The 144179-nt window shown below is 42.0% G+C and overlaps 5 protein-coding genes across 8 annotated transcripts in view; 1 reads left to right on the top strand and 4 right to left on the bottom strand.

Moving 5' to 3' along the window:
• The window catches only part of lats1 (large tumor suppressor kinase 1), an 11625-nt gene extending 2041 nt beyond the window's left edge, over nt 1-9584 (bottom strand). The window contains exons 1-8 of the mRNA XM_034076090.1: nt 9379-9584; nt 7938-8378; nt 7158-7275; nt 5117-6513; nt 4076-4658; nt 2219-2401; nt 289-395; nt 1-211 (exon numbers count right to left, since the gene is read on the bottom strand). The exon at nt 1-211 is cut by the window's left edge and continues 2041 nt beyond it. Coding sequence (XP_033931981.1) covers nt 1-211; nt 289-395; nt 2219-2401; nt 4076-4658; nt 5117-6513; nt 7158-7275; nt 7938-8285 — 2947 coding nt within the window. The 5' untranslated portion in view covers nt 8286-8378; nt 9379-9584. The remainder of the gene's footprint in view (nt 212-288; nt 396-2218; nt 2402-4075; nt 4659-5116; nt 6514-7157; nt 7276-7937; nt 8379-9378) is intronic.
• Nucleotides 9585-9648: 64 nt separating this feature from the next.
• nup43 (nucleoporin 43) lies at nt 9649-15382 on the bottom strand. Its single transcript, XM_034076058.2, has 8 exons — nt 15151-15382; nt 14639-14761; nt 14410-14487; nt 12663-12825; nt 12044-12179; nt 11806-11957; nt 11190-11306; nt 9649-10655 (listed from the first exon to the last, which is right to left on the bottom strand). Exons 1-8 carry the CDS (start codon nt 15268-15270, stop codon nt 10426-10428), a joined length of 1119 nt encoding a protein of 372 aa, XP_033931949.1. The 5' UTR covers nt 15271-15382; the 3' UTR covers nt 9649-10425.
• A 2384-nt stretch (nt 15383-17766) lies between these two features.
• pcmt (protein-L-isoaspartate (D-aspartate) O-methyltransferase) lies at nt 17767-25489 on the top strand. 2 transcript variants are annotated; one of them, XM_034075918.2, is made up of 8 exons: nt 17767-17944; nt 20788-20892; nt 20998-21029; nt 21742-21846; nt 21981-22101; nt 23291-23376; nt 23480-23704; nt 24603-25489. In XM_034075918.2, exons 1-7 carry the CDS (start codon nt 17776-17778, stop codon nt 23657-23659), a joined length of 798 nt encoding a protein of 265 aa, XP_033931809.2. In that variant the 5' UTR covers nt 17767-17775; the 3' UTR covers nt 23660-23704; nt 24603-25489. The 2 variants fall into 2 exon arrangements, with proteins under 2 accessions (XP_033931809.2, XP_033931808.2); XM_034075917.2 differs by having other exon boundaries at nt 17769-17944; nt 23480-23649.
• An 86-nt stretch (nt 25490-25575) lies between these two features.
• Nucleotides 25576-34825, bottom strand: lrp11 (low density lipoprotein receptor-related protein 11). 2 transcript variants are annotated; one of them, XM_034075915.2, is made up of 9 exons: nt 33773-34825; nt 32583-32737; nt 31063-31204; nt 30802-30927; nt 30506-30703; nt 27731-27898; nt 27590-27646; nt 27341-27433; nt 25576-27265 (listed from the first exon to the last, which is right to left on the bottom strand). In XM_034075915.2, exons 1-9 carry the CDS (start codon nt 34383-34385, stop codon nt 27111-27113), a joined length of 1707 nt encoding a protein of 568 aa, XP_033931806.1. In that variant the 5' UTR covers nt 34386-34825; the 3' UTR covers nt 25576-27110. The 2 variants fall into 2 exon arrangements, with proteins under 2 accessions (XP_033931806.1, XP_033931807.1); XM_034075916.2 differs by having other exon boundaries at nt 32583-32734; nt 33773-34824.
• Nucleotides 34826-40764: 5939 nt separating this feature from the next.
• Nucleotides 40765-134951, bottom strand: map3k5 (mitogen-activated protein kinase kinase kinase 5). 2 transcript variants are annotated; one of them, XM_034075482.2, is made up of 30 exons: nt 134051-134951; nt 108382-108521; nt 106302-106325; nt 101285-101478; nt 98568-98736; nt 95430-95536; nt 88609-88779; nt 87681-87793; nt 84810-84969; nt 83265-83418; nt 80238-80345; nt 78914-78966; nt 75117-75212; nt 72264-72345; nt 68178-68311; nt 64406-64533; nt 63845-63981; nt 62406-62511; nt 58562-58719; nt 55442-55619; nt 54017-54034; nt 53355-53532; nt 52632-52800; nt 51254-51439; nt 46921-47026; nt 46062-46302; nt 45161-45276; nt 43892-44013; nt 42950-43026; nt 40765-41875 (listed from the first exon to the last, which is right to left on the bottom strand). In XM_034075482.2, the coding sequence occupies exons 1-30, from the start codon at nt 134463-134465 to the stop codon at nt 41815-41817; spliced, it is 4101 nt and encodes a 1366-aa protein (XP_033931373.1). In that variant the 5' UTR covers nt 134466-134951; the 3' UTR covers nt 40765-41814. The 2 variants fall into 2 exon arrangements, with proteins under 2 accessions (XP_033931373.1, XP_033931374.1); XM_034075483.2 differs by lacking the exon at nt 134051-134951 and adding an exon at nt 131029-131246.
• Nucleotides 134952-144179: the final 9228 nt, after the last annotated feature.

Below are 144179 nucleotides of genomic sequence, written 5' to 3'. Positions count from 1 at the left end.
GAGCGATGGTGGGGACGTACGGCGCCGCCTGCTGCCGCAAGTCGCTGGAGAAATCAATGTTCTGGAAGAAGGGATGAGCTTTGATCTCGTCGGCGCCGCCCTTCCCCACGCGGTCCTCCGGGCTGCGGCACAACTTCACGATGAGATCCGACGCCTCGGGGCTGAGCTTGGCCAGCGGGGGAATGTTCAGCATGTTCTTCCAGTTTATCACCTGGAGACAGAGAGACGACAGTGAGGAACAATGCAGACTGAGGACGCATCGCATTTCTCGGCGGGAGCTTCACATACCTTCATCTGCGTCTCCACAGGCGTGTTCGCCAAGAAGGGAGGCTGTCCGACAACCATCTCATACAGGATGACGCCCACACTCCACCAGTCGCACAGCTGGGTGTAGCCTGCAGGAGATTTAAGACATTCTTACATCAACATCTGTCAGCAATGTTTTAAATCAGGGGGCCAGATACAGAAAAATATACGAAGGGCTGGGCCGCTCACTAGAGGTACACTGCCTCATAAGTTCAGTTATAAGTTAGCAAAATTAATCAAATGTAGGTAAGTTATTCTTGCGAGTGTTGGCAGCTCGTCCCTTAAACCAGAAACCTCACAGTGATTATAATCAGGAGAAATAGGATGGGTGTATTTCAAGCTTGTTATGTATGTAAAGGTCCCATGCAGGGACGTGCGCAGACATTTGGAGGGGCTATTGCTCCAAACTGGAAAAAGGCCCCCCCCCCCCGAAAAAAAATATAAGACGATTATTACATTAACTAATTTGAACAGTAATTCACAGCTAAGGCAACTACTTGCATTCTGTGACTTGATTTTTAAAATGAAAACCAGGGACATTTTTTGTTTTGCGGTTCATATCTCATCAAAATATCTAATGTTAGAAACTACTAAAGAAAAAATGGGGACAATTCAATGTAGTTTGACCATTGCAACTGCTGTGCAGACATACTGATAAAATAGGGCTTCTATAAGTACCTTAAATAAACTCACTAATGAAACCAGTTCAATACGCATTATTCTTATTCTTATCATTCTTTATGAGCGCAGTAACGGTAAGGTATCTAATGGACTTATTTATTTAGTATTCCATAACTTAATAACAGAGGTGGTCAAATTAAAGTAGAGACATGGCAGAAATCCTACAATGAAGCGGGACAGTGAAGTGTTCTCTGAGAGAGGGCGATCAAGAGAAGAGAGCGAGCGGCCCCGTCGAGGGAGTTTACCATGCGGGCAATTACATGTAAGAAGAAGGAGAAGAAGAAGTAGTAGAAGAAGAATGAAGCTGGTGTGTTTCCCGCAGCGAGACACGACAATACTAATTGTGGGGGCTCATCGTGTTGATTCGACCACAACAGAAAAAAAAAAAACCTCTTGCTCTCTCCAGAGGGGCAGGTCAGCCAAAAAGGTAAAACGGGCCGTTGCCCAGGCAACAATAGCCCGTACCTGTGCACGTCCCTGGTCCCATGTCATGCTGTTCTGGTTATCACCCGTCCCCTTGTGTGTTATGAAGCTTTTTCTGCATGTAAACGGTCTGCAGAGTCACAAACCCTCAAAGTACACCCTGTAGCGAGTAGGGGGGGGGAGGGGGAGGAGCTCCAACAAGCCGTTTAGGACAGAGAGTGAATACACATACTACAGAGATGCTGTATGAGAAACCAATGTGAGTTTGGAACATTGAACAGTATAAATGTATTCTAGTCGACCTCAACAATGGAATTATGATCAGTAGAAATGGGACCTTTAAGTAATTGGGCTTTTTGTTATCAGCAGACTGAATTTGTTTGAAAATATGTCTTATTAACACATGAATTTAAGAAGTACAATATAAGACAAGCACAAGTTTAATCTGTGGGCCGTATTCCATTATACTTTGTTAATGTGCTGAGGGCCGATTCAAAACGGTCCGCGAGCCGCATTTGGCCCCCGGGCCGTAGTTTGGACACCCCCGTTTTAAATGTTCCATTCACTTTTGAAGATAAATTCTATTATCTGTCAAGAATACAAATGACTAATGAATTGCATTCAAATCAACATTGCAGCTTAACGTAAAGCAATGATCGATCAAACAAATGTTATTTACTTCATGCGTCTTGAGAAGACCGTTGGCTCCCCTATGTCCTTCAGTCCTTGTTCAAACTTTAGTAGAACAAGACAATACACATTCTGGAAAGACACTAGTCATGAGGTGAGTTTCAGGGTGTCCTCTTACCTGTTCGGAGCAGCACTTCTGGAGCGATGTAGTTGGGCGTCCCGACCAGAGAGTGGGCCAGACAGCGCTGGTGCTCCCGGGCCTTCCTCCGCTCCAGAGGCTTCAGGCGCTCCGTGCAGCGGCAGTCCGCCGCGTCCTCCCACTCCTTACTGAAGTCCATGCTGTCCTGCCTCACATGGTCACCTGGAGACCCACCAAACATCATTAACCCATCAGCTGGGTTCTGTTTTCACAGGCATGTGAATTAATAAAAGTAAGGGTGTAAATGTAAACAACTTGATTTGGTCCCTACATTTAGTATTTTCATGATTTCCATAATATTCACTGAATGACTTCCACGGTCGGGTCAGTCTTTGAAAGCTAATAGAGACTTTTTGGTATTGAAATGTCGAGACACCCCACAATCGTATTCATTTCATACTGGAAGGACAGCCATGTATTCTTGGCAGGAGGAACACGCTGACAATTATACAAAGCTGCTTGTGTTCTGCTGAATACTTTGAAATATTTTTTAAATTACTTACTAGGGATGGGTACCGAGCCCCGGTATTAAACGGGCCCCGAGGCTGAATTATTAAAGACCGTGGTACCGTTAAGCTCCGACGTCATCGGTCTTTTTATCGGCACTGGAGACATCTAAAACATATCTCGTGTATTATTGTTACACAAACATTATATTGCAGTTTTAGTTTCGCCAACTCCGTTTCTAATACGCAAAAAGACTGCAAAATGCGAGAGAGATCTCTCCCGTCTGTGTGCGAGGGGGCGGGGCAGTTTACACACACGCAGCTGCTACACACAGCAACACACACACGCATGGAGGAGATGGCGGAGAGAACGCACTCCAAGGTGTGGTTAAACTTTACCCGTCTTGATGTGGACAATGCTCGTTGCCTAGAGTGTTTAGCTAAGGGCGGTAACACGAGCAATTTGTCTAAACATTTATCAAAAGTGCTCCACATTCAGACGGAGGAATGTCTTTCTAGCAGCTCTGTAGCCCCGTCCACGAGTAATGTTTCCACGTCAGGTGTTGTGTATGCTAGCAGCAACACACGGAGTTAACTACATTATACAAACATGGGTTAATGATTAGAGGTAACTGAGATATTTAGTTTGTTAAAGTTTCAGCTATTCTGTTTACAGTTCTGTCATCACATTATTAAATATGATTTGTTAAAACATTGTTGTTTCTTTTGATGTGAAATATTATGTATTTAATTTAAATAAAAAGCAATGTTCATTTTGTTCACAATTTGTTTACCTTATTTTTTTCGTAGCCAACGATGTGAGAGGCTGTTGGCTCGGACATAAACTCCGTAATAAATGTAGTCTACATTTCATAAGAGGTGTAAAACCTGTGAGCATTTTAAATCGCATTTGAACTAAATGCTTATATAATCTGTAGTTGTATTTGTAATGTTGATTTAATGTGTGAACGAGGCGATGTAGAGAAGGCTAAGCTGCCATGATTAGGCTGTAATTTGTTAAACTGTTGGAGAGGGAAGCAGGCCTATTGTTTCTGGATATTTGTGGAGTCAGGTGGTCCGCGAGTGTTTTCTTATTGGTTAAGTGTCCTTGGTATGAAAAAGTTTGAGAAACACTGCGCTAGTGGATTGTCAAAGGGGGAGCCTCGTGGCGGGGAAATGATACAGATGGCCAGTCCGCCCCGGAAAAATGTCACACTTTATTATTAATTTTTTTTTTTTTTTTAAATTGATTAAAAAAATGTATGCATTTTTTATTTTGTAATCATCTCACGACCCCCACTCGGGGTCTCGCGACCCCCACTTTGGGAACCCCTGCTCTAGAGGGTGAATTAAACACTCAACTGTTAAATATAAGAAATGTAACACCCACCACTCTGGTAATACTTGGAGTCGTGCGTCCAGCGGAAGCCGGTGCACAGGCCGAAGTCGGTCAGTTTGATGTGTCCGTCCCGGTCTATGAGGATGTTGTCGGGCTTGATGTCTCGGTGGATGAAGCCCATCTTGTGGACGCTCTCCACGGCGCAGGTTAGCTCGGCGATGTAGAACTGGGCGAGTTCTTCTTTGAAGATTCCCAGCCGGATGAGGAGGCTCATCATGTCTCCTCCGGGGATGTACTCCATGACAAAGTACAGGTTGTCCCTGTCCTGGAAGGAGTAGTAGAGACGCACCACCCACTCGTTGTCGGCCTCGGCCAGGATGTCCCTCTCAGCCTTCACGTGGGCCACCTGGTTCCTCAGCAGCACGTCCTTCTTGCGGAGCGTCTTCATGGCGTACAGCGCTCCGGTGTCCTCTTTTCTGGCCAGGCACACCTCTCCAAACGCTCCGATGCCGAGCATCTTGATTCGTTTGAACATGGATTTGTCCATCTTGGCTCGCTTTAGCCGGATGTAGTTGGACTCTTTCTGGCAGAGCATCATGCGCATCTGCTCCTGCGCTTCTGAAGACAAGCCCACCTGAGCACAGGACAGTCAGGAGTGATTCAAATGGCCCACATCATGTCAACAAAAAGGTTGCATTTAAACACCAATGGAGTCCTGGTTAGAATAAGTTATACACTGGCATGAAGGTAATCGCCTGAGGACACGGTGCACGCATGCTTGTGAGATGGAGTGGCATGCATTTCCTTTGGCCACATGCCGCATTATAACACTAGACTCTTAACAACAGCTTACTTGAATAACTGAAGTGTGTGGACTACTCTGTGTCACAAGACAGCACAGACACCTTTACCTTTTAGTTCAGCTGTTCGTGACCGCAAGGAGAGAGAAGGAGACAAAGAGCAGCTCAGAACAGCATGAAAAAGACACGATGAAAGCAGGGGGAAAGTTTGGAAAGAGTAGAACATATTTCTTTAGGCAGCAACATTAGGATTTGTTTAACTTCATAAGAAATGATGAAGGATATTCCTCACCCTTTGCATCTCACTTTCCAGCTGCTTCCTCCTCCGGATCCTCGTCTGGTGGTTCTTGAGGATGTTCTCCACATGCTGCTCCATGAAGAACTTGAAGGCCTGGGGCGAGTACAGGGCGACTCGTCCCGACTCCCCTCTCGGCTCTTCGTCCCTCTTGTTGCGTCGCACGGGAACGGGGGACGTCGTGATTTGCTTCTTCTCCTTCTCCGTGGCGCTTTCTGTGGTTTTGTCCCGGGAGCTGTCGTTGCTGCTGCTCTCCGCCTCGGCCGCCTCCTCTCGGCCTGAGTTGCGCTTGTTGACCCCCGGGTCGTAGGCAGGTGGGGCGGATGCAGCCTGCTGTTGGAGGAGATGCTTGGGGTAAGGTGGAGGGGGGCCCTGGTAGCTCGGGGCCTCTGCTACAACAGCGATCTGGGGTACGGGGGCTGGGGGTTCTGGGTAAGCAGGAGCAGCTTGAAGGGGTGGGGGCGGCTGCTGCATCCATGGAGGGTGCGTGGGGGCGACGGCGGTGTGGAGCTCAGGTTTCTGCACACGGATGCTTTTGACCGGCTGCAGGATGGGGGCCTGTGTGATGGCCGTGACGGTGGTGGCGGAGGGCTGGGAGCTGGACTGGTGGGCCGCCCTGCTGTTCAGCTGGTGGTTGTTGAAGGAGTTGGAGCGGGGGGGCACGTTGTGTTGCCACGACGGAGACAGGTCCTGGGTGCTGCTGTTTCCAGAGGGCTGGCTGGGGGCCCAGGACTGAGGAAGACCTATGTTGTACAGGTCAAGGTTGTAACTGTGCCTGTTGGACACCATCATGGACGTAGGGATGTTTCCACCGTTGGCGTACGAGGGAGAGGAGGCGGGTCCTCCTGACTGCTGATCCGTGGGACTGTGCCTGCTCTGGTTGACCGCGTACGGAGGGGGGGGCTGTCTGCTGCCGGCCGGGATGTAGTCCGGCTGGGCGGAGCCATTCTGAGACCAGCTGGGGGGGGGGAAGGTGAACTTGTTGCCCCCAGAGCTTTGCATTATGATGGGTTGGTGACCCACAGGGACCGGGCTGATCCCACGCTGATTCTGAGGGGCTGATGACTGGTACCCGTCAGGCCAGGGCCCCGGAGGCCCCGGAGAGATGCGGGCCCCGAGGTAATCCATGTTGCCGGAGTAGCGCTTGGTTGATGGGTCCCAGGATGATGTATTGGGCACGGCGCAGCGGTTGGGAGGAGGTGTGACACTGCGCACCTGAGGCGGGAGGGGAGGGTTCACTCTCTGGTTGTTAGCGGGGGGGAAGGAGGGAGGGGGCCCCGGGCTGTCTGAGCGGTATATCACTCCATCCACTATGACGTGACGAGGGGCCAAAGACTCCTTAGAGCCTTTCCAGCTCGGCCTCCTCAGCACAGGCTGCGAGATGTGAGAACTTCCTACAGACACACACAAAGGAAAAGAATACAATTAGTTTTACATCGTAGAAACTAAAATAAATTGGTAGAACTATGTTTTTTTACACACCTTAAAATGTGTAAAATGCATACATGAACACAAATAAGTGATGTCCTCTCACACACCAGAGTCATGTTCACAATACAACATCATTTAAAAAAACTTAAAACATTGGTAAATTAACAAGAAAAAAGTCCTTTAAAAAACTGGAATATTCTCTGAGATCATTATTACTAAATGTACGTGTACTATTTAAAAAAAATCCACCAGTATTGATTAAAAAAGAAGAAGGAGCACCGCTGTAAAACATGACTTGTCAAAAGATACAAAAGGAAAATATATATATTTTTTAATAAAAGGTGAAGCAAACAAACTAAACACACGTAATGATAGCAGCAGTGCACCTGTCGATGCATTACGTCATCATGATTGAAAACAAAAGCCTAATTTCTGCCCTACTTGTTTCCATTATGTGATACGGTGACTCGTTCTCTTATTGTCAGCATGTTTTGTCCTTTCTTTAAGCACATGTTCCAAACCCTGCCAACAATATCAAGGTGAGATGAAAACGCCCGGAAAGCGAACAATAGAGCCTCGCATTGAGTCCCAGTGGACGGTTACATACCTGGGGCTTTCAGACCGGTAGAGTTGGGGTTGGCAGCAAGCTTCTGTTCCCTCATCGGGTCCTGGTAGATCACCTTACCACTGTAGTCTATAACCGCCCCCATGCTGCGACTGTTGCTCTGTTTACAAAGCCATCAAAACAACAGTTAACATTTAGAGTTTGGGCAATCAAAGCTTGAATATCTGTGAATACATTTATTGCTTGTTTTGCTAATAGTTCATTCATGCATCTTTACAGTCTTGCAATGTCATGTAGATGCATCAAAAGTATTTTACTTATGGATTTATCTGGACATTATTTTTTGGACTATTCAATTAATTGTTTTGTCTATAAAACATGTTGCCTTTTTTTGCCACAACAAAAAGCCAGAGATATTCCGTTCACAATGAAATAAGACACATTCTGACATTCGAGAAGCCCTAACAAGAGATTGCTTTGTTTAATTATTCATTTATAAGAACAATGGCAAATTGTCTCCAACTATTTTAATAGTTATTTACAAACTAAACATTTGCTCCAACTAAAAATAGTGCACTGCATATGCCAGGGCGCCTTCTCTGAGTCAAAACAAGTGGACTGCCAACTAAAAAAGTACTTTGTTTTTTAAGTCACCTGACAAGCTCGAAATTCCACTTTGCATATTTCTCATTTTTCAAATAATTCTCCAGTACACAAAGTGCTCTTATTCTCTATAGCAGAGTTATGTTTAGAATCAAATTCCTCCACATTCCTTCACAAACAAAAGACAAAAGTGACAAATAAAAGACGAAAACATCTTACCTCGTCGAACCCAGCGCAGGGACTTTCCAGAGACATGTGCTTGTTCCCCTCCGGTCCTGAAGTACTCGGCTCATTGGCAAAAGGCATCAGGGACTTGCGGATCTCCTGTAAGGCCTTGTGGTAGGGGTGCTTGGGGTTGCTGCATCGCCCCTGTTGCCTTGAGTCCTCCGGAGGCATTTTTACAGCTCCTCCAGAGTCTGCTTTAGGGGGGTCCGATTGTCTGGATAGATTGCGCAGACTGTTCCTTATTTCCTGCAGCATGTGTTGGCTGTTGGCGCTGTAGTTGCTGGCAGGAAACGTTTTGGGTCTCGCCTGTCTGTATCCTTCGGGTTTCTCCCCTCTCTTCATGTAAGAGCATGTATGATGACGATGAAGGGGATGAAGAGGATGCCACTCAGTCGCAGTAAAGGGTAGCAGGACGGCTGCACTCACATCTGCATGCTGCTGACAGGAATGTAAAATATGAGATGAGCAAGCAACCAAAACACACGGCATGTTATCAAACAGGTTAGCAGATAGTATCAGGTAAACAATAGCAACGATGAGGCAAACTGTATGATCAAATTAACCTATATTGTTAACAGTAATTCATTAGATTAAGTACTATTTTGAGAAATGTTTGCAACTTTGTACTTTTGTCCTTCTAGCCAATCACAAATCACAGGTAAATTGTGTACTTTTATTCCACTACATAATAGAAATACCTTCACTTACTTCAAATGTGGATTAATGGTATGAAATAGATAAACACTTAAATCAGACTTTAGTTACACCTGGAGTAACATCCACAAACTACACTGCAGCATATAGTCATTACAACTAGCTGCACCTTTAATAACACTTTAATGCATCAATATTAAAAAACAAATCATATATTATTTTGAAATGGGCACATTTGCATAATTATTACTTAAGTAGGCCTATATTTAGATGCTTGTACTTTTATACTTTTACTTCATTGGGATTTTGAATTCAGGATATTACTTATAACAGAGTATTCCTACACTTTGGTACTTCTATTTTTACTTAAGTAAAAGGTCTGAGTACTTCTCCCACCACTGATTCACGTTAAGGTTCCCTCGTTATTCAAACCTTAAGGTTAAGAAAGATTCCTCAGATTAAAGACTATTCCCAAAACAAAACACCTGCCTGTACACTTGCTAGCTTCGTTAGCAGCACAGGCTAACACAGCGCTACACTGCAGCTCATTCACGAGTGGAGTGAAATAAAATGCTAGAATTGTTTCACACATTCACCTAAATGACTTTTACTTATTGACCCAATGTTCTCCCAATATTACAATTTAACTTTGAATATAATCCAATAGTGCAGAAGCACATCCATGGCCTGTGTAAAAGGCATCCATTTGCTGCTATGCTAACTAGCTGCTAGCTCGGAACAGCATCAGTTAGATAGCCGTTATCCGCGTCTGACAACTTACCGATATCTGTAAAATCCGCGTTCTTTTGACACTTGTACTTCTTTGGCAACGACCGATATTTTTCCTTGACCTTTTACGGAAACAAGGACGTACAACTTTAACTTAAAATGTCCTGGTCCTGATGCCCTGGCTGTTTCTAATCGTGTTGGATTCCTGGGATGTCTGAATGACAAGTACAACACAACAGAGAACGGTTCACACGAAGAAGGAACGGGACACACTTCCGGCAATGGTGGATTAAACAATAAAAGAAGGAAAGTAACTCATGAGTGTTTTTGTTTTAGCGTTTCTTTTTAAATCATGCTGACAGAAAACACACGTATTTTTCAGGAACATTTAAACACAGGTCACAAATAATACATCTGTATGACCATGGTAGTAAGTTGAATTTGTATCTTTACCCCATTTTCCTTCAAAACAACTCTGGGCCATGGATTCAGCTGGAATGAAAAATTATTTAACCACTAAATATGAAATGTACACAGTAACTGCAGCTACAATATGTGTATTATTGAGTACTGGAAGGGGGGGCATTGTTAGATTCTGTGACATGATCAAAAAATAACAACTAAGGAAAAGTAAATGGAGGATTACAAAGGAAACACTTGTACAAAGCATTGCACACAGTAAAATGTAGCCTCTGCATTTAACCAACCCTAGTATTAGGAGCAATATGAACTACATTGGATTCTTACTTTTAATACAAAACCTTTAATGGACACATTAGACATCTGTATAAGGCATTTTTATTCATTTATTTCAAAACGTTTTAAATGAAATCCACACTAAAGTACTGTAGAGTTGAACTACTGTTCGTGGAATGATCGACAAAAACCTAGATTCATTGATGAATCCATCCAGAAATGCGCAAAAATACTGTGTATACACCATTATATGACATGACAAATACACAATTTAGATCAAAATGTCAACAGTAGACTTTGGAACACAGTTTTTTTTAGGCACCTTGTTTGATCAAATGAGACAATGTGGTGACAGCAATTGACGGCAAATAAAGAGATCTTGTTCAGTACAGAAACAACTCTTCTAAACGGGGACTTGTCTGTTGACAAAAATTGCTTCTCCGTCAGTCCCGCAGACAAGACATTGTCCAAGTACATCCAGGCTGTTGACGGACAGCGTCTGGCTGGGCAACATGTGAGTCGTCTCCACGCGGCTTTTACTGGAGTCTCCGCTCAGCCACGCGCTGATGAGGGACTGGTTTCCTCCAGCCGGGGCCATCGCACTGCGAGATGTCATGCTGTTGTTCCTGCCACCTGGAAAACAACAACAAAACAATCAATTAACATTTTAGAAGATAATTCTGAATATAATATCCCTTGAAGGAGTTTATGTTTTGGTTTCTTTCTTAGCTGGATTACTGGAAAACAATTGGTTGAATTTTGATGCAACGTGGGGAGAGGGTGAACCATGGGCCAAGGTTCACGATGTTATTTCAGTCTAAGCATTTCATATTTGTACATATTCACATGATAATAAAGTGTCTTGTGGTTTTATTAAATGTATGCTAAGTATGTTAAATTGTTTTAGTATTGAAGTACATAATACATGCACAACTGGTTATCAGTATTACGTCAGCTGTCTCAGTGTTTTTGTTGTTGCTCTGACAACCAAAAGATTACAGTCACAGTTGTATGACTGATACATTAAATACATATACATGTTGTGATTAAAATGTAGTTTATAAATCGAATGATTGTGCTGCAACTGCAAACTTTTAATGCAGCAGCTTGCAGATAAAATCTTGTTGCGGCTTTAGGAGGCCAGATGATATCCACAGTAACACTTGCCTTGTAAGAAGGAGGGCATGTCTGACTGTGCGGACGTCTCCCAGTGCAGCAGTGAACCGTCCTCTGAGCAGGTGAACAGATGATCTGGGTTTGACGGGTGGAAATGGATTTCCCACACTGTAAAGAAAAGCAAAGAAAAATCAAATCAAGTTTTATTTATATAGCATATTTTTAACCGATTTTTGGTCGAGCCAAAGTGCTGTACATATAATACAAAATAACCTACAGTAAAGACACTTTACAGCAAATACAACAGCACCGTTTGTGCAGAATATCATTATGAGAAAACGACATCAATAATAAAAAAAAACTCATTGCTGAAGAGAATTATAATTTACAAGCAGGAATAATTGTACCTTTAAAACTGGCAATTTCATTCAACTGCCTATTCAAAATTGCTTTCCTTGCTGTGATTTAAAAATAAAGAATGTGTCATACACACAATTACAGTGAAGATATTCCTTTCTTATTCACGTTGAAAACCAGTGTTAAACTAATGAGAAATACAAATGTAGAAATATATGTTCAAGCATTTCTTTACCCCACCTTTGATGTGTTCAAAACAAAAACTGTAATACCTTTCCCTTACCCCCTACACCTCCAACTAAACTCTTACTTTCAGCAGAGTGAGCCTCCATGAGTGAGAAGGGTGCGCTGCCTTGTCTTATATCCCAGACACAGAGCATGCCGTCCTGCCCCCCCGTGGCAACAATGTGCTGCTGGTTGGGATGTCTGTCCACACAGTGCAGAGGGACTCGATCCCCTGACCTGGAAGAAGAAGAAGACGTTATTATAAAAGTCAGATCAGAAGAACAAATGTGGAGAAATGTGATTTTTGTTTGTGGAAATCTTACAAGGAGAGAATCTGGGATGGCGAGTTGCTCTGTTGCCTGAAGTCCCACAGCTTGAGTTGGCCGATGGAGTTCACCGTCAAAATCTCTGTGGTCCTCAGGTAGGTCACAGCATGAATCGTGCTGCTGTCCGCATTCTCTGTCAAAGTACAACAAAATAAACATTAGACACATTATAGTGTCCAACTCTTATGATCTGGAGGTGTTATGATATTCTAAACCCATGGAAAAAAAATGTAAAGACTGTTTTGAATATGTTTTGGGGCTGTGCGCTTTTTGTAATGATACCAGTAGTACTAGTTCTAATACTAATAGTAACAAAAACCTTTACTTTTTTCATTCAATGAAACCAAAAAGCAGCATCAATAGCAACAAGTAATACAGGAGGAAAGCCAACACAACTAAACACACCATTAGACAAAGGTACCAATTAAGAACAGATCAACCCTTTATAAAATATGCATAGGGAGTGATTCACATAAAAGCCTATTCCCAAAAGTGTGTATTTAAAGATCAAGCTGGTTTTGCAGGCTTCACATCCCTCGCTCTACCAAGTTATCGCCCGGGATGCCCCCTAAAATGTGCGTAATTTAAAGTGACACTATCGTTATGTTAACCTCACCTATGACTCTAACGACTCCCTCCTGGTCGGCTCTGAAGACGACGATCCTTCCATCTTCACCGACCGTGACGATCTCAGGGCTGCTGCACACGACCCCAGTACAGGGAGCGTTGTCACATGGGTAACAATGAACTCCTGGCCAGCGCTGAGAAACTGATATCGTCTGCAGTCAACGAAGACATTTTTATATTTACCAAACCAGAAGTATGTAACATATCCAGTTTGTCCAACATTCACCTCCTTGACGTGCACAATATTTGTGTAGCTGTTCCCTGGTATGTTGATGGAATTTAAAGGGGACCTATCATGCGAAATGCACTCGTTCATGTCTCTGTGGAAAGAGACTCTGAAAGTTTCAGGAACAAAGATTCTCTCTCTTTTTGTCCTGATCCATTTATATAAAAACCTGTCTGAAAATGAGCTGATCAGATTTTGGCCACTTTATGTCATAATGATTTTTTGGCTTGTGTAACCATTAGCCAATCAGCAACCAAGGTAACCCCCCTCTTTCACAATATGAAAATGCTCTCATAAATACAAAACTAGGTAAATCTAACCCTTACGGCCCGTTTACACTACAGGCATAAAAAAATCTTGAAGCTGGGCGTGTCTGAGGCTTGGCGATTTCTCGCGCCCAAGGCGGTAGATGAACAGAGACCGATCATACAGCACCGGGTGATTCACTACCGCTCCATTTTCTTTTAATATGAGGAAATTACCTGCGTACTCTCTCCCAGCATACACACGGTTTGATTGGCTAGCGCTTGTACTGTCAGATTTGCATACGCATGATTTGATTGGCTGATGCCAAGCATCGAGCCTCAAAAGTTGAACATTGCTCAACTTTTGATGCTCGCGATGCTTGCAAAGCCACGCTCCGCTCCCCACAATGCAGTTCGGCGCAGATTCAAAATCAACTACGTCACCCCATTCAAGTGAATGGGCGAAGCGTTGAAAGCATTTTTCGATGCCTGTAGTGTAGACGGGCCGTTAGATATCCCTAGCTAAAATCAAGTTATTGTACCATTTATACTTTCATACAATACTTTTAGGGTAAGAATCATAAACAGCTGACTATCATGTACTGACTTAGACATTTGAAAAAGCCAAAACAAAAATGTATAAGAGTCAAAGTAAATGTATTGAAAAGCTTTGGAAAGACAATTAACATGTGCAATACATTTAAGGGATTGTGTGGGTATATATAATACATAAATAATGTTTCTTTCCTTTCTTTTTTGTGTACATATTTAATGAAAACTGTACAAAATAATTAATGTCATGTATGTTAAAAGAGTCAGGAAAATCATTAAAGGTGCGCTAGAATTACAGTACAAGTATACAGCCGGAACAAATCTGCCACTTCCTTACAGAGCCCCTCCTCCAACACACACGAACGCGCACATGACCAATGAGGGCACGAGATAAGTTTGTGCCCCGATGGAAGGCTGACAGGCAGGTAGGCCATCCAGTTACTTTAGCCCGGCCGGCTCAGATGATTGGTCGTGCTTTTTACAGCGCCACGGCTTCCACAGATGACATTTTTAATGGATTTTTTGTCAAAGCACTTCAGATATTCATTGCTATCGGGATGTTAAGAGCATTCCATGGAATATAACAAAAAGTGTTTCTGAAGTGAATTACATACCCCACCTTTAAGTGTGAAAAAACCCCACTTCATTGCACACATATAGTCATCTTCCATGAAACACTTCTGCATCTGAAAAACATTTGTGCAGGTGCGTACCTGACTGTTTTGATGGTGGCGGAAGATGGTTACTGCTCCAGTTGACGATGTTGTGACGATTTTGTCTTGGTCCAAAAACTGCAAAACAAAGCAATAGCCTTATTGAACGAGGGATCAGAAGAGAAAAATTTGTATCTGCATTTCTCGAAAAATGGTTAGAGCAGCATTTCAGACTAACAGATCAACAAGTATTATTTTCTTTAGTATCAACAAGGATTACGTTTCTTACCTGAAGATCCAGAACATCTCCATCATGCTTGTGTTCACATAAAAGCTGTGGGTCTCCTTCAAATCCATCATCCAATGAAGAGCTTCCAGGATTCCCAATTGACCACAAGGAAATCTTGTTATCCTATAAAAGAAACACATTCGTTAGTAATTGATGTACAATTTGAACTTGTTTTAAAGGTTGTAATGTGAAGCACAGAAGAATAGACAATAATCTAACTGACAGTTATCATAATAAGGAAATGTTTTGGTCACTATGCCATGTATCTCCTTCAATTTAGTAAGAATTAGAAAGAAATAGCATGGCTTAAGTGTGTGGTAAGTCTAACATGACATCCCTACAGCTAATACAACATGTGTTTATGCACTAGCTGCATGCCTTAAGGTATATTACACATTTTAAGTCATGTTTTGAGCGTCTGTGTAACACACGAAAAAGCCCAAACCACATAGAATTAATACATATTTCGATGAATGTTTGCAGCATCATAATATGACAGACAACTTTCCAACCTCGTTATCCCAGGAGCCAGTCGCAAAGATATCTGGTTGCTGCAAAGTGGAATGAGATACGGGTTGCCATCTGGTTTTACTGATTTTCTGGGACACGTACTTAGCATTTACACTCTCCATTGAAACAGTTTCACACACTTTAAATAAAAAAAAACCCGATTGCTAGTGTTAGCTTAGCATTCGTGGGGAAAACCAAATCCGGAGCGTACGCGCCTCACTACTTTGTACGTAGCTACGGTGGCCCAGTAAGGTCAAACCAGAAAATCAGACGACTTTTCGCTCATTTACTATTAACACGTTTTAAAACATTTGTGCGAATTTTCTCAATGTTTGGGGCAAATACATGCCATTTACCTGGTTCTCTGTTATATATAATATATTAATAATATTCTGAAAATGAATATATATTTTAAAAACTTCATATAATTACAATCGATCATTATTTTTCTTTTCAAAAATGTTTTTTCAACATCATACATAGAAAAAAAGTTTTATGTATAATCCTGTATACTTAGAAATATATAGTATGATAATTATATAAGCAAATAAAATGGATAAACCATTTCCTGAACAGAACATATTATTATAAAATGATTAAAATAAAATGAACTCCCATTACATAAATTGTGAAAAATGATATTAATCACTAATAATTTTTAACAGACGTATTTACAATAGCTACATACTGTCAATGTTTTAAATAAATAAATAAAAAATCACTATCGAGTGTCGCACTCATACACTGTTGTCGCACTCCACCTACCGGCCACCGTCTATGCGGCAAATGTAATTGTGAGTAAGCTATGCTCCTTCTATTTTATTGTACACTTAACCTTATCCGAGGCTTTAATTTAAAACCATAAATAAAATATGAATAGTGTATTTTAAATGCCACTGTTGTGTTTCAGGGTGTATATCAGGCAGTGATGTACCTGAACGCGTTCAATGAACGATCGTTCATGAACGCGTTCATATTTTGGGCGAACGTGAACTGAACGTACTGTATTTCCGCTAGATGAACGTAATTGAGAACGCGTTCATTCTCAGCGCTGTATAACGGCGTTCAAAAGTGCGTTCATTCTCAGCACTGTATTATAACGGCGTTCAAAAGTGTGCCAGATTTCATATGCCTTTCAGCCGAAAACCCAGTTAAAACACACCGTAAACAGGCTTCAAAATAATGCGGAAAACCACCCAATCTGGCAACAGCAAGCTGCCTGTGACGCGTACGCGCCTGTCACCCCTGGCTGTCGCACTAAAATATAAATATACTAAATATATCAGACTCCTCACAACAAACAATGTGGAACCGCGGAACCGGCGAGCATTGAATGAATGAATGAATTAGTATGGACGAAGCCGAGAGCAGCTGCAGCAGCACTCGCTCAGAGTGAGACTCTACGGCAGGGGTGGGGAACCTCCGGCCGTATACGGCCCGAGAGACAATGTGGTACGGCCCTCGAGGTAATTTATAAACACGTACGCAAAAAATAAAAAAATGAAAGAAATCTAGACCGCAAAAAAATTAAACAAGCGAGTGCCTGTTTTTCCTGGCCAAGGTCAGGGTCCTTGAACACAACACGAGCCTAACGTGTCATCACGTGGTATATGTCTCCACTGACAGGGTCCAGTTCTGACGGAGAGCACCAGAACGCCACTCCAGCACTTCAGAAATTGCAGTACCGATAAGTCCATACACATGCCGCAGTTTCTGCGTGTCTGTGTCTTTAGCTGAAAGCCCAGTGGCGATCTGCTCATCTGTCATACTGATCAGACAGTCAATAACTTTGTTGTTATTAGCATCTGGTTAGCTAGCTATGCTAACGAATATAAGAAGCTTTTTCTCCAACCAGTGAGGTAAAGGCACATCTTTATATGATCATTATAGTTATAAAAAAATAAGAGAATAAAGGTAAACAGGTATAAAATACTATATGACAGTTATTAATAAAGAAGAATACAGTTTGAAAGGGGAGTGATTTGTCAAATATCCATAAATTAAAAGAAAATCTGCTTACAGTTGTGTTTGGGTGTTGAGAGATGTGTCCATAGATCTCCTAATGTTGCTCTCAAAGTGCAACACATCTTCCCAGGGGAGCATGCCCTCCGGACCCCTCTAGAGGAGGTTAGGTCCCCCCCCCCCACTTAAATCATGTTCACATGGATAGGAAACTAAATACATTTGCACACATCTTGTGTCCATAAATTATCTTTCTGTTTTGGTGGTCACGCCACACCCTGCACGTGCATGCATACGCGAGTCATGGTGAGATATCTGGATGAAGAGGTTGCTTTTTCTTTGCACAGACTGAAATGAATGAGCTGTGATTTTAGTTTTTTTAAGCAGAGGTCAATAACTTGTACGGCCCTCTGAGGATATTGTAAAAATTGAAATGGCCCATTAACATCGTACAGGAGACAAATAATAGTTCGCAGCAACGTATTGAAAAAATAACTATGAACTATAAATTAGTTCATTTTTGAAACCATGAACTTTAGTTCAACATTTTGAATTATGAACTATGAACTGAACTAGTTCATTTTAAAATGTGTGAACTGTGAACTGAACTAGTTCATGTAGAAAGTGAACTTTCCCAACACTGATATCAGGAGAGATATCTGTGGATGTCTGGTGACGCGCCCTCTGCTCTGGAGGCGGTCAGCTACATCGGACAAACATTTGGCGCAGGCGCGGCACTGACAGCTGCTCTCTACTTACTCCGCAAAGCGTGTTTAATAATGGCCTGGAAATCTGGAGGAGTCAGCCACGCAGAGCTTGTCAACAACCTCCGCAGTAAGTCCTAATGTTTTGCACGGTGGTTGCACTGACGCTTTTGTAGAATGTTCTCTGAAAAACGGTGTAGTTTTGAGGCGTGTGCACATGAGGAGGAGGAGTGGCTGCTAGCTAGCTGGTTGCTAAGCTATGTTGTTGTTGACCTCGCGTTACCTTTCTCTCCACCCCTTTCCCAAACCATGCTGTAGTGGAGCGGATTCACGCCTTATTCCGTTGCTCGAATTAACGGTAAAACACACGTTAATTACAGTTACAGTTCATTTGGGAAGCTTCAGTTTTGTGTCACGTTAGCTTAGCCTGTTAGCTCAATGTGCGTCATTTGGAACGTTGTAGCCGTTGAAGCTAGCGCTGCTAAGAGCCCTGCCCACATTCATTGATACTATCTACTATAATCTGTGTGTCGCTTTTTTTATTACACGAATGACACTGATAGCTGGTCAAGTGAGCCTAGTTTCTATAGTGCCATTGTGAGTGAGTGATTGAAAGTGGCAGTTGTTGCTCTGCAAAATAACAGAGCATTACTCGGTGTATCACCCTGCTGCTATCTGGTGCTGAATCCACTGTGGTCGATGCCATCAGTGCCACATTCTGCGGTCAGATGACAGTGCAGTGTGTGTTTAAAATACTTGCTCTGATTTGACATGATAACTTGCCTATAGCAAAAATGATCAATATGTTTGCACATCTTTCCCTACACTACACAGCTCTGATTCTAAAAATAGTTGGATTGTAGCCTACGTACTAGAGTTTTCTGTTCTTATATGTTCGACTTTTGCAGTAATTTCTGTGTATTTCGATGTCCTAGTTTATGCACCAAATCAAATTCTTACAAACATGATGTTCAAAGTTATGACTTTAGCGTCAATTTCATTTTCAATATAAAGTGGCTATTTATATTCTATGCAGTGCAACAGATCATTTAACTGAAAATGTGTATGGATTGAAGGCAGCGGTCACTCTTGGTCTATTTGTTTTTAAACCACAGCACAAAATACATTTGTTTCTTCTTTCTTGGAAGTTATGATGCATGTTCCAATTGTGCATGGTGAAATAAATAAGGAAGTGGAAAGAAGCTCCTTGGTATGCAAAGCTGTGTTGTTAATTAAATACTGGAAATCATTCACAAAATACCTTTCTATTTAAATTCAGGAGCATCCCAATAATGTTATGTCTGACAATTATGCAAATGTGTTTTTTAGCACAAGTACTGGACATATAAGGCTACTATATAGGTAGTCCCTCTCACATATTACATTTGCTGTTGAAGTGGTCATTACATTGATTGCCTGCCCCTCCAGATTGAACACTTCACTGGCCCATTCAGACACATGAATGATTTAAATCTAACCCTCAGTTTGCATGAACAGGATTTAAGCAGGTCACACACAGGATGCATGCTAATTGCAGGGGACCCAAGTTCCCATCAGCAGAAACACGTGGGTTTGCTATCCTGGCTCCAAAATGGTGGAATGAGCTCCCCATTGACATCAGGACAGCAGAAAGCTTACACACCTTCCGGCGCAGACTGAAAACTCATCTCTTTCGACTCCACTTCGAGCGATAGAACTATTAACAAAGCACTTATATACTAACAAAGGACTGGCTTATCTAAAGCCAGTTGAGTAGCACTTGCAATGTTTTAGCTCTATGAAGCCTGATGTACTTTATGATTCTGTTTTTTTCAAGTTAGTATTTTGTTGGTCGAATGTACTTATTGTAAGTCGCTTTGGATAAAAGCGTCAGCTAAATGCAATGTAATGTAATTCACAACTGTTTTCATGTTTTGTGTCCTTCGTACTGGTGTTCAGGACTGGTCGGTGCAGGCAGTTATCCTTCACCCAGTTGCATTTGATTTCAAACCTTGTCTGCATCATGAATTCTATATATCAGCACCCTGATGTGCTTAAGAGGAAATATGTCTCTAAAATGTTTATTTAGCAGGTTTATAACCTCGAAAACAACATCTACGTCGGTTTACTTCACTTGGGGTTGCAAAGGACAACTTTCAATTCTTAGAAAGATTCTTATTGGGAAGAAAGCCGCTTGAAATCTGACACTATGGGTTATTTTAATTTCTAAAATCTCTGTGTCCATCTGGCAGCCTGTATGGTTTATTTGTAATGCAACCTTATGCAGCAGAACGCTCTGACGGTGAGCGGGGGGGAATGAGAAGCGCCCGCTGTCCTTGGCTCTTCCTGCTTTGGGACCAGCTGCTAGATAGATAGAGGTAGAGAGGTAGATCGATAGATAGAGAGATGGATAGATAGACAGAGAGGTAGATAGATGGAGAGATAGATAGAGGTAGATAGATAGAGAGAGAGATAGATAGATTAGTACTTTATTGACCTCAATTTGGGAAAAACAAGGCAATGTACATTACTCTGAAGACACAACTTCTTTGGGCAGCCTTTCTAGTTCCTTCTACCACAACTAGAGTTAGGAATGGATTAGGTTGTCTACCATGATATCTGTATATAATACATTTTCTGGAAAATAAATCGAGACGAGTGATTAAAGCCAGATATGTTTTGGGGTAATTCATCCATCATTATCACAGTGACAAAAAACCATGGCGATAAGAAATATTTTCTAATAACACACCTCTGATGGTTCTCAAATTCTCAGGGTAAAGATATTTATAGTGCACAACCCAAAACGATCCACTAGTCAAAGAATTTGGTTGTGCAATGCCTAATATCCAACAATCTGTCTTTGCCTGTATGTTATTTTTCTCTCATGTCTTTCGAGTTGCTGCCAGATTATGTAATATATTCCCGCCCGGTGTTGAAGCTTGTTCATGTTTCCCTAATAGACAATGACACACACTTTTTTTGCATCCACAGAAAATGGCATTATTAAGTCTGACAAGGTCTATGAAGTCATGCTGGCCACAGACCGAGGCCATTTCTCGAGGTGTAATCCGTACATGGACTCGCCGCAGTCAATAGGTACGTCTGCTCACACCCTGGGTTCACTCATGCATCGCAGCACAGTCTGGAACACAGTCTGATGTCGGAGGGATGAACTAACCTGATCTTTCTTTTCACCAAAAGGCTATCAAGCAACCATCAGCGCCCCACACATGGTATGACTTTAAAACACTGACATGTCTGCATCCTGTGACCAGTCTTTTTTAAACCTTGCTCTCATTCAGTCTCTCAGAAGATAGGAAGTCAGAGAAATACTACTTAGAGTTTCCCTTTCTGTGCCAAATCAAACTAGGGCGGGCGATATGGATTTGAGTAAATATAGCAATATTTACCCTGTATCCATATCATGACATCCATAACGATATTGTATGAGTTTTCATAAATCATTACACAATAACATTTTAGAGAAATAATCATTACTAATATGGATTTAATGATTCAGGGGGTTAAGACAAATAATCAAATGACACCACCTTCATGTAATGCAGCCTTTAAAACTGTTAAAAACTAAATTACAATATCCCAAAACTTAGACCAAATCAAATATATGCTTATATCAGCATTTAGAATATCCATATTTTCGCCCAGCCCTAAATCCGACCAATTTTGTGTTTTACAATGTCAGTTAACCAAATATATGTAATTTTATATTTTTGTGTTGATTGTTGGCATGTTGGCTTACTCAAATCACCGGTCTGGTTTTATTTAATTTAAATAAATCATATTTCTAAGGATGCTAACACTCACAGAAGGCTGATATTGGTCAGCTAGATGTACTGTGTAGGATTGACCTCGTCTCGTGTGAGATGAAAGCTGGCTGACGGGTTGTGATGCTGTTTCCTCTCCACGTCCTCTCCCTCCACGCAGCACGCCTACGCCCTGGAGCTCCTTCACGACCAGCTGTACGACGGGGCCAAAGCTCTGGACGTGGGCTCCGGCAGCGGCATCCTGTCCGCCTGCTTCGCACGAATGGTGAGCCACTCATGACGGGTAAACACATACCATTTCTCTTTGGTGGAGTTCTGATTGAGTTTGTCTAAATGTGAGGTTTATTGTTGTTGTTGTTGTTGTGTGAGCTGAGCCCAGTTACTCCCTCTGTTTTACAGGTTGGTCCTAAAGGGAAAGTTATAGGCATCGATCACATCCAGGAGCTGGTAGACGACTCTATAAACAATGTGAATAAAGATGACCCCAGTTTGCTAGCGTCGGGCAGAGTCACGCTAATGGGTAAGAAGTCTTCGATCAAAGGTCATGGGGATTTTGTTTCTGTTTTCTTTTGGAACTTATTTCAATAACACTAATCTGAGCTGACATTGAAAGCTCCTCGGTGCTTTCTATCTTCTCTTCAGTGTCGACACAACAAACCGTAGCTCAGTAAATGGGTCTGTGCGGTGTTCAATAATTAAGTAGTCGGTGCCTACTTTCCGCTGCTCTGCCTGCAGGAGGCTGGTAGTGCTAAGACTAGACTGGAAATAGTCATTCTTTTTTATGTTTAAAAACTATTTATGACTGATTGAGTATCAGTCGAGTGTTTTCCCTGATGTATAAATTGCGAGCTGTTTTAATCATTAACTGCAAAATTACCAAAGATTTTCAGGCTACTTTCTACATTGAGTGTACTTTGAAATTTAACATTTAAATTGGTCGGTAAATTACCAACACATAAGTAAATAAACTATGACTAGGCAGCAAAAGAGTAGAGGGAAAACAGACTTGCAGGGTTTTTTACAGATTGAAAGATTCAGGCTAAAACTTTATTACACTTAAAGGTGGGGTAGGTAAGTTTGAGAAACCGGCTCGAGATGCACTTTTTGTTATATTCCATGGAATGCTCTTAACATCCCGATAGCAATGAATATCTGAAGTGCTTTGACAAAAAATCCATAAAAGTGTCATCTGTGGAAGCCGTGGCGCTGTAAAAAGCACGACCAATCATTTGCCTCGGCCCGGCTAAAGTAACTGGATGGCCTACCTGCCTGTCAGCCTTCCATCTGGGCACAAACTTAACTCGTGCCCTCATTGGTCATGTGCGCGTTTGTGTGTTGGAGGAGGGGCTCTGTGAGGAAGTGGCAGATTTTTTCAAATTGTAGCGCACTCGAGCTGGTTTCTCCTAAATGACCTCCCCCACCTTTAACACAAGACAAACTATTTGATTATCAAAAAGTAACATCGGAAGAGCTGCTTTGTTTTTGAAACATCACTTCTAACTTAAAAAAACGCATTCTCAATAGGAAGCTCGATGCATTAGAATAAAGTTACATGTGATTTTTCTTCTCCATATTACCCTGTTTATGAAAACATGACCAGTAGATTAGACCAGTACTGAAAAGCATAGTCAGAAACAGTCCCAAAGAAGAGTTGCCAGCACAGCAATCAGTAAAGCATACCAATCTCAACATGGCGCTGTGTGTTTCAGTGGGAGACGGGCGGATGGGCCTCCCTGAGGAAGCTCCTTACGATGCCATCCACGTTGGAGCAGCAGCCCCTAACGTCCCCCAGGCCGTGAGTTTCTGTGGATACTGAGAGATGATGATGATGATGGTCACGTTGTCCTTATTTAAACCTTTTGTGTCCTCACAACCTCCACACCTTGTGTCTCTGCCAGCTCCTGGATCAGCTGAAGCCCGGCGGGCGGCTGATCCTGCCCGTGGGCCCGGCGGGGGGGAACCAGATGCTGGAGCAGTACGACAAGTTGGAGGACGGCAGCACCAAAATGAAGCCCCTGATGGGCGTGATTTATGTGCCTTTAACAGACAAAGACAAGCAGTGGTCCAGGTGGAAGTGACTTCCTTCTCTCCCCCCTCCCTCTCTCTGCTTCTCAGTGCTAAAGGTGAACCGGTGTGGCGTGGAGCAGGCAACGGATCACAAGAGGCTGCGCTTTGCTGCTTGTTGACATTATTTTTGCTTCTTCCATGCCATACCAGCTAGCTGCACGTTTACCTTATCATTTTTCAACTCTAGTTCTAAATTAGTTAACCACCACCTGCCTGGCTGATGGCGTTTCCGCCAGGGGGCGCCTTGCCGCCATTTGACGCTCTTACGCCCTGAACTCGAGCCGAGGGCGTCCAAAAAAAACAATAATTTGAGAGAAGATCGAGAGTTTTTATCGCTTGAAATGACGAAAAGGAAAAGGACATCGCTCTGTTGGAGGGGCTAAGGAGTCTGGTGGGATTCTTTTCGCCGCCAGCAAAGCGTGCTCCTGTGACGGAAAAAAACAAAACACCGCCGCATCTTCCAAGGACCATGCGAGGAGGGGGGGGGGTCCCTGTCGGCAGGGAGACGTTAAGAGACAGGATAAGGGACGGCGCAATTCAAAATTGTTTGTGTGCATACTTTAAGAGATAGTATCTATAAGGACGGCTCAATTAAAAATTCAAGTCACGTGACGTCACCCCCGCGCGCTCTCGGGGTGGACGCCCGCTCAGCCCTGGTCTGGCGGAAACACCGTTTGAAACCCAAACATAAAACTAATTAAATGTGTGAAGGCATAAGCTTTGTTTTCAAGAGCATGGCTTCTTCGTCCAATTGGATGCTCATAAAAACATATCCAAACCGCTTTTATTTTATTTATTTGATCTTCTACTCTGAGATGCAGAACAAACCCTTTAACTGTTCACATGTTACTGTCGTGTTCAAGTTGTGCATGTGATTGACTCAGCATGGATGGAGGGTGGCTGTGTTTCTTGCATGTTGCTCTTCTTTCCTAACATTGGATTTCTGTTTCTTAGGGATGAACTTTGAAGAGGAAGACGGTCCATAATCCACCTTTAAGTTTGAACGTGGATGGAGTGCAGCAGCCCATGGCAGTGAAAGCATAGGGAAACATGCTCTTTGTTTAACGACGGACGAGTCTGACGTGGAGCCCACGGAGGGCTGGGGGAAAGAAGGACTGCTTGAAGCTCGGCACAGAAATATAGCAGAGGGCTTTTAGTTTTTTCAGCCCTGCATCTTTTTTGGTTGTATGTTGGATTTCGGTTATTATTATTTTTGGGTTTCAACGTTTGATTTGCAAGCAGCTATTTTTACAGTATAACATTGCAGCTGAATGTAAGAGGGACGCCGGATATCAACGAAGAAACGTTAAGATAATCCACCTAGCAACAGCGTGTGTGTGCGTGGATCATTAAACTGTAGACCTCTCTGCTAACATACGAGCTTGACTCCTAACAGCATTATAGGAACACACAACGGCCGAAGAAACAACACTTCCTGTGTCATATGCAGCACTCATTCTATAGCATAAGAAAAGCCTCGGGTTGTACTGAACATACTCCAAAGAGAGCCGTGCACACATAACACCGTGCACGTGTTGCTTTGTGCCGCTGGTTTCACATTTAGCTATTTAGCGCAGGCTCTCCTGGTGGCTGATGCTACATGGGATCGTCACGGCTTTGCCAACATGACACTCCAACAATATAAAGCAACTGAATGTCTGCGTTCTTGAAATCAAAAAGCACACTTTATTTTGGGTTGATTTTTGGCTTTCACAGTTTCTGGAATGGCACATGAAAATAAAGAGATGCTTATGTTTTTGTCTGCCTATGTGTGTGCAGGCTGCAAGCTCGGGGTTAACACATATATCATGAATAATAATAAAAAACAGCTAATGACCTCACTGGCTTGAATTGTATTTTACTAATGTGCTAAGGTATGGCGAAATATTTCAATTCATTTGTGTTAACTACTTTGTCAACAGATATAATACACTTTAATATCTCACATGATAAGACAGCACTTTGAGGGAATACACAAGCGCACATATATACTCCACAGTGTGGGGGAAGGTTCTGAAGCAATAGAGTCAGGACTCAGAGACACGAGGAGAGCTGGAGCTTTGATGGCAAACACTGACGGTTTATTTGGAGCTTGGGCCGGAGAATTCACACGACACGTCACGGGCCACGATCTGACCACAGGGTAGAGATGCCACAATCAAGTCTGAAGAGCCCTCCTGTAGCTCCAGGTTTTAAGGAGTTCAGATTGTAATGATCAACATTCTTCAATAGATAGACTAAACAGCTGAGGACACTGAATCACAGTTGTTGTCCCTTATGTCTCGGGGTCATCTCCACCCCGAGAAGGATGTGTTCCAGGTGTCCCACAACAATAACTATCTCTGACCGAGAGCTGCCCGGTCACAAACTGGTAACAACGACTAAATGCCAGGGCCGCCCCTCCTTACGGGAGATAGCGGCTGCTCAGGGTTGGTCAGCTGCGTCAGAGGGCGAAGGAGGACATGCAGGGACAATTATTCCCCAACACACAAGTTTGTTTTTTAAAGAACAATATACAACAAAACTTGCAAAGGAATGGATTTTGACCAACTTGCTATGGCTTAAGGAAAACGTTGTGGCTGATTGTTAAGCAGTCAAAAAAGCGCACTATATCAGGCACTCCAATGTGTTACATGTGTGGCTTCTGGCAAGTGGAATAACGGTAACATCCTCACCACAAACATGCCACATTGGTGCCATCCAGTGGCAGAAATACGGCATGCATGTGTGTAGCAGTAGATGGGATGCTTTGTTGATATGTTTGATATTCAGCTGATCTTTGGAGGAATAAAATACATTTTCAAAAAGGGGACCAAGGGTGTTTCTCAATGTCAAGGAAGGATACTCCAGAGCCACTATTTAAAGGATGCTAGGTCATCGAGTCCCGCCGAAGGACTGTTCCAATGGCCAAGCTCCTTGGAATTCTACTGTGATGTGTATCCTCCGCGGTCTTAAAATCCCCACAATGCTTTGCGCACGGACCAATTTCCCAAAATCTGTTGCGGAAAATGTAGGGCGGGGCCTCATATGAGCACACCTGGACACTTGCTCGCCTGTTCCATTCTTCGTTTTCCGAATGCCAGGAAGGATTCTAGCCTAACTTCTGAAGCAAGTGACTCGGAAGACATGTCCTACTAAGGAAGCGTCCTTGACATTGAGAAACACCCCAAGACTCTTGTACTGCATGTATCCCAGAAGTAATTGGGGGTAATGCAGACAGCTGTATATCAGTATCTAAATACGAGCTCTTCCATCGCAGATATTTCTTAAGACGTAAGTATGAATGACAAGCATCTGAATATGTGGCTTTGAAGGGAGCATCTATCAGTTTACCAAGTCAGAAGGGTTCAGTCTGTGCGGGGAGGTTCAGAAACAGAAGAGAGTTGGGAGAGCAAAATCAAAAAGTCCAGGCTCAGACAACAACACCCGCTGTTTCTCAGATCTCACGTGTTTGCTGATTGGCTACAGGTACATGCCGTTGATGAGGTAATCCGACTCCTCTGTGGTGAGGGGGCGGGTTTTCTTAATCTTGTGTCGAACGAGTCTGAGTCGACAGCCGATCATGAGCAGCAGCAGAGAGGTGATGATGAGGCCGAGAGCCAGAGGCAGGATCGCACCTTCAGGAGAAAGCGTATAGGGAATCAGGAAGAGAACTACACATAAAACACGAAGTTCACTGGGTTAAACTTTACCTGACTCAGGTGGTGGGTGCCCTCCTCGTACTGGAAACTGTTTGGAGATGGGGAAGCTGCTCTCTGGTTGGCTCTGAGAGACTTTAGGGGCAGCTTAAAAAAAAAAATAACACAAATAGAATTTAGACTTCAGTCGAGGACGCTTCCTTGGTAGAACATGTCTTCCGAGTCACTTCCTTCAGACACAAATAGAACTTTATAGCTAACATACACTGATTTTTCAATAAAGTTTCATTGAATGCACTTTACCTATCTCAGTCGGTTTGGTGATTGGTGGAGCTGCAGTTGCCGGTTTGAAAGCTGGGCCTAAAAGATGTTAACATGTTGTTTTTACGTCATTTTAAAATTAGATTTAGAAAACATAAACACCCACAAGAAGCACATTCTCACCTTTTTGTATACATTCGCTGACGCAGTCAGATTCCTCGAGGAAATTGTTATGGTTGCCCTGGCAACCGCCGTACAGGAAGTGTTTGCATTCTCCCCCATTGTGGTCGTAGTACCAGCGTGGAAAGGTGCCTTTACAGGGTCCGACAACTGGAGCTGCAGAACATGGATCTACAACAACAGAGTTATAGTTAGATGGAAAACTAATGTTCATTTTGGTCATTTAATAATAATAATAATAATAATAATAGCAATAAATTATATTTATAGGTGGAAACATTTGATTTGAACAACTTGGCGGATGTGGGGCTCGAAGGAGAGGTGAGTGTCAGGTTGGGGTCTTTGCTGAGGGTGGGGGGGGGTTAGTTATTCAGCCTGTTAGACCTGTGATGCTGGACTTCTCTCTCTTTCTCCTAAACAATGAGGTATCGTCTTAGTTTGCCAAGCATGTACACACAAGACTGAGCATTCATGCCACAAAGAAAGAAAGACTCCTGAGAATGTAATACATGCGGTAAAATACCGATGGGGGAGAGTCTCAGCCTGACTGAGGGATCAGATGGCGGAGGGGACAGAGGGGCTTTGTTCCAGCACTCAGAGGAGCCGGCAAAGAGCTGCTTTCCCGCAGAACGCTGAGTGCCTCTGTGATTTGGCCAGCATTTGAAGCCCAGTGCTCTGACTCAATGGCTGCCGACAGAGACTCCATCTGCTACTTTGTCCACTAAGTCAAAACCTCTGCCTCTTTACGAAGGGATACGGCACTGGTGATGCTAATGGTTTCACATCCAATCATATAATGGGAACAACATCACAGATATCGAAGTTATTGCAAAAAGGACTTTATCAAAGATTATCATTTTTGCTGAGAAGCATCCCGGCCTGCAAAGACGTTTCCTAAGAAATGAGCAAACCGAAAAAAGGACATTTGCACGTAGGTAAATGTCCTTTATATGAGTTCTGTTGCTGCTACTAATTCATCCAATAACGGCAAGACTGTGCCAAAAAAAAGGCTTTGAATAATAGACGTTTTCAGCTGAAGGAATAAGAAGCGCTGAAGGAATAAGTAGCGCTGCAGGCGACGTTACCGTTTCCTGCTTTGCATACAGAATAAAAGCGAAATGGAAGTCTTTTTCTTTTCCTCCTGCCTTTATTTGTATGTTTGGCAAGTCTCGTCTCCTTGTCTCTTTTTTTCTTTGTCTCCTGGTGTCCTTGTTACTTTGTCAAGTTGTCTTCTTCTCTCCCTTGTCTTTCGGTATCTCAGTCTTCTTGTCTCTTTGTCTCCTTGTTTCCTTTTGACTTTGTACATTTTATTCTTGTCTCTTTGTATCTTGGTGTCTTTTGTCTCCTTCTATCCTTGTAGTCTTCTTGTCTTTTTGTCCCAATGTCTAATTCAGCTCCTCTTCTCTTTGTCTCCTTGTCTCTTTGTCTATTTGTCTTCTCGTTGTCTCCTGGTGTCCTTGTTTTTTTGTCTTTTTTCTCTGGTCTCTTTGTCTTATTATTCTTTTCTTCTTAGTAGCCTTGTGTCCTTGTTTCTTTGTCAAGTTGTCTTCTTTTCTCCCTTCTCTTCCTGTATCTTAGTCTTCTTGTCTCCTTGCCTCCTTGTTTCCTTTTGACTTTGTTCATTTAATTCTTGTATCTTTGTGTCCTAGTCTTCTTGTCTCCTTGCCTCCTTGTTTCCTTTTGACTTTGTTCATTTAATTCTTGTATCTTTGTGTCTTAGTCTTCTTGTCTCCTTGTTTCCTTTTGACTTTGTTCATTTAATTCTTGTATCTTTGTGTCCTAGTCTTCTTGTCTTCTTGTCTCCTTGCCTCCTTGTCTCATTGTTTCCTTTTGACTTTGTTCATTTAATTCTTGTATCTTTGTGTCCTAGTCTTCTTGTCTCCTTGCCTCCTTGTTTCCTTTTGACTTTGTTCATTTAATTCTTGTATCTTTGTGTGCTAGTCTTCTTATCTTCTTGTCTCCTTGCCTCCTTGTTTCCTTTTGACTTTGTTCATTTAATTCTTGTATCTTTGTGTCCTAGTCTTCTTGTCTCCTTGCCTCCTTGTTTCCTTTTGACTTTGTTCATTTAATTCTTGTATCTTTGTGTCTTAGTCTTCTTGTCTCCTTGTTTCCTTTTGACTTTGTTCATTTAATTATTGTATCTTTGTGTCCTAGTCTTCTTGTCTTCTTGTCTCCTTGCCTCCTTGTCTCATTGTTTCCTTTTGACTTTGTTCATTTAATTCTTGTATCTTTGTGTCCTAGTCTTCTTGTCTCCTTGCCTCCGTGTCTCCTTGTTTCCTTTTGACTTTGTTCATTTAATTCTTGTATCTTTGTGTCCTAGTCTTCTTGTCTTCTTATCTCCTTGTTTCCTTTTGACTTTGTTCATTTAATTCTTGTATCTTTGTGTCTTAGTCTTTTTGTCTCCTTGCCTCCTTGTTTTCTTTTGACTTTGTTCATTTAATTCTTGTATCTTTGTGTCCTAGTCTTCTAGTCTTGTTGTCTCCTTGCCTCCTTGTTTCCTTTTGACTTTGTTCATTTAATTCTTGTATATTTGTGTCCTAGTCTTCTTGTCTTTTTGTCCCAATGTCTAATTAAGCTCCTCGCCTCTCTGTCTCCCTGTGTTTCTGTTTACTTGTATTTGTGTCTGTTTGGCGAGTCACGTTACTTCAATATTCTGATATTGGGAATGGGTTACCTGCAACCTTTGAAAACAGGTCATTTATAATTGAATCACAAGTAACCTTCCCAACCCTTTATGTTGGTGTGGAAGAGAATCATCAACCGTCAAAACAAACGTACCTTGGCCGACCGGAGCCTCCTGCTGACCGGGACTTTGTGGGGGACCGGCGTAGCTCCTGTCCATAGGAGGCGGGACGTTCTCGATGGTCTTTCCGAGCCCTAACTGCAGCATGGAGCCGTCCCCCGTCTCCTCCGTCTGCGCTGCAGGACGGTTTGACTCATCAGCAGGGTGGGTCACCGACTTCCTGTTGCTTTCAACTAAAGAAATCCCACAATAACCAATTCATCCTGGGGAGGTCTGGCCAATTGCTTTCAAACATCATCAATATCATTTCTAAACAAAAAGAGTTTCTAACATTTTGGGCAGAAGTCTTCGTCCGAGCGGTCGGTACAGTGCTGCTTCCCGTCACAGGCGTAGGTGATGTCAATACAGCAGCCGTCATCACACTTAAACTGGTACTTTGAACAGGAACCCGTGCACACTGTCGGCACAGAAAGTTACAGAGACACACATTGAAATACTCTGAAAACAAAACCCAGTGATGCATGTCTTCAACACTTTGAAATGGGCTCACTTCAAAAACAAACAAAGATAAATGTTCTGGTGAACTCATCACCTTCTGCTTGGTGTTTCGGTGCCAGCACAGTGACGGAGACGTTGTCAGAGCTCTTCTGTCCCGCTGTGTCTGTGACGGTCATCTGGAAGGAGTATACGCCCTCCTGCAGACCGCTGATCTTCAACAGCCCAGGATGAGTCGCCTTTGACACATAACAAAGGGTTCACATTTGAATGAATCTCAGACTTTCAGAAGACACTCTTAACCCTTAGATGCACGAGTGACTGGACCCTACACTCGTGCATAAGTGGGTCAAAAAGGACCCGTATTAGAATAATGTGTTTTTATGTCAGTTTGGTAAAGAAAAATCACTTGTATAATATTTAGTATTATATTTTGGTTCACACTAGAAATATTTAATATTTAATTTTTCACTATTTATAATTTTTGATTTTTTTTTTTATATTTTGAAAAAAACCGTTTTGAACATATCGATGCAAAGATCTCCGCTATTCTGAGACCCTCACATTATTCCAGTCCCTTTTCAAAACTCATCTCTTCTCCTCTTGTCTACTCATAGCCCACCCCCATCAATCCATGCCGGTTGATCAAGTTTGATAGTCCTATACCCCCCACCCTAACCTTCCCTTATTGTCAAGCCATTTTGAGTCCTTGAAAAGCCCTATAAAAATATAATTTATTATTATTATTATTATTATACTGACAGGTATCAGATCTTGCTGTGTACAATAATCTTCCTGAGAGGTGTCACTTGTGATGTCGTCTGTGTGGTCTACAGTGAATGTATTCCTGACAGCAACAGGTGAGAAGAATCAAAGGTTCCCAGAGGATCCCATAGGAAATGCATGCGGGTCATTTTTGACCCACTTTTGGAAGCTTGGGGTAGCAATACAAAAACTACAATTTCTTAAAATGTATAACATTTAAATTTAAAATTTGAATGGCATGATATCCAAAACATGTTTTTTGAGGAATAGCTGGAATATGAAATGATAAAAAAATGTAATTACAAAGATACTTCAAGAAAACCACCTCACCGGGTCAAAAAGGACCCACTTATGCATCTAAGGGTTAAGTTGGTCTCCTCAAGGCGGCTCTCGGGCAGTAAACAAAGGGCTTGTTCCAACATTGCGGCTGTGCTTCGAGCTGATTTGCACGTAATAAACTCTATCTCTGTGTGTACAGTGCAGTATTACGGAGCTCTGGCCACCAGCCTCTGTGTTGACTTAACTGCTAAACAGCCATTTGACATTGGTGTCTGTGAGGGACTTTTGTGACTATTCAAAGTGCATATTGAAATGTGGAAAACATCTGCTCCCTGAAAGAAGAGAGAGCAGTAGAGTTTTATTCCAGTATAATTTGTTATTTCAGTCTGTCTTTCCTCTTGTGTTTGTTTTCAGGTTTTCAAGGTTCAAAATGCAAGGCTTTTATTAGTTATACGTGCATAGCTACAGTGTAGTTATGACGATGACAATCTTAGGTCAAAGGCTCACATAGAGCATCCAAATTACACTGTAAAGAATGATTTTACAACAAGATTGGCTTTTATTGATACAGACCTTCATATTGATGGCAGTGTCTCCCTTAACGAGAGTCCACTCGTAGTAGCTGATCTTGTGGTCGTCCACGCTGTCCCGCCCATCCAGGACGGCCCAGTCTGTGGGCAGCTGGATCACCACATCCTGTCCAGCATCACTGCGGGGGGGCTCATCTGCTGAAGCACACAGGATGACCATGATAATATAACGGACATGTACTGTCTATATGCCTACTCTTTCTCAATTTACACTTAATATTTGATGCTCTTATCACAGAATTGCAGTAAGAAGAACGAAAGTAAAGAATTATGCTTACTAGTTTTGGGATGTGCAATATACAAAGAGATTCATTATGTTGACTTGATAATCTTGCTTAAAATTAACTAATTGGTTGATAAACTATTTCAGGACTTTACTTATTATTTCACCACCTATATGATTTCAATTGACTAGAATCTGCATTTTTCTTGCTCTGATGGAAATAAGTAAATATAGCCATTGTCACAAATACACCTGCAACTTGTCTCATTGCCCTAATCTCATTTGCATAACCTTAAAGGCAAATCATTAACACACCCTGCCTGTTTTATCACGAGTAGCAGATGCTAGAGGTCAACCCTCATGTAGTGAGATATATTTTAAAAAGCTGACATAAAATTGTAAGTAAAGTCTATCAAATTTGATGATGCTACTTAGGGGAGATTAAACCGAGACTGTAGTCCGGGTTTTTAAAGCCCAATAAAGTTTTATGTACCAACCTTTGCCCAACCAGATGGACAAAGAAGCAGCCGTATTTATTTGGGTCCACATTCTTCACCCTCTATATTTCAGTAATATATAAAAACATATGTGTACATTCCTGTATTATACTTTCCAATATTAAACTTATTATACTAATCACTATATTATATCAGCAGTGTTCTCGCGAGCAAGGCTTACACACATATATACCTTGTTATTATTATTATTATTATTATTATTATTATTATTATCATAATTTAAACTTTAATCAACTAACTACTGGGTGAAATGTAACAAACAAGCATATGCATACTGATTAGTTGACCATACCTAACGCCCACTTAACTTAATTACACATTACTTAATTAAGCTTTAATGTAAAATAAAGTAACCATATAGGTTGACAGGCTGTCCATGCCTCACTCCTATGCATCAATACATTTGATATTAGGATTATTGTCATCTCCCACCTTGTGTATTCTCCTCTTCTGGATGTCCCTCCCCGGGCCTCCTCGCTGGGCTGCCGGGGGAAACAGGGAGTTGTTCCTGCGTGTTGTTGTTGGGATTCCGGCTGTATGTGGTGAAGCCCTGCTGAGGAGCGAAGGAGCAGACATTTTTATTCCTGTAGGTGCAGTTGAACAGGTAGCAGCTGAGACTGTCCCCGGGCTGCCTCAGGTCCTGCTGAACCACCGCCACGGTGCAGTGCGGCTGGGAGCAGCAGGCGTGCAGACAGTCCCTCCAGGAGAACACCCTGTCCGGGGCCAGCAGGAAGGTGGCCCCCTGCTCGATGGAGGCCTTGGCTCGGATGATGCGCTCCCCTACGGCGTTGAAGTCGCCCACACAGGAGTCAACCACATCGCCTGCTGGCTTGTACGTCTGGTCCTGCTGCAGCTGCTTGCGGAACTCCTCCAGGAGATCCTCCACGCCGGATATTTTGGATTTTAGATCCGATATTGGCAAAGACCGAGCGTCAGTTGGTCGGGCTGCGGTCAACAACACAACGAAACAAGCTAGCAGCAGCAGCAGGCGGGGATGCTGAAGAAGAGCCATGTTGGTCACGCAGTTAAACACCCTCTTCTGCATCCACCTGCTCTCCGACACATCCACACAGAAAAATAACCTTCCTACATTAAATAATTATCCGTAAATTGACGATATTTGTACATAATATTTGTACATAATATTCGTCTTTAAATCCTGATCAAACGCGCTAACGGTTGTTCTCTGATGACGATGCAAGAAATCTGTCGTTGTCATGGTGAAGGGGAGACGATGTTACCGGGGAACTCGTTACGTTACGTTAACGGTAGGAATGGGGCGTGTACTTTGAGGAGCCATTGTCGAATAATCAGGACATTTTTCGATCGCTTCTTTTGTTGTTTACATTTATCTTTTGGTATATTTGGCTCTATAGGAACACTTTGATGCACATTCAGTACCAGTGTGTGAGGTTGTGGTTGCGATGGCGATATCCGGACGCGTACAGCGAGGACTACAACATGACAATGAGGTGACTGGGGATGTCTGTTCAAAACATTGCAAACGTGAATAAATCATTTCAAATATGTATTTGTCTCCGACTTTCATTTGTACATCGTTGTTAATGTGATGTTTAGTAGCTTTGATAGCTGTCCATACCTCCAGACAGCCTAAAAGTAAGACACAAGTTGTTTACTCACAGCCCGTATCCTCTCCGATTAACTTGTGACAGGACTTCTTTAGCTATTCTCCAGCGAGCAAGGTTTTTATTAAATACATCCATCCCTCTCATCACAACAAGACTCTACACTGTGCAGAAAAAAACCAACATAAATGAAAATAACCTTGCTGGATAGCTTAGAATGAAACAAACAAACTATCTTCCATGGCTGATACTGATGTCACAGTAACGGCTAAACCACAGACAAGTCCAGCGGGGGGGCACAAGTTGAATCCATATAATGAAATTGTTATTTTATGTATTGTGTATTTATTTCTATCCTACATTGTCTAGGCCAGGGGTGTCAAACTCAAGGCCCAGGGGCCACATTCGGCCCGCGACTTCATTTTATGTGGCCCCACAAGAGCTTGCAAAGAATATAATATGTTTATTATACGGTTACATGCTACAGAAGCATGTTGCCCATAAACTACATGTCCCACAATGCATATCAAATATGACTTTTTTTCTCAGAATTTGCCTTTTTTCTTCAAAATATACATTTTTTCATAGAATTCCCTTTTCTCAGAATTAGATTTTCATTTCAAAATGTCACTTCTATTTCTTTTTTCTCCAGAATTTGGCTTTTCTTTTTAAATCATTTTGGGACATACGCACTGAAGAGACTTGCAATTATTTGCCCTAGACTTCTGCTTTCAGACGTAGTTAATTATGAAGTTATTACCCTATCCGGTGTGTGTGTGTGTGTGGTGTGTGTGTGTGGTGTGTGTGTGTGTGTGTGTGATGTGTGTGTGTGTGTGTGTGTGTGTGTGTGTGTGTGTGTGTGTGTGTGTGTGTGGTGTGTGTGTGTGTGTGTGTGTGTGTGTGTGTGTGTGTGTGGGAGGGAGGGAGGGAGGGAGGGAGGGAGGGAGGGAGGGAGAGAATAGCTGTTGGGCTAACCAAGAGGGGATGGATTCAGGAGTTGTTAAACAACTGATGGATTTTATGATCCACGATATTTATGCTGATGGCTTGAAAAAAAGAAAATTGTTGGCAATTATCCTTTATTATCTTGTATGAATATATCTGGTATATTGCTCATTTTCCATAAAAGAAAAACATTTATTTGAGTTTGATGAGGCTCATAAAAACAAAACTGTGTAGACAGTAAAAAAAAGTAGTTTGTGTCCCATTTGATAAAAAAATGCAAACAAATACTTTTTCCATAGATTTTTTTCTTGGTCTGCCAATTAAAGGGTTAAGCCTATGTTTAAGCAATTATGTCTGCCTTCCCCGTCTTGCACCATTAGGACCCACTGATATAAAATGCTTAACTGCCTAAGTTGCAACTATGCACTTTTTGGTGGGCTAAGCGCCAGCTTCACATATTTTTGGCTACATTTAAAGTGCCAAATGTAAGTTTAGATATTATGCAATGCAACGTTTTTCTTGGCCTACATTAGTGTTATAGAAGGAAAGACAACAGTGATAGTTATGTTTCAGAATAACATTTATTGGAAATAGTTGGAAAATATCACTTTTCCCCAGTTTGAGCTTCACTATCAGGATCCATGTATTTCTGATCCTCTCCAGAATGGAAGTAGTCATCACATACAGAGCATCAACTAGTTCCTGAGCAGTGTCCTTCACATGCTGATATCCAAGAGAGGGAGTTACACAGTCACAAGATGGAGGGATAGAAAGCAGTATTCAATGTTTACTTCAGATTAGCTCCACGTCAGAAATGAGCATGCTTGTCATATGTCTCTCTCCATAGAGGCTGAATCATCATGTTCATCACATAGCTATCATCTGCCTCAAACAGTCCTGATGCTCTTCGAGGTAATACTACTTCCTGTCATGTTCACAGCTACAGTTGGGATACCTTTGTCATCATGTTAATCACATAGCTATCATATGCCTAAAGGGAGGCATGTGGCGCAGTGGGTTAGTGCGTTGGTGTTCGGATCAGGGACACTTCACCCCAAATTGCTCCTGTGGGGATTGTCCACAGTAATGAGTATGTAAGTTGCTTTGGATAAAAGTGTCTAACAAGTAACATGTCATGTAAAGTAAAACAGTTCTGATGCTCTTCTATTTATTTAATGGTTTATGTAGCAGGGGCAATGCACAGTAAGGAACACTTAAAACATTAAGCGTAACAGTGCCAGATTTAGCTTTCAGCTAATTTCCATCCGCAGTCCCTCATATAAAACAATTAAGAACATTACATTTTACAAACATAGCAAAAACAAAATACATGATATGCAAAAAGTGCAAGAGAGCAAGAGCAGCATTTATATGTATGACATGGCAATACAATGTAGCAGCAACGACATATAAAGTGCAATAAAAGATAAAAGTGCTACATAAAGTGCAAAAGGAGATACCCCTGTGTTAAAGTGCATTTAGCGGTGATTGCACGTCTGTTTGTTTCTTAAACATTCTTTGAGTTGACCTTTGAAGCTATTGAGAGTGGAACAATCCCGTATCTCAGTTGGGAGGCTATTCCACAACGAGCTGCCTTTAACGGAGAGGACATTTTCTCCAAAATGCACTCAATCTTAAAAGAAACCGAAAAAACACATGTTAGAATATTGACAAACCTTTTTTTTAAGGTTAACATCACTCATCCAGCAGTAATAAAGTTGTTTACATTGAATTAAACAAGCAATGTATAGGTTGGGATCTTAGCTGTTATCCTTTCTGTTTAGAGTCTGTGCTCAGAAGTTTCTTCAACTGCTCCAGTGTTCTCCCATAGTGCAAAGACATGCAAGTTTGGTGACTTAAAGTAAACATTTTCAATACCTGTTATAGTGAGTGTTCATCCAGTGATGTAGAAGTAACCAATCCAGGGTGTATCCCAGTCTTCCAGCCAAATGTTGGTCAGGAAATTAATACAACTTCTTACCCATTGGTCACCCTTAGGCCCTGAGTTAAGTTCCCCACAGGCCCGACACAGCTGGGATAGGTCATCTGTAAAAAAGAAGAAAAAAAAAGATATCAAATACAGGCATTAAGGTAGTGAAATGCCAAACAAGACACAATATTTCTGTTTCCCTGATCTAGTCCTTTATACCTGAGTTTTTCACGAGAGCCATTGCCATCTGGAACCTCATTGAGGCCACTCCTTCCAGGTCCACTGGGTGCTGGACCTTTTTCTTTAGCAGTATTTGCTCTGCAAGCTTAAAAGGTCTGTGATAAGTATCTTCATATTTTTTTGAAATTACAGATGGTTATATATATACATATATATATATAAAATAACAATTTCATTATATGGATTCAACTTGTGCCCCCCCCCCCCCCCCCCCCCCCCCCCCACGCTGGACTTGTCTGTGGTTTAGCCGTTACTGTGACATCAGTATCAGCCATGGAAGATAGTTTGTTTGTTTCATTCTAAGCTAACCAGCAAGGTTATTTTCATTTATGTTGTTTTTTTTCTGCACAGTGTAGAGTCTTGTTGTGATGAGAGGGATGGAGGTATTTAATAAAAACCTTGCTCGCTGGAGAATAGCTAAAGAAGTCCTGTCACAAGTTAATCGGAGAGGATCACAGCTGGCCACGGATCTCGATGCTGCATTCGGGCTGTGAGTAAACAACTTGTGTCTTACTTTTAGGCTGTCTGGAGGTATGGACAGCTATCAAAGCTACTAAACATCACATTCACAACGATGTACAAATGAAAGTCGGAGACAAATACATATTTGAAATGATTTATTCACGTTTGCAATGTTTTGAACAGACATCCATTCCCCAGTCACCTCATTGTCATGTTGTAGTCCTCGCTGTACGCGTCCGGATATCGGCATCGCAACCACAACCTCACACACTGGTACTGAATGTGCATCAAAGTGTTCCTATGGAGCCAAATATACCAACAGATAAATGTAAACAACAAAAGAATCGATCGAAATGTGGATTTCCTGGTTATTCGACAATGGCTCCTCAAAGTACACGTCCCATTCCTACCGTTAACGTAACGAGTTCCCCGGTGTAACTAGTTAATCGGTAACAACGGCCGCGAGACCAGATGAAACCACTGACGTCACCGTGATGGACACCTGCAGCTCTGTTTACCTGCCTCTCTCTCTCCCTCTATTGTTCACACTTATATCAGTCCTACAATGTTTATATATTTTATAGTGAAAAATTAGTAGTAAATTAGAGAAAATCTAAATGAAAGAAAATAAATAAGGGAAAGTTTGAGAAAATCAATCAATCAATCAATCAATCAATGTTTATTTATACAGCCCAATATCACAAATGTTACATTTGTCTCAGTGGGCTTCACAGTGTGTACAGAATATCAGTATGACAATACGACACCCTCTGTCCTTAGACCCTCACATCGTACAAGGAAACACTTCCAGAGAAACCCCGCAGTTTAAAGGGAGCATGGGAGAAACCTCAGGGAGAGCAACAGAGGAGGGATCCCTCTCCCAGGACGGACAGACGTGCAATAGATGCCGTGTGTAAATTGAAGAGATAATACATTTATAACATAGTCCAAATGTTTGGAAATGCATGTGTGTATAATAAGAAGATGAATCCACGAGGATGTCAGCTATCTTGTGGGAGCCATCAGGGAAGTATATGATGAGAGTCAGGCAGGACCGCAGAGACCGGTTCAGCTACGACTCGAAGTCCAGGACTCAGGATGCAGGACTCAGGATCCCAGCAACAGGCACAGCCACGACTCAGGATCTAGGGCTCGCGATCCAGGACTCAGGACCACAGCAACAGGATCAGCCACGGCTCAGGATCCCGGCGTAGATAGACACCAAAAATACATTTGGGGAAACTGGGTTAATGGGAACATGAGAGTACACAGGTATAGACAGAGAGAAGGAAGAACTAAGATGTCCCCCAACAGTCTAAGCATATAGCAGCAAAACTAGGGGCTGAAGGGGCTGAATCTAATCAGCCCTAACTATAAGCTTTATCAAAAAGGAAGGTCTTAAGTGCACTCTTAAAAACGGATAGGGTGTCTGCCGCCCGAACACAAACTGGAAGCTGATTCCACAAATGTGGAGCTTGATAAGAAAAGGCTCTGGCTCCCATTGTACTTTTAGAGACTCTAGGAACAACCAACAACCCTGCATTCTTGGAACGCAATGCCCTAGTAGGACAGTAGGGTATAATGAGTTCTTTAAGGTAAGATGGCGCCTGCCCATTAAGGGCTTTGTAGGCGAGAAGAAGAATTTTAAATTCTATCCTGTGTTCTATAGGGAGCCAGTGTAAGGCAGCCAGAACAGGAGTAATGTGGTCCCTTTTCCTAACTCTGGTTAGTACACGAGCCGCAGCATTTTGAATCAGCTGAAGCGACTTGACTGACTTCTTGGTACACCCTGATAATAAAGAGTTACAATAATCCAGCCTTGAAGTAACAAGGACTAGTTTCTCTGCATCGTTTTGAGGCAAGATATGCCTGATTTTTGCAATGTTACGTAGATGAAAAAAGGCGGTCTTTGAGATTAATTTGATGTGGGCGTTAAAGGATAAGTCCTGATCAAAAAGAGTCATGATGGTGCGCATGCATTGTATGCGATGTGCACTGCCATGTCTTTTTTACATATGAAAACCTACATGTATATATAAAGATGAAAACCTCCAAACAAAACCATTATGATGATTCATGGCTTAAAATGGAAATCCAATTCAAAATGCCTGTAGGAAAAATTACTATAAAACACAATATAATCATTAAACAATTTTCCTAATTATGTTTTGTAGCACATTTCCCCTATGTGTAGAGAGGAACCATTGCTTATACTTGTAATTAAAACAAATCCACTACCAAATCCAATCACATCTTACACGTTTCTTTCACAGTTTCAATGATGAAACTTTTATTTTTTACAATATGACAACAATCTTAAAACAACACGGACACAATGCTCATGATTATGTTCCCCATTTCTGACATCAAGTTTAAAAAAAAAAAGAAAAAAAGGCAAGGCTCTATCATCTGATTTTTTTGCCTGAATTTCAGATATTTGACTGAATGGTCATACACACGCAAGATAAACACAAGTGTGTACAACAATAAAACACATCAGATCATTTGATGTTATCTTACTTACAAACTGAATAATATCTCCTATTATTCGTTACACAAAAAATACAATACTATACAATTATTCGATGTGTTCATAATAGACTCTGTCCAATTTACATGGCAATTAAACTATCAATGTGGTTTTAAAGTACATATATGTTGTTAACATTTAATTATTTAACACAATATTTACATGTTCCGGGAAAATACAAATGTAGATTTGTTTTATAAAAAGAAAATGTGAAAAAACTATTTTTTAAATAAAAAGTCTCAGTATGGATACAATTAAAAAATAAGATAAGGGCATGCGCTGACATCCTTCAGATTACCAAAACAATTAAATTAAAAATACAGTTAAATAAAAGTAGTGATGATATGACTATGATAAAAACATTAGCCCAGATGATTTTGAATGTAGTATTTTGTATCTCAGGCTTGTATTAGAAAACGGTCAGGCTCCAGTTTTGTAAACGTTCCATCTTGTAAAGACAGGAGAAAATGTTTTTATAGTTTAGATTTTCTCATTTTTTACACACCTGTAACAAAACGCTGTGTTTTCCATCAGGCAACGCACAATTTATGGCACTTCTTAGTAATTGTTGCTTTCAAAGTGACCTTTTCCCCCAAATCCTTGTTTTCCAAAGCTATCAAAATACTCCGCAGAGACAAGAGTTCCTTGTGCGAGTGGAAAGCTGCTTTGTGCACACGGCAAACACAGGTTCTTCTCCTAAAAGTCTTGCTCTTATAAATACTGAGGTAAAGAGGAGAATACTGAGTTTCTGGGATGGAGGTGGTCGTCGACACTCAAGGCCTCAGGTTGGCTTCTGCCTGTAGTCTGTGATGGCCTTCCATAGTTTACACAGGATCCCGCCTCTGCAAGGACACACAGAAAAACACTGTTTCAAAACATGTAAACGAATATGCTTGAACTTGTAACCAACACCGCATGTCATATAACTCAGCGCTTCGTCATCTTTTGCTGAATAAATACACAATATAAAATTCAACACATTTTTACATAGTTTTTTCTTTTGTCATCAAAGTCAGTTTATGCACAATTAATGTAGAACAGGGTTTCTCTAGGGTACCTTCATGTTGAATGTCTTAAAGGCCATTTTAATACCACATGATGTAATTTATTGACCAAAGTACGAAAGAAAACCAAGAGATGATCGGAAATTAAAACAAAATATTGATGTGTCAGTAATAATTCCAATATCATTCTGATGATAATAATATAATTAATGAAATGAATGCAAACTGGACCAGAATAATCTACTGTGAGTTGATGTAGAAGTGAAAGGTCTCTACAAAAAAAGTAATAATAATAATTCACCATTATCACTAGCAGGACAAAAACATTTAAGAGGTTTAAAAATGTCATTTAATTTAAAAAAAATATATATTTTGAGGAAGTTTTCAAGACCTGCAAGTGCCTGTGCACAACAGGTCTTTATTCACACTACCAGTAGGTGGCGCCAAATACAGACGTGTACAAATCCTACACATACAGTAGTTGTTTACCAGGTTTAAAATGTCGTACTGTTTTTGGGGACAATATATACTATGAGCTAATGTATTGCTACTAATAAGAGGAAGTAAGAAAGGAGATAAACTGTAGTAGGCAGCGAATAACCATGTTTACAGACGAGATGAACCTGTAAGTCCAGATAAAAGGAAACCAAATACTGAAGTCACCTAAAAGGTTTCTGGGTAATTAAGCTGCGAGTACGAGCCACTACAGTGCTGAGTAGCTCTGTGCTAATACGAACCATTAAACTACAAAACTACATCAATACAAACTCCATTATGGAAAACAGTTGTCTCGGCTTTACTTCTGTGTTTCCTGTAGACGGAGAGCTGCAGTCCTTTTTAGATGCGAGTGTCAACATGTATTTTTAGTGACTTAATACTGAATAGAGAAGTGAAACAACAAGGGTTGGCTACCTCAGACTTAAACTCTTCAGATCATCTCTTGTTACTTCGTGGAGGATGTCGTTCAGCGTGTACTCTTCGTTCAGTATCTGCAGAAACAAAAATGCATTAAACAACCTGAACAGTAACATGACATCCAAGAAAACATGCTCTCTGCACACAAAAACTGTATAATGCTTTATAATGTCATTTATTGTATTATTTATTACAGTTGCAAAAGCATCAAACAACACATTTTGGAAAAGGGAATTATAAAAAACACATTTCTCATTGTCGTTGGAATACGAAAATCATTAAACACAAGCTCTAATATCCACAATATGTTGCAGTATAGCCGGGTGTTGTCATGGTGTGATGAAGCAATAGACCAGGGGTGTCCAAACTACGGCCCGGGGGCTAAATGCGGACCGCGGGTCATTATGAAACGGCCCACAGCAAAATCAAAAAGTATAATGGAGTAAAAAATGAAACTTGTGCTTGTCTTGTGTTGTACTTCTTAAATATAGATGACAACAGACACAGAGTTCATGTGTTAAGAAGCCCACTCTTCAAACTAATCCAGTCAGTTAAAGTTGAAAACATTTTCTATCAAATCTAAGGTGATAAGAAAACAACTTATTTACACAACACGCTTGAAATACACCCTTCCTTTTTCCTCTTATGATAAGCAATCTGAGGCTTCTGTTTTAAGGAATGAGCTGCTACACAAGAAATGAAACCCCTTTTGAGAGCTGTGACGTAGGCTGCTTGGTTTCTTAAAGCATATTGAAGTATTAAGCATCATTTACCTACATTTGATTGATATTGCCGACTCATAACTTAACTAATGAGGCAATATAGCTCACCTCTAGTGAGGGGCCCAACCCTTTGTATATTTGTCTGTTTGTGGCCCTCGGTGAAAAAAGTTTGGACACCCGTGCAATAGCCCATTTCCAAACAGAGGTAGAGACTCACTCTGTCGATGGAGTCCTGGTCGGCGCCGTAGAGCCTCAGCCAGCTGGACACCTCTGAGTCTTCATGTCTCACTGCTGGCAGACTCCTCTCCTCCTCGCGGTCACCTGATGATGTCGGGACGTCTGCAGGAAAATAAGCCAGACAGACTGCTTTAGACACAAGAGACGCATTCACACAACATTTGCATCGGAAGAAAACGTTAATACATCTTGTAAAGACTTCAAATCAAACAATAGTCACTCAGTATACCAGCACCAGGTGTGCGGTTGTTGTTTATTCTTTACTTGAAATCAACCTGTAACTCAATGTTTGCCAAAATATGCATATTTTCTAGTTGTTCAATGCAATTATGGTCAGTGACTAAATGTTTTGCAAGTGGGTTCTACCATGACATCGACAGTGCTGATTTTGGCATATCAGAAATATGTTTGTACATGTTAGCAGACGTGCAACAATATATGAAAGCAAAGTAATTTAGAGCAGTATTGTCACTAGATTTCACCTTCATATCTTAAACTGCACTGTAACTTTTATCCATGTATTTTTCCTTTTAATGTTTATTTTATTAGCTTTTCTTTTTTAATGCTTAATGTCTTTCATTTTGTGTAAAGCACTTTGAATTGCCTTGCGTTGAAAAGTGCTATATAAATAAACTTGCCTTGCCTTTAGTTTTTGTTGTAGTTATCATTTATAGCAATGTCATTTCCAGTGTAATTTAACGTTGCAAATGTAGGAGTCCACCCGTAAAATGTTCTGACTTATTTCTATCCCGACTTTTATACAGGCAATTAAACACAACTTTCAGCACATCTTAGCGGTTCAATTGATGGCTTTTTCTATCATATTATTATAATTGTTGGTTCAGTATATAGGGCTCAAAATCCATTTTCGGTTTGGAATAAAGTAATCTGACCATTTAGAGAAAATCTCTTCCATGACGAATCCAAACAGAAAGTCTAAGCAAATAATTGTCATGGATGTTTTCATCACACATTTGCAGCTTCAGAAGGCGTTGAGAAAGCTTTGTTCATTGTTCATGTCACAACTTGTATGAATTATTTAGTGAGCTGGAGGGTGAACATGTGATGCAACCTCAGTCAATTGTGGATATCTGCTGCACATTTAATCACCCTGTGAATATGAGTTTTGCTGTAATTATTATTACAGAGCTGGTTGTGAGATGTGAAGGCAGACATGTAGCAGCAGAAGCATTGGTGCCAGTGATGAATACAGTCAGAGTGAGAAGGTAAACTAGATGACAGTCCAGACCTGTGGGGGGGTCAGACCGCAGCCTCAGCTGTCTGATCTCCTGCTCTCTGTCCTCCAGGACTTGTTGCAGGATGGCCTGATACTCCCTCTCCTTCTCCAGCAGCTGCTCCATCAGCCTGAAACATGACAGATTCATTATACATTTTGAATTTAATCAGTAAGATGACGAACGAAGCTCAGCGCAAGTTCAATCAGGAAAACTATCCGTGCGCTTACTCATTCACAATCCTCTCGATGACTACTTCAGACCCTCTAATCAGCTGATTGTAGGCGTTTCACTCCCGTAGATTTGCCACAACAAAACTCCCACTAGCCAATCATAGCGCTACCGTTCTGTTCTCTGTTGTCAGCTGTTATTTCAGGCAAATGGACGCAGTCTGCCTCCTAATCACACTCGATTCATCAACACCACCATTGTCTAGGGGTGTTCTCCTATTCTGATATTGCTTCTCCTTCCCATACATGAATGAATCCCGATGGGGTCGAATCACCTACATCTATAACATGTCATAATGTTGTATAGTTGAGAGCCCTGTACGTCACTGCCTGGTCACATGACGGCCCGACCACTTTGCAGTGAAAACAAAGAATCGTTAAAATGGTTTTATCGTACCTAAAAGCTGCTGTGTCGTGTATTGCACAAACAACAACAAAGCATAAACAACGGGACCCGGTCAGTCGACACATGTACGTTTGTGGAGAACATTTCATCACTGGTTGATTATGAGGTTAACGTGAATCAAGCAATCATATCATTTATTTGTATTAATAGCATCATAGCATAAATAGAATAGTTGTTCAATAAAAAAATAGGCTCCCCTGAATGAAATAAAGCTAACAAAAAGCTGTACAACATAATCTGAGTAGGACCCCATGCTGCAGGGATGTCTCCGCTGATCACCTGTTGGTCTCCAGCTTCATGCGGCCCAGCTCCATGCTCACAGAGCGCTGTGCATTGTGGGACTCGTGAGAGACGGTGGAGCTGAGCGTGCTGACCCCGGAGGTCACCACCGTGTCGTCCAGAGCGACCGTAGGCGTCCGGCTGTGGTGCGTGGAGGTCCCCTCCGGCTCCATGTCGTCGTCCACGTCCTCGTGCTCCGCCGGGTCGCTCTCTGAGGCCAGGCTGAAGTGAGGCCTCAGCTCTACACACACACACACACACACACACACACACACACACACACACACACACACACACACACACACACACACACACACACACACACACACACACACACACACACACACACACACACACACACACACACACACACACACACACACACACACACACACACACACACACACACACACACACACACACACACACACACACACACACACACACACACACACACACACACACACACACACACACACACACACACACACACACACACACACACACACACACACACACACACACACACACACACACACACACACACACACGATTTCATATAGTCACAATCATGTATAAACGTTCTCTCAATGTGAGGCACAGTAATGCTTCTGTCGAGGATGCTTCTTAGGACAGGGTACTAATTAGTCGTTGGACTGTTTTGTGCACATGCGAATGATTTGACTTGTCATCAGTGAACATCCCACATCCTGCCAAATATCTGTCGCTCAACAAAAAGCTGTTATTAGAGCGGCTTCCAGGGAGATCTCCCACCACAGCTCCTATAGTTATCACCAGACAGTCAGAGCTTCCCTGAGGGACGTCTGATCATTTATTTAGAGGGGCTCTGCTGTGTTACCTGGCACCAGGATGGTGATGGCCGTCTGCACAGCTTTCCGGATGATGTTGTCCAGAGCGAACATCCAGTGAGGCTTGATGTTGTGGTTTCGCAGCACTTTGTTTACCTAAAAGCAGGACGTTAGTTAGAGAACTGTGTTTTCATACTTAACACATCTTATATTGTTGGTGTGTGTGTGTATTCATATATTATACATTTTTAAAAATGTGTTTAATCATACAATTTTGAGTCTTGAAATGGTGCTTACATCGTTGATGCTCCCTTATTTCTCTTCACATTTTGTTTGACTGCTCTTTCTTGACCTTATTATCTGTTGCTGTTGCTCCACCTGTAACGCATCCTATCATATTTGCTGATATTGAACGCTTTTTCGGTTTTGATTGCTTTTCTCTCTGAAGAACCAGCACCTTACCGTGGTAGAGAGGCTTGTGTGCCCTGATGAACCTGGGGGCTGTGTTGTCTGGAACCTTGTGTTCCTGGTGGGGTCTCCCATGGCAAATTGGTCTCAGGCAAGGGGCCAGACTAAGATTGGTTCAAAAGACCTCATGAAAGAAACAAGAACAAGAAGTGACGATACCCGGCCCGGAGGAAGCCCGGGGTCCCCTTCTGGAGCCAGGCCCAGAAGGAGGACTCGTCGGCGAGCGTCTGGTGGCCGGGCTTGCCACGGAGCCCGGCCGGGCCCAGCCAGAAAAGGCAACGTGGGCAACACCTCCGCTTCTCCGTCCCGCGGGCCCACCACCTACGGGAAACATCGATGGGGTCGGGTGCGCTGCCAGAAGGGTGGCAGTGAAAGCGGAGGGTCTCGACGGACCAGACCCGGGCGGCAGAAGCTGGCTTTGGGGACGTGGAACGTCACCTCTCTGGGGGGGAAAGAGCCGGAGCTTGTGCGGGAGGTGGAGCGGTACCAGTTGGATCTGGTTGGGCTCACCTCTACGCACAGTGTCGGCTCTGGAACCTTACTTATGGATAGGTGTTGGACTCTATTCTTTACCCCAGTGGACGAGAGGGTCGCCTCCCTACGCCTGCGGGTTATGGGGGGGAAAACTCTGACTGTTGTGTGTGCTTAGGCACCCAACAGCAGCTCAGAGTATACGGCCTTCTTGGAGACCCTGGAAAGAGTCCTGTATGGGGCTCCTGAAGGGGACTCCTTAGTCTTGCTGGGAGACTTCAACGCACATGTGGGCAATGATGGAGACACTTGGAGGGGCGTGATTGGGAGGAACGGCCCCCCTGATCTGAACCGGAGTGGTGGTTTGTTACTGGACTTCTGTGCTAGTCATGGATTGGCCATAACAAACACCATGTTCGAACATAAGGATGCTCATAAGTGTACGTGGTACCAGAGCACCCTAGGCAGAAGGTCCATGATCGATTTCGTTATCGTATCATCGGACCTGAGGCCGTATGTTTTGGACACTCGGGTAAAGAGAGGGGCGGAGTTGTCAACTGATCACCATCTGGTGGTGAGTTGGGTCGAGTGGCGGGGGAAGCCTCTGGATAGACCTGGTAAGCCCAAACGTGTAGTTCGGGTGAACTGGGAACGTCTGGAGCAGGCCCAAGTTCAGGAGGCCTTCAACTCGCACCTCCGGCGGAGCTTTTCAGGCATTCCTGTGGAGGTTGGGGACATTGAACCAGAGTGGTCGGTGTTCAAAGCCTCTATTGCCGAAGCCGCGGTGGGGAGCTGTGGTCTCAAGGTCCTAGGTGCCTCAAGGGGCGGTAACCCTCGAACCTCCTGGTGGACACCGGTGGTCAGGGAAGCCGTCCGACTGAAGAAGGAGGCCTTCAGGGATTTGTTATCCGGGGGGACTCCCGAGGCAGTTGCAAGGTACCGACAGGCCCAAAGGGCAGCAGTCTCAGCCGTGGCCGAGGCAAAGCAGCGGGTGTGGGAGAAGTTCGGAGAAGCCATGGAGAAGGACTTTCGGGCGGCACCAAAGTTGTTCTGGAAAACTGTCTGACACCTCAGGAGGGGGAAGCAGGGAACCATCCAAGCTGTGTACAGTAAGGATGGGACGTTGTTGACCTCAACTGATGGAGTGTTGGGGCGTTGGAAGGAACACTTTGAGGAACTCCTGAACCCGACAACTCCGCCCTCTATCTTAGAGGCAGAGCTGGAGTATCAACACCAATCTCCCGGGGGGAGGTCACTGAGGTCGTCAAACAACTCCACAGTGGCAAAGCCCCGGGGGTGGATGAGATCTGCCCAGAAATGCTGAAGGCTCTGGGTGTTGAGGGACTGTCATGGTTGACACGTCTCGTCAACATTGCGTGGAAGTCGGAAACAGTACCGAAGGAGTGGCAGACCGGGGTGGTGGTCCCCCTTTTCAAAAAGGGGGATCAGAGAGTGTGTGCCAAGTACAGAGGCATCACACTACTCAGCCTCCCCGGGAAAGTTTACTCCAAGGTACTCGAAAGGAGGGTCAGGCCGATTGTCGAACCTCAGATTGAGGAGGAACAATGCGGATTCCGTCCTGGTCGTGGAACGACGGATCAGCTTTTTACTCTCGCAAGGATCCTGGAGGGGGCCTGGAGGGGGCCTGGGAGTACGCTTATCCGGTCTACATGTGTTTTGTAGACTTGGAGAAGGCGTATGACCGAGTTCCCAGGGAGTTACTGTGGGAGCTGCTGCGGGAGTATGGGGTGAGGGGGTCTCTACTCAGGGCCATCCAATCTCTGTACTCCCAAAGCGAGAGCTGTGTCCGGGTCCTCGGCAGGAAGTCGGACCCATTTCCGGTGAGGGTTGGCCTCCGCCAGGGCTGCGCTTTGTCACCAATCCCGTTTGTAATATACATGGATCGGATTTCGAGGCGTAGTCGTGGGGGAGGGGGTCTGCAGTTCGGTGGACTAAGGATTGCACCACTGCTTTTTGCAGATGATGTGGTTCTGATGGCTTCATCGGTCTGCGACCTTCAGCACTCACTGGATCGGTTCGCAACCGAGTGTGAAGCGGCTGGGATGAGGATCAGCACCTCCAAATCTGAGGCCATGGTTCTCAGCAGGAAACCGATGGACTGTCCACTCCAAGTAGGGAACGAGTCCTTACCTCAAGTGAAGGAGTTCAAGTATCTCGGGGTCTTGTTCTCGAGTGAGGGAACAATGGAGCGTGAGATGGGCCGGAGAATCGCAGCAGCGGGAGCGGTACTGCAGTCGTTTTACCGCACCGTTGTGACGAAAAGGGAGCTGAGCCAGAAGGCAAAGCTCTCTGTCTACCGGCCATTTTCGTTCCTACCCTCACCTATGGTCATGAAGGATGGGTCATGACCGAAAGAACGAGATCGCGGATACAAGCGGTCGAGATGGGTTTCCTCCGCCGGGTGGCTGGTGTCTCCCTTAGAGATAAGGTGAGAAGTTCGGTCATCAGGGAGGGACTCGGAGTTGAGCCGCTCCTCCTTCGCGTCGAAAGGAGCCAGTTGAGGTGGTTCGGGCACCTAGTTAGGATGCCACCTGGGCGCCTCCCTAGGGAGGTGTTCCAGGCACGTCCAGCTGGGAAGAGACCAAGGGGTAGACCTAGGACCAGGTGGAGGGATTATATCTCTTCGCTGGCCTGGGAGCGCCTTGGGACCCCCCAGTCAGAGCTGGTTGATGTGGGGAAAAGGAAGTTTGGGGCTCTCTGCTGGAACTGCTACCCCCGCAACCCGACCACGGATAAGCGGGAGAAGATGGATGGATGGATGGATTGCTTTACTTTGAAATCAATGCACTGTAAACCGAGCTGCATGCCTCTCATTTTGTTCTTACTGATGGCCAACAGGAGGCATCAGAGACTCGTCTTCTTGCAGGATTATGCAACAGCCTCTACAAATATGAGCACAGTCACTTGCTCTTGTATCATTTATTTTTGCATAACTGCATTGAGAGAGCAGATCAGCCCTCTTTACAGAATGTGCAATTACTCCTGACAGATTTCCTTTTCATCGCCTCACTGAAAGGTTACAAGTATTTCACACCAATCTGTCTGATCTGTGTGCAGGGGAGCCAGTGGTTTCTGCAGATCATGTACAATGACAACAATTTCACTGAAGTGAGAGCACATGGTGTATGAAGAGGCTGAGAGCAGGGGGGGTAATAATAGACAGGAAGTCACATGATCCAGATGCATGAGGAAATTAGCAGGAGGATTTCGGCAATAAATAAGTAGCTTGAAATGTACTTTTGCAATTTAAAACTTAAGACATATGTAAAACTTGAAATGTTTGCAGCAATTCTGCCTTTGTGGAGCATTCTGGATTCTGGATTTTCTCATAATGATGAGATCCAGCATGTAATGTAGCTGGTATTTACAGCAATGATTTCTTAATGACCCCTCTATGCAATCATTTATCTGGTTAATACTTACAGCGTCCTGGAAGCTAAACAGCACGATCTGCAGCTGACTGATGGCCGTGCTGTCAAAGTCCAGCTCCAGCTTGAGTTGAGACAACGTGTTGGCGATTATCTTCCTGTCCGCCATGCGAACAAAGTCGGCCAGACTGACCACGAGGGTGGAGATGTGCTGTGACTTCAGCTTCATCCCCTCAGAGCTCTGCAGGGGTGGGAACAGAGGCATAGGGATTTGAGGTTTTTTAAGATATTTGTTTCTTGTGCATCTGTCTGGTCGATTAAAGGTCCCTATCACACTGTTTCTCATCAATATGTTATAGCTCTCAGATATATACAGAACATGTCTCTGATTGGCTCCAAACACCAAACAGATCATTGCAGCATTACCCATAATCCCCTCTGTTTCAGCCCTGTTTCCAAAGTGCTGATTCTCTGTCTGTTACTTTAGATGAAAATAAGGAGCCCCTCCCCACGCCCCTCTGAGAGAGATTTGGTTACAAAGAACACAATGGTGCTCTAGAGGAGATCCAGGTGATAAGGGGGGGGGGGGGGGTTACCTTGGTTGCTGATTGGCTAATGGTTACACTAGCCAAAGAAAATCGTTATGACATCATAAAGTGGCCAAAATCTGATCAGCTCATTTTCAGACAGATTTTTATAGAAATGGATCAGGACAAAAAGAGAGAGAATCTTTGTTCCTGAAACTTTCAGAGTCTCTTTCCACAGAGGGGACACATGTTGATGTAGAAGAGACATGAAGGGACACATGTTGATGTAGAAGAGACATGAAGAAGAGGGGACACATGTTGATGTAGAAGAGACATGAAGAAGAAGGGACACATGTTGATGTAGAAGAGACATGAAGAAGAGGGGATACATGGTGATGTAGAAGAGACATGAAGAAGAGGGGACACATGTTGATGTAGAAGAGACATGGAGAAGAGGGGACACATGTTGATGTAGAAGAGACATGAAGAAGAGGGGACACATGTTGATGAAGAAGAGACATGAAGAAGAGGGGACACATGTTGATGTAGAAGAGACATGAAGAAGAGGGGACACATGTTGATGTAGAAGAGACATGAAGAAGAGGGGACACATGTTGATGTAGAAGAGACATGAAGAAGAGGGGACACATGTTGATGTAGAGGAGACATGAAGAAGAGGGGACACATGTTGATGTAGAAGAGACATGAAGAAGAGGGGACACATGTTGATGTAGAAGAGACATGGAGAAGAGGGGACACATGTTGATGTAGAAGAGACATGAAGAAGAGGGGACACATGTTGATGAAGAAGAGACATGAAGAAGAGGGGACACATGTTGATGTAGAAGAGACATAGAGAAGTGAATTTTGCATAACAGGTGACCTTTAATGCCTTTCATAACAAACCTGTGCGATGGCCTCCATCAGGTTGGACACCACCTTGTCCCGGTCCTCGGTCAGGATGTGGTGCAGAGTGGCTCGTCTCTCGCTGTCCTTACGGAGCATAAAGAAACCCGAGTCCTTCTCATCTGGAGACGGAGGCGCGCTGTGATCCTCGAAGTTCTCCACTGGAATACTGAGTAGATACAAAAAAGTCTACTATATTTATATACAGCTCTGAAAACAAATATCAAGACACTCTGCAAAACGATCCGTTCATTTGGTTTTGCTATTTATTTATCTATGCTTTATGAATGACCTAAAACTTATTTTCAATAGTTTTATCTATAAACTACTGACAACATTTCTCCAAAATCCCCCAAAAATACATGAAAAATTGCGCTTGCTACACAAATGAATGCTTATTTTTCGACTTTCCTAAAAATAAAATGGGGAAATTACTCACTAATTAGAATTCTTGAGGACTGTTGAAGTCAAGTATATAAGAACTGGGAGACACGTGCCATTGATAATGAGGGACTTCAATTAAATATAGCTTTGTTTCGTGGGTTAAAAAGGTTGGGAATCAGCTTTACACCTCGCAGAACACTGAACACTGATTGCATGAGAATGAATCCAGCACTTCAAACTGTACGTGTACTTTACATCCTATGCTAACACCTTGCCTGTGGTGAAGCAAAATGACCAACGATGACTCATAAACGACCTCACTGATCCCACTCATCCTACCTGAGGAAGAGGGACCTGGGGCCCTTGACATCTCTCTCGCTGTAGCACTTCACGCTGGGCTTGAAGATGAAGGGGTTGGTGTTGAGGTCATTGTCAGGGGAGACGGAGCCGTACTCGCTGCTGCTGCTCGTGTCCTCCACCACCACCGGCACCGGCAGCGAGATACTGCGCAGGTACTCTGAAGGACACCAAAGATACCTTCAGGGTGCCTGTTGCATCATTTACACACTAATGTTTTTTATTTGCACCGCAGAGAAGGACTGTTTTCTCCGTCCATTAGGAAGTCAGAGCCTTTCTTCCATGACAAAGAACGCTTTCAAGAGAGGGGAAATTGGTCATGATGCTAATGGAACATTTGGCTTCCTTTCTAAAACAAGACAAAGACAAATCAGATAATATCCTCATGCTTAGGGCTATCTGATGTATCTGGCAGCATATTACAACCGTTGTGTATATAAATTATGAACCAGGGATTATAAAGTATTTGGAAAGTAAGTCATCTTGTGCAACGTCTATTTAGAGTTCTTGGAAAGGGTAAAGTCGTGCCAGTTATTTGCGGAAAAAAAGAAAGTGTAGCCTTCTGTAGCAAAACAGGCAGATATGTCTGAGCGATGACACCCAGATTACTCTTCTAGTTGTAAATATGTCTGAAAGTTACTCACCAGACCCCGGTGACAAAGCTGTGGAGAGAACACAAACAATACATGTCAGCATTTAACAGAGCAAAACATTTCCACGTAAAACAGCAGCGTAACATTTCCAAGTATGAAGACAGGAACAAGATTGTAATCTGTCTCTAAATCCTTTGAGCTGGTGCCAGGGCACATGATGGCATCACTGCTGCGTGGTGGAAACTCTTGAAATCCAGACAATTAGGATCAAGGGTGTCCTCATGCTGTATAATGAAGATGTATTTATTACATAGGTGACAGAATGCAGATCATTATTTTACATTTCTCAATTTTCTCAATCCTCCCTGACATGTAAGTGGTCATTTGCAGTGCCTGTCACGAGATGTGTTATTATTATTTATAAGTTTAGTTAGTAGTAAAAGTTCAGTGTTAAGTCTAACATTTGACATATCTGCTAATGAATGGTTCATCATTTTCGAATAATCGTATTAATTGACACTGACACTTAAAGGTGGGGTAGGTCATTTTGGAGAAACCAGCTCGAGTGCGCTAGAATTTGAAATTACACAGCCGGAACAAATCTGCCACTTCCTCACAGAGCCCCTCCTCCAACACACACGAACGCGCACATGACCAATGAGGCCACGAGATGAGTGTGTGCCCCGATGGAAGGCTGACAGGCAGGTAGGCCATCCAGTTACTTTAGCCGGGCCGGCTCAGATGATTGGTCGTGCTTTTTACAGCGCCACGGCTTCCACAGATGACATTTTTTAATGTATTTTTTGTCAAAGCACTTAAGACAGGGGTGTCAAACTCAAGGCCCGGGGGCCAAATCCGGCCCGCGACCTAATTTTATGTGGCCCGCAAGAGCTTGCAAAGAATATAATATACCATACAATTGGTGTAATTGTTGAATATTTACTTTAAATTATTTGCCCTAGACTTCTGCTTTCAGACGTAGTTATTTAGGAAGATATTACCAGAACTGATAATAATCCAATGCAGGGCCAACAATGTAATATAATACATTATTTAATATATATTATATATTTACATATGTATATTTATATATCATTAAAATTACAACCGGCCCTTTGAGTACAAACATAATGCTGATGTGGCCCGGGATGAAATTGAGTTTGACACCCCTGACTTAAGATATTCATTGCTATCGGGATGTTAAGAGCATTCCATGGAATATATCTCGAGCCGGTTTCTCAAACTTACCTACCCCACCTTTAAATAAAACCAGTGTCTTTATTCAAGTTAAGCTATTAAAGGGGGAGACAGAGGGGATGACTAGTCAGCTCTCCCAACTGAACCATACGAGGGCCCAATATTTGTTCACCTTTTATGGACACCAGGAAACCTGAAACTTAAACGTTATTAAAGCTAACAGAAAATCAGAGTAGAAAAACATCACGAGGACCTCCTCAGCGGCTGAACTGAGCCCACCTGGTAAGCTGCTCTTGTTCTTCTTCCTGCGGCTGGTGACGGTGAGGAACTCGTCGGTGAGCAGATCGAAGGCCGTGGCGCGTCGGTCCGGGTCGGGCTCGAAGCAGCGCAGGATGAAGGCTTTGGCCTCCAGGGACATAGACTCTGGGATCTCTGGGTGGATCTTAAACATGCCCACCTGCAGAACAAATGACTCACATTCAGCTCAGACAGACACACAGACAGACAGCACACTGCTCTCTGAGACGTCCTGTTCGTGGGGGGAAGTATGTTATCTGACGAGACAACTTAAGCCTAAGTGTTTACCTAGTGAACTTCGAGACAGTGCTTCAGGGCAGAAGTGCTCAAAGTTCAAGTGCAAGACTCTCAAGACAATAAGAACCCTAGAAATTCCTGTTGCTGCTGTTGAGGAATGTTGATTTAAGATTAGCAGCGAGATGCCCCACCCTTGAGACATTCCACAAGGATGAGTGAAGAGTATATCGGGACTGTTTTACTGTTTAGGGAAAACTCTACCCTGCATGCAAAGTGCTGACACATTTTAAAGGGGCCCTATTATGCTTTTGAGGTTTTCTCTTTCCTGGAGTGCTATATAGGTTTTTGTGCATTTAAATGGTCTGCCAGGAACACCACCACTAGTGAGAATGTCCCTGTAATCGGTCATTGTAAGTCGCTTTGGATAAAAGCGTCAGCTAAATGAAATGTAATGTAATGCATGCAAAGACCCTGTGTTCCCTCCAGAGGGAGTTTCTCTCCCACACACTCCCCCCTTGCCTGAAATGCCTCACTTGGACTCCTTTGTTTACTTCAGTAACACAGTGACGTCCCTATGTCACACTCACGCTTCTATTGGCTAGCGCTCCAACACATTGTACGTGATAGGCTAAGGGACGGGACATCTCTCAGCGGTTGACCAATCACAACAGAGCCGGCCAGCTAACCAATCAGAGCAGACTGGGCTCTGGTTTCAGACGGAGGGTGAAAAGAGGTGCTGCAGCACAGGCAGTATGAGAAAAATAAAGAGCTTTTTGAACATTAAAGCATGGAGACATGTAGAGACACTATATACTGATATGACCCTGGAAATGAGCATAATAAGAGATTAACATGATTCTAATTGCAGTTTTGTTCTGAGATGTGAGGGGATTCTCTTCTGCTTCCATGTTGTGTTTACTGGAAGGTATATTCAGCATAATAACACACGCCTGCTTGTTTAACTTCACAGCCCTTTAATTAAATTACATCTTATGGAACAGTCCATGCTCCACAGCTTTGACATGAGCACTATCATGCTTTTCCGACAACCTTTAAACATATGTAGCCTTTTATGGGCTACACATTGCTGAGAACTACATTTCATTAGTGTGTGAAGTGTTTCACATTTCCATCCAAAGCAAATACACAGTGTAAGCTGACACGTGCACATAGAAACTGGGGAAATGAAGCGGACATGTGCACATAGAAACTGGAGAAATGAAGCTTGACACGTGCACATAGAAACTGGGGACATGAAGGAGAGTGTGATGGTTACTCTCAATTAGCTACACACGTTTGTTTGTGTTCAAACAAATGTTCGTGCATGGGCAATATTTGGAGTTTCGACTGAGCTGGATCACATTACAGCACGCAGGTGGAAACACAATGCAGGTGCATAACGGCTGGGCCACTGGTTTTGTTTTGTTAAAAAGGGGAACAGATAAGTGCAGAAGCCTCTTTCAGAAGCATACAGTGAGAGTTAGGTTGGATTGAACTGAACACAATAGATGTTACAGGTCCAGGCTCTGAAAGTAGTTTGCATGTACAGCAGGTTTTATAATTTAAATAAGTCACTTGAACTGTCAGTTTTAAAGAATTGTCTTACATTGATCCTATTAATCATGTCTGGTCATATCGTGGAGGCAAGTAAGGTCTTGCCTTTTAAGATAAGTATCACTTTCAACTCATTAATGCTATATACAGCCCTTTGCATGTTGTTCATATATTTAAAGTGGACCTATCATGCTATATTTGAAACATATATTGTAGGGCCATCCCTATATAAAACATGTCTGCGAAGTTTTTTTTTCAAAATACCAAACAGATCATGCATTTTAGCCATGCCTCATTTCACTCTATTTGCTCTTGTCCAGCCCTGTTTTTGCAAGTGCTGATTCTGCTTTTGTGGCAGACCACAGCGCCACTTACAGGCCTGGCATATGTACTACAGCGTCTCGAGCGCTTTTCGAGCGGTCTGTCATTCCCCATATAGGCGGAGCTCCCCTTTTCTGACGTCAGAGATATTTCAAATCTGGATCAGTCTGTATCAGATCCGTTGCAGCCCCGTTTTTAGAGATTTGGGTATGGAGGAAAAGAGAGAGGGTTGTGTTTTCTGACACTTGGTGAGTTCCCTGACACACCGGGGACACATATTCATGTATAAAAGACGTACACAAGTGCATTTTGCATGATAGGTCCCCTTTAAGTTTTTACCTTAACAAGCATCTCTGACAGTCAGTATAGCAAGTGCATTAAATCATTGAAAACAACAGGAAGCTCTTCGGTTCAGGTTTAAGCTTTTTTTTTTAACGTGATAAAAGTACTCAAAATACCAGTAAGCAATCACCAGGAAATGGCTGCAGGAGGAACCCCCTACAGACAATGACTGGTTGGAAGTTGTTGGAGAAATACTCCATATGGAAAGACTCACCCATGTGCTCAGAATGAAACTACCAGAATTTGAAAAGAAACTGTTCAAGTGGACTGCCTACAAGACCCTGCACTAAGTCACAGTGAACCCTGACCTTAGTTACATTATGTATAGATAATTCTTTGATCTATGACACTACTTTTGTTTGTTTTGTTTGTATTGTTGTTCCTGAAAATAATAAAACCTAAGTTAAAAAAAGAAATACCACTAAAAAGCAAGTAAACACAATGTTAGAAAGCAGATACTTATGATTTATATCAGAGGAGGAATTATCCGCTCTCAAACATGAAAATGAACCAGATCCTCAGTCAGAGCTGCAGCTGTTCATTAGTACTTTATGTAAGATTTCACGACAGAAGCAGATGTTCACCTGCCTTCTTCAACCCCACATTACCCAGTGGGATGATGGGATGTACCACTGGTCTGTCTCTCACCTTGAACATAGCGGCCTGCGGCTCTCCCAGTTCGTAGAAAGGAGGTTTCCCGGTGGCCATCTCTATGATGGTGCAGCCCAGAGACCAGATGTCCGCTGGCTTTCCGTACCCTCGAGGTCCCTTATCTATGATTTCAGGAGCCATGTATTGCAGAGTGCCTGGACACACACACACACACACACACACACACACACACACACACACACACACACACACACACACACACACACACACACACACACACACACACACACACACACACACACACACACACACACACACACACACACACACACACACACACACACCACACACACACACACACACACACACACACACACACACACACACACACACACACACACACACACACACACACACACACACACACACACACACACACACACACACACACACACACACACACACGTTAGAAAAAACACTTTCAGGGTGGTCAATTATTTACTGCAGAAAGTTGATGCAGTCGAACTCAGCTGTCAAGTTATCAAATACAGTATATTTCTTTTTATATTCATTGTCACCCACTTGAAGGTTCCTCTTGCTTTAGAGTTGTCCTTAAAATCATAGTTTGACACTCTCGGAAAAAACCCACGTCTTTGCTTCCTTGCTGAGGCTCTGAAACGAATAACCTCCATCTCTACTGGTTTCCTGGGAAACGGCTGCAGTCCAAGAAATAGTCCGGATATAAAACTCACTGTAAAAAGGTGAGATGTTGATTTTATACCTTCATTTTTGAACGGGTTTAAAAAAAGATTTAGAGTTTTTGTTGGGTGCGATTTCTTGATGCTAGCAGTTTCCAGTCTCTCTCTCTGCTACACTAATAGGCTCCTGTCTTAAGCCTAATATTAGTTGTGGGGGAAACTTCTGAAGCGATTGGAAACAGGACTCGGAGAGACACGGTGGAGAGCTGAGCTTTGATGGCAAACACTGACGGTTTATTTGGAGTTACGGCCGGATAATTGACAAGACAGGCGGTGTGTCACGAGTGGACACAGCGGTTGCCAAAACCAATTCTGAAGAACTCTTTCTGCAGCTCGAGGTTTTAACTAGTTCGGAGTGTAATTATCAACATTCTTTATCAGTGAGACTAAAGCAATATGGACCCTGAATCCAACTCTCGTCCATAGGAAAGAATGTGCGCCTTCGTCCCTGAACAGTAAACTACCTCATGGCGGCTTGTGCTCCGTCATAGACTGGCAACAACAATGCGCCCAAGCTGCTCCTCCTTATTAAAAGAGATGGCAGCGATACCCAAGGCCGTAGACCTGTGCCATGGGAAAGGAGACAGTGAGAGTAGAAAATGATTAACTGTGTCGAAGGTTGAATACCTAAGCAAATGATTCCCTAACATTAGTCATATGATAAACGGTCAGAAATTAGAATGGTATCGACTTTCTCATATAACTCGTAGCACAAAAGCCAATATCTGAATTCCCAAAATGAACAAATATTTATTTGAAAGCTGCAATCAGCCAGATAAGCGGTTTCCCCTGTTTCCAGTGCTCACATTTCCACCGGGCTGCAGCTGTGTACTCAGCAGACACACATGAGCCAGGTAGCAATCTAAATCTCAACGAGAAAGTCAAAAAGTTTTGCTAAAAATGTTTGGTTGTTTTAAAAAGGAATGTTCTTTAATTATTCTTATGATTTAAATAATCTAATTCTGACTCGCTGCTGCCGATGGCCCCCTAAAAACTCATCTTTTGAACTATTAACCAAGCTACATATCTAATAAATAAGTAAATGATGTCTGTGTGTGAATCTATCAGTAATGTGCAGGAAATGCTTATTTATCTTCATTACACACATTCGTCAAGAGTCAATGAAAGAAGCAGAAGTGCGTCAAACCCTCTATAAATACACCTTGCTCTTCTCTCTGAAAACAACCAAGATAAAGGGATTAAATATACATTGCATTCAGGAACAACTCCTGAATGCATCAAGGCCACAGAGTGTGTCACACACAAAAGTGGAAAGAGTGACATCAATAGCATAACAGAGACTGATGTAATAGCCAAAAATAGCTTGCATTTTTTAGTCTAATTTGAAGTTCCCTCTGTCCTGAGGTGATGACACCAGTCTTGGAAATGACCAATCAGGTTACAACCGCTTTAATCAGAGCTTATGGTCTAGTGTTAAGCCTCTCTGTGTCGCCAATTAATAACAGCTCAGTCCAAAGTAGCTTTCACTGCTCCCCATTGAAAGCAGGCGTTGTTCTAATAATAGCCTGCTGGGCGGTGTGTGCTGCTTTAAAAAGCCTGTCTGAGCTAAAAACAGGCAGGGACACATTTATAGCCGGCCCTGGGTTATAAAAAGGAATAGCCCAGTTTCCTGAAAGAGCTCCACCCTGTCTGAGCCAATCAGCTGACGGTCTGATGCACGAGGTGTGAAAGCAACAGCCAGGTATTCTCAGTGATATCTCTTACTGCTCTGAAAGAAGTATTGTCTGTACGGGGTTACCTTAGGGCGCAGCTCTTATTGTGGCCACGACAGAGCTACGCCTGGTCCCTTTTCATTTTCATCCAAAGGGGGAGTTTCTAAAGAGACATTTTTGAGGGTTTGTGTGAACCAACATCCTTAGAATAGAAACGCATGATTTCTTTGGGGAGGTGTGTGGCGTAGTGGGTTAGTGCGTAGGTGGTCGGATCAGGGGGAGCACAGGTTCAAACCCCACTGCAGTCAGCAAGTCGTTGTGTCCCTGAGACACTTCACCCCAAAGTGCTCCTGTGGGGATTGCCCACAGTGTTGAGTGTGTAAGTCGCTTTGGATAAAAGCGTCTAACAAGTGATGTAATTTAATGTCACTTCTCATGGTCAGCAGGGGGGGTTCGTCTGGTTGTATAGAAGTCTATGAGATGATAAACATACTTCACGCTTGATTTATTATCTACATCTTCCTAATAATGTTATGGTCTCACTAGTTTAAAGACTTTTTTCAACACGGCATGATGATCATTTAGTCAATTATGTCAAAGTCAAATTGAAGGAAAAGCAGCGTATTGTTAATGGTGTGGCTACCTTGTGATTAAAAGGTCCTTCCATGGTGTTTAGTGGTTTGGCTGCTCTCTTTTTGTTGTCTTAAAGCTGTGTGTTTTATTTTCAATAAAGTTAATTGTGACATTTTGAACGCTTAAAATGTCTCTTACCTCGTGTCACTTCCGAAAAGATCAAGATGGCCGAACTATGTGCACAATTCAGTTTATTTCTTTGAATGTATCAGTGTGATTACTGGCTGCTACTTCATTACTTTTATGTTCACTCAGGTTTATATAATGCTGTGTTGGTTTTTTTCAAACCATGAATGTGTACCGTACTTTTCGGAGTATAAACCGCGACTTTTTTTGTACCGCTAACGGCCACTAGGGAACCTCCTAAATCTATGGATTTTAGAGGTAAAATTAACCACCTTTAACTCTACGGGCTCTATGACCGGTCCGCGCCCGCCACCTCTAAGCGGCGGGCTCCAGCAGGAAAAGCTGGAGGCCGGAAAAGAGTGAGACAGGTCGCGCGCCAAAGTGAAAGTGGAACCGAGAGACAGAACGAGAGCAAGACAGACGGACAATTTAGCTGCTGCGGCTTATATGCAGGTCCGAACAGTACGGTACTTATTTCTATTTGCCCCTTTTCTTTATTCGCTTGTCCACTCTTAATAATTTGTGGCTTTAATTTTCTACCTTTGTGTTCATGTTAATTTCCCTGTTGATGGACGAATAAAGGATTTCTGATTCTGCTGAAAGACATGTCCAAAAGCCAATAATCTAGTCAGGTGTCTCCGTTCACACTTGTCTTACAGTCTGAGGTGTAAACAGAGAGTCGGAGCGTACCTGTGAAAGTCTCCGTGCAGGGGTTGATCCCTGCCAACCTCTTGGATGTGCCGAAATCTGAAATCTTCAGGACGCCGCTGTACGTGTTGATGAGCACATTATCGCCCTGCGGATAGAAAAGACAGCCACGAGAACAGATTCAGCAGAAATACCAAGACTGTATTCGGTGCGAACAAATCCCTGAAAGTGACAACAGCAGGTTAGATCCCAACGCGGGGGACGAGGGCGACATCGCAGCCAAAACAAGGTGATTAACATTTAAGGGCCGCTAACGATGCTTATATGACGGTGTTGTCGAATCAGGAGGACACGTGGGGAAGAGTCTGCTGACCTTAATGAGATCTGTGATGGAAGTGTTATCAGTGTCGGTTTGACATAACTGAGATAAAACCGGGCGGGGGGTTTACATAAAGGGAAGCACGGTTCATTGTTGAAGCTAAAGGGCTATAAAGAAATCACTAAATGCTGTGAGCCGCTTGGACGCTCCTGGAATGTGTTCACAACAAATCAAATTGACTCTGCGCACAAAGTTAGATGGAGCTAAACGTATTTATTTGTATGTCTATATGATTTGCTGCAAACATTTTCAATAAAAGCAGAAAAAAAACATACTAAAAATATGAAATTAATTTATCTTAAAAACCTCCAGTCTCATACTCACAGTGCAGTCTGTTCATCTTGTGCACGTGTGTCAAACTCGTGGCCCGGGGGCCAAATCAGGCCGTTGGTGGATTTAATTTCGGCGCAGGATAATTTGTAATCACTATTAGATCTGGCCCGCCGGTATATTGCACCTTCACTCCATCCTGAGGGTCTCCTCGGCTCAGAGCCTGACCCCAAACATTGATGACCTGGCACCCGAGATGAGATGCCAAGTATCTGCTTGAGCTAGCATCAGAGCAGCAACCTGAGTTTAATGGATGTTTCCTTCTACACTTTCTTTCTTGAGACAACAGGGCATGTTTGGTTTTCTCTTTGGAGGGAAATAGTTTTGTTGAAGCTGTTGTTGGCCTGTGGGAAAATGTAATCATAAGAAATGACTCTGCAGATAGAGCCATAAGAAATGAATGCAACTGATTATTTAATGTTGTTTTTATAGGCAATAATGTAAGCTTTGTTAGTTCCAGGTTTAATATGTGCAATAAGTTCATTTCAATAAGTTCTGCAATAAACATTGAACCAGTCCGGCCCTCCACTAGAACCCATTTTTTAATTTTGGCCCACTGTGTATTTGAGTTTGACCCCCCTGATCTTGTGTTTTTGTTAAATTATCATGATGTTTTTTTTCTACAAAAACCTGTCAATCAACCTCCTTTTGTAGCTGTCGCACTATATCTTCCTTTAGTGTGTAAAGTTTCTTTAGCACTGTCCATGATGCCTTCCTGTTAATGAACCTGTCGATTGAAACATTATCTGTACAGTATCTTCAGTTTGTTCACCTTGATGTCTCTGTGTGCTATCTGGTTGTCGTGCAGGTATTTGACTCCCTCCAGGATCTGCCGTGTGTAGAAGCCGATGGTGGGCTCGTTGTTTTTCAGAGGACCCCACTTAGACCTCAGCAGAGCAGACAGACTCCCTGGACGCCACAAAACAAAAAAACAACTATCAATAAACTGCATTTCAGACACCTCAGATAAATCCTGAACAAACTCTATTTTCTAAGTACTTATTTCAGAAATAGCTTAATTGCCAAACAGAGGAGGTTCAGATTGTTAAAGAAGGATTTCCACATTGAGGAAATATGCCCTCACAAGTCCTGCGTTTAAAAGATTACTACATAATGTCCTCATTCTCTAAAAAGTCACAAGATCACAAAAATAGTCCAGAAGTGACGATGCAAGCAGCGAATTGACGAGGAACACTTTATCCTTCAGTTTATCAGAAAATATCCGATTCAGAATATCAAATTGAAAGTTAAAAAGTGGATGATGTCGTATAATATCCAACTATACATAATATTTAATGTAAATGTATTATTTTCACCCTGATAAAAGCCTCACCTCCGGGCACCTGCTCCATGAAGATCTTGATGAAGCCGTTCTCGCTGATGGAGCCGAGGTACTGGACGATGTTCTTGTGCTTTAAGTGTTTGTGCAGAGCGATCTCCTCGTGGAGCGGCTGAGAGTACCTGTGTTTTAATTCAAAAACCACTTTGTTAAAGTACTGAATGGAGACGTGGTTTGAAAAGAAACCTGGAGAACTTAATTAACACTTCGAAATATGGATTCTTCTCTATTTTTCCCTTTTCATCGTGTCGACAGCCACAGATTTTTGCAGTTCTTTACAGTATCTCCCTTTTGTGAAGATATTATGTTGAGTTTGTCAGAATGATTAATGTCTTTCATGTTCAAAGATCTACATTTTAGGTGAAGTATTGAAAAAGTAATGACATTCTACAGGTGTAGTTTTTCTGATTACAATTTTTTACAATGACTCCAGTTGTTGACGTCATTAAAGCTGCCAAATGAAAGGTAGTGAAACTAGAAATAAAATATCTACTTTTTTTGTTCCAAAAAACTGAAGAACACTTAAAGGTGGGGTAGGTACGTTTGAGAAACCGGCTCGAGATACACTTTTTGTTATATTCCATGGAATGCTCTTAACATCCCGATAGCAATGAATATCTGAAGTGCTTTGACAAAAAATCCATAAAAGAATGTCATCTGTGGAAGCCGTAATACTGTAAAAAGCACGACCAATCATCTGAGCCGTGGCTAAAGTAACTGGATGGCCTACCTGCCTGTCAGCCTTCCATCTGGGCACAAACTTATCTCGTGCCCTCATTGGTCATGTGCGCGTGCGTGTGTGTTGGAGGCAGGGCTCTGTGAGGAAGTCTGAAGGAAGTGCATTTTCAAATTCTAGCGCACTCGAGCTGCTTTCTCCAAAATTACCTATCCTACATTTAAAGCACGCTAAACATAAGCATTCAATTAAAATGGCTAAAACTTTCAAACCCAACAGAGAACTAAAACAAAAGTTGAATGAATTATTTTGATCATTAAATACTATTTATTAAAAAAAAGAAAATTGATGTTAAAAAAAAAAAAATGCAGATATCTTTTTATCTTTTTTAGAAACCAACAATCAATTAACTATAAAAAAAAGGATAAGAAACCCAGATTTGTTGTAATTGTTTCTAATAAAAAAAACCTCAATATTGATCTAGATATTTGTTCAGATTACACATTTTTGGGTGCCAAACTAAATGAAAGACAAACCTTTATTTTTTGGACCCATACAAACCGTAAGAGTTATTCAGTGGAGAAAGAATGCTTGTGGAGATGTTAGTCTCGGTTTCTTTAAAGTGAATCAAAGTAAACAGGAAGGATATAACTGACAGGCTCTCGCTAAAGGACTAACACACAGAAACAGAGAGGCTGAGTCCTGACATCTAGAACAAAATATATCTCTGCACACTGGGAAGTCCTTTTCTTGCTTCCAGCTCTCAGCATGAATCACACCCCCTCTCTTTCTCCGTCTTGAGATTTCAATCCTCTGCTGAATTATTTACCAGGATCCTCCACCCTCTCTGAGGACTCTCTGAAGTGACGAGAAGTACGACGTGTGGCGGAGGAATCATCTAGTCTTACTGTTTCGAGGTGACTGGGTATAAAACTGTGAGGCGTTTTAAGCAGAGACAGACAGTGGTGGGAATTTGAGGCGGAGGGTGGGGGAGTTCGCCGTCAAACAGTCACTCAAATGGATACCGAACACTGAGAGCCAGAAACCATCAGGGACACAGCTGATCTCACACTCCCAGTGGAAACAAAGCGGCACTGAGATGTTCAACAGCAGTGCTGAACAAGAGGAGGCATTCACACCTGTTTACATTCAGCCTGTAATTTAATCTGGATAATAAATACAAAGTGTGCTTGTACTGTATGTCCCCGAGGCTGGCTTCAAATCAAACAAGGTTATCCTCTCCTGAACCCGCAATTCATCGTAAGCTGACAATTAAATCCAGAAATATCTTGTGTGCTGGCATGTTGGATTGGCACGGAAACAATGGTTAATTGGTCGACAATTTTTTTCCCGTCTGGGAAGCACAAATATTCACAAATAACCTACAAGGCGCCCAGTGGAGATTATTGACTAATAGCACTATGAAGAAATGTTTAAATGAGAGGTTTCTGTGCATGAGGAAGCACCTGCACTCATTCGAGCAAGTTGGTGACGTTATTTATCCAACGACTGGTTCTACGCTATTTTTCAGAAGCTTCAATGCACGAAAAATGATAGCAAACGCAGCGAAGAAGAAGTCTGCAATCCAACAAACATGGATGTAAACAATCCAGGGTTTGAAATATTTATCTTATGGGGAAGTAATGGCGCTTTTCCACTGCAGGGCCTCGCTCGGCTTAGTACGGTATGGCTAGGCCTCGTTAGGCCTCGTTAGGCCAGGCTCACTTTATGCTGCGTTTCCATTACAGTTTAGGAACTGGGGCGGTAACTATAGTAACGCTGTGTAGGCGGTGACTTCAATGCGAAACACAAAACCAACATCAGCCGTTAGCTGTTAGCCCTCAGAGCTCACAGCTCCTCATATCTGTTCAGAAACTAGACAAAAGTTAAACCAGTACAAACCACAGACTGTCTGTGTCATGGCGAATACAGTCGCTGCTTTATTTATGTCTGGAGGCCGTTGTTGTGAGTGTGGACGGTCAGAGCATATACTGCGTTAGCTTAGCCGATCTCCATTCATAAAACATGCTTTTCAAAAGGTTCTTCGCCTGCCGTCTGTCTGCAGACTTGTCAAAGCATTAATTCATGGTTTTCACTAACCGGTATCAGTGTGTTGTTACTTCTGCATCATTTAGAAACGTGTATTACAATTAAATCACGGTCAAATATGTTCATTTTGTTGTAGTTGCCAGCGATTCTCTCACTGGTTTAGCATACTCAGCCCGGTTGTTGGCCCGGAAAGAACCTCGATTTTGGAGAGCCAGAAAAACTGTGAAAAAGTACCCGCTAGCCGGAAACTACACCGAGTGGAAACGCAGCCAAAAACGGGCACGGCATGGCATGCTTAAACCGCGCTGTAGTGGAAATGCGCCATAAGAGGTTTTTGTAAGCAAACACACGATGCTTTCTGGTTGGAAACGCTGATGTAAACATGGGATGTTCACACTAAACTTCACTGTGAACTTTGAAGTGAAAGGCCATTAGGTTTTAAAACAACTTTTTCATCGACTCAATTGATGGTTATGGAAATATTTTTGAACAATTTGTGGTGAAGGGTTACAGGGTGGGATACACAATAGTTACAGGCAATTTACACTGATTTGTGACATATTTATTACATCTGCATTTAACATGTACTGCAGTGTGTATATGCCTAAATCCTGCAGCTTATCCATATTTGCTTCTCACCTTGCACCTTATTTGTAAAAATGTTTTTCATATTTATACTAAACGGTCTGTACCTTGCCTCACCTTTGCAACAACTTGATAGTGTAATGAATATGTGAACATTGTGTAACCTAATGCACTTTATCTATTGTTTGCAATATCTGATTGAATCCAAACTGCATTTCATTAGTGCAACGACTATAAAGGTGAATCTAATCTAATTAAACATAATGTACGAAATTATTACATGCAGGCTTAGTATTTGGGAAGCCATCTAAACCAGGTGAGTCATACTAATAGACGGACTGATTGCCAGACAGATTGAAGTGCTTGTGACTCTACATGAGAGTGATTTCATTATGCCACGGGAATTCCTCAGATACCTTATTCTGTGCTGACAACAGTTCAGAGAGATATTCTCACCTGCTGTCTCTCTCGGGTATTTCCTTGATGGCGAGTCGGACCTGGTTGCTGAGGTCTCGTCCCGCGTACACAACTCCAAACGTGCCTTTACCCAGAACCACCCTCTCTCCGTGCTCATCGTACTCATAGTCATACTGTGGACACAAGAGGAAGAACCAAGCAGTTTAATAGTTAAATCAATAAAGAGATGGTGATTTAGATCTTACAGTTTTAAAGGTCCCACGTCATGGTCATTTCTACTGATCATAATTCCATTGTTGAGGTCGACTAGAATACATTTATATTGTGCAATTTTCCAAACTCACATTGGTTTCTCAAACTGCATCTCTGTATAGTATGTGTATTCACTCTCTGTCCTACACGGCTTGTTGGAGCTCCTGCCCCCCCCCGTGAGCCCAGTGTCCGTCTGCGAGACAGTGAGACACAGCGAAACCCAGCCCGAAACACACACACGCCCGCAGCCTGGCTGGGAGTTTGTGTGTGTGCCCAGGCTGAGTTCCGCGGTGTCTCGCCGTCCCCACACCAGTGAGCCGGCTCACAGTGTCCCGCTCCTCGCAACAGCGAGCCTCGCAACGTCCCGCGGAGTGTGTGTGTGAGGAAGTCCGCGGATTGGTCCAAACGTAACGGCTCCACGGACGTTACGTCACCATACCCAAGAAGAAAACAATGGAAGAAGAGAAATCCCCAACGAGGCGTTCAGGGGCAGCACAGACAGGTATTTCCTGTGTTAGAGTTTTACTCGCTACAGGGTGCACTTTGAGGGTTTGTGACTCTGCAGACCGTTTACATGCAGAAAAACCTTCATAACACAAGGGGACGGGTGATAACCAGAAAAGCATGACACGGGACCTTTAATGTTATTTATTAAAGAAACGACCTGTTGTGTGAAAGACTACTGTAATCCCCTCTCATAAATAGTAGCAGAAACAAATCCTTTTATATCCTCTAAACATGGAATTAAATGAAAATAATCCAAACAATATTGGAAGTCCTATCATTTTAGTATAATTCGATAGATTACATTTCTTTTGGTATTACTTTACTATATTTGACAGAAATCCAACTATAAGCAATTCTTAATTTAGTGTTTATAAAAAAGGGAGATATTTCATGGTTATTTCTTTGATTGTTACGCCTTGAAATCTGTTTTAAAAGTATGTTTAACCTTGCAATCCAAACATAGTAAGCATACTTTCTTCTATGTTGTTGTATGTGTGTATTTGTAATAAGTAATTCTTTGCAAGATTATTGTTTTCTTGATACTTTTTACTTGTGTTTTTTCTTTTGGGTTGGACAATCCTGATCAAATACGGTTAGATTACTGCTGAAACATCAGTAAAAAATATAATATCTTTCTGAATTATTTACAGGAAACAGGCGAAGACCCTGGTTTGAGGACAGGTTGTGTATTAATGGGAAACCTGTTTTATATTTGATCTGTGAAACCATGGGTGTAGGAAGCATCCTCAATGTGGGTGGAACATTTGACAGGGGGTGTGGGCGGGTGGTGGAACTCACCTCCTCTAGGGGGGTCCGGGGGCATTTTTTAAATGTTGAAGTTAAAAGCATCAATCTGCTGCACTTTGAGAGCAACATTAGGGACTACATCCATGTGAAACAGAACTGTAAACAGATTTAATTTTTCTTTATGCATATTTTACAAATCACTCCCCATTTAAACTGTATTTTTCTGTTACTGTCCTATAGTATGAGTTAGAATGATTTCATACCTGTTATTCTCTTGTTTTTTTATAACTAATGATCATATAAAAGTGTGCCTTGGAAATACTTATTTACATAAATGATTACCAAAGCGTTTGAGACCCACTACTTAGACTAAAGTGAGCTATCTAAACCCTCAGAGAGTCCTTTACCAGTCTGACAGGAGAGGACTCTCCCTCCACCTCTCAGAGTCCTTTACCTCACTGAGCTGTGGTTATCAGCCTCTCAGTCTGACAGGAGAGGACTCTCCTCCACCCCTCAGAGAGTCCTTCACCTCACTGAGCTGTGGTTATCAGCCTCTCAGTCTGACAGGAGAGGACTCTCCTCCACCCCTCAGAGAGTCCTTCACCTCACTGAGCTGTGGTTATCAGCCTCTCAGTCTGAAAGGAGAGGACTCTCCCTCCACCTCTCAGAGTCCTTTACCTCACTGAGCTGTGGTTATCAGCCTCTCAGTCTGACAGGAGAGGACTCTCCCTCCACCCCTCAGAGAGTCCTTCACCTCACTGAGCTGTGGTTATCAGCCTCTCAGTCTGACAGGAGAGGACTCTCCCTCCACCCCTCAGAGAGTCCTTCACCTCACTGAGCTGTGGTTATCAGCCTCTCAGTCTGACAGGAGAGGACTCTCCCTCCACCCCTCAGAGAGTCCTTCACCTCACTGAGCTGTGGTTATCAGCCTCTCAGTCTGACAGGAGAGGACTCTTCTCCACCTCTTTAATAACAGCGCCTTATATCCGGGTGCTAGTGGAGCGCGCTCGTGAACTGTTAGCGCCGGAGCCTCGCAGCGTGGAAACTGTGGCGTGCATCATTTTACAACTAAAGACACAGCTACACAAAACACGCAGCAGGTGTACGGCTCGTGTGTACGGCTCTGAGAATCTGCCCTGGTACAAAGTAGCAGTGAAAACATGGGACGGAGTTTCATTGATTTGGGCGTTCTCCTAATGAGCAAGTGGAATGGATTTGATAGTGAAGCACTGACACAGCGCTCTACAGAGCGGCGAGTGGAGAGACCGATGCACGGACTTTCCGCATAGTAAAAGTGGGGGGGTCTAAACTAATCATTTTAAAAGGTGGGGGGGCTTGTCCCACCCTCATATAATGGCTGCGACGCCCATGTGTGAAACGCTGCCAAGTCTAAAAAAGAAACAAATCCAATGAGTTATCCTTTTTCATACATGGAACGAAATGAAAATAATCCAAACAATATTGGAAGTCCTGTCATTTTAGTTGATAGATTACAACACATTTTCTTTGGTATTAGTGTCTAAATAACTCTAATGTTGTTGTATGTGTGTATTTGTAATAAGTACTTGTACAATTCTTTGCAAGGTTATCGTTTTCTTGTTACAGCTTACTTGCAGTGTGTTGGACAAACCTGATCAAATGCTGTAAATGTAATGCTGTAACATCAGCAACAAATTAAGAAATCTTATTTATTTTACAAATTATTAACAGGAAACGGGCCAGGACCCAATAACCTATTAAACCGAAACCCGTCTGATGTCTGAAATGTGAAACGCTGCCAAGTCTAAAATAGGTGCGGCAGCTTTTTGGAGTAATGATCCTTTCTCTTCCTGAGGCTCAGCTGGAACGCAGGTGAAGGAATCAGCAGGTGCTCTTTACTGTCAAAGCATACAAAGTACACAAACACAATCCAGGCCTCATCGCAGCAGGTTTCTGTTCGTGTGCTCTGGCTCGGCAGCTGCAATGCATTTGTGAACATGCAAATTGTGATGCCCTGAATTTCACGTGGAAGCAACAGGGAGTTCGTACATGCTTAAAACACTTTGAAAAAAACGAATGTATGATTGATTACTTATTTGATTGCAGTAGTATTTTTGCTTATTTGATGGATAAAAAAAGGAACTCGCCCAAAGCTAAATAACGGTTAAAAGATGGTTTTGAGGTCAATGTTTTTTTTTTTTTTTTCTGACAGCACTTAAATTCCTTTGATGGAAACACATATTTCCTGTGACATTTAAAAAGCAGGCAAAGTGCAGAAACAAAACAGGATGTATCAAACCATGCACAAAAACAACCGGGGAAAACGTTTCGTGGCACCTGTTCAGTGAAAAGAAGTTGCATTGCTGTAGAGTTAAGGACACTTCTGCTGAATCTACGCCAGAGAGAAAGGCTGAGGATCTTTCCGATTCATAAAAATGTCTCATAAGTCATATTTTCTCTTAATTAAAGGCTTTAATAAGGGAAATGTAAGGAGTGGAACTGTTAAAAGAAGCCACTATCTGACTAAAAGCTATGGTAAGGATTCCTGTATGCGCCTTAAATCTACGAAAAGAAGAAGACATTTTAAAATAATCACATTTTAAAAGGTAATATATATAGGAGAGTCTTCAGTCTTTTTACCTCCAAGGCGTCCGTGTCACAGTCTCCCTCCTCCGGACCCTTCCAAGCCTCCTCTGTTATGCTGTTCACCAGATCGCAGAATCTGTAAAGGGAAAAGCCTCATCAGTCAAAAAGAAATACATTTCAAACACAAATGAAAAACAATTCCTACCTGGCATTGAAGGAACATCTAAAAACTGTGAAGCCTTCAATTAAAAAGTGAACTTGTATCCGCCTTATTTTGATTTTGGTCGTGCTAGAATGCTTCAAGCTTTCATGCAGGAAGTCATTTGTAATTTAGTTTTGCAAGGGTATTGTATAATAAATACCTTTTATTATACTTTGTATGCATCTAAATAATGCTTTGTATGCATCTAAATAATTTACAACCATACTTTCTGCAGCAAAATGTATTTCTGCAGACCCTTGTAGACCACAACAATACAGTAGATGACCATCACATGTATGTATGATCTGTATGTGTATTTGTAAAGCGCTTTGAGAGTCATTGATAAAGCGCTATAATAAATATAAGGATTATTATTATTTAGTAGATTGTGCAACATATCCTTTTTTGAAATGTATTATTGCTATTTCTGGCTGTAATTAATACAATAACAATGGTGTTGTTAAAATGACACGGTGCAGTAAGTCTTACTATGTATAACTGTTTCCTTACCACTACTTATCTTCTCTATCTACATGTATCTTGTGTACATGTCTTTATCTGTCCCCTTTACTGTCATGCAGACAAATCCTCATGCTTCAATAGTTGGCCTATATACATACTGTTTACCATTAGAGCTATGTAATGTACAGAATGTGCACATGTGATCTGTTTAACACATCGTGTGATACATGCATTGTTTACTGCAGCTGGTGGTCTCATCCAGAAGGGGTTACAGTATGTTTGCAGGCACACCTCCCACACTTAAACATACATATAACGCCCCTCTGCTACTCTCTCTGAAGACTGGAATTAGCAGGTTTTTGATTCACGCTGAAACACGTGCGTACGTCTTCTTCCTGTTCCCACCACCTATTTCTTCCTTTCCAGCACTTTCGCTCATTCTCCTCTGTGTCAAAGTAGAGCAGCATGATGACAACAGCAGGCATGACTCACTGGCTCTCGCACTCAGCATTATGTGTCTGGTGGAGATGTGAGAGTCTGAACACTCGGTGCAGATAGCGAGGAACACGATGGTGATGAAGTGAAACAAGGTGGAGACGCAGAGGTGTGAAACTTCCCACCTGAGCTGACGAGAGCTCCTGCACTGCTGTAGGAAGAGATACACTCTGCAGACGGAGTGTATCCTCTTTGGACTGACAGAAGTCTTTATGATCAAAGATACGGCAGGAAAAAAAGGTTGTTGGTTCAATTCTAGCTGAGGTTGAAGGTATAAAACTCATGTTTGCTTTTCTTGTGAGTTATCGTGGCTGTTAGAGCAGGTTGGCCTTTAACCTGTTAAACCCCGAGCCTGTTTTTCAGGTTTCAGGCTCGAAAATGACATTCCCAGAACAAATGACTGTAACTTCACTTCTAAAAGGTTTATATGAATAATTTTTGTTATCAAAGCAAGGTTACATCTGTGAGTTGGATGTAGAAGTGTCAGAATAAATATAGATGTTTCTGTGTAAGAGTAAATTCAGATGTAACATAGCAAAAAAAATGTAAATTCCTGTCTCCGCCTAAAGAAAACCCATTACTTATAGTGAAGACCAACCTTGAATGATGGGTTAGTAGCCTAAAAGCTTTAGGAATCCAAATTATAACATATAATAAGTACCCTGTATCAAGATTGAGGCAAAACAAGTGACATTTGACCTTTTTAGAGAGGTTTATGAAAATAAAGTCCAGGCGGAATAAGCTTTGGGCACATTTGGGCACATTTGGTTCCATCAGTGCCATTTGCCCTTTTTCAGATACCAGACTATAAAAATCATTGTATTACATTGAATAATCACTATAGGTATTCATTCCATTAAAAACATTTTTTTAAAAAAAATTTAAATAAAAAAAAAGATTCTTAAAAAAATATTAAAAATATTTGTGTGAGTGTGTATAAAAAAAATCAGGGTCCCTGTCGGCGGGGACCTTCGGGCTTAACAGGTTAATAACTGGATTTATTTTATTGTTTGTTAATGCTTATGTACCGCAATTAGAACTTTCTTTGAGTATGACATGTACTATACACAAACCGCAACCATAACTTTGGTGGTACGTCAAGATGTTCTTGAGCAACACGTTTAACACTTCATTTCTATCCATGTGATGCATGTGGGGGAATTTGAAATTTGATCCGAATGTTGTCATCTTTCTTCATTATTATGTCAAATACCTGTATCACATGTTTTATTGTTGTTGTTTTTTTAAATCATATTTAGTCAACCTCACCCGTGGTTGTGTGGTTTAAGATGTTAGACTAAAAGGCTGGACATTTTAGGGTTTGAGCTGTTTAAGTATATAAGTGTAGTCCAAATGGCGTTGAACCCCGACCAAACAATGTACGCCTTAGTATGTAAATGAGGTTTTATAAGTCTTATTTTTCTACAGAACGAATCGGTAATAAAAGTAAAGCAAATTAAAGTCGACGATTTGTTAAAAGTGTATCTACTCACAAAGGATCTCTTCTGAAGATTGAAATCCCTTGTCTCAGATTTAGTTTGATAGTTACAACAGTATATATAACTAGCTCATAAAACACAATAATGCATTTCAAAGTCATACAGAAGTAAGATGTATAATGTCAACATGAATAATAGTTTACTGATGGTTTTAAACACAACATGTATGAGCTTTAAAGACGTCACACACACACACACACACACACACACACACACACACACACACAGAGAGAGAGACGGAGTACAGACCTTTTGCAGTGCATCTCTGTGCAGAAATAGATCTGGAAGTCCTCTGAATTGTGGAGCACGTACAGGAAGGCACTGCGCTCGTCAAACTTGGAGATGCTGAAGAGAAAATCAATCAATCAGTAAAGCCCAATTTGCCTCAGGGTGCTTTACAATTTGTGCAGAATAGGACATCACCACTACTATTTAGAAATATGTATAGCTATTTGACTTGCATCCTTTGGTTACATAACCCTTTACACAGTTAGAAATACACCATCTATACCAGGGGGGTCAAACTCAATTTTATCGTGGGCCACATTAGCATTATGGTTGCACTCAAAGGGCCAGTTGTAACTATATAATCTATAAATACATAATATATATGAAAGAATGTATGATATTATATTATTGCCTCTTCATTGGATTATTATCGGATAGGGTAATAACTTCATAATTAACTACGTCTGAAAGCAGAAGTCTAGGGTAAATCATTGCAAGTCTCTTCAGTGCGCATGTCACACAAATGAGATGCATTGTGGGACGTGTAGTTTATGGGCAACATGCTTCTGTAAGATAAGATAAGATGGACCTTTATTAATCCCCGTGGGGAAATTCAGTAGTTTAACAGCAACAGGGTGAGATTGAAAAACAGGACAGATTAATAAAATTAAGATACAAAAAATAATTAAAATGAACACATAGATATACTGTAAAGTAGCATGTAACCGTATAACAGGGTATATGCAGGGATCCTGAAGTCAGATGTAATACATTTTAAGACCTTTTTTAAGACCTCATCGCCACTTGGAGTTCTAACCGGTTACCTTGGCGACACACTTTACCTCACATTGACTATATACAGTATTGATTGTCCTTCCTCCTTATCTTCCAACCATTTGGACGCAGACTTGCATTTCCCCATAACGATGTTTAACAACCGGCGTAAACGGACCGTCGCGCTATCGAGCAGTGAGCGTGCGACGTCCTGTTCTGATGACGTCAGACCCAACGGGATGCCATCAATAAACTCCACAGAATCACACTACACACCTACGCCATGACTACATTCAGGCAGACTGTAGAACACAACCTCTCTGGACCATTTATATACTTATTGAAAACAAGCTACAAAGTGTAATACCTTGGAAAATGCCGTTTAATACTTTTTAATAGCCTTCATTTCCGCTGAATTGATTTATCAACTATTAATACTTTTTAAGACCCCGCGGACATCCTGTAAAATAAACGTATTATATTCTTTGCAAGCTCTTGCGGGGCCACATAAAATGAAGTCGCGGGCCGGATTTGGCCCCCAGGCCTCGAGTTTGACACCCCTGATTTATACAGTTTTGTACATTTCACGTTTTTAGACTGTACACTATATGCACATTGACATTGCATTTGATCTCGTTGCACTGTCATCGCTACTACCTCTGCTTTTACCACTCTTATGTATTTATTTATTTGTGTCTATTTATTAGTGTGTTGCCAAATAAATGTCGTTGTACTTTGTATCATGACAATACAAATATATTCTTCAACACATTTAGTTGGACGGATCCCATGAGAGCAGAAATGACTCATTTCATGGGGGATGTCATAAGTCAAGAGAAAGACCTCGTTATTCTCTGGGTATGAAATAAAAGACTGTATGGCCGCTCCATCACAATACAAACCACAATGAATAGAACAAAAGCAGGATGTACTACTAATTGATATCCATTGTATGCATTATGAGTGTTTGTTTGCATCTGGAAAACGAACAGGACAAATTAAATGATGCTGAATTTCTGCACAAAAGACAGAGAGCTTCCATTCAAAAGCTAAATGGAAACTTTTACCCCCCGCACTGAGTCCATTTCTGCGGCGCTGAGCCAAGGCCAGACTGTATATTGTTGCTCGCAGCGCTGCTATTGTGTCCTGCTGACTGTCTGCAGGCTGAGTGGGCATGCACAATGACTCGTTCCCTAGCAACATGTGAGCACAGCCCTCCTCTGATCTGACAGCGAATTCCTCTGAGGACCGGGGAAGAGGAGACGCAGAGGAACACTCGAAAAACTGTCCATGGTAGACTGTCTGGGGTATTTGTGGAGCACTTTGAAGCAGAAATGCACGTCTTGAATCTGCACGTTGGATGCATTCAAGAGCATGCTGTTTGGCAATGCTTTTGTACATGACACCTCTGCACATGTTAGACCTTTATACATTTACAGTAAACCATAAGTCCAGATATATGTTTGGTTCATCATGTTATAATTCAGAATGAACATTTTGATTGTCATTCAAATCAGGTAAGGACAGTTTGCAGGCTTTTCTCCACGCAGGAAACCATACGAATAAGTGATCAAAGCAGTCATAGCAGCAAAGAGAAGAATAGAAAAGAGAAGGGACTAGTTACATTCATTTGAAGAGGACACATTCTGCTAATTTCCAGGTTCATATTTGTATTTTGTGACTCTACTGTGGCCGTTTCTCAATGTCGAGTAAACCTGCTGCAGAGCCACTATTTCAAGTATACTACGTCATCGAGTGGCGCCGAAGGACTGTTTAAATGCCAAGCATTCGGCGCTACTCGATGACGTAGCATACTTGAAATAGTGGCAGGTATACTCGACATTGAGAAGCGGCCTGTGACATGTTGGCATGCTTCAATGTTCAAAAAGGTCTTTATTTTTATATATATATAAGGTCTATAGGTGCAACATTTACAGTGATGGGTGTAAGTAAATATACTTTAAGATCAATAAATCTTTCTTTACATCATCTTTCGGTTGCAGTCTTTGAGGGGTGAAGGTATGTGTTTTTCATTTGTCACATATTTTTATAATCGGTACATTTCTGAGAGTCCCATTTTTGTCAAATCCATCAACAAAGGGTGCTCTGTCCTATAATTGCACATTAGCATGCAATTGATACATGTGAATATAAAAACACCTGAGAGATTAAAGCAGTTCAAACATACGTCAGGATTGGTTTAAAAGAGCCGTGCCATCCGTCTCAAAAGCAAAAGTGACATTTAGAGACATTAGGCGCTTTCACACCGGAGTACTTTTCCCAGTTTAGTTCCGATAAAGTTCAGAAAATGTGCGTTCACTTCACACCAAAAAAATCCGGAACTAGAATTTAGTTCATGAGAACCTTTCACCCCCTTTTCCATCCCTGCTAGAGAGCAGGGACTTTCATGGAAGAAACAGGTTCCTATGTCTGATTGGCTGGGCGGATTGCAAACCACGCCCCGTAAAACTCGCTTTGTGAAGCCGCCATTTTATTTGCTGGCATTAGCATTATTAGCATTAGCATTAGCCCAGCGCAGAAACGGAGAGAGACTAACTTATGGCAACGCAAAATAAAACATGGGAGCGGTGGAGAAGAGGAGGTGTCGGCGTTCTGGCGATTTACTCGGATTTACCAGTCCCCAACTCCGGGGACTTCCGGCCGGGGACTTCGGGCGGCAGTATACGCCGTGAAATTGTTTGCGGCCTGCCAGTAAACCCAAAGCAGAAGAAGAAGAAGAAGAAGAAGTGACATCAGCGGCTTAATTTGCCTAATCCTCCCTCAGGGATTTATTCCAGTGTGAACGCGATCTGCTCTTTAGTTCTGATTAACTAAATTCTCATGACCTAAGTACGGCAAAGAACTTGGTGTGAAAGCTATAAGGAGCTTTCACACCAAGTACTTTGCCGTAGTGGAGCTAATAAATGTTCTGCCAAACCAATATCTGATGGTACATTCAAACCACTCCTGTCCTCTGGAGACAGATTGTTGTCACGTCCCTCAGCTAAAATATGAGTGTGTGATTAAAGACAGCAGACACTGACCTGACTCCTCGCACTGACGTGGCGCTGAAGTTCCACTCATGGATCCCCTTGTGCTGCAGGAAAACAAATAACATCACTTCAGCTTCTGGGAGACGGTGAATCAATCAATACTCAATACTACTGATAGTAGTTGATTGGTTACAGTATTAGAGCAGAGGACATTGATGTAGCACTTTACTAGGATGAGTAACTGGTCAGCAATCACTTCTACTGATGTGCTGAAGTGGATATGAGCACTTCCATCCATCCATCCATCCATCTTCTCCCGCTTATCCGTGGTCGGGTCGGGGGTAGCAGTTCCAGCAGAGAGCCCCAAACTTCCTTTCCCCTCATCAACCAGCTCTGACTGGGGGGTCCCAAGGCGCTCCCAGGCCAGCGAAGAGATATAATCCCTCCACCTGGTCCTAGGTCTACCCCTCGGTCTCTTCCCAGCTGGACGTGCCTGGAACACCTCCCTAGGGAGGCGCCCAGGTGGCATCCTAACTAGGTGCCCGAACCACCTCAACTGGCTCCTTTCGACGCGAAGGAGGAGCTGCTCAACTCCGAGTCCCTCCCTGATGACCGAACCTCTCACCTTATCCCTAAGGGAGACGCCAGCCACCCTGCGGAGAAAACCCATCTCGGCCGCTTGTATCCGCGATCTCGTTCTTTCGGTCATGACTAAGCACTAAGCACTTCCATATGAGGGAATAATCAATGGCACAGAAATGCATGACAGTAAACAAGTCCATTATCTCATCGTAGCATCTGAAAACTGACAATCATCCTCCATGTATTCACTTCTGTTGGCAAATGTGATGTTTGATAAACAGTGAGTAGTTTAAGCATTGACATCATGTAAATCAATAAAAGCACAAAGAGACTGTTTGCGCTGTGGCAATGAACGCCAGCCAATCAGAAACAAGCCTTTCCTCTATGTCACAATGATTGTTTACTTTGCAAAGTAGTCAAAGTTTGGTAATAATATATAATTTGTTGTGTTTATTCGCAAAGAATTCAACAAAAATGCACTGCATACATTTCAGATTATTATTTTAATTGGACGACAAGCTTCAACAGATTTGAGTGTCCATTGCTTCTCTACTAAAATATACTTTTATAAATCTCCCTTAACTTATACCTCACTCATATTGGTGCTGATTGCATATTAAAACATGCGATAATTCACATCAAGACACCTTTTTGATTCGCATGGACCTTTTTCTAACATGTTTTTTATGTTTTATCTGAGATTCAGGAACAGATTTGTCAATTTAAGAGCAAGTTACAGAACACATAAGGGCATCATTCTGCGTCCGGCTTGTTGGACAATATGAACACTCACCATATCATCAGGGGCAACATGCCAGATCGACACCGTGTTGTCGTCCACGTCTTTGTTGATGGACAAATATGAAGGCTGGTACACTTTAGTGGGCTCTAATATCAACACCTGGAGGAATTAGAAATATGTTGCATTATTTAATTCATTTAAACAATAAAAAGTTTGATCATCACATATATCACACTGTTTTTCATCAATATATTATAGCTCTCAGATATATACAGAACATGTCTCTGATTGGCTCCAAACACCAAACAGATCATTGCAGCATTACCCATAATCCCCTCTGTTTCAGCCCTGTTTCCAAAGTGCTGATTCTCTGTCTGTTACTTTAGATGAAAATAAGGAGCCCCTCCCCACGCCCCTCTGAGAGAGATTTGGTTACAAAGAACTCAATGGTGCTCTAGAGGAGATTCAGGTGATAAGGGGGGGGGGGGGGGGTTACCTTGGTTGCTGATTGGCTAATGGTTACACAAGACAACACATCGTTATGACATCATAAAGTGGCCAAAATCTGATCAGCTCATTTTCAGACAGGTTTTTATAGAAATGGATCAAAAAGAGAGAGAATCTTTGTTCCTGAAACTTTCAGAGTCTCTTTCCACAGAGGGGACACATGTTGATGTAGAAGAGACATGAAGAAGAGGGGACACATGTTGATGTAGAAGAGACATGAAGAAGAGGGGACACATGTTGATGCAGAAGAGACATGAAGAAGAGGGGACACATGTTGATGTAGAAGAGATATGAAGAAGAGGGGACACATGTTGATGTAGAAGAGACATGAAGAAGAGGGGACACATGTTGATGTAGAAGAGACATGAAGAAGAGGGGACACATGTTGATGTAGAAGAGACATGAAGAAGAGGGGACACATGTTGATGTAGAAAAGACATGAAGAAGAGGGGACACATGTTGATGTAGAAGAGACATGAAGAAGAGGGGACACATGTTGATGTAGAAGAGACATGAAGAAGAGGGGACACATGTTGATGTAGAAGAGACATGAAGAAGAGGGGACACATGTTGATGTAGAAGAGACATGAAGAAGAGGGGACACATGTTGATGTAGAAGAGACATGAAGAAGAGGGGACACATGTTGATGTGGAAGAGACATGAAGAAGAGGGGACACATGTTGATGTGGAAGAGACATGAAGAAGAGGGGACACATGTTGATGTAGAAGAGACATGAAGAAGAGGGGACACATGTTGATGTAGAAGAGACATGAAGAAGAGGGGACACATGGTGATGTGGAAGAGACATGAAGAAGAGGGGACACATGTTGATGTAGAGAAGACATGAGGAAGAGGGGACACATGTTGATGTGGAAGAGACATGAAGAAGAGGGGACACATGTTGATGTAGAAGAAACATGAAGAAGAGGGGACACATGTTGATGTAGAAGAGACATGAAGAAGAGGGGACACATGGTGATGTGGAAGAGACATAAAGAAGAGGGGACACATGTTGATATAGAGAAGACATGAGGAAGAGGGGACACATGTTGATGTAGAAGAGACATGAAGAAGAGGGGACACATGTTGATGTAGAAGAGACATGGAGAAGAGGGGACACATGTTGATGTAGAGAAGACATGAGGAAGAGGGGACACATGTTGATGTAGAAGAGACATGAGGAAGAGGGGACACATGTTGATGCAGAAAAGACATGGAGAAGAGGGGACACATGTTGATGTGGAAGAGACATGAAGAAGAGGGGACACATGTTGATGTAGAAGAGACATGAAGAAGATGGGGACACATGTTGATGTAGAAGAGACATGAAGAAGAGGGGACACATGTTGATGTAGAAGAGACATGAAGAAGAGGGGACACATGTTGATGTAGAAGAGACATGAAGAAGAGGGGACACATGTTGATGTAGAAGAGACATGAAGAAGAGGGGACACATGTTGATGTAGAAGAGACATGAAGAAGAGGGGACACATGTTGATGTAGAAGAGACATGAAGAAGAGGGGACACATGTTGATGTAGAAGAGACATGAAGAAGAGGGGACACATGTTGATGTAGAAGAGACATGAAGAAGAGGGGACACATGTTGATGTAGAAGAGACATGAAGAAGAGGGGACACATGTTGATGTAGAAGAGACATGAAGAAGAGGGGACACATGTTGATGTAGAAGAGACATGAAGAAGAGGGGACACATGTTGATGTAGAAGAGACATGAAGAAGAGGGGACACATGTTGATGTAGAAGAGACATGGAGAAGAGGGGACACATGTTGATGTAGAAGGAGACATGAAGAAGAGGGGACACATGTTGATGTAGAAGAGACATGAAGAAGAGGGGACACATGTTGATGTAGAAGAGACATGAAGAAGAGGGGACACATGTTGATGTAGAAGAGATATGAAGAAGAGGGGACACATGTTGATGTAGAAGAGACATGAAGAAGAGGGGACACATGTTGATGTAGAAGAGACATGAAGAAGAGGGGACACATGTTGATGTAGAAGAGACATGAAGAAGAGGGGACACATGTTGATGTAGAAGAGACATGAAGAAGAGGGGACACATGTTGATGTAGAAGAGACATGAAGAAGAGGGGACACATGTTGATGTAGAAGAGATATGAAGAAGAGGGGACACATGTTGATGTAGAAGAGACATGAAGAAGAGGGGACACATGTTGATGTAGAAGAGACATGAAGAAGAGGGGACACATGTTGATGTAGAAGAGACATGAAGAAGAGGGGACACATGTTGATGTAGAAGAGACATGAAGAAGAGGGGACACATGTTGATGTAGAAGAGACATGAAGAAGAGGGGACACATGTTGATGTAGAAGAGACATGAAGAAGAGGGGACACATGTTGATGCAGAAGAGACATGAAGAAGAGGGGACACATGTTGATGTAGAAGAGACATGGAGAAGAGGGGACACATGTTGATGCAGAAGAGACATGAAGAAGAGGGGACACATGTTGATGTAGAAGAGACATAGAGAAGAGGATTTTGCACAATAGGTGACCTTTAAGGTTTTATCTGGAGGCTCTTACCGGAAATCGGACGGAGGAGACGTCTTTCTTCGTGGCCTCGACCAGAAAGTCCATCCAGAAATCCACCAGCTCCTGCTTGGGGGCCGGCTGCTCCGTGCACGGCTTCTTAAACTGCTGGTAGATGAGGATGGTCTCCACCAGCGAGCGCAGGTACCTGAACCACCCAGAGGGAAGGAATGTTTAGTTACTGTGCCCAGAAAGAAAGTCTGAATGCAAAGCCTTTTTCCGCCTCAAACAAAACCTATTTGACATCACCTGTTCCTCTGAGAAAAACCTCTGCAAACACAACGGCATGCGGCGGATCAGTGGCATGCGTGTCATATCGTTTCAAACCCGTGAGCTCAGATCAAGAACGATCACATAAACAAACAATACCATTGTGTTTCCATGCTCGTTTGTCTTTGTGACATTAATGGGGACTTAAAGAGTTCTCACAGCTCAAACATAAATAAAGACCAGCAGGAGAGTGTTCACTCCTCCACATGTTGCGCATGTAATACGCCGTATAAAATAGCAAAGGAATGCATATCAAGTCTGAAATTATGTTAAGCTGGTAGTTAAGACTTTGTTACTCCACCATGTAGAGGATTAAGCACGGATTAGAAAAGCTATAGTTTCGTCAGCACGTTTTTAATTGATAGGAATTGGAGGTTTTATGTTCCTTTCTTGCTATAGTTGTACTTACTTAGGGCTGCTCGATTATGGCAACAATCATAATCTCGATTATTTGGGTCGATAATTGATATCACGATTATTAAAAACGATTATCCATTTACTTTGAAAACATCCATTTATTGAAAAAAACTACCCTGAACTTTAAGTATAATTCAACTGAAAAACCAATAATATTTTTTATCCATGTACTTTTTCTTGTAATGTTTAATTGAACTATTCATATTTTAGACTGCACTGTAACTTTTATCCATGTATTTTTCCTTAATGTTTATTTTATTAGCTTTTCTTTTTTAATGCTTAATGTCTTTCATTTTTTTTGTAAAGCACTTTGAATTGCCTTGTGTTGAAAAGTGCTATATAAATAAACTTGCCTTAAAAATAATCGTTTTATTTCGATTATGTTGTTTTCAAAATACGATTAATTGAGCAGCCCGAGTTATACACAGTACACCCATACCTGCATTGCAGTTAAGGTTTGTGTTCCATCTTAGTTCAGGTTGAATCCACGGCGCAATGAGAACAGCTGTTGCTCACACAAAACATTTACATGCTGGTAATCTTGACAAACTGCCAGTTTCAAGTGGTGTTTCCTGTCTAAGAACATTCTTTCTTTTCACAGAGCAAATGATATGCATCGTGATTCATTTGGAATTCTCCTCGAAATGTCACCAGGCTCGAAACTGAATCAAAATCCATATAAAAGCAGAGCTTCTGTTGAAGACACAGCGAGTTCCTCTGTTTACTGTTCTTCCTGCAAAACACAACACATGTTTGCACAAAGGCAACAGACGCCTCTGTGGCTTCAGGGGAGAGCAGAGCGTCAGACCAGGATGCGGTCTCAAGTGTGTTTCTGCTCTGCCTGCATCTCACCAGATGGGGGCTTTAAGTTTGAAGAGCTTCTCCGAGGACTGGATGACCCTGGTGTTGTCACAGGCCAGGATGCTGGCGCCCAGGAAGAAGCCCACGTCCCAGTAGCTCTGCAGCTTGTCCAGGCTGCCCTTCTTCCCCAGCAGGCTGCTCAGCTTCACCCCTGGGACACGAGACATTTAAAAGGTCACATATTATGCAAGACCATGTCTTTTATACATCAACATGTGTCCCCTCTTCCTCATGTCTCTTCCACATCAACATGTGTCCCCTCTTCCTCATGTCTCTTCCACATCAACATGTGTCCCCTCTTCCTCATGTCTCTTCTACATCAACATGTGTCCCCTCTTCTTCATGTCTCTTCTACATCAACATGTGTCCCCTCTTCTTCATGTCTCTTCTACATCAACATGTGTCCCCTCTTCTTTATGTCTCTTCTTCATCAACATGTGTCCCCTCTTCTCCATGTCTCTTCTACATCAACATGTGTCCCCTCTTCTTCATGTCTCTTCTTCATCAACATGTGTCCCCTCTTCTCCATGTCTCCTCTACATCAACATGTGTCCCCTCTTCTTCATGTCTCCTCTACATCAACATGTGTCCCCTCTTCTTCATGTCTCCTCTACATCAACATGTGTCCCCTCTTCTTCATGTCTCTTCTACATCAACATGTGTCCCCTCTTCTTCATGTCTCCTCTACATCAACATGTGTCCCCTCTTCTTCATGTCTCTTCTACATCAACATGTGTCCCCTCTTCTTCATGTCTCTTCCACATCAACATGTGTCCCCTCTTCTTCATGTCTCTTCTACATCAACATGTGTCCCCTCTTCTTCATGTCTCTTCTACATCAACATGTGTCCCCTCTTCTCCATGTCTCTTCTACATCAACATGTGTCCCCTCTTCTTCATGTCTCTTCTACATCAACATGTGTCCCCTCTTCTCCATGTCTCTTCTACATCAACATGTGTCCCCTCTTCTCCATGTCTCTTCCACATCAACATGTGTCCCCTCTGTGGAAAGAGACTCTGAAAGTTTCAGGAACAAAGATTCTCTCTCTTTTTGATCCATTTCTATAAAAACCTGTCTGAAAATGAGCTGATCAGATTTTGGCCACTTTATGATGTCATAACGATGTGTTGTCTTGAGTAACCATTAGCCAATCAGTAACCAAGGTAACCCCCCCCCCCTTATCACCTGAATCTCCTCTAGAGCACCATTGTGTTCTTTGTAACCAAATGTCTCTCAGAGGGGCGTGGGGAGGGGCTCCTTATTTTCATCTAAAGTAACAGACAGAGAATCAGCACTTTGGAAACAGGGCTGAAACAGAGGGGATTATGGGTAATGCTGCAATGATCTGTTTGGTGTTTGGAGCCAATCAGAGACATGTTCTGTATATATCTGAGAGCTATATATATTGATGAGAAACTGTATAATAGGGACCTTTAATACAATAAGTAGATGGTTTTTGTTGCTCCTTCACCCCTGAGGCCATTGCATGATGAAATCCTAAGAGAGCTGCAGTGAGACTGTGGCAAGAGAATAAAACATGTTCATACTTGGATATGTCACAATGTGCAGGACAAAGTAGGGCTGCTCGATTATGGCAAAAACCATAATCTCGGTCAATAATTGATATCACGATTATTAAAAACGATTATCCATTTACTTTGAAAGCATCCATTTATTGAAAAAATTATTTGACCAGTATGTTTTTAACAGTTGATTACCCTGAACTTGAAGTGTAATTCAACTGAAAAACCAAAAAAAAAAAAAAAAAAAAAAAAAAAATTAAATAATCGTTTTATTTCGATGATGTTGTTTTCATAATCATTTCAGGCCAAAATCGTAATTGCGATTAAAATACGATTAATTGAGCAGCCCTAGAACAAAGGTGTGATTTGTCATTGTGTTCTGCAAGAATGTAAAGGTATTATAGATAATGGTTCTGGTTGCTGCCGCGGTAACCAGTCATTTGAAGAAGCAGCTGGGGGCTGGAGGCATGCGGGCAGAGCATGGAGGGAGGGTGGGGCTCAGATTCCCAGGACTTCCTGCTCCGTTTCCCACATTCCTGAACTCCTCTGAGCCTCAGGTTTCAGGACAGAACACACAGGTTTGGAACAAGGGCTTAGCAGGAGGAAATGTGTCTATATGCACTCAGATGTTTCTTTTTTAAAGCAGCTATAATCAATATGTTTTACAAAATACTGAAATAACTTATGTGACAAGAAGTGAGGAACACAGAGCATTATCACAAGACTCTGCAGTTCCCATCAGCGCTATAGATAGATACCTATACCTCATTGTTTGCTCTCAGTGCTCCCAAACAGTTTGGCCACAGCAGACTGCTGCACCAAACATTAGACAGGCACTGTTTACAACTAGCTAGTGGACATGTACGAATCTTAAGAGCTATATGTTTACCTCCATGGTTGTTCGAGACCAAAGCTGAGCGAATATTAGCCTTAGATTCCTCAGGTTGACAGAAACGACAAATGTATGTTAACGTTGGTTTGTGTCTGCCCTGCCCGATATGTAAATGAACTATTTGATAACACAGGAAGCATCAGGCAGATGTTTAAAGTGGTAAGACTGAGCAAAAGAAGATACAGTGAAATCAAAACAATGAATCGACCTGAAAGAAGTTGCAAAAAGTGCTAATATTACATTTCACATTATCATTTGGTCCATTATGAATATCAAAACATTGATCAGCTTTAACCTGCAGGTTTTAACATATGGATGCAAATGATAAAATAGACACTTTCATTTCTAATGTCTTCCTTGTTGTATTCCGTGCCCTGGATGGATTTGACGGATCACAAAGGACGGTTGCCGGGTAGGTTACAGATATCCAGTCTAGCACCCACTCACCCACTTTGCGGAGCTCGAAGGACGTTTCGAACTGGTGTCCTGCTGCCAGGAGGAGAACAGCGTAGTTTATCCCAGAGTGCAGTGTCGGCTCTGACTCAAACCCCATTTTAAACCTGAGAGGAAAAACATAATGACTCCAATAAGCACTTTGCCTCCAAGCAGTGCGTCATACAACATCACCAGCATCTCCCAGAAACATTATGTTCAAGGGGCTTTCGGAGACAATTCAAGATACAAAAACAATTACAGCCATATTGAGTTGGGACCACAGAAGGGCAAACGGCGACTGAGTACTCAACGAGACATTTATATAATGAGCAATCTGTTGATCCGAGGGAAGGGGAATGTTATTAGAGGAGCCTCTGCTTAGCTGTGGCACAATAACACAAACGGCATATTTAATCGAATAAGATACGAGACCTACGAAGCAATTTCCAGATGGAAGCAATCAACAGCCTTCTGGTAATAGTATTGCTCTGTTATTAAGTCAACTTCCGTCAGTTACTGTTAGCAGCCATAAGCTTAGAGGTCACTGAGATACCCATGAGGAAATGGCAAACTAACGAGTAACAAGTCAACCTTATTTGCATGACTGCATCCAGCTGAAAGCCCTTGTTGTGCAACGTATTGCAGAAGTATGAACACATCCTGCTGTAAACATCCAGTCACTCGAGGTGTTTCCAAAGACGTTCTCTTTTGTCAGTTGCACCTTTGCACATTTTGTTCTGTACAGGATGGAAGTTGCTTTAAGGTGTCACCCTGTAATTGTTTGCTCTCGATAAAGGGTTTTACCTTTACGATAACAGCTATTTCAGTCCATTTAAATCCAGTGATTCCCCTGGAAGGAATCTATCACGCATCTTCCCCTTCCAAACAATTCTTCTAACGATATTTATATCAGACTTAGCATCTGGAGGAGCTCGCTCACCACTGAGTGCTGCTGTCTCTGCTCGGCGTGTCGGTGAAGTGAGACTCCAGGAACATGTCCTTATAGATCCGCCCCACCAGGCAGTAGATGTCCGAGGCGACCTGCTCCTCCCCGTTCACCAGAGGCAGCATGATGTCCAGAGCCTTCTGTCTGTCGCCCGGCAAGTTCCTCCTACACACACAGCCAGAGAGGACGGACATCAGAAGTCAATCTGATTGACTGTCAGTGACTACAAATACATATTGCTGTTGAAGCATGTTAGATTATTAAAATAAGACAACATCCTTTAAGACCTATTCAATAAATAAAAAGAAATATATAAAGGTAGGTAAATAATAAAGACTAAAAGAACATTTAAAGTAAAAAGCTAATCTAAAAAGACATGTCTTTAGCTGGTGATGACGAGACCTTTACCAAACGTGTCTTCCATTTAGAGCAAATTAATAAAAAAAAGCGCTATAATAAATGTAAGGAATTATTATTATTATTATTATTATTAATACACAGAAGCTCTTCTGTAAACTATCTAAAATAATGCGTGGTTGAAGGTAGCTGCAGCGAGTTATGTTCAGGGTTCCCTGAAGAAAAACTAATCAGCTTCAAGCAATCTATCTGGACATGTGTCAGTTTCAGGTTCATATCAGTACTTAGTGTCTCTCCTGGGACATGTCTCCATGCTCTAATGTTCAAAAAGCTCTGTATTGTTCTCGTACTGCCTGTGCTGCAGCACCTCTTTTCACCCTCTGTCTGAAACCAGAGCCCAGTCTGCTCTGATTGGTTAGCTGGCCGGCTCTGTTGTGATTGGTCAACTTGCTTAGAGATGTACCACCCCTTAGCCCAGGGGTGTCAAACTCAAGGCCCGGGGGCCAAATCCGGCCCGCAACTTCATTTAATGCGGCTCCACAAGAGCTTGCAAAGAATATCATATGTTTATTATACAGTCACAGGCCGCTTTACAGAAGCACAATGCCCATAAACTACATGTCCCACAATGCATCTCAAATTAGACTTTTTTCTCGGAAATTGACTTTTTTTTTCAAAATGTCACTTTTTTTTTTTCTCAGAATTTGGCTTTTCTTTTTAAATTATTTGTGACATGCGCACTGAAAGAGACTTACAATTGTTTGCTTCTGCTTTCAGACTTAGTTAATTATGAAGTTATTACCCTCCGATAATAATCCAATGCAGAGGCAATCATGTAATATAATACATTATTTTATATATATTAAATATTTATATATGTATATTTATATCGTCTTAAAGTTACAACTGGCCCTTTGAGTGCAACCATGATGCCGATGTGGCCCGTGATGAAATTGAGTGTGACCCCCCTGCCTTAGCCTATCACGTACAATGTGTTGGAGCGCTAGCCAATAGAAGCACGAGTGTTACAAAGTGATGTCACTATGTTACAGAAGTAAACAAAGGCCTCCAATGGAGGTGTTTCAGCAGGAATTGTAGCTATTGCAGACCATTTACATGCACACAAACCTATATAACACACCAGAGGAAAGAGAAACCCCCAAAAGGCCTCTTTAAACATTGTATACTTCTTCTATATAAAGGGGTACCCAACTATTTGTTCACAAGGCCTGAGGATTGCTTTGCCTGTAAAAAGTTGTACTGTATGCTCTAAAGTGAGCTAAAATACTGTATTTTGTTGCATCATGGGAAATGTAGTTTTGTAGCTTGACCAATCCTCTTTTTTAAGCAAGTCTTGCAAGTCCTCTACACTAAGGGAAGTTCACTGCTAATTGGTGGATTCATTCCAACTTCTACAAGGTGACTTATGCTGCATTTAGAATGGCCTACTCCCAAAGAAATCAACATATTTCAACAGGTTGGTTTAAACAGTCCATTTGACAGATGCTAATTCATCACGTCAACACACATCTCATGAAGGGAGTAACAGCCTGCACCACTTAACAAGGACGCAATTAAACAGTTGAGAGAACAATAGTAAACCAGGTCAACCGCAGAGCACTTAATATGTCACATGATCCAGAGCTAGATTTAATGTTATGCATTCAATACAAAAAATGCTGATACTTAAATGTATGTGCATGTTGAGTATGTGGGTATGTTTAAATAATCACCTCACCCCCTAATTATGCCCCGACACTGTATAATAAGCAACCATTTAAAAACCACAAAGGAAATGAACTGCAACCCCATGAGGTGTTAATTGATTGGATGTTTTGTCAACAGAAGCTTTTATATTTCCTGTTTTGATTAAACACTGTGCAGAAAACATGTTATTAATGGCTCTGCTTCATCAGAAATAATGAAACAAACCAGGAGTACAGCTGGCTCTCTAGTATGAGCAATCAAGGTTGGATAAACAAAACCATTACATCAAATTCCCTTAAGGTGGGGTAGGTTTCAGAAACCGGCTCGAGATGCACTTTTTGTTATATTCCATGGAATGCTCTTAACATCCCGATAGCAATGAATATCTGAAGTGCTTTGACAAAAAATGCATAAAAAAACGTCATCTGTGGAAGCCGTGGTACTGTAAAAAGTACAGATTGCCGCCCTGTCTGTCAGCCTTCCATCTCGTGGAAGAATGTACCTCGTGCCGTCATTGGGCGTGCATTGCAGCAGTACTTCGATGACTCGCCAGCAACAGGCGGCCACTTCCACCAGTCTGCTGACGTCACGTTCATGTGTGTTGGAGGAGGTGCTCTGTAAGGAAGTCTGAAGGAAGGGGCGGATTCTTTTTGGCAGTGTACTTTCAAATGTTAGTGCACTCGAGCCGGTTTCTGAAACTTACCTTTAAGAGATTTACTCACAATTCTAATTACAATTCTTAATAAATAAAGGATATGAGCCACACTGGCTTTTAATTATAACTTTAATTATCAGTTTTTTTGGTTAACTTATTTGAAAACAAGACCTTAAAGGTAGGTAGGAATGTAGAAACCAGCTCGAGTGCGCTAGAATGTGAAAGTACACAACCGGAAACAATCTGCCTCTTCCTTCAGACTTCCTCACAGAGCCCCTCCTCCAACACACACGAACGCGCACATGACCAATGAGGGCACGAGATAAGTGTGTGCACAGATGGCAGGCTGACAGGCAGGTAGGCCATCCATCCTTTTTACAGCGCCACGGCTTCCACAGATGACATGTTTTTATGTATTTATTGTCGAAGCATTTAATTTATTCATTGCTATCGGGATGTTAAGAGCATTCCATGGAATATAACAACACGTGTTTCTGAAGTGAATGACCTACCCCACCTTTAATGGAAGTTAAAATGTTCAGTTTTGTTAATTGGACTTTTTAGTCATTTTAGAAGCTTCTAATGACTTTCAAATGTTCTTAATAAGTTAATGAAGAATACAAGACAGGAAATGCCATGGTGGAATATATCAGGGACACACAATGGCCGATTAGAAACACATACTGTACAACCTATCAGTCGCATTCAGGAAGAGTACTTTTGGTCAGACGTCATTCTCGGTCACAGCATTAGAAAACTGGAACTCTCCACCCACTCAAATCAGAGACATCCAGACACATCCACCTCCACAGCTCACTTAACAACATGGTTCACTGAGACCTACACCTGCACACACTAGTCTGTGTTTCTGAGCATGGCGTGAATGTTACATGTTGTGATCATGGATGTTGCCCCTCGTTTGTGATGTGCTATATGTGACATGTACTGTATGTGGTAACATGTGTTGTTTATTGTTCTCTTTTATCCATCATTTTCACCTGTATCTACTTGTCTTTCATCCTTTTTAATTAATTTTATATTTTTTTTATAACTAATGTGCACCGACAGAAATGCTAGAGAGGTTCATGTTGTTTATGTTTGCTTTTTCTCATTCCAGGCTTCTTGATTGTTTGCACCCGTCATCCATCCTGTGTCTCCGGTGCCCATCAGTGTCAGCCTCGCCCCTGATTGGTCCCACCTGGGTCTTGTCACCCTGTGCTTAAATTCCCCTGTCTCCCAGTGTTCTTTGTCAGTTCGTATTGTCTTATGCTATGGTCAGGTCGATGTTTCTTGTGCTCGTGAAAAGTTTCATTCCTCACTACGTTCGCTATTTTTGTCATCTCGGCTCGAGATTGATAGTTACCCTTTTTGTTGTTCACAGCTGTATTGGAAAATAAAGTATCTTACAAATACTTTACTTCTGTCTCCCGGGTCGTGCAATTGGGTCCTACATCCTAAGTGTCTGAGTTCGTAACATGCTGTTGATAGATTGTGATTTTAAGGGCGTCTATCTGGCCGGGGACAACAGCTGGAAATTAGCCATGTCGGCTAAAGCTGCTCCATTTACTGTTTTTGTGACAGTTCATCGATGGGGACTGTCCACGACACTATAAATAAACTAATATATACATGTATGGTATGTCCTCTTCAAAGCAACCTGTGCAATGCCAGCTTCAGGATTGCCATGATATATAAATCGGACAGGATAAAGAGACCACCATTACAATAATCCTCACATCTGTACAAACGACTTGTTTGTTATTAATATCCACTCAGACTGATATCGCTTATATCTTCAGGGAATCCTCATTGTTATGCTAATGTATGCAGTGAAATGCTTCAGAGCCTCTATTCCATCGGGGTCATTTTTCTTCTTTGGGGATGAAATCTCAATAAGGCTTTGTTCCTGAGATAATGAACGTGTCAAAACCCCGAACTTCATCAAGGAAGCAAGCGGTGTAGCGAAGAATTAAACTCTCGCCCCGGCTGAAAGTGTGATATAAACACATCACGGCTCCTCTACAGAGTGTAAAGGATAAATAAAACATAGGAGCCGACAGCTATTACCATGGAGACTGGCCAGAGAGAAGCCCTGCTCTCGGCGAACACATCTCTATATGTCTTGCTTACTTCTCTGATTTGAAGGAGGAGATTCTGCCCTGGCTCCCGTCAGCCCCCCGCGGCGCTAACACTGGCCGAGAGGCTGAGCCCATTAGTCCACACACACTCCATCTCTTACAAGCCGAGCACGTCACAGCAACCACTGAGCGAATAAGTATAATCTCAAGGCAGAAATAGTGGGTCAGAACTCAGTAGAAAGAGTCAAGGTAATGATCGAGTCCACTTGAAGGTGAAACTTAATTCGTTTTTTTATTTATTTAACTTAATGACTCTCTCCTGCAACGTGCAATCAGCGTAGGACAGCTTTTACAGACCATGTGATTTGAATGTAATTATTGGTTAAATGTCAAAGAAACAACACTTTCTGAACAAGACAGCTTCTATTGGGAAGAACTAAACTGTCCACTAGTAGAGGGCAACATGATAAAATACTCTTAATAATTACCATGTTCCTACTAACTAATGGCTTCTCTAACGCCATTTGCTTTTGCTATGGCAACAGAGGGTATAATTAAGGGATTTAAGTGGGTCAGAGGCAGAGAAGAGCTGCAGGGAGGCAACGCTAACAATATTGGATAATGATTCTACAATGCAATAATAATAAACACGAGGGACTGAGTTGAGAAATTGACAAAATAACAAAGGACAAACTCTGTTTTAGTACTTGCCAACATTATCCATTAAACATTCAATGATATCTATGATGTACAAATATCTCAAGATGTAATATATTTAATTACGTTATTGCATTCTCAACTGACTCCCCGGATATGAAAGTATTAAAAGCAAAATATCTATAGGTTTTTCTTTGAATTCAAATCATAATCCTGTTTATCCTGCAAAAAGGTGTCGATTCTAGATAAAAAAATAAGAACAGTAAACGAATGAATCAATCATAGGCGGCGAAAATCAAGAATAAAGCAAATATTACTCATTATTCAAGACGTCTTATGCCTCATTATCCCCGAAACACTCAAAGAACCCTTATTACACATCCCCTAACAATCACATGACAGAGCTAATGTTGGAAATAACCGTCAGATGTGTGTCGTGTCCTGCTCTTAATCCACTGAAGGAGAGTCTCCTGTCGTTAACACATATCGTATGTCTCACACAATGTCTCAGAGTAGCTGCGTGGAGCTCGTAAACACGCCGTCACATCCTGGAAGCGAGCCAGTGCAAAACAAAACGGGTATCTTGGCACCCTGCAGAAATATTTCCCAATCGGTGCCAAATATAAAATAAAAACAGCTCGTTTTATTGCAGTTTGAGGCAGACACACCACCAAGTTTACAAGAAAAGCAGCTGGTGAGAAACCGGCAGTCTGAACCTCCCTGTGTCGTACATCTGTCTTTTCCCCTGAGCACAGCACCATGCTACTAATAACGTCACTGCTGCTGAACCTGGATCTGCGGCTGCTTGTAACTTCCATAATAAGAACAATCCAGATGTAATTGGGGGTTGAGAATGTTCTCCCTTCACTACTGCGTATGAAACACTTTCCAAAATAAAAAGATACACTCTGGGACAACTTGATAAATGCATCATTTAAGCCATAAAAGACCATGCAAGGCGGAGATGAAGAATGACTTTCCTCAACTGAGTGTTTCTGTCAGCTAAGAGTGAATTATTGTCCTTGTGTGTTGGCTGGAAGATACAATGTTTTTAAATCATCATCATCATCATCATCATCATCATTGAGCACATTTCAAACACAAACATAGTCAAAGCGGTTTACAAAAGCATTTGAAAGAATAACAAGGTTTTTAAAAGGAAAGTCATCACTTTGTAACACTCGCGCTTCTATTGGCTAGCGCTCCAACTCATTGTACGTGATAGGCTAAGGGGCGGGACATCTCTAAGCGGTTGACCAATCACAACAGAGCCGGCCAGCTAAGCAATCAGAGCAGACTGGGCTCTGGTTTCAGACAGAGGGTGAAAAGAGGTGCTGCAACACTTCTTATTTAAATCTTACCGATTCAGTGCAAAGGCGTAGTGGAACTTCACGTGTGGATGAGCCACGGGGTCAAAGGTCGGAAGCTTCTCCAGAGTCTCCACCAGCTTCACGATGGACTCATAATCCTGGAAGATAAGTGAGTACACTGATGAGCACGCTGATCATTGCTAAGCATTGTGGGACAAAGTCTTCCAAACACACTCCGACCCATCAAGGTCCCGAGCGGCTTTGAGGCCAGAGGGAGAGTTGCTGATGCATTGTATTCATTTGGCCTGAGTCTCAACTACCTACTTAACAACAAAAGCACTTCAATAATGGAGTGGCCCCTTCATCATATTTTAGTTTCTGCTTCTTTTCTACGTAGTCCCTATACCCAAAGCATGTTGAATAATTCAGCACGTCCTCGATGCTTGTTGTCCTAATAAAAGATTCATGAGGAGGCTGAGCGCTGCCCACGGTGAGAGGGAGATTGGGACGAGGAGCGCCATTGCATTGCTGAGACTTAAGAGTGGAAAAGAGCAGCAGGTTTAAGACGAGCAGACCAAACGCTTCGCCTCAAGCTCTCCACAGGCGGTCGGCTGCTGATTGAGAGAGGATAGCCCGTAAAAGTTATGACGCTGACATGAGTGTCCTCTGTCTAGCTGGTACTGTAGTGATGAACAGTGTTTACCTATGCTAAGGTCAGTAGCATCACACACAGATCATCTCTACTTAGTCTGCCATTTGTTTGAACTCAAGTAGGGCAAGAGCTGAATGTCTGATATACCGTAACAGTTCCTTTTAGAAACGTTAGGGATGTTGTGCTGAAAGTCATGTATCAAGTGTTCAGGATATATAATTAGGGGGACATGGTTTAAACTTCGAAGAGAGCCATACATCCTGATTGATAAATTGTTTTTTCTTCTGAATTCAAATTGAAATTGAGCAACACTGTGCTTTTTAAAATAATTGCTGTCATTCAAGAGGTTGTTGTCGGCCTCCAAAAGTCTAATGAAGATAGTTGTCTGAGGTTTTTTTTGTAGAAAAACTTAAACGGTTACTTGTTAAAGCTTTAAAATGCAAGGTTTATTTATTGTTTGTTTGTCTTTGTGAGGGTTTGACTGTTCAACTTTTTAATTATTACCCCACTCCAATCCACAGACATCTCATATGATCTCTACTCTACTGTAAGGCAAGGCAAGGCAAGTTTATTTATATAGCACTTTTCAACACAAGGCAATTCAAAGTGCTTTACAAAAAATGAAATACATTAAGCATTAAAAAAGAAAAGCTAATAAAATAAACATTAAAATACATGGATAAAAGTTACAGTGCAGTTTAAGATATGAATAGTTCAATTAAAAGCAGCGACAAAAAGAAAAGTCTTCAGCCTGGATTTGAAAGTAGTCAGAGTTGCAGCGGACCTGCAGGTTTCTGGGAGTTTGTTCCAGATATTTGGAGCATAATAACTGAACGCTGCTTCTCCATGTTTAGTTCTGACTCTGGGGACAGAAAGCTGACCCGTCCCTGAAGACCTGAGAGATCTGGATGGTTCATAATTTAGCAGGAGGTCAGAAATGTTTTGTTTTGGGCCTAAACCATTCAGTGCTTTATAAACCAGCAGCAGTATTTTGAAATCTATTCTTTGACACACAGGAAGCCAGTGTAAAGACTTCAGAACAGGAGTGATGTGATCCACTTTCTTAGTGTTAGTGAGGACTCGAGCAACGGCGTTCTGAATCAGCTGCAGCTTCCTAATAGATCTTTTAGTGAGACCTGTGAAGACACCATTGCAGTAGTCGAGTCGACTGAAGATAAAGGCATGGACAAGTTTTTTCCAAATCCTGCTGTGACATTAGTCTTTTAATCCTAGATATGTTCTTTAGGTGATAGTAGGCTGATTTAGTAACTGTTTTAATGTGACTGTTGAAACTCAGGTCAGAGTCCATGACTACACCTAGATGTCTGGCTTTATCTGTTGGTTTGAACATTGCAGACTGAAGCTCAGCGCTAACTTTTATACGTTCTGCCTTGGCTCCAAAAACCATTACCTCAGTTTTATCTTTGTTTAATTGGAGAAAGTTCTGACACATCCAGTCATTGATTTGTTCACTGCACTTACTCAGTGTTTGAATTGGAGCATAGTCTCCTGGTGAAATTGTTACATAGATTTGTGTGTCATCTGCATAGCTATGGTAACTTATTTTGTTGTTTTTCATTATCTGAGCCAGTGGTAGCATGTAGATGTTAAAGAGAAGAGGCCCCAAGATGGAGCCTTGAGGAACCCCACATGTCGTATTTGTCAACTCAGATGTGTATGTACCTATAGAAACAAAGTTGTTTCTGTCCTTTAAGTAGGATTCAAACCAATTTAGAACTGTTTCCGAAAGTCCCACCCAGTTTTCCAGTCGGTCTAGTAATATGCTGTGGTCAACAGTGTAAAACGCAGCACTGAGATCTAATAATACTAACACTGAAGTTCTGCCACTGTCTGTGTTTAAGTGGATGTCATTAAAGACCTTTACAAGAGCAGTCTCAGTGCTGTCGTTTGGACGAAAGCCTGACTGGAACACATCGAAACAGTTATTTAAATGCAAGAAATGACTGTATGGACCAAAGCAACATGAAGAATGTTATATAGACGAGAGGCAGTCTGTAAGATGGCAGAAAAAACAAGAGTTTCTTTAAAAGCAGGTTCATCCATAGCATTACAATAGGAAGAGGGGGCTTTTCTCTCAGTGTTGATTGATTTCTGGTAAATACACTTGCTTATATGAATAAAAGTCCTTACAAAAAACAAACCACAAAAAAGAATATCCAACAACACATTATCTCCAACATCTATCCTATAATTACCTGAGGCAGCACTTAATTCAACCAATGACAACATTATGCTGATGTTTAGAGTGATTCCCAGAGCAGGTGTAGGAGCCATAATGCTACCTAGCCTGAGTTTATTATTTGTATTATTATTATTTGTTTACATCACTTTTATTTGTATTTGTTGAGCACTTCCGTTAATTGTCACATGAGTGTGGTGTGTGTCTATAGGCCCCCTGTTTCATGGGCCGTTTTGTCCCTATAGTTACTGTGTTTTGATTTTGTTTATTAAATATCTTCAAACTATCTTACTTCATCATAGACGATAGGGACATTGAGCCGCCACGGCAGTAGTACCTGGATGTCTCTGTATGTGAGCAGCAGGTTGATGACGATGTCGACAGAAAGGCACTCCACGTTGTCGAGTCTCTGCTGGATGCGGTTCAGCTCGTTAGCCAGCTCCACGCCGGTGTAAAGCTCCCGAGCCTTTCGGATCTCATTCAGAATCGTCTCGCGGAAATATTGGCTGTAAAAAAAAAGTGCAAAAAATGTCTTTATAATCAAGCATTACATCAAAATACCACCCTCGTTTTTATCATAATAATCATAATAATTCTACTAATTTACAATCTCCTTGAGGGGTAATTGTAACGTGATTGGAGTTTTAATTCATTTACTGCTTTACATAATTTTTGATTATTCTCTAGTGAGACAAGCTACTTTCCAATTGTCTAAATTAGTTTTTTAGAGGAAGTCTCTCATAAATATTTTTAGAATTCCCACTTTCCCCAGTTGAGTAATTTTACCGGTAATTAATAATTAAATGTTTCAAAAAAAGTAGATCCCCACGCAGGAGAGAGTTGAGTGATGCCGCACTACATAAAATAATTAAAGCAGGTAAAATATGACGAGTGGGATAATAAAACAAAAGGCCTGTTATGCTGGGAAAGAGTCAGAGTTCAAACACTAACACTAAGCTTCATTTTGCTCTACAGGGACCCGAATGAATCACGGTACGGTATAATGGCTTCCTCTTCATGAATCAACCAACACCCCCGTTTGCATTTAGCAGCTGAAAGATATGTTTACAGACACACATTGGTCACTTCACACATACAGTAACATGGCCCTGTCATTAAACACTGTGACGGCACATTTCCTTCAGAGGAACTTGTTATAATGAAGAGCTTTAAATAGATTTGATTAACTCTTTCATGGGAATGAACCCTAACCCTATTCAAAGTTATAATAAAGTAAATGTATTCAAAAGTGGGTCAATCCAGAAATCTAAATTGGTGGATTTGGTGTAATGTTTGAACAACACGTTATATTGAAGCTATTTGATATTGTGTTACCGTCAATATTAATACTGGCAAAGCAAAGATATACATATTGTGTAGATATCTTACACTATGTTCCTGTGAGGATTATTCAAAAGCAGTGTTTGTAATTTTGGTAGCATCTGTTTCAAGGTAGCCTGAACAATGTATAGCCTACTATGCTTTTCAATTTCACTTGCTTTTGGCTAATGACCTAAACAACTTGATGTTTATTTATGAACTATATAATTAAGCACATAATTGTATTGAGGATCTATTGGTCATGATGATGAATGGCATCAATAGCCGCTTTCACACCAAGTAGTACTTTGCCGTACTTAGTTCCCAGCACTTAGTTCCCAGCACTTAGTTCCCCCATGGAACTAAAGAGCAGATCGCGTTCACACCGGAATAAGTTCCCTGAGGGAAGATTACGCAAATGAAGCCGCGGTTGCGTTCCAATAGTCCGTTTAGCTTAGGAACCTTCCTGACCAAGTGAAATGACCCGGAAGTCCCTCAGTGGCAGCCATGATAAGTGCCGTTCCAATTCTCCAAATGAAAGGAAAGGAGGTTTCAAGCTTCCTTTATAACCTCCTTTAGCTTAGGAACCACTGGACCTCCCTAACCGACAGGAGAAGCGAAAATGCTGCCCCACAATGCCTTGCAGCCGCAGCATTTGCCGTCACTCAACAGTCGGCCGTTCACGAAAACAACCGATTATGACCGAGAAATGATATCATGAAAGTTACGGTGCTTATTAAGCTTTTTAAAACATAGGTGGTAAGTTGCCAAAGTGCTTTGTTTTGAACGTTCATCAGTATTATAATCAAAAAGAGAAATATGAACGTTAGTTTTTACGGAAATGATCAAATAAAGTCAACATTTCACAGTCTTTACTGAGCTGTGTGGGGTTTGTTCAACTTCTAAAAGATGTTTGAATGGTGATATACACAGTGATAGATGTTAAGGACTAACGTTCATAATAAATACATCTGTATTGATTTTAAGATCTTTAGTTCATACAATCATACGTATTGGGATCATTGGTATTAATGTGGACCGGAGGGAGAGGGAGACGAGCATAAGTTTCACTTTCCTTTTTTATTTCAATTCCAGCTTTGGTCCTGAAGAATATGTTTCTCTGTTGTTCATAAAGCAAAGCAGCAGCATCAGAGCACGGTGCAGAGTCTCCAGATGAGTTTACAGTGGTCCCTCGTTCTTATTAAACATCCATGTTGTAGTCCGCTGTATAGAAAACTGTGGTTTCCATGGTTTCCCCACAGCAGCAGACGCACACAATGACGTCCGCTGGCGCATCATAAACACGTCGGATAGTGAAAGTGCAGTCGATTCTCTAAAGTACCGCAGTCTCTTCTCCTAAATCCTTTTGAATTCTCCTATCCACTATCCCTTAACCCCGTGACCTTTCACTCAGAGGTCAAGGAATAGACGATAGGGTTAGAACTTAGGAGCTGATTTTTGGATTATCGGAACGCAACCCAGGACAGCAGAAAGCTTACACAACTTCCGGCGCAGACTGAAAACTCATCTCTTTCGACTCCACTTCGAGCAATAGAATTACTATCAAAGCACTTATATACTAACAAAGGCTTATCTACTTTATGATTCTGTTTTCTTCTAGTTTGTATCTTCCTGGTAGAATGCACTTATTGTAAGTCGCTTTGGATAAAAGCGTCAGCTAAATGCAATGTTTACTTTTGCCCTCTCTGCTCTCTACCATTCAGTGTTACTTACTGGGAGTTAGACTGGGACACTTTGAGCAGCTGGATGAAGCGGTCCAGCAGCGGCATGCAGATGGGCCCCAGCAGCATCTCGAAGTTGGGCTGCATGAGCTCCGTCAGGCCCTTCATCAGGCTGCCCTCGCAGCAGTACACCTTGCTGTGGGGCGTCACCATGTAGGGGATGAAGGTGTAGTTGGCTGAGCACGTCTGTTGAGAAGAAGGAGACAGTTTAGAAACATAGCTACTAAGAGTATATTTAAGCACCAGAGGACTCTTTTTATATAACATTGTGGGTTTAGTGTGAAGTAGTCATCAGCAATATTTAGAGAATCTAAAGCACTTGATAACTGGATTCAATACTACCCAAAAAAGGATAAAAAATAAAAATTCGAGTTATATTTTTTTTTTTACAAAATCTGTAGTTGAATCTTGTCCTCTTTCAAAAATATATCAAATTCACTATGTTGACACTATGACCCAATTTAAGTTTACAAGTCAGATCAAACTACAGTCTCAGTCTACTTTGTAGCTGTTCTATTTTTAAATCATATCTTGCCAACTTTCTCTGCCACTGAAACTGAAGTTGTCACATTTATATTGAAATCCAAATTTCTTCTGAGCACTTTGACTTCTTCTTCTTGGCTCGAAATAAAAGTGGGGAAACATTATTGATCTCCATTTTTTCCTCTATTTGACATCCTTGGCTGTACAAGATGTGTTTGATATTATCAAGAGCTCCAGGATAGCAGTGAAGTGATGCTACGTCCCGTTGTGCAGAATGTATTTAGCGGATCTGTTTTGGTTTAGCTAATGCGCATATAGTGCACATACGTATGAATGACCATACTTGGAGTATATTGTATTATCGGAAGTTCAACAGTATCCAGTACAAGGTGTGCATTTACAGTAAAGACAATCATGGATTACCTTATCTAAATAACCTGTCAAAAGCTCTTTACAACCAAGTTCATAGACACTGTATAGTAAAAGACTACATTGTACAGGGGAGGAAGCAGATTGCCTGGAGGAAGTCGGAGCTGTTTCCCCTGTTTGAGACAGATCAGGTAACAACATTACGCTTTGGCTTTGTCCAAAGAGACAATAGTGTTTGTGTTGTCTTAATAATAATAATAATAATAATAATAATACATGGGACTTTTATAGCGCTTTTCATGAAACTCAAAGACGCTTTGACAGAGAATTAAGAGGAGAAAAAAAGACATGAGAAAACAAAAAAATATATAAAATAAAATAGATAACAAAGAAATACAAAAAGAGATGAACAGAACATAGGGGGGGGGGTCAGAGATTGAATGCAGTGTTGGACAGGTTTCCACTGAACCAACAGAAGGAAGTATCTGTATCAGCGCTGACAGTCCCATTAGGAGCTGCTCTCTTGTTGCAACCACACACACATACCGCCTTGCACCGTGATGCTCACAACACCGAGCAGAAACAGTCGTCATGTATTTCACGTCTGTTTCAGTTTAAGCTGCTGTTGTAGCACTAAAAGTGTTCTTCTTTGTGTACTTAGCTCTAATTCATGACATCTGTGTTATGTCTGGAGGTAGATGTTCTCCTGTCTGTGTTGGTTTTGAACTTGACATTACGCTGCTGCTTCGGTTGCGGTGGCCTGCCGCTGCTGAATAACCACCGCAGACACACTGGTGGTGCTCTTTGCAGACAGACAATGAGAGAGGCAGCAACTCCACTGTCGACATCTCCAAGAAGCAGCTGAGGTCTTTTCAAGGAGAGCAATTCCCAGCATGGCAGATGTGTGGTGACAACAATGGGCGCGCCAGAAGACGGTTGGGCTGCCGTACAGCTGCATCCTCCTGACGCCTCTAATGCTCTGTCATAGTTTCAGCTTTTCATGCAGAAGAAACACACACTGCTGCGGCTCTCAGTGCTTGACAAAAGGAAGTGGAAGGAAGGTGTGGTGTTGAAGCAACGAGAGCCAAACCCGCAGATAAATACTTCCTGCTTTACAACAGTAGTGGATGACATCACTAGTGCATGCAGACAAGTTGCAAAATCCTGACGTTAAATGTCGCCCCTCTGTGTGTGAGATGCCTATAGGCGCAGGGGCCTTTCTTTCTTTTCGCAGGCTCGTATTTCAGGCCATTTGAAGCTAACCGGTTGCTAACAGGCTCCTCGGGTAGCAGAGAAACACATGTGACAGCAGTGGCTCACGGGGAATCTGTTGAATGTGACCGGCAGTGATTCAGTTATTCAACCGGTGACTCGTCTAGTTTGATATCCTTGCCGATGGTCAATCTGCACTTACTGGGAGATGTCAGCTGCTTACTCACTAACCTTCACAGAGACACACTCAGAGCTGACCACAACTCAATGTTGGAGAACATTTTATGCAGATGTCCAATCAGTGTTGATGGAAACTCCTCCTGCCAGGCCTCAATATTTGAGTGTGTGTCAGTGTAAGCTACTTTTAGTACATCTACACACACACATACAGAACAACAGTACATTAGATACGTTTCGAATGTGATCGGTAATGTTACGTTTACATATCTGGCCTTTTTCCTCTTGTAAAATGTACGCATACTGTTTGGAAATACTAACAACAATCATATTTTTTTGTCCAAGCATGTTTTTCTATAGTATGTTGTTAACTTTAATACTGTGCTGTCAACAAATGATGAAGTTGTAAGAAGGGTTACTTTTTGTCCTGGAGGTCTTATTGCATCATGTCATCATGTACAGTATGCAGACATGAGACCGTTTCCTGTGACCGCCTTTGCATACTCTCTCATTTAGAAATAAACACGGTGTCTATATATAAAATACGTCGCTCACAGAAGGTTAGAGGGTTCTCTCGTGTTTAGTTTCATGAGGAGCTCCACTATTGGCTGGAAGTTTCCATGTGACCTTGGTGCTTTTTTGAATTAATATAATAATAATACATTTTATTTGTAGGCGCCTTTCATGACGCCCAAGGACACCGTACAATTTGTTAAAAAAAAGAACAATTAACTAATAGGCAACAGAACATGATAAACCGACAGTTATCAGACCAGCAGAGGAGGAGCGGAGGGAGCGAGGAAGTAGTACTCCTGAAGAAGGTCAGCCAGATAGGGGGGGGGGGGCAGGTTATGTTTGATATGATTCATATGTGTCTAGACAGGGCAATTAGAATTAAATATATTTATAATTATATTAAGATATTGCTCATCCTATCCCATACACAGATACCGTCAAAGGGATGGAAGAAATTATGCAGATATTGCCATTTAAGTGCACTTCAACCCTCATAGAAGCGATGTAAAAGCACATGCGACCATGCAGAGGAGATTGGAGTGCTCTAATAGAAGCAAGACAGAAGGAGAACAATGAGAGCGCATAGGGGAGAGCAGCAGGTTCACGTCCTCACAATGTGAGTGATAATCAGCTCTCCTCACATGCTACGAGTCAGAGATCAGGAGATCCATGCAGAGCAGGCCCTCAATCCACTTAGGAGAGCTAAGCCTTTTATCTCAAGCCTGAACATGGACTTCTGGACTAAAGTCAGTCGTCTGCTTCCGTCGTAATATTTGCTCTAAAGCTGAATTGGTTGATATAAGAAAATCAATCGTCTGTTTATCAGGCTAAAATCGCAAACATGAGTTCCAGCTTCTGTAATCTGCTGAATGCGACTGTACTATACTGTACTGTACCAGGGCTCCAGAACACTATCGGCTTTGTCCTCTACATATTATACTCAGAGCTGTGAAACAATGCACATTCTCAACTAGAAAAACATAGTACACGTTTAAATTGGCTTAAAGAGGCCTAATTCTGCTTTGCTTACCCTTACCTGTAGTGCGGTGTAGGGCTGCTCCATTATGGCAACAATCATAATCTCGATTATTTGGGTCAATAATTGATATCACGATTATTAAAAAACGATTATCCATTTACTTTGAAAACATCCATTTATTGAAAATAATAATAACAGTTGATTACCCTGAGCTTTAAGTATAATTCAACTGAAAAACACATTAAAAAATAACAATAATACAAATATACTAAAAATGATACTAAAGTAATCGTTTTATTTCGACTACGTTGTTTTCGTAATCGTTGCAAGCCAAAATCGTAATTGCGATTAAAATACGATTAATTGAGCAGCCCTAGTGTGTTGTATAGGTTTGTGTGCATGTAAATCAGGGGTGTCAAACTCAATTTCATCGCGGGCCACATTCCCATAAAGGTTGCACTCAAAGGGCCGGTTATAACTATATAAATATATAATATATATATAAAATAATGTAATATGTTACATTATTGCCTCTGAATTGGATTATTATCGGATAGGATAATAACTTAGTAATTAACTACGTCTGAAAGCAGAAGTCCAGGGCAAATAATTGCAAGTCTCTTCAGTGCATGTCACAAAACGAGATGCATTGTGGGACATGTAGTTTATGGGCAACCTGCTTCTGTAAAGTGGCATGTAACTGTATAATAAACGTATTATATTCTTTGCAAGCTCTTGCGGAGCCACATAAAATGACGTCGCGGGCCGGATTTGGCCCCCGGGCCTTGAGTTTGAGACCCCTGATGTAAATGGTCTACAAAGGCTAAAATCCCAAAGTGAGGGGACTGAAACCTAATGTGTTGAAGTGGGTGCTTCTTTAAACAACATTACGTGACTCGCCACAGAGAAGGATTTCCTCAGCTTTGAGGCAGCACCTCATTTGAATGCTGCAGCTTTTGCAAGTCAAATGTTCCAAATGCCTGATCCTATTTATGCAGATCAAGCCCATGCGGTCACTGGAACTCATGAAACAGCTGTCGTCTGAGAAAAACATCTCCGAAAATGTAAGAGAAGACCAACCATGTCATTTGACATCTTGCATTTCTGAGGAACAAATATCAGCCTCTTTCCAAAAGCGAGCTGCGAAAGAGAAGAACCTTGATAACACCGAGGAGAGAAACGCAAGGTGTCAAACACTTAAAACATATTCTCTGCACTACATAGGATGTGTGATGTGTGCGCAGGGTGAGAGGAAAGCTTGCTTTGTACTCACAGTGTTCTTCTGGCAAATTATCTCCTGGAAAGAAGAAGAGAAAATACATTTAGGGATCACAAAAGGACACTTCTCGAATAAATAACAGAAAGGTAGACATGCGACAATAAAAAGATAACTAACGTGGGAATTCCAAACATTTAAAAAAGGTTTTATGAAGAAGGAAGTACATTGAACATGTCTGTTTACCGTGACATCGGCTAATGGCGTTTGTCTCGCAGAAAGCCAAATATTCAGACATCGAAAGTGAGTTTTAAAAAAAAATGTTTGCATCTATTTCAAAGGTCTTTAAAACTGTTTCTGCAGCTTGAAACACCTTAACACTCTAGGACTGGAAAGAGATGTAATTGTACATGCTGTGATGCATCAAGCCCAGACGCGGGAATGGTTGTGATGAGTCCCATCATCACACATTCGAAGAAGCGGATCAATGAGCCGAGCTACTAAAATATTTAAGAGCACTCATTAATACCTTATGCCTCTGATAGGATAGATAATAGGATATGTATCAATAAGGATATTTTCCTCACGTTCAATTTGAGAAAAGGAAGTATTTAAAACTGAATAACACCTTTGTGATCAACTACACACGTTTACATTGGGACTACTTTCAGTCAGTCAGAAATCAGCCTGAGCGGCATGAGGGCGCACCTCTCTAAAAGGGCTCCAGCATTTAAAGAAAACTCCTGACACCCCTTTGAAACCGTTTAGCAGCCTGATACAGATCAGAGAAAGCCACCAGAGAGGTGTGTGTGTGTGTGTGTGTGTGTGTGTGTGTGTGTGTGTGTGTGTTTTCAGTCGGGGTGGGGAGCAAACCACAGGAACTCCTATGAGGAACTGTCTGAAACAGAGCAGGCTATCTGAAGCTTTTTACGACATACGCAGCAGGAATAATTGAGCTAAAAATGGCTTCTAGGTTCAATCTGCACTCGAGGCTGTACGGTACGTTACTCTGACTGCACGGCGAGAGGAAAACGACAATAAAGGCTTCAGTGTTTCTCCGCTACCGTTTTCAATGTGTTCAGCTTTGGCCTCAGTGAACCACGACTCGTCTGCTCCATAAGACTCGCACTGTTGCAAAATGCTGACTCAGCTCGGGTGAGTCGTTTTGGGGGTAAAAGTAACAATCTGACATTTGATCCTGAATACAGATGTGTTACTCTCCCTTACAGATTAGAGCAGCTCTTTTCATCAAGGTTTTGCTTTATTTCATAACAGTGTGTCGTGCTTTTTGAAGTTAGCAGAGGTGGTCTTAGTTGCAGTAGGAGGCAGCCCACGTCGACCAAAAAAAACATGAGTAATCAGCACACGGTGCATAATACCCGAAATGTGTTTTAAAGTGCCGAACCATTTCAACTGCACCATTAAAATATAAAATTAAATTACGTAAATGGTTGTAGCACTTACAATGGTTTGGCTTAATCTGAGTGTATGTGGTTGACTTTGGATAAAAGCAACAGCTAATTGAAAAATGAAATGAAATAGTTGAATTTGTGTCTTAAATTGAAGAGCTCTCAATGATGGACACCACTTCAAAACCGGGACTATATTCGACCCTGATTCCAACAACATCCTTTAGCCTATCATCATTTTTGATTTTCGTTTCCAGCTATCAAACCATCAGCACTGAAATGAAAATCTCAATCGTGGAAATTCAATGATTTACATACATTCAACAAAAGAAATACAAGATTCGATAGAAAAGAAAGGACATCACGGGAGTGCACAGCCAGCTCATCTCTGAAGGGCAGAGAAACACAACTGAGGACCAAAAAAAAAAAGGATCCAGGGTTTAACCACCGAAAGAAAAGTGGTTGATGACTAAGTGACAGCAAAATTGCTCCTTTCTGTGAACTCTATTTTCATCAAAGAACTACGTCTTTGAAATGACGCCAATGCCGACTTTCATAAAATGCATTTCCTTCCTTCAAATAATCGATGCATTTATGTGCCGCTGCCACCACATTACTTTCCTGTCAGTCCCCTGTCCCTCTCCCCTTCCTAAAAATAGCTTTCAATCACCACCTCTGTGTACCTCAGTGACTGTTTGTTAACGTGTGTTAATGCTCTCGGTTCTCACCTTCAGGGACTGGAGGGAGTCGGAGTTGGTGTCGCAGTACAGAATGATGTTGTTAGCCATGCTGAAGCTCTCTCTGACTCCCAGGTGGTAGAAGAGCGAGGGCTGCCGGAAAGCGTCCGTCATCTCCACCACGGCGATGTCTGATGGGGAGAGACAGGTACAGACAGTCGAGTGTTAGGTGTCAACTTTAAACGTTTCAGTTCATCTTGACAGTTTCAAGTCCTCAACACCAAACTTTCCTGAAGGGATTTATTTCCAAAATGCTGCCACACCTTTGGAAACACTCTTATATGTCTTAAAGGTGACATGTCATGCTTTTCCGGTTATTACCTTTGTGTGTTATGAAGGTTTGTATGCATGTAAATGGTGTGCAGAGTCAAAATCCTCAAAGTACATTATGTAGCGAGTAAAACTCTAACACAGAAAATACCTCCCCAAAACGCCTCGTTGGAGATACGTCACTGTCCATTTGATTCTTCGAACGAAATGGACCAATCCGCGGAGCCGTTACGTTACGTCCGCGGAGCCGTTACGTTAAGCCCCCGCTGATTGGTCCAAATTGACCAATCCACGGACTTCCTCACACACTCAGTGCAGGCAGCTCTGCTGATCTCTCCTCCCTGGCTGCAGGCTGATAACAGACAGTTGGGATCGCGGCGAAATTCTCTCTGCAGACCCATTCTCACAGCGTTTATCAACCTTTTTCTTACTCAATATCAAGCACACTTATTGCTTTTACTTCGGCTGTGACTTTGTGTGTGCTCAGGGTGAGTTTGGCTGTGTTTTCGCTGTGTATCGCAACAATGGAATTATGATCAGTGGAAATGGCCATGACATGGGACCTTTAATGTGTGCATGTATAAATGTGTCAGTTGATTGTGTATCTATAGGATATACATATTTTTATATATATTTGTATTTTTGTATTCGGGATTGTGGGAAACGGTATTTCGATCTCTCTGTCTGTACACACAAACTGAAAGATTGACAATAAAGTTGACTTTGAAACATTTCAGTTCATCTTGACGGTTTTTAAGACCTCAACACCAAACCTCATGATGCAATAGGAAAGGGAGTTACTTCCAAGATGCTGCCACATCTTTGGAAACACAATATAGATGTATCACGTTTCAAAGGCTTAAAGGTAGGGTAGGTCATTTTGGAGAAAGCAGCTCGAGTGCGCTAGAATTTGAAAGTACGCAGCCGAACTGCCCCTTCCTTCAGACTTCCTCACAGAGCCCCTCCTCCAACACACACGAACGCGCACATGACCAATGAGGGCACGAGGTAAGTTTGTGCCCAGATGGAAGGCTGACAGGCAGGTAGGCCATCCAGTTACTTTAGCCGGGCCGTCTCAGATGATTGGTCATGCTTTTTACAGCGCCACGGCTTCCACAGATGACATTTTTGTACGTATGTATTGTCAAAGCATTTAATATATTCATTGCTATCGGGATGTTAAGAGCATTCCATGGAATATAACAAGTGTTTCTGAAATAAATCACATACCCCACCTTTAATTATCATGCACAAAAGCCTAGCATAGTTGATGATAATGACAATCTTACAGAGGCCCTATTTCCCTTTCCTGTAGCACAGTGGTTCTCAAACTTTTTCTGTCAGGCCCCCCCTTTGGAGAAAAAAAAAAGTCGGGCCCCCCCAACACAAATAGTCAGGCTCAGTGGCGGCGCCAGAGATTTATTTTGGGGGTGCTGTGGGGTAGCTTGACGTTTCATAGAGGGTGCTCCAACATTTAGGGTTCCCCATTTAATGTACCGGTGGCTACAGTGGAATGTTCTTCTGCGTAGGTGCATAGGTGGTGTGTGGACCTCACATAGGGGGGTCCGGGGGCAAGCTCCCCCCGGAAGATTTATTTTTAAATATTGAAGTTAAAAGCCTCAATCTGGTGCACTTTGAGAGCAACATGAAGAGATCTATGGATACCTCTCAACACCCATTTGAAACAGACCTGGAAACAGATTTACTTTTTCTTTATGGATATTTTACAAATCACTCTTTTAAACTTTATTCTTGTTTTACTGTCATATAGTATTTCATAGCTGATGGTTTCAACTCTATCTATGAATACAAATAGGGCTGAACGATTAATCAATTTTAAATTGAAATCGCGATTTGAAATGATGCGATAATCAAATCGCAAAGCCTGCGATTTTTTAAAACTTTTTTATTGTGTGTCAGTCATCCACACCAATCAGAAGTGCTGTGCTCCACATGTACCAGCCATTGTTAATCCATCAGAAGTGGCCCATGATAGAAGGTGATTGATCCAATCACCTGCCAAGTCTTTTTGAAAGTGCCTGCCCTTTCCAAACGGCTTCCAATGGAGCTTTCCTAGATGGTTTCTGAGTCAGGTCAGTGATGCTCCATCACGTGTTTCTATTACAGGGTGAATCTTAAACTGAAGCTTGACTTTAAAGCAACCCAACGGAAGTTTCATGTAAGTTTAGTTCTTTCACTCGTAGCTCGGGCTGCGGGGGTGCGAGAGACGGGAGCACGTTGATGCGACCTTCCTAGCCGGAGTTCTGGCCGCATTTTACAATAAACTTCAGTTGGGTCGCTTAAAAACAAATATCGCAATATTTGTCAGAAAAATCGCAATTCGATTTTTTCCCAAAATCGTGCAGCACTAAATACAAATACGCTCAACCCCACACTGACTCCAGCTCGAGCATATGATCCGGATCAATAGGTCAACAGAAGTAAATATTGCAGAGTGTCACTCAAGCCAGCGGGACCACGGCTTCTGCTGGAGGGGCGGAGAGTTCCCAGCCTTGAACCAAGAGCTGAAGCAGCAAAACAGACTGCTGTGTTTCCAGAGAGCTCTTTCATGGTGCTGTTGAACTGATCCAGAGATACTGCACGAACCAGCCCAAAGCATGAAGCCATACATGTTTGCACTTAAAATATTTCTGTGCATTGCTACCACTAAAAACGGCTGTGAATACAAAAAAGTATCAATTTCTTGCCTCTCAAATATTGACTTTTCGTGCTTTCCTCTGTTTATATCATGTCAAAGTGAATATCATTGGGGTTTGGAACGAAAGAAAAGACACGTAAAGACATCCATTTGGATTTTAAGGAACTGAGATGAACATTTGTCACGATTTACTGACATGTTCTACACCAAACTACTTAATCAAGAAAATAACGGGCAGATTGTTCAGAACTGAAACTACTTAGTTAATAACAAAACTAGCCAACTGTTTACAACCCTACATACATGCGTTTTAAAAAGGACATCATGACATACAAAGTGTATACTAGACAGTACAGTGAACACAACATGGGGCGGTGGTACACGTTGTCCCCGAGGCCTCGAGCCACTGATAACTGATAACAACAAAAACAGAGTCGCTGCGCTCCAGTAACGACAGAGGAGCTCGGAGAGATAACGCACCGCACCCTGCTTTCTCATCTGCTTCCAACTCTCCACCTCTCTGTGTCAACACACACATCGCATGCAGCTGAAGAGCGGAGGATCTCTGATCAGGCAGAACTAATATGTTATAGGTCGTTTCAGGCCATCGACCATTACAGCTGGTGGAGTGTCACTGTGGGAATGCCCTCAAATCGAGTCACTGTCAGATAATAGGATTTTTTATTCCGAACATTTGATGGCGGGGAAACTGTCTCTGATTGTCTCGTGTGGTGATCTTGAACAGGGCAATTCTTATCAGGTGTTATCAGGTGTTATGGCCCAATCTGCACTCAAAAGAACAACAAACAGTGAATCAAAACAACAACAAGGAAGCATGACAAGTGCAGATTGCAAGTTAAATACACCAGAGGCTCAAAAAATGGTCACTTTCAGGTTTTTATATATTTTTTTTAACTTAAAGCTTGGACTCAATACAACACACATCTTACCCAGGTTGCCCAAAATCACAAATGTACAATCTTTACAACATTCAACACCCACCACCTCTGCTTTGGGTAAGGAACAAGAGATCGAGTGACAATTGAAGATCGACTAAAGTCACAAAAATAAGGACTGGAGAAATTACTTCACTTCTCGGAGACTTGACTTAAAGATTTATAAAAAGAAAAAAAAGTGTAGCTACGTGTCCTAGAGGCTGAGGTCGAAAAATCTAAACGTCAAAAATCAATGCTTAGAACAAGACTGTATTAATGAAAAGGATTAACTTCTTATAATATGCACAACACCACTCTCTCACCTTCTCTTCCACACACACCTCACACAGGTATCTACTATTCTTGCCACCCATACCCATGTGACCCAACAAACCCCAACCCATAATTGATCACAATATAATAATATTATAAACAAAGACCAAATTATAAAAAATAAAAAACCGTATCAAATGTACCACAGGAATCCCCACTCTCTGACACATGGCTCATACACAGCGTTCAGTTATTATGCTCCAAATATCTGGAACAAACTCCCAGAAACCTGCAGGTCCGCTGCAACTCTGACTACTTTTAAATCCAGGCTGAAGACTTTTCTTTTTGTCGCTGCTTTTAATTGAACTATTCATATTTTAAACTGCACTGTAACTTTTATCCATGTATTTTTCCTTAATGTTTATTTTATTAGCTTTTCTTTTTTAATGCTTAATGTCTTTCATTTTTTTTTTGTAAAGCACTTTGAATTGCCTTGCGTTGAAAAGTGCTATATAAATAAACTTGCCTTGCCTTGCCTTACACCAAGTATATTATACATTTCATTATTAGGCCTCTGCACCGTTAGGACTGACTTTGTCTCAGCTTTGCCAACACGTCACATGAAGGAACATGTCAAATGGCTCCGTCCACATCCTCTCATGCAATTTGCATATTGCAACAAAAACAGGAAAAGCTGCAATCATCAGTACTTTCAGGTTCAACATGGATAAAATAACAATGAATAATATAAAAGTGAGAAAGTGATGACCCAAAAGAAAATCTCATTTCAGCTCACTGGAGCGGTTTAGCATCTTATTGTTTTGGTTTGGCATTTTTGATTCATTCTCACTACTCTACTCAGCAAACACAACTCTCATACTCCCACTGATCACTTTCACCCGAGCACCAAACAACAGATGGGCTCCGTCAATAGATAGCTGGTGAACATAGTGGAGCAGTTATCCTCCGACAAACAAATTAAATCACAGCTAAGGAGAGGGAATATTGGATTCATATTTGTGGGACTGACAGAAGCACAACACCAAATGCATCTAATGTTGCTTTGTGTCTGCTGGGCTTTTTCCATTCAATTCAATTCAATTCAAAACCTTTATTTATCCAGGTGAAATCCCATTGAGATCAATGATCTCTTTTTCAAGGGAGACCTGCAGCAGTAGGTTCCACAAGAAGACATAAAAACATAAACAACAGAACAACAAAAGGACATCATACAGCAAAATGTACAGGGATTACAATTTACATATCTATCCACATGTACAGGTACCAACAGCATCTGATTGAGTAGCATCCAACCGAGCTTTAAAAACATGTAGTGGTACTAGCTTGGTAATTTCCCATTCTTTTTGCAGACTGTTCCAAGTTAGTGGAGCTGCACATCTGAAAGCTTTCTTCCCTAAGACAGTCCTACTTGGCACATTTAATAAAACCACAGCATGCGATCTCAGGCAATAAGTACTTTCAATTCGCCGAGAGATCAGGGAGCAGATATAAGATGGTAGTTTATCCAACATGGCTTTGTAAATGAAAAAGTACCAGTGACTGAGCCTCCGTACAGGAAGTGATGGCAAAACCGCCTTGGCATACAGGGTACAGTGATGCATCAGTGCTTTACAATTTGTCAAACATCTCAGTGCACTGTGATACGCACTTCAAGTTGAATTCCTTGCGTAGTTACAATATCCAAAGCAGTCTCCGGTGTATTTTTAGCTTTAGCTTTAGAAAAGAGCATTACCTTGGTTTTATCCACATTTAAAAGAAGCTTAAGTTCAGAGAGCTGAGTCTGAATAATGTTAAAAACAGCCTGTGATTTAACAACAGCCTCGTTAATCGAGGGACCTGCAAAGTACATAACGGTATCGTCCGCATAAAAATGTAAGGTTGCTCCTTTGACATTTTCACCTACGCTGTTGATATAGATGGAGAATAATAGCGGACCTAAAACAGAACCTTGTGGTACACCATTAGTAATGTTTAACCACTCAGAAGACAGCCCATCAAAATGAACACATTGGGACCTTTCAGAGAGTAGTTCACAAACCACCCACTGCATGGCTGGATGTGCCAATACTGGCTAGCCTCTGCTTCAAAATGTGATGATCGACGGTATCACAAGCTTTGGATAGGTCAACAAATAGAGCTGCACAACTCTGCTTATTATCTAAAATACTCGTAATGTCATTCAGCACTTTCATCGTGGCAGTGATGGTGCTGTGTTGCTTTCTGAAGCCTGACTGATGTTTAGACAGGATGTCATTTGTACATAAAAACTCCTTTACCTGTTCACTCACTAGGCGTTCAAGAACCTTAGCCAGAACTGACCATTTAGAGATGGGTCTATAGTTATTTAATAAGGTGGCCTCCCCTCCTTTTAGTAGTGGCAGGACATAAGCTGACTTCCATACTTTTGGGATTTTGTTCGTGCTGAGGGAGAGGTTAAAAAGAGAAGTAAGAGGTGGAGCAATAAAATCTGCAGCCATCTTTAAAAAGAAAGGTTCTACGTTGTCCGGGCCAGCCGGCTTTTTAGGATCTAGCTTGGTTAAGACTTCACGAACAACATCAACAGTAAAAGGGGTAAAACTGAAAGGGTTTTCCAGACCACATTGTTCTGAGTCAAAGACTGTGGTGTTCACAGAAGCAGAGTTAGAAACAGAATCAAACAGAGAGCCACAGGACACAAAATGCTCATTAAAACAATTTAGCATAGTAGCCCTGTCCGATATAGAGCCAGATGCTGTGGTGAGGCACGGAGGTAGCTCATTACGGATATCACCGGTGGATATCGATTTTATGGCTTTTCAGAATTTTCTAGGGTTGTTCAGGTTCTTTGTGGTTACTGACAGATAGTACTTTGATTTAGCACTTTTGAGATGTGAAGTGAAGCTATTCCTTAGCTGCCTAAAACGCAGCCATTCTACCTCTGAGCCTGATTTCCTAGCCTTTGCCCAGGCCTTGTTTCTCTCATGAAGGAGACTAGACAGCTCAGCAGAAAACCAAGGATTGTCTCGTCCCTTTACTCTAAATGTACGCAGGGGTGCATGTCTATCAATGATCTCCATAAAACCAAGATAAAAAATAAGACCATGCGGTTTCTACATCAGCACACAGATCGATTTTTCCCCAATCAAACCCAAACAGATCATGCACAAAACCCTGCTCCACAAAATGTGTTATGTCTCTCTTGATGATAATGCGAGGTTTCACCTTTTGGACTTTAGTGTCCCTAATTGTGGCTACAACACAGTGGTCACTCAGATCATTCGCAAATACTCCCACAGCTGAGTATTTATGTTGAACATTAGTTAAAATTAGATCAATTAGGGAGGATTTATTAGGGGACTTAATGTTATGGCGAGTAGGACTGTCCACAATCTGAGTAACATTTAAAGAGATACAAGGTTTTTAAAATCCTCTGACACTGCAGTTAACCAGTCCCAGTTAAAATCTGCTAGCGAAGACAAGGAGTCTTTGACAGCTGAGGGGGGTCTGTAGCAGCCCACCACCATGACCTGTTGACCCTTTGCCACTTCTATATTTAAGGCTAAACATTCAAATTGCTTACTGATCGATTGGAAACTAATGTGGATACACTGAACTTATTCTTAACATAAACGGCAACGCCACCACCTTTATTAGGCCGGTCGGTACATTGCCCACAAGTTGCAGATAAAAATGTATTAATGCAGCTTTAAAAACAGCTTTAATAGCTCTATGTACTCCTCAAATCAATGTCAATCATTACAATTCAACACCAGGAGCACTGTGAAAACACATTTCTGCTGAGATCATTCAATATTAGCAACCATTGAATGCTGATCATTTGAATAAATATCCATTTTAAAGAGGCCCCATTATGTTTTCGGGGGTTTTCCATTTCCCCTAGTGTGTTATATGGTTTTGGTGCATGTAAATGGCCTGCAAAGGCTAAAATCCTAAAGTTTCTCTCGCTTTGTTTCCCCGGATTATAATATGTGCACCAGAAGCTGTTGACCAATCACAACAGAGCCTGCCAGCTGACCAATCAGAGCAGACTGGGCTCTGATTTTAGACGGAGGGTGAAAAGAGGTGATGCAGCACAGGCAGCATGAGAAAAATAAACTAAATACTAAATACTGATAGGTGCCTGAAAGTGAGCGTAATAGGGCCCCTTTAATTCAATGGCTGTGTCGCTACATGCCAAAACGGCTCTGCAGAAAGATCAGAGCTTCTGTCCGTGATGCAAATTCATCCAGGAAGCAGGCCTCAGAGCTTCTCATCATCACCCCCCTTTCCTCCACACCATCTTCAGAGAAGCAGCCTGAAATTTTCATTACGGCCAAGCAGGCAGAGGACAGGATATAAGGCATATTAAGCTCTGTGGCTCTGTGCAGTGATGCAGAATATCAAGAGGGATGTTACTCTCCGGATGAGTAGACAGTGTCTTCACATCAGGATTTCTGCCCTGCGACATGTCAGGTTTCACTTTCTGACGTATAAAGCGGGGGGAAAAACACCATAATCCTCACTCGCTGACCTCTCTGCTTAACAACCACTTGCTACTTCCATATCCATGATGCATTTCTATTAATGATATCTCCACGATCACACTCACACTATTAATGAATGTTTGGACAACTACCGTGTCATAAAACGTCCAAACCAACACTCACAGGATGAAAGCATTAACTGCAAACCTGATTAACACAGAATAAAATGCTGTTTAGCTTCCTCGGGGCTCTTATTTTATTCACACAAGTTGCTGAATGTCAACATCCAGACAGCGTGAGGCGGCTGATGAATAAAATATAGGCTAGTCTCATTTCTCTGCTGGCGGGAGACACCATCAATATTACATTGGCAGAGAGCTTTTAATGCAAACAGGCCATTAAGAAGCAGCGGTGTAACACACAGCTGACAAAAAAGCTTGTTTTCATGGATGCATTGGTCTGCTTAGAAACCCCACCTGCTTCACAGAAACACAACGGAGGTATTGAAGATGTGTTCTGCCATAAAACAGGGCTAATATAGGTGATATATAAAGCCCTGCACATATGAAGAGAGAAAGGGCACGACATACGTGAGTGTATTCTGCCGGGAGACGTGCCGCAATCAGTCCTCATAAGTGCTTTGGACTCACAGTGAAACCGCTGAGAGCTGATGATATAGTGTGAAGTGTTTCTCAGTCGAGATGCATACATACTGACTAGTGACTATAATATCATAACATAAGACATGAAGAACACAGCACCTTAATAACAACCTGAATGCAGTGGTAGTCGTAGAGAATCACTTTCATCCTTAATGTCCCCAACAGGATGTTTGCTTTTCACTTCACTAACGTTTCTTCAAATCAGAGTTCTAGTGCAGGCAGCTATTGTTCATACTATCTGAGCCCAAACATACGGAGTTACGGTAATATAGTGAGTCAATGCTACATCCCAGCCAGAGCTTTAAGGTCTGCTGTTGCTGGTAGGGCCCAAGACCAGGCTCAAAACCTGAGGGCACCAGCCTTCGCAGCAGCTGGCCTCAGGCTCTGGAACACTCTGCCCCTCCATGTGAGGTCGGCCCAGACACTAGGGTTTTTTAAATCCTCACTAAGGACTCACTTCTTCTCCCTGGCCTTCTAGTCAGAGTGGAGCACGACACCTGACTATTCCCTGTGTTTCTGTTTTATATATTTCTGTTGTAAATTATTGTCTTTTATTGTGATTGTAGACCAAAAATCGCTTTTAAAATGTACTATATGAATAACACTTGATTTGATTTGAATGTATCGCTGAGTGATCAGATCTGACAGTCTCCTCCTAATGGTTCGAGTCATTTTTAGCAGTAGCATCACCATTAGGTCGACATTTGAGGTTGTCAATTTTTGATTTATGACAAAACACTTGGATTGCAGTGGCTAGCTAGATAATGTAATACATGAAGATGGTGATAATGGTAATGGTATACTTGCTTTATATTGGCATGCTATCATTGTTATTTTGAGCTTAGCTTTTAGTTTAAAGCACCATTCTGGACATATACGGCACTACAGAGCCACTAGCCAGGCTGTGGACTCTTTGCCAATAATGTGGTTTCATCTAATAAACTGTGAGGCTGCTGTTCTCAGTTTGAAATTGTAAATTCAAAAGCTTTGCATTGAACAAAACAAAGAATTAAAATATGATCGTCACTTAAAGGGGACCTATCATGCAAAATGCACTTTGTGATGTCTTTTATACATAAATATGTGTAACCGCCCGGTGTGTCGGGGAACTCATGCAGCGTCAGAAAATAAAACCCTCTCTCTTTTCCTCCGTACCCAAATCTTTTAAAAACAGGGGTACAACGAGCGGATACAGATTTCCCTCCGAACTGACGTGTCCATCCCATGGATGTATAATAAGAACCATCCACCTCGGTCCATCTGAGGTGACGTCGGCAGACCATAGACTTAAAGCGGCAGACCCACAGAAAGTTTCTATCAGAAACAATGCCTGACGTGTTTTGGACGTCTTTGTTTACGTTAGCAAGCCTCGCTAACACTCAGAGCTAACCTGTACTGGAGAGCACATGTGTTTAAAAAGCAGGAAATAAAAAAAGAACTCACCTTGTGATAAACCCGCAAGAGAAAAAGCATTTGAGCTCCATACTGTTTCAGAAATAATCCTTGACGTGGTTTAGAACAGGATGGCGTTTTATCACAACCGAATTTAACTATATCTCCGGTAGAATTCTGATCAGGCATTAGCTCCGCCTCCTCTTGTTTATTTTTTTCAAGCTAAGGACCCAACATCTGCGTTTCTCTAACAGGGCTGCAAACAAGGGGTTTGAGCAGTATGAGGCATGGCTACAACGGGTGAACTGTTTGGTATTTTGAAAAAAAAACTTCACAGACATGATTGTATAGGTATGGCCCTACAGTATATGTTTAAAATATAGCATGATAGGTCCACTTAAAGGCTACTGAAAATAATCATTTAATGTAGCCTTAGTTAAATATGTATCTCCTCATAGAACAAGCACTTTGGTTTATAGATTTTTCATATTATGCTTGTACTCCCAATAAACTTCATTGCATTTGTAGCGACTACAAAAATAACACTAACAAGCATTTCCCGATATGACTAAATAATCCAAAGGAGGAAATGCATCACACTTCAAGGCCAGTAGACATGTTGTGAATACTCCCTAACCAAATGTCACGCTTCCCTTAGCAATGACAAGGTGTATCTAAAATGTGTGCTGTGTTCTGTCAGAGGCTACATGCATCATTAAGAACAATAATTTAGATTTCACGGAGACACACAGCACAGAACATCCCACAGACGGTGCCTTTGAGTTCACAGTGAAGCATCTGAATGTTTTTTCAGAGCTTCAGACGTCGTGCTTGATTCTCAATCCAACAGCAGATCCTGCCAGCATAGTGCTGACAGAAGGCTGTGGAAAGCAGAGCAACTTGAGTCACCATTTAAAACAGCCCTGCCACCTGATCACAGTGGCTGTTGTTGAAGCTGTTGCAATCACAAAATCAGTACAAAAAAATCACCTGGGAGAGATTAAGACAAATTGGGTAAAATAAACCCAACACATGCATAGTGATGCTCTGATAATCCTGCTACACCTCCTACGGCTGGACCTGCTGCTCTTGACCAAAACCAAATTGATTCCCTCGCCTACTGCTCAAAGAAGAGGAGGGAAATAATTCAATACTCTTCACAAACTGGCTTCCAGCAGCTTTTGGCTTGCCGCTGCAGTTTCCTGAGGCCCAGCGCTGGAGGCTGAGGAGCAGAGAGAGAGAGTGGAGATCTTTCTCAGCCGTCTCCTGAGAGCTTCTACCAGTTGCACAAGCTCTTTTTTTGGAGGAGGGGGGTCTGCTCAATATTTTTGAAATCGCAGCAGGATCTCGATTACACTGGAGACTGTTCAAGTAGATATGGATTAACTCTGAAACCCTTTTTTCTGTGCTCAGAGCCAAATGAAGAGCATACATTCGGACACAAATAAATCTATTGTAATGATTGTGGGCGGTCGGCGGAATGTAAACAGCCCACAGCTGTAAACAATGCTGACGGTGAGAGCATCTTCTCCACTCCCTGAAGCTGCACACAATGCAAACCAACCATTACATTCAATGTGTGTTTATGACATCAATTATGAATTATTGTTCACATTATTTATTCATCTGTATATTTGAGAATGGCAGCTCTTCCATGAACTTGGCAAAACATATCAAATATTATAAACGGAGTATTTTAAAGTTATATACAGTCAGAAATCTTTTAGTTCAGAATATATATTTGTTACAGATGTATGCAGGACTTTACACAAATAATAAAAAATGAAATTAAAATGTTATCCTAAACGTAGTTAATCTCCCACGATAATTTATTTATTTAAAAGTATTACAAAAAAATAAAAGAGGCGGATTTTCACATGTGAGAAGCTGAAAACACCAAATATTTAGACTGTTTAAATTCATTGTTAATTTAAATTGTTGCTTATTAATTGACTTCTGATCAAATCGTACATTCATTGACTTATTGTTCTCTATTTGATAGAGACAAAGAAAACATGTAAAAGTAGTCTAGTCTGCAGTCTAACAAGCATTACTGATATGCAAACTATGATTTGCATCAAAATATACAAATGTCAATGATAAGAATTGCACAAATTGTTTTTTTTTGTCCAAATAAGTACCTTTGTGTTTGAAATGACCAACATCAACAATAATATGTTGTCTCTAGCAGGGTACGGGGAGAATAAAGTGTTTTCATGTGCAGGTATGAGCCCTGACTTTTGACCTAATAACAATATTTGTGAAAATGTCACCGTGCCTCAATGCTAAAAGCACTGTTATTAAATCACTCCGGCACAGTTTACTCAGGTCAGTCCGGGTGCGGCTGTAATGGCCTGCAGGTTATCTTGTTTTGCTTTGAGCATGTAGGACAGGTACAGTAAGCAAATAGAAAGCACTCGTTACAATCAATTACATAACAACTACACAGAGGATGTTGTAGCCATGGAGACTCAGTGAGGAAAACGCATGTGAGTGAAACAGTGTGCTGCTGTCAAGCTTTTTCCCCTTATCGCTAATGGAGGAGCTGGAAAGAGGCTCGTGTTGGGGAGCCGAGGCTGGATTCAGACAGTGGAATAACTGTCTCCAAACTCCACTGGAAATCTCTTTTTCCTCGCCTTAATATAAGAGTAACTGTTGGTGTATATAATGGCCAAATTCCTCAGCCAACTTTCCAACAACTCCAGGAGATGTTTGCTGTGTTCTTGTGAGTTTTGGCAGCTCCTCGATGATTTTCTTCTGTGCCACAGTGGATGTTTTAAAGGGGTACATTAATCGTCTTTTTTCTCAAAGCAATGATACACCTGTGAGTTTGATGTAGAAAAGTCAGAATCAATATAGAATTGTTTTTATTTTAAAGTAAATTCAGATTGAACATAGTAAAAAAATGTAAATGATAATGTCCGTCGAAAAATAAACATTACTTATAGTGAAAACCACTCTTGAATGATGGGACCGGAGACTAAAAGCTTTAGGAGTCCAAACTACAGGGCCGGCCCTGACCAATTTGCTGCCCTAGGCAAGATTTTAGCTGGCGCCCCCCCCCCCCCAAAATGCAGACACTCACTATGGCTCGGGCATGCATGCACGGTTGTGGCATGACCACCAAAACATAAAGATATGGACACATGTGTGCAAATGTATTTAGTATCCTATCCATTTGAACATGATTTAAGTGGGGGGTGGACAACCTCCTCTAGGGGGGTCCGGGGGCATGCTCCCCCGGGAAGATTTTATTATTTTTTATTATTAATCTGGTGCACTTTGAGAGCAACATTAAGAGATCTAAGGATACATCTCTCAACACCCATATGAAACAGAACTGTAAGCAGATTTTCTTTTTCTTTATGAATATTTTACAAATCACTCCCCTTTTAAACTGTATTCTTGTTTATTAATAACAACTTTTTTTACTGTCATATAGTATTTTATACTATAAGAGAATAGATGAAAATCTATTCTCTTATTTTTTTATAACTATAATGATCATATAAAGGTGTGCCTTTACCTCACTGAGCTGAGGTTATCAGAGCCTCTCAGTCTTTCAGGAGAGAGCTAAATTCCGATGTTAATAAAAGCTGTATGCGGTTTTTGGGAGTTTGATTTATTTTAAATTAACACAAATACAAAATTAAAACCTATAATTGCACACTAAAACCATTATTTAAAAAAAAGAACTATTTCACATAAACCTCTGGTTTTTACTTACTTGATTTTGGGGGGGGGGTGCCCCATAGTTTATGGACGCTGTACACAATATAGGCGTAGTTCTGTTAGTATAAGATAATAAGATGTACTTTGTTGATCCAAAATCGGGAAATGTGTTATTATTATAATAATAAAATATATATATTTTAAATTTCTAACTTTTTAAAATTTTCGGCACCCCCCATTGATTGATGCGCCCTTAGCATTCGCCTATACTGCCTATGCCAAGGGCCGGCCCTGCCAAACTATAACATATAATAAGTACCCTGTATCAAAACAAGTGACATTTGACCTTTTTAGAGAGGTTTAGCAAATAAACCCCACCTTTGGGGTCATTTGGGTGGATTTGCCGTTTCTCTGGAATCCATTGGTCGATTATGGTGATTGACATCTCTTTTGAACCGAAGGGGAAGTTCCACATACACACGCACGTTACCATTGAGGAGTGAGAGTGACACACAGGCATGGGGATTAAGAGGTTAACAACCGTAGCTAGGCCTGTGTTGACAGTCATTAAAAAGCATTGTGTGAATCTTTGAACAACAGATTGAATGCATTTCCTTCCTCATGCTACGTTTCTTGGAATAGCATTACCATGTGATATTGTTCTACAGTAAAATAGAATAACTGTCTTTCCTCTACTGGTAAATGTATCTAATAGATATCAAAGTATGAGATATAAACAAAATAGGGCCCAAATAAGCAGAATATTGCTCCAAGTGGAGACAAAACTACCGACTTGAGATTTAGTATGGTTTTAAAAGGACTTGGAAACAGTTCTGTCGGATGACGTCTCTGTGTTAGGTTGGTTGTTGTTGTTGAGCTTTTTGGAAAGCAGGTATTTGTTCAAGGCATGTCACACACTCCCTTTTGTATCTTCCTTAAAGATGAGTCAAATTTGCAGAAGCTATTTGTCCAAGAGTTTTAAGTAAAAACAAGGTGGTGCGTGTTTGTCTCCTCAGAGAGATCCCATTACCTATGCAGAAACACATTGTGGTTTTGTTTGTTCATGTGTTTATTGATCAAACAAATATAAACTCAGACTAATATGTATTCAGGGAATGCCTGGAACAAAACAAATATCTTACGGAAAATGCGTCACTGGCAACTGAAAGTCAAATAGTCTTTGGAAATGTAACATGAATACAAGCTACGGTTCATGTGAAGCCTGACGTCTAGACAAAGTAAACAGCTACTGGAGGCATTCTCCCAAAATACAACCCTGGGAATGGAAGAGCTGTCCCATAAAGGTCTATTAAGTTAGCATTACCGTCTACAAATATGTCTCGTCTCCCAGAGGATAACATGGGAAACACTAGACAATGGTCATACTGTACTTTAGATGGCCTGCCCAGCAGAGAGACTAATGCCTTCTGTATATTTAGACACTAGTGTGCTTGAAAGGAACAACCCAGAAAACACCACGATGCAGGACATGGAACCAGCCTTCCAGTTGGATGCTTTCCTGACACTTTTTTCTAAAACTTCTGCTCCACTTCGTTGCTTTTCACACACTGAGAGATTTTACAAACTGCAGTGCTATGGCCACGAGGGGAAGAGAGCTGGGAACAGAATGTGAATTCATCTGACACACACGCTTTGAGAAACTCATGCTGCTGCTGCCCCGACATGCCTCCTTGCCTCCTACATTTGCTTAAACAAGAGGGATTTGTTCTTATTCCAAGTAAACAATGCTTTCACCTCAGTACTTCACCTGAGAGGATTAAGGTGTCGTGTGCTTACTTGCTGCATTGAAATGAAGACACACACACACACACACACACACACACACACACACACACACACACACACACACACACACACCACACACACACACACACACACACACACACACACACACACACACACACACACACACACACACACACACACACACACACACACACACACACACACACACACACACACACACACACACACACACACACACACACACACACACACACACACACACACACACACACACACACACACACACACACACACACACACACACACACACACACACACACACACACACACAATCATCTCTATACTGGATGTTTGTCTGTATTTCGTCAGTGTCGGTGTTGAAGTGGTCTGTTTTTAAGGATCCTTGACGTGATACACTCTGGAGGAATCACTCATCTTGCTAGCATATCTCTGGAGACAATATTGTTGGACTTTTAGTTTTTATTCATCCAGTGAATTTTGGATTGGGACCAACATTTTGAACAGATATTCATGTTCCCAGCTTTGAATGGATTTTGTGATCCTTTGATTCCTGAAGCACCATCACTTTCCAATTATTTGACTAAATACCTGCAAGACAAGACAATGAGATCAGTCTCATCTACTTTGAGTTGAGTGCTAAGTAGCATGCGATGCAATATTAGCAAGCGAACACAACAAACGATGTGTTTGGTGGCTTCGTCACTATGGACTGACGGCTTCCGGCCGGGTGATGGGGCACTTTGTTGGCGTGATTGCACAGTATATGTTGTCTGTGGCTGATGATTGTGTGCACCTGGTGTCCTGTGTTGTCTCCTCCCCCTCACCTGTGTCTTGTTGTGATGATTGGAGTATGGGTATTTAGGCTCTGTTGCCCTGTCTGTTGAGAGGCTGGTAGTGTGGGTGAGATCCTTGTGGCTGTGTTCACCTGGGCAGCAATATTGAGGATGTGTATCCTGCACCACAGCGATGAATAAATGCCCACACCGGGTTATATTTGAATTCTCTGCCTCTGCCTCCTTGCTTGGTCGGGCCGCTCAACGGTCAGCTTCACAGTCTGCTTGGCATCATCATGTTAGCATTGTTATTATCATCATGTTAGCATTGTCATTGCATGCAAAGCTATCTTTCTTCCAGATGAAATGGAACAGTTATCTGGTTTGTCTGAAGACAGGTTCATATCCAGAGGGGTTACTGAGAATGAGAAGAAATAGATGAGGGAACTTGGTTCCCGTGTGAACTTTCAAAATACGTTAACTAACGCCTCTAACTTGTGAAATGACACAGTTTTGATGTTGCCGCCTTGAAACAATGTTCTCTTTCCCCCCAACCACCCTTGTTTTACTTTCAAACACACCGTTTGGCATCCACGTCATTCTGTGACCTTTGCGGTGCAGGATCCAAACACCTATGAGAGGAGTACAGTTTTGATGAGTACACCCTCTCTGTTAACAGATACTGTACCTGGTGGTTACAATCCTAACGCTAGATACCGAGTGCATGTGTTACAGTTTTTACCTCAGAGTCAGTGTTGGGTCTTCAGCTCTATTATTTAAGATGTTCTCTTTTAAATCAAAAGGATTGCACTTAAATGTTCCTCCTCTTATATCACTGTACACATATACACACTTTTCTGCATGCGGTGATAATCCACTGTTCTTTTTGGCGAGTTAGATCCAGACGGCCTTCAGGTTCCTCATCACACTGATATACGAGCCACTCACCACCCTCTCACTCGCTCTCTTAAGACGCGGCTACACGCTCCTCCTGCTGCCTTTTACCTCAAACGAACCCCTGATAAGACCTAAAGGGAGTGTTGATACACCGCCTCTCTACCACCCGTCATCTTTCTGGAGAGTGCTTAAGAGATTTGCCCTCAGGTTTGTCCAAGCGTAAACTGCACATGTTCAGTGTACTGTATACGAAGAATACTCACTGAACACGAAGTACTGGCACGTTGGGTATTACTGCTATTAGTCTGCAGGGCAAGAAAAGATATCAAGTGGATTGTGGGTTTCACAATAATAATGAATGGAGAAGAACGCCACAGTTTGCACTTCCTGTTGAGAAACGCCAGCTTTTTCGTGCCAACGCTGTGCCTACAGTCTCTGTTTCTGCCCCAGATGCCAGTGAGTTGCCTTTGGGCTTAATCTTTATGACCTTGAGCTCTCTCACCTCTGAGGAGCAGCCGAGCACAGAGTGAACAGGAAGGAGGGGAAACAGCTGAGCAGAGGGCCAGCTGACGGGATTACAGTCAATCATGTGCTGGAGAATCCCAGGACGGAGAGAGTTGACGCTGAACATAGATCTCCCCTGCTGTGCAAGCACTACACATGTGTTTGGGTGAACTGCTTAGATGTTTGATATTTCAAACTAAAGCCACATTGTTACAGATATGTAAGAAAACATACATTTGCAGGACTCTGTCAGGGAAGTAAAACATGCTTTTTTCCCACCCTGAGATCTTCCCATTCTCACACATTTGATTCAATCAAATCCGGCAAAAAAACACGATTTCAATTGAAACTGTGATCTGTAGATGTGCTAAAGGGAATACTTCAAATCAAGTTTAACTTTGGTAAACTTGACACACAAATGCCTGACAATGGATCGATAACATGTGAGCCTGACAGTGTGTCCTTTACAGGAAACAGAGCTGGGGTTTCAAAAATGGGGGAAGCTAACGTAGCTTATTTGTGGTGTTGGTCAATCTTGTAAGGAAATATTTGTATGTATTCATGTTAGTAAACTATGAATACGCTTAAAAGGGGAAAATGATTTGTGTAGAAGACTGTGAGCTGGTTTTGGGCTTGTTAACATGTGGTTTTTTGAGGACAAAGGAAGAAGGGGGGAAGGTGAGGAGTTAACATACAGTCATCTCAGATCCCTGTGATAATGAAGCTGAGCCACTGTGATTGGGGAACTTAAGATGTGAGGTGTTGATGATATTTGGGCAGCCAATCACGGAGGTCTGGAAGGGAGGCGCAGATAACTCCTCTTGTAAGCGAGGTATTTAGACAGGAAGCACGCTGTGTGCCCTCTCTCTTTCCTCTGGCTGGCTCACGTGAGTATCAGGTAAATATGGGATCCCAAAGATAACTGTATTGAATTTGTACTGTATTTGATTGTATTGCATTGTCTTATTACCATTAAAGTAGATTATTGTTATCGGTTAATTGTATGCTCTGGATTCCTTCCTGTAATATAACCAGCTTGTTTAGGGACGCGCGGAGATTTGAAAAAGCGGACTAGTTGTCCATTCATATTTCTAACAATCTACATTACATGTTACTTGTTAGACGCTTTTATCCAAAGAGACTTACATACTCAATACTGTGGACAATCAGCACAGGAGCCATTTGGGGTGAAGTGTCTCAGGGACACAACGACATGCTGACTGCAGTGGGGTTTGAACCTGTGCTCCCCTGATCTGAACACCAACGCACTAGTCCACAGCGCCACACACCTCCCTGTCTAATCTGCTTAACACTCCACTGCTTACAAACTGTTCCTCAATACAAGGAATGGTTTGCAGACAGTTGTGAGAAATTAACCGTCAGTTAGCAAGCGAGCGATCGTTGAAAGCTTTTCCCCCTCATCAGTATCTTATGAAATTAACAAAATGCCATTTGGAGTAGTTAGTCCTCTCAAAATAGTGTTTCTCTAAATGTGGACGATTGTTGCTTCAAACTGGTTGACTTCTGCTTCTATGATGATGCAAATGTAATATTTGAACAGTTGGGCGTCACTGCAGGCAATACTTAGGCTGGAGCCACACGAGGACGATAACGCAAGCGGACCGACATCGATATCAAAAAAGTCCTGTGACCCGTTGCTACGGTCTGCAGTAGATGCAGTGTTGCTGGCGTTTAGTGATGGCTGCTTTAACCATGTTCGTATGAATGATTATCCACAGACGTGTGTCACTGCTGTGGAAGCACTTTGGAAATGATGCAGGCGCAGCGGAGCGGGTCACGCGCACCGGACACAATTTGTTGTTGTATTTTTCGCTCCGTTCTCTTTTTGACTAGAGGGTGCACAACATTCAACTGCCCCGAAGATCCCGACGCGAAGCCTGAAGGGTAAACACCAGGTTTACTAATCTACCCGCACAATGTGTCTGGTGTCGGAATGTCTCGCTATGTTAGTACATTCTTAAAAAACAAAGCACCATTTCATTTCGGGTTGAAATGTGTTGTAACTGAGCATTGTAATATATTACCCACATTTCATTAGTAATGCGTTACATTACTGCGTTACAGCAAAAAGTAATATATTACTGTAACTCCGTGACTTTTGTAACGTGGCACCCAACACTGCCTGTAGCCGATACGACCGTTATCGCCCTCGTGTCCTTAGATAACATACCTGTAAGAACATGTGTTGACTTTGCATTTAGATGTTGTATGTAGAGGCTTTCATGCTTCTAGCTTGTGACCATGCTCAACAAGGCACTTCCCTCAGCCTTCTCAATAAAGCAACCAATTGAAAAGGTGGACAGCCTGAAAAGTATTTCTGAGTCGCTGGTGGAGTGGCGAGCGCAAAGACAAGAGGTCAGAAACACACTCAGACAGACGAGGAGGAGGAGGAGGTCCTTTCAAAGCGCTCAGGAACTGTTTCAAAAAGCCATTGTGCTCCGTGTGAATCCCACAGGAACGCAGTGTAACACTCAACTGGAGAGATACCGCTCTGCAGGCCACAGCTGTGAGGAAACAAGCACGTCTTGATCCATTGATACACTAACTGCTGTATTGTTGATATTGATCTGTAGAGACTGACATGTGTTTGTTTAAAAATCATTTGTGATATTCGGCATGTATCTCATTATGCATTTGAGAAAGGAAGGATTGCTTTAGCTGGATGTGTTTAACCAGGAAGTCAACATGCTTTTATCATCAGTCATATATTATTTAAAACACATTGAGCAAGCTGTTCACTACATCAATCAGATTGAAATCTAATTTACTTGGTATCAATATGATCAAAGAGAGATCTACTATCAACTCTGAATCTTATTGATTTATTGTTTCGAGTACAAGATAGACCAGTTAGTTTTAAGAGCAGAGGAAAACAACAACAGTACAAATACCTCGTTATTATTATAAGGATTAAATCACTCCAAAATAAAATAATAAATTCCCTTTTACTTAGAGTGCCATAAATCAATTTAGATTGGCTTCTTTTTGAGTCGCCAAGTGTCTGCTTTTCCTCGAATTTTAATTAAACTAGACGTGCTCAAATAAATAAAACTCAACAGAAATGTCTCTTTCCCAAATCATGACCCAATTTCTCAAGATCATCCATAGGCTTTGTTGTGAGCAGTTTCATGCAGGAACTACTTTCTGTCTGCCATATCACATCTACTTAAACCACCTGGATTCATCAGTAGCACTGTATGAGATGATTCTTAGGTGAACCGTCCCTTTAAGTAAGTAAGTCACCTTCGCCTCATCTAACTACTGTACGATCACATCTACATTAGTGGCCCTTTCATGTTTGGATACATTCATTTGGATTCTGGGACTGGTGCCATGACATTACATCACCTCCATTATTCCCACCTACAATGGTGTGTGTGGCTTGGCTGAGCTCCAAGCCACACACACCTTTGAACTGCAATAGAACATTTAGGAGGTGGATGGTGAGTCAGACATCTGGAGTCCACAGAAATACAGACTCCTTCTGCTGCAGCTCACAATGCCCAGATCCACAGGAGAGTCTGACGCCTTTATCATCTCGCTAAAGCATCGTGCACTTTGCTCGCTCAGTGGATGTGTGTGGTCAATACTCAAAGGTTAGGGCTCCTACATTACGGGTGTATTATTGATAACGCATTGTAATACTGAGTCAGGACAGATGGAGGAGTGAAGCAGCAGCTCTGACCGGTGCTGTGCAAGTGACTCAAATCCTTCAGACCACTGGGAGCAACAACTCCCTGCAGCAGGAGTGTTTTCTCAGCACGTGGAAAAGCGTGGTTCACAGATGATCACGGTTGGACTGTTTCTGCAACCGTATGCATTAAGTCCTACGGTAGGTATAGGGACCAGAAAAACCCAACATCGTTTACAGATGATAAAAACTGAAGAATCAGCCATGTTGCTAGGTAACAATTGAACTGCAATTTTTGGGCAGATATGAGCCGGAGAATGAGCATATAAGGGCCACGTTAAATGAATATATATTTTTGACTGTTGTTCAAAGACAAAACAAGACATGAGAGTACATCATGCAGGCAGCTGGGAAATTGGGATGGAGATTTGTTTCTTGTGCAATATTAAGACCAAGCAAAACAAATTCAATAAATAGCAGTGTCATCCTAAATGTACGCTCGACTGATATCTTCCTTTCTATGATTAACATGTCCGGTAATCTGTTATTTTTTTTTCCGTTTAACACAACATCACTGTTGATTAGTCTCAATCAATAACATCATGTGATCACTGTGAGTGAGACAAGCAATACATTCCTGATCATCACATCTCATATACAAAGGAATACAACTGAACCTGATAAGATACGGTGAGTCATTGTTGTTGTCTAGAGATTGCATCTACGTTTCTCCCAAACACTTCCTGTGTATCGTTGCTCAGAGGCTTGCCGATCAGCTCGGTCCGTCTCTCAGACTGGAATCTGGACTAATCGTCTTTCCAAATCAACGCGTGCTTTCGGTCTCTGAGCTCATTGTTTAAAGGGCTCTGCTGTCTGGCCTTCATCTCCGATGCACACTCGTGCAGGAAGAGGATGAAGCAACATGTGTGTGAGCAGATAGGGCTCAGGGTTTCTGGGAAAACGCCCTCCCATGTGAATTTATGGGGAAATTCCACAGTAGTTCAGAGGAAGAAAAACAAATAAAAACACACAAATAAAAAAGGGAACATGGCGTGTTTGTACAGCTAATAACGTGATGTTATGACAAGCAACACGCCGGTCATGTGTTCAGCAGAAATACAACCGTCTGGTTTTCCTAGTCATTATGAAGTGGGTAAAATCTAAAGTGTTGGTACATCAATTACATGACAAGACTGCACTAGTTTCCCATCAATTGCACTATTTTAATACAACTCAAAGTAGCCGCTTAACATTAGCTTGATATTCACTTTATTTCCCACCAACTCTTCAAATTAGTCATCATTTATCGTCGATATACTTCTCATCAAAAATCACCAAGAAATCCCGTCTAAAACAATCTTCTATTATATAAGTTGTAGATTAATCGGCCAATTATTCACACGATTAATCAATTAATGTACCAATCTGTTAATTATATTTACTTACATTCATGACGGCACATTTTATGTTTATTAGAAACCACTTATTAATGACTTAACAAAGGATACAGAACATTTCATCACAACCCCAAGTTCTTCGTTATACTGTGTGGCTTGTAACTGGTCCATTAGTGCAATTTACATTACACTTAAGAAATGAGCAGTTAATACATCTTATAACCCTTATGTAAAGAGTAATATTTCAAATGTAAAGCGGGTCTGAATTCTATCCGCTATAATGCAGTTGAACAAAATCTCTACCTTCAACTTTTTAATAAAAATGAGCTAAACTGAAATGTTAAATCTATTCTGACCTCCACGTAAAACAGGCTCCATTGGAAATGCCAGTTTTCTTAGTGATTCTGCCACGATGTTCTTTCACTTGTACACGCTGCACTTTCACAGCGTATTATTACTCATAGTTGTCCTTGTAGAAAACATGCTCCAATGCCTTTAGAGACGAGACCAAAATGACTCATATTTGTATTCATGGTTGTCCTTAGGATAAGGTCTTTTCAAGTAATCGTTTTAAATGCTATTACATTTTGAGTTGTAAGTAAAGTAGGCCCATCAAAGTATGATAAATCCTATTGTATCCTTGAAACGTATATATTATCATTGCTATTATTATAAATACATATTATTATTATTATTATTTATTACATTACCGATTTTATTTTTATACTCCTGGAAATAATTACTGCACTTTATTCCTTATTCCTTTATTCCTAAGTATGTATGCTGCGTGTATTTTGTTGTGTTGTGATGTTTTTGTTTCGTTTTGATGGCATCCTTGATAGGGAGAAGCATGCATCATGATCTCATTGTACATGTATAATGACATTAAACGATTCTATTCTATATTCTGGTAGTATGCGACTGTGTTCCCCTTTAAAAGGCTTTGTGGTTCTCGGTACCAGCTGCAGGAATCTGGATTGTTATCCTTTGATTTGTGCAATATCTGATGAACAGATCCTCCTCATCCCAAATATGGGAGTGAAATGCAGACGTCGCTGCTGCTCCCAGCTCTTCCACACACCCTGGACATTACAGCTGCTTCGTATTTGACCACAACCTCTGACTTTGTGCACAACCGAACGTTTCCACTGGGATTATGAGCCAGCTACCGCATGGATAAGAAGGGAAAGTGCTTTCAGGGTTCAGGTTTGCGTCTCCGCTCGTAGATTTCCAGTGGAAAGTCCAGCCTCATGGTTTCCCCCATGATGACAGTCTGGCACAATACTGGAGGCGCACAATCGAAGGGAGGGAAACTATGCATGGGGGGGGGGGGAATATAACAATCAAGCGCCTATGGAGCAAATGAATCAAACCCCAATGATGCACTTCTGCTTTGTTCAGTACAGTGGGGAAATGACTGAGCGTGCAGCCTCAAGCCCTGACATGCAGAGAGAGAAGTGTTGTGTTTAAGGAGCAAACAGCAACCTGTCCTGCAGGCAAACAGCTTCCAAGGGAGAGGTGACCTTTGACCCCTGAGACTAGCATTCCTGTGACATGCCATCATGAAGTAGTGGCATTTCTCGGGTGACTGGGTATTGATCATTTAGTTTAATCATTACATTGGGGAGCAGAGATTACATTCCTGTGCATCAACAAGGCCACATAGACACTATGCATTACACTAATGCACACTCTGCAAACAATAACTTCTTTTTATTTATTTCATTTAAGTATTGCCCGTTCTGCACAACCCTCTGAACATTTGCACATTTGTATACAAGCTGCTTTAACACTTTTCATAACTTTTAATTGGGAGGCTGTGGCTCAGTGGAATGTGCGCTTAACTTCGAATCAGGGGGAAGCAAGTTCGAGTCCCACTGCAGTCAGCATGTCGTTGTGTCCCTAAGACACTTCAGTATTGAGTGTGTAGTCGCTTTGGATAAAAGCGTCTAACAAGTAATATAATTTAGCACAGTTACAATATTTAATTGTATTATTCTGAGTATTTTTTCATACTGAATGTCGTTTTTTGATGTATCCATATTTCATGAAAACTATTTTCTTAAGGTTATTGTTATGATGTTTTTTTGTATAGTTTTTCATATTTATTTGTGGGTTGTTTTTCTTAGAATGCATTTAATGTAACTGTGTTCATGTATGCATCACACACACCAAGGAACATTCCTGTTATGTGTAAACTTGGCAATAAACGTGTTTCTGATCTGAATTGATTCGATACAAATCCCAACAGGCAGCGTTCAGGAGCAGTGTTCTAAAGTTTCGGGTTGTTGCTCTGACTCACCTGCATTGTAGAAGCTGTCCAGCACCATGGTCTCCCCAAAGTCCAGCTTCCCGAAGTTGACAGTCTCCAGCTTGCTGCCCGATGTCTCGCAGGCGTCCTTCAGGCACTGCAGCGCCATGCTCTCCGCGTTATTCTGCTGGCTCGCCTCTCCGTTCACCACATAGGCCACCGTCACCGGCCTGCTTTTGCACGACTTCCCGGTGGACAGCAAGCCCCCTCCTTCCATCGTGTTGCTGCATGGAATCGGGCTGAGACTCCCGCTGTTGACCACAGAGTCCTGCCAGAAGGTCCCAGCTGCGGGGATCCCACCACCTCCTCCACCTCCACTTCTTTCCCCAACGAGGCTCTCTCTGCCGGGACGAACTCCGAAGCAAGGCACCGGTAAGGATATCCCGTCCTGGTTTATACTCATCATGTTTAAAGGGTCACTCACTAACTTGAAGTGTGGGTTGCGATGAGACGCTTCTCCAAGTCCTCCATGGAGAGCCAGCGTTACGCACGGCGGTGACCCATGGAGCCTCTGCACAGGCACGACGTGCAAGGCTTCCTTCAACACAGACACACACGGTTAGAGCTGCAGCTGCACATCATGCTGCATGTTTACTGACGGTTGCACCTAAAATAAAGCCCCGGATAACGCTGTTTGCTCGAAGCTCCGAGGAGAGAAAACACCAGAGGGAAATCCAGCGAATCCGCGCATTCCTTCAACAACAAATCGACATACTTCCAGAAGTTGAGCAACGCTGGCGCACAGAAGGCAGAAATGTCACTAAGAGACGAAGTTTAGCGCACTTTGAAGGCTCGCAGCGGCGTGTCACCTCCAAAGAGAAAGTAGACTGCACGCGCAGAGGCTCTTTTCATATGCATGCCCAGTGCCCAGTTTCCAATGTTATCTCCCTCACTCACGCACAGGGCGGGGAGACAGAGCACAGCCTGCTGGAGCTGGGCGGGGACAGCATGTCCATATGAGGAGTACAGGAAAGGAGCAGAAAACAACACGACAACTGCGAGAAATCAACCACAATTAGAAATGCAGGCTCAAATGTGTGAGCTGATATAGGCTATGTATCATGTTGAGAGAGAATGAAAGTGGTGGAAGCATATTATTGAACATTAATCTCTTTAATGATGTCAGAGTTTTTTGCAGGGCTGTAAACTAAACTGAGAGCATTTAATAATGTATTCATAATTAAATTGCTTCGTCCATTCATGTTGTCAAATCTAAACAGATTACAGACTAGAGATGTGCAATGATAATAATTCAGTTGCTATCAAGTACTAAAGTAACACAGCTACAGTATGCAGGGCCACCCCTAGCCAACGTGTGGCCCCACGTAAAGTTATATAAGGAGGCCCTCTGTGTCGCGAGCGTCGGAGGGGGGGGGCATTGTGCTAGTGGAGCCTCGCAGCGGCGAAACTGTGCCACGCCTGCCCTAATTGCGCCGCATACGCGCATAGAGGTGCGCCGCAAGATGAGGTCAACAACAAACAACAAAGCCCTCGCGAGGTGAGGCTCCACGCGGCCCTGCAGCTATGTTGCAAACCATGGATTTGTTATTCTATGTGAAGAATTTTAGCGTTACATTAATTTTGTACTTTATGTAGAAGCGGTTACCTCCTGTTCTCAGGTTGTGTCACCTGTTGTTACCTGGTGGTCTCTCTCTTTCCTGTCACGAGGAGGACCTCTTGTGGCAAATGCCTGCTATTACAGGTCATGAAGAACACACTGTACCTTATGGAGTCTATCAACAACAAGCATCACATAACACACATTCCAGAAGACGTGTGGGGTTTTTTATGAAGAGAGGTTGGCTTTCTTTCTCAGTACCAGAGCGTTCAGTTGAATTCACGCAATTTATCGGCCGATGTGAGTATTTCTATTACATCTCTCCCCTTTGGCACAAATGCAATCCTTTTTCCACGAGAGGGGCCTTTTTGAAAATCTACTAAAGTTGGTTTTAGACAGTGTTGAATGTCTGGAGTTAAGGTTAATGATATCTTATCCAACTTTGCAACATTGAGAGAAAGTACATCACCTGTGACGTGACAAGTTGGATGTAAAGAGATCCCTTCTACAGACACTGTTGTGTTTCTGTATATTACTCAACTATGAATATAAAAGCTAAGCCTGATCAGGTTGTTTTTGCTAATAGTTGAAAAAAAAGGACTTGTACTACATTCAAAACAAGAGTTTGGTTTTGGTACAATACTGTAGTTAGGTTGTTTGTGTATTTGTTTGCAGAAAGAAAGTCAAATAGTAAAGGAATTTACATAATTATCAAACATCAAAACACAAGGAAATGTTCACACAATCACAACATATGTGAAGAGTTGCCATTGGCTCCCCTAAAATCATCACAACATCATCATCATGTCCCGGGAGCAAAAACACACCGGCTCATGTGAACAAATCAGAATGTACAATTTTGTTCAAATTAGAAAGGTGTCAAGAATTGAGAATGAAGAACTCCTCATTGGAGGAAGCTTATATTAAAAAAATATCAGTAACGGATAAATATCTGTAGTTCGTTTTTGTTTATCATTCATTCGTTGCCCTTTAGTGTCGAGCAGCGTCTTTGCATTAGCTAATAAATACAAAGTATATGTTTGTAAACTGTTGCACTCCACTATATTCAACTGCTATAGGGTTAGAACAATGCAACAGTATTTTATTGACAATGTAAACAGAGGTTTTTGTGTGCTATGGTCAAATATTCCGATTATTAAAGTGACTTTGACATTACATATGTTTACTGTATTTGTTGCTTTAATCGACACATATAATCTCAACTATCCATTATGAGGCAAATAGAGTTTAAATAAGATAAAATGTCACAGATGTAGTGGCAAAATGAGAAGCTTTCAATAATACTGATGCTTCTTAGTGGCAGAACTTCTGTTACGGTGTGTGAAGCAGGTAGGACCCAAATGCAGATTAACGTACAAATAATTCCTTTATTCCAAGGCTATGCTGACAAATACAGAACAGAACACTCACCGAGGACAAGCCAATACACAAGACAACCCGACAAAGAGAGACAGAAAACCCAGAACTTAAATACACCCAGGACACATCACATAAACACGAGACAGGTGAGGAGGGAGGAGAAAACACATAGGTACCAGGTGAACACAATTGGGTAATCAGAGAGGGAAACCGGCAGAAAGCAAACAGGCAGGAAACGGGGGTGAACACTTTACAAAATAAAATAGGAAACCCAAAGATAGAAAAGGACACGAAAAATACCAACACAGACAAATCCTAACAACTTCGACCATACATAAAACCGGAAAGTCTTTCAACAATTTCCACCTTTGGAGAAAATATAATTGTGTTGAATAAAGACATTCTAATAACATGTGATACACCAGTCGATAGATTACCTACATATAAGCAGTGTCCCCTGTCTGCCACTAGAGGTCCCGCAGTGACCGCGCATGGATCTGTGGGTTTCAGCCAGGCTGCCAAACCAAACACATCCACAGGGCTGTGTTAGTTCTCTGCCTTTAAACACATCTGTCTGCTCCTCGTGGTTTAGCTGTGGGCACATTTCAGATAATCACACCCAAACTATTTATGCATCACTGTGTCCTCCTATTGGCACTCACATCAAGTGCTGCAACGCCGAGCTGACATTACTGTGAGTCAAATTACACATTATTCAATGCGATGAATATTTACATTTTAATAGGGAAATCTAAATGTTATTCACATCATCCTGTCATCCTCACACACACACACACACGCACGCACGCACGCACGCACGCACACACACACGCACGCACGCACACACACACACACACACACACACACACACACACACACACACACACACACACACACACACACACACACACACACACACACACACACACACACACACACACACACACACACACACACCTGTCTGCCATATGCATATATTAGGGGATTTCTTTTAATGACAGATGACGAACGTTTGAGAATGTGTCGCATTAATAAGAAACAATTAAGACATGGAACCAGCGGGAAAAGCAAACAGCGGCACGGGGAAACAAAACACTACCAGTCGTCTTGCCTCTTGCAGCCAACACAGCTTGACACATCTGGCACACAGAGCTTCTGATCCGCTGATCTTCCACATCCTGCAGTCGAGCCCCACAACGTTTCTGGCTGCAGGCAGGAACACTTTCATATTAAAGGCGTATTAAACTACTGGGAAGGTGCATCCTGTGACCTGCGCTCAAATTAAATAACACACATTTAATGGAGATATCCTGATTTTCATAATTTGGACCATTATTATCAGTGTTGGAAGACGTTTCCAGGGTAACATGATCTCTTATTCGTAATGAAGCCTAGGTCAAAGTGGATGGTGGTTAGGGAACAGAGGTTGAAGCCACATTTTTTTGTTTATCCACTGACGTGTGCATGCAAACAATCACACACATGTGCACACACACACACACACACACACACACACACACACACACACACACACACACACACACACACACACACACACACACACACACACACACACACACACACACACACACACACACACACACACACACACACACACACACACACACACACACACACACACACACACACACACACACACACACACACACACACACACACACACACACAAAAGGGTAGTTGGTTGCCTCACTGCAACACCAAGCCTTAGAGCTGTACGCTGTAAGAATAGATATGTTTTGGGCCACTTGGAGGCAGTAATACAAGCTGTAAACACACCATTGATATATCACCTTATAAAGCTATGGAGAATGTGTAAGCAATAGACATGAGGCAAACACAGAGCAACATAGACATTCACTTGGGTTTCTTTTTTCTTCTTGCCACCAGGGAATGTAATATTCACACTGCTTTCAGCTCTGTGTTGGTCTCCACCGACTGCCGAGGAAAACATCTGTCTTTTTCTGCTGCTTACCAAAACAGAGATGATCAAAGGGGAGCTGCACAGTCAGTGGCACTTCTGTGTGGTTCCAGCAACCAATAGTCCTTTAATACATTGTTAATATAAAAACAATGATTTTGCTGAACTCGTGTCCTCTGAAGTATACATGTACCAAAGGGTGTGGTTAGTTAACTGTGACTAGTACACTCCCTTATTTATGATACCCTCATTAATATTACCGTATTATGTGTTGCCCCAACGGTATCTTGTTATATACAAATTGACATCAGGTTTTTCTTATAAATGTCAAGTGCCAAATAGCTGTGTTGTTGCTTAGTCTAGAAACATCTTTTGTTTAGAGCAGGGGTGTCAAACTCAAGGCCCGGGGGCCAAATCCGGCACACGACTTCATTTTATGTGGCCCCGCAAGAGCTTGCAAAGAATATAATACGTTTATTATACGGTTACATGCTACTTTACAGAAGCACGTTGCCCATAAACTACATGTCCCACAATGCATCTCAAATTTGCCTTTTTTGTCAATTTGCCTTTTTTTCTTCAAAATATGCTTTTTTTCTTAGAATTGGCCTTTTTCTCAAAATGTTACTTTTTTTTCAAAATGTCACTTCTTTTTTTTTGTTTTTCCAGAATTTGGCTTTTCTTTTTAAATAATTTCGTGACATGCACACTGAAGAGACTTGCAATTATTTGCCCAAGACTTCTGCTTTCAGACGTATCTGAAAATAATCCAATGCAGAGGCAATCATGTAATATAATAAATTATGTTATATATATTAAATATTTATATATATATTTTTATATTGTCTTAAAGTTTCAACCGGCCCTTTGAGTGAAACCATAACGCTGATGTGGCCCTTGATGAAATTGAGTTTGACCCCGCTGGTTTAGAGCATCAACAATTAATCAAGTAATCGATTAGTCGATCAACAGACACTATTTTGATGATCGATTCATCGTTTAAATGCAGTTGTTAGCCTCTTATATCTGGAGAGATGTCCTCTGTTTTATATCATATTAAATGGGATATATTTGGACTTATAAAAAAAGATATTTTATATATTTGTACATTATCTCAAACTTAAAAAAACTCTAATTCTTTTATGACATGATACATTGAGAAATTAATTGGCAGATTAATCGATGCTGAACATATTTGTTGGAAGGAAGCAGCCATAGTTTTGGTTATGTCTTGCCTCAGAATTACAGTCTCTAATATAAAGTAAGTGCATGTTTTAGTAGAATTACATACAAACAACAGCATGCAGTAATGGGTGAAGTTTCTTAGGGTTTGAGTGTAGTTAACCATCAATAGGCCGTCCCTGCTGCACCCTGCAAATAAAGCTTTCCATTCTGCTCTGCCACAGACCATGAAATAGTCACTCAGCTCTGAAATGGAGAGAATCACTCACATGGAGAAACAGCGAGAAGTTCAGTTAGTTCTGCCGCGCAGGTAGGAGATAGATACTTGGAGGCACAGACTTATTGCAGCCCTCCATAGATATCTGCCAAAGTCTACACAAACATTAGAGGGAAACGGGGAAACAAAATTACAGAAATCTGCTAAGTTTGACAAATGGCCGACCCTGCTTTGCCACAAGCTATTAGCCGGCAATGATTAATAAGTGAGAAAATAATTGCACTTCATTGAGATTGATGACGCCCCATTTAACCTCCCCTCTCATCCTGCCTGCGCCACGGAGCAACGAGATGAGCCTCGGACACACTGCTGCTACACACACACACACCACACACACACATAGGGTCTGTAATGATCCTGCGGGGCATTTTTTAAAAGCCTCGCGGCGCTCTGATCATAAGTTCATTGTTAGTAAGTGAAAAACAATGATCTCAGCGCTAGGAGGCCTCTGGGAATCTCTCACTCCACCAATATAGAAGCATTTAAGTCAAACACCATGGGGAATTAATGACGGTGCAGTCGCCATTAACTCCTACGCTAACGAGTTTCTGAGCTCTGGCCCTCTTGTTAGACACATCTCTGTGTGTGTTTGCTTGCGTTGGAGATCTTGTCGATCTGAAACACACACAGGGTAAACGTGTTTGAATGGCATTTTCACGGGTAACATGCAAACAAAGCGGGCGGCGATCAGGCGAGGCGCTGGGAGTGCCGTGGCGCCTTATCCTCTCAGTCTGCAAAGAGACGCGGCCAAGGTTATTAAAGAAGGATGTAGCAGAGCAAGATGGCCGCTGTTGTGACCAGAGGCGGTGTGGAGAGATAAATGGTTGACCCAGCCTGGTGTCAGGTTAGGATTGATGCCACTATCAGCCCCACTGCTTTCCCAATGATTTTCTCAAATCTCTGATAGAGTGTGTTATCTAGTTACTGGCATGAGGGCAACGGCCTGCAGGCACGGAGAAGGTCAATCTATGAGGACAATCTTTGTTGGACTAAATGAGAAAAAAGACCTCACAAAAAAGAATAAAAAGCAGCTGCTAGGTCTCTGGGATAAGATAAGCCAAATTACTTCTCTTTAGTAGGATAGGCCTGGGGCTAAACATCAAAAAAAATTAAGTGAGGCGGCTTGTGTGCTCTCTAACTTCAATGCTGTAGATTTCACCTGGATCCCCGGCTTCCTTGAACTAATGTTGATTCGGTGGCACCTTGAGCAATGGGTTACATGAGTGTGTGTGCTGTTTAATCTGCATTACCCTAATACATCTCAGGACATTTCCATCATTTACAATAACGTTAAAACACCCAAAGGTCGCACAGCTTCTCCCCGCACTCTCACTCCATCAAACCTCTTTTCAAAACTGGGGGGAAAGAGTTTGACTAATAGCTTGTAATTTACCGGGCGAGGTCCTGATCAATAAAAGTGTGCCAATAATGATGGAGAGGTCTGCGCGAGGGGAAATGATTCCACTCATTCTCTGAGAGAAATGAAGGTGTGGACACGGCCTGCGGCTGTAGGCAGATGTCCACAGGTGCTCGGATAGTCTGAGGGTGATGAGTAAGAAGACAAAGAACACACACGAAAAGCACTGTGTGTTTTCCCTTGTGGTGCATAGGATCAAAACTTTATAAAGACACACACACACACACACACACACACACACACACACACACACACACACACACACACACACACACACACACACACACACACACACGCACGCACGCACGCACGCACGCACGCACGCACGCACGCACGCACGCACGCACACACACACACACACACACACACACACACACACACACACACACACACACACACACACACACACACACACACACACACACACGTAATGGATGTATTTCCAAGCTGACAGTCTCATTTTGAACGCAGCATCTGACAGAAATATTGACTAAAATACTATTAATGGAGAACGATCTGTTTCTGGAAGATCCAGAAAATTGCTTAAATGGTTTCAAGGAAATAAATAGTCACGTTTGAACCCATTCTGCATTATGGCGTTAAGTCACAATAGACTTTTAGTAGACGATTATCTGGGCTAAAAAGATTATAACATCATTGCAATATCTATAGTAGATTGGAAAGTAACAATGTGAGTGTGACATGTTGATGTCACTATGGAAGTAAAGAAAGGAGTCCAATGGAGACGTTTGAGGTAGGGGAGCTGCTTTCAAGCGGAGGATATTTTTATGAATCTGCTTTTCTATCACAGCAATTAAGCCTTAAGGAGGACGAAAAAAGGGCTTTAGTTTTAGACATTAGCATACTGTATAAATTACACATTGAATTAAGTTTGTCTTCATGGGATCAGATGCCACATTTTTATCTATGCATTTTGTTGGACCACAATACATTGGAGAAGTTTTGAATAAGCCATGTTTGTGCATATTATATAAAACACTGGGCGAGTGCTCGTGCTTTTTACGATACAGTACAACACTCAGTGGTTTTGAAAGTCAGGCGAGAGCTTTCCTGTCTGGTAAAAGCTCGGTGTCAAACCCTTTGCTTCTCAAGCTGCAGTGAGCCACACTTGAATGCCTTGATCTGTCAGTCAAAGATAAATGTTACCGACTCCGACCAACACGAGTGCTGAGAGCTTCTGAAAGCAGTTTAAATATGTTGACATTTTGGCTTTCAGTGCAACAGCATGTACAGCAGAGCCAGAGCTCAGACTGAGAGCAACACACAGAGGGAATAAGGGAGTTTAAAGTCAGAGGAATCTAATGGGATTGATTTGATGACTTGAATACACTGGAAAACCACACTCATCGGGAGGCATGCCCACATCCATACATTCTCCATAGGTGCAAAGATATGCAGCAAAAAAAAAAATGGATGTAATAATATCATGTCAAGAAGATTTGAACTAAGTATTTTTATATTGTAAAGATGATTTCTTTCGGGGGGGGGTTTTGTCCTTTAATGAGAGCATAATCAAAATATTGTGTTCAGCGAAAGGCCTCAGGGAGATACTGAACACCTGGGAGTGCACTTAAACAATCAACTGGACTGGACAGACAACACTGATGCTCTCTTCAGGAAGGGTTCTTCCTGAGGAGGCTCAGGTCCTTCAACGTGTGCACGAGACTTCTCCAGATGTTCTCCCAGTCTGTGGTGGCCAGGGAGCTCTTCTTCGCCGTGGTGTGCTGGGCTGGAAACACAAACACAAACACTCGGGACACTGGCAGGCTGAACAAGCTCGTGAGGAAGGCTAGCTCCGTAGTGGGAGTTCAACTGGACAATCTGGAGGAGGTGGCAGAGGGGAGGACGAGGAGGAAGCTCGACAGCATCCTGGAGAACCCCTGCCACCCACTCCACGCAGAGCTAGTGAAGATGAGGAGTACGTTCAGCCACAGACTCGTCCCTCCACGACGCAGCACCGAGCGCCTCGGACAGTCGGGTCAATAATGTAAACAAAAAAAATAGTATAAAATCACTGGACATAAATATACAGTGTTTCCACAACCCATGTTAATATATTGGTAGTAGACCAAATGTGTAGATAGATATGTCCCTATATGTACAGATGTCCATTTTCACTTGTCACTTTAACTCATTTCGTACTTCATAATTGATATGACCAAATATGTATATATGCGGACAGTTATTTTTACTCTTATTTTTACTCCTATTTCATAGTCTTTTATTATTATTATTATTATTATTATTATTATTATTATTATTATTATTATTATTATTATTATTATTATTATTATTATCATTTAAAAAATGTTTCTTGATTTTATTTTTGATTTTATGAATCTGTGT

Source organism: Pseudochaenichthys georgianus, chromosome 24, assembly GCF_902827115.2.
Source record: "Pseudochaenichthys georgianus chromosome 24, fPseGeo1.2, whole genome shotgun sequence".
In the NCBI taxonomy this organism is placed as follows: Eukaryota; Metazoa; Chordata; class Actinopteri; order Perciformes; family Channichthyidae; genus Pseudochaenichthys; species Pseudochaenichthys georgianus.
The sequence above is the reverse complement of the archived record's forward strand: the minus strand, read 5'-3'. Positions and strand labels throughout refer to the sequence as shown.

Excerpts from the sequence above, each read along its gene's own strand:
- nup43 (XM_034076058.2), bottom strand. The coding sequence starts at position 15,270 with ATGGAGAGTGTAAATGCTAAGTACGTGTCCCAGAAAATCAGTAAAACC. Across the intron at positions 14,488-14,638 it reads GAGATGTTCTGGATCTTCAG|TTTTTGGACCAAGACAAAAT; the intron begins GTAAGAAACGTA and ends TTTGTTTTGCAG. Across the intron at positions 10,656-11,189 it reads CATGCCCTCCTTCTTACAAG|GTGGCAGGAACAACAGCATG; the intron begins GCAAGTGTTACT and ends GTTGTTTTCCAG.
- pcmt (XM_034075917.2), top strand. The coding sequence starts at position 17,776 with ATGTCTGGTGACGCGCCCTCTGCTCTGGAGGCGGTCAGCTACATCGGA. Across the intron at positions 17,945-20,787 it reads GCTTGTCAACAACCTCCGCA|AAAATGGCATTATTAAGTCT; the intron begins GTAAGTCCTAAT and ends TTGCATCCACAG. Across the intron at positions 21,030-21,741 it reads CCATCAGCGCCCCACACATG|CACGCCTACGCCCTGGAGCT; the intron begins GTATGACTTTAA and ends CCCTCCACGCAG.
- lrp11 (XM_034075915.2), bottom strand. The coding sequence starts at position 34,385 with ATGCAGAAGAGGGTGTTTAACTGCGTGACCAACATGGCTCTTCTTCAG. Across the intron at positions 31,205-32,582 it reads ACACTGCCATCAATATGAAG|GCGACTCATCCTGGGCTGTT; the intron begins GTCTGTATCAAT and ends TATGTGTCAAAG. Across the intron at positions 27,266-27,340 it reads GCACCCACCACCTGAGTCAG|GTGCGATCCTGCCTCTGGCT; the intron begins GTAAAGTTTAAC and ends TTTCTCCTGAAG.
- map3k5 (XM_034075482.2), bottom strand. The coding sequence starts at position 134,465 with ATGATGAGTATAAACCAGGACGGGATATCCTTACCGGTGCCTTGCTTC. Across the intron at positions 106,326-108,381 it reads ACTCCCTCCAGTCCCTGAAG|GAGATAATTTGCCAGAAGAA; the intron begins GTGAGAACCGAG and ends TCTTCTTTCCAG. Across the intron at positions 62,512-63,844 it reads TAGCACACAGAGACATCAAG|GGCGATAATGTGCTCATCAA; the intron begins GTGAACAAACTG and ends TTCTATCCGCAG.